The 128,225-nt window shown below is 45.0% G+C and overlaps 1 long non-coding RNA gene and 85 other non-coding genes across 86 annotated transcripts; 3 read left to right on the top strand and 83 right to left on the bottom strand.

The window, feature by feature from the left end:
- Window positions 1–21,511: 21,511 nt before the first annotated feature.
- On the bottom strand, window positions 21,512–21,593 carry trnas-gcu (transfer RNA serine (anticodon GCU)). Its single transcript has one exon. It is a non-coding gene; the product is annotated as a tRNA-Ser (tRNA).
- A 1,834-nt stretch (window positions 21,594–23,427) lies between these two features.
- Window positions 23,428–24,467, top strand: LOC141767043 (uncharacterized). The gene is made up of 2 exons (XR_012593757.1): window positions 23,428–24,046; window positions 24,194–24,467. It is a non-coding gene; the product is annotated as an uncharacterized LOC141767043 (long non-coding RNA).
- A 1,389-nt stretch (window positions 24,468–25,856) lies between these two features.
- On the bottom strand, window positions 25,857–25,938 carry trnas-gcu (transfer RNA serine (anticodon GCU)). The gene has a single exon. It is a non-coding gene; the product is annotated as a tRNA-Ser (tRNA).
- A 1,780-nt stretch (window positions 25,939–27,718) lies between these two features.
- trnas-gcu (transfer RNA serine (anticodon GCU)) lies at window positions 27,719–27,800 on the bottom strand. Its single transcript has one exon. It is a non-coding gene; the product is annotated as a tRNA-Ser (tRNA).
- Window positions 27,801–28,649: 849 nt separating this feature from the next.
- On the bottom strand, window positions 28,650–28,731 carry trnas-gcu (transfer RNA serine (anticodon GCU)). Its single transcript has one exon. It is a non-coding gene; the product is annotated as a tRNA-Ser (tRNA).
- Window positions 28,732–29,580: 849 nt separating this feature from the next.
- trnas-gcu (transfer RNA serine (anticodon GCU)) lies at window positions 29,581–29,662 on the bottom strand. The gene has a single exon. It is a non-coding gene; the product is annotated as a tRNA-Ser (tRNA).
- Window positions 29,663–30,511: 849 nt separating this feature from the next.
- trnas-gcu (transfer RNA serine (anticodon GCU)) lies at window positions 30,512–30,593 on the bottom strand. Its single transcript has one exon. It is a non-coding gene; the product is annotated as a tRNA-Ser (tRNA).
- A 1,780-nt stretch (window positions 30,594–32,373) lies between these two features.
- Window positions 32,374–32,455, bottom strand: trnas-gcu (transfer RNA serine (anticodon GCU)). The gene has a single exon. It is a non-coding gene; the product is annotated as a tRNA-Ser (tRNA).
- An 849-nt stretch (window positions 32,456–33,304) lies between these two features.
- On the bottom strand, window positions 33,305–33,386 carry trnas-gcu (transfer RNA serine (anticodon GCU)). The gene has a single exon. It is a non-coding gene; the product is annotated as a tRNA-Ser (tRNA).
- Window positions 33,387–34,235: 849 nt separating this feature from the next.
- On the bottom strand, window positions 34,236–34,317 carry trnas-gcu (transfer RNA serine (anticodon GCU)). Its single transcript has one exon. It is a non-coding gene; the product is annotated as a tRNA-Ser (tRNA).
- Window positions 34,318–35,165: 848 nt separating this feature from the next.
- On the bottom strand, window positions 35,166–35,247 carry trnas-gcu (transfer RNA serine (anticodon GCU)). Its single transcript has one exon. It is a non-coding gene; the product is annotated as a tRNA-Ser (tRNA).
- Window positions 35,248–36,096: 849 nt separating this feature from the next.
- trnas-gcu (transfer RNA serine (anticodon GCU)) lies at window positions 36,097–36,178 on the bottom strand. Its single transcript has one exon. It is a non-coding gene; the product is annotated as a tRNA-Ser (tRNA).
- An 849-nt stretch (window positions 36,179–37,027) lies between these two features.
- Window positions 37,028–37,109, bottom strand: trnas-gcu (transfer RNA serine (anticodon GCU)). The gene has a single exon. It is a non-coding gene; the product is annotated as a tRNA-Ser (tRNA).
- An 849-nt stretch (window positions 37,110–37,958) lies between these two features.
- Window positions 37,959–38,040, bottom strand: trnas-gcu (transfer RNA serine (anticodon GCU)). The gene has a single exon. It is a non-coding gene; the product is annotated as a tRNA-Ser (tRNA).
- An 849-nt stretch (window positions 38,041–38,889) lies between these two features.
- On the bottom strand, window positions 38,890–38,971 carry trnas-gcu (transfer RNA serine (anticodon GCU)). Its single transcript has one exon. It is a non-coding gene; the product is annotated as a tRNA-Ser (tRNA).
- Window positions 38,972–39,820: 849 nt separating this feature from the next.
- Window positions 39,821–39,902, bottom strand: trnas-gcu (transfer RNA serine (anticodon GCU)). Its single transcript has one exon. It is a non-coding gene; the product is annotated as a tRNA-Ser (tRNA).
- An 849-nt stretch (window positions 39,903–40,751) lies between these two features.
- trnas-gcu (transfer RNA serine (anticodon GCU)) lies at window positions 40,752–40,833 on the bottom strand. Its single transcript has one exon. It is a non-coding gene; the product is annotated as a tRNA-Ser (tRNA).
- Window positions 40,834–41,682: 849 nt separating this feature from the next.
- On the bottom strand, window positions 41,683–41,764 carry trnas-gcu (transfer RNA serine (anticodon GCU)). The gene has a single exon. It is a non-coding gene; the product is annotated as a tRNA-Ser (tRNA).
- Window positions 41,765–42,613: 849 nt separating this feature from the next.
- trnas-gcu (transfer RNA serine (anticodon GCU)) lies at window positions 42,614–42,695 on the bottom strand. The gene has a single exon. It is a non-coding gene; the product is annotated as a tRNA-Ser (tRNA).
- An 849-nt stretch (window positions 42,696–43,544) lies between these two features.
- Window positions 43,545–43,626, bottom strand: trnas-gcu (transfer RNA serine (anticodon GCU)). The gene has a single exon. It is a non-coding gene; the product is annotated as a tRNA-Ser (tRNA).
- Window positions 43,627–44,475: 849 nt separating this feature from the next.
- trnas-gcu (transfer RNA serine (anticodon GCU)) lies at window positions 44,476–44,557 on the bottom strand. The gene has a single exon. It is a non-coding gene; the product is annotated as a tRNA-Ser (tRNA).
- An 849-nt stretch (window positions 44,558–45,406) lies between these two features.
- trnas-gcu (transfer RNA serine (anticodon GCU)) lies at window positions 45,407–45,488 on the bottom strand. Its single transcript has one exon. It is a non-coding gene; the product is annotated as a tRNA-Ser (tRNA).
- Window positions 45,489–47,268: 1,780 nt separating this feature from the next.
- On the bottom strand, window positions 47,269–47,350 carry trnas-gcu (transfer RNA serine (anticodon GCU)). Its single transcript has one exon. It is a non-coding gene; the product is annotated as a tRNA-Ser (tRNA).
- Window positions 47,351–48,199: 849 nt separating this feature from the next.
- trnas-gcu (transfer RNA serine (anticodon GCU)) lies at window positions 48,200–48,281 on the bottom strand. The gene has a single exon. It is a non-coding gene; the product is annotated as a tRNA-Ser (tRNA).
- An 849-nt stretch (window positions 48,282–49,130) lies between these two features.
- Window positions 49,131–49,212, bottom strand: trnas-gcu (transfer RNA serine (anticodon GCU)). Its single transcript has one exon. It is a non-coding gene; the product is annotated as a tRNA-Ser (tRNA).
- Window positions 49,213–50,060: 848 nt separating this feature from the next.
- On the bottom strand, window positions 50,061–50,142 carry trnas-gcu (transfer RNA serine (anticodon GCU)). The gene has a single exon. It is a non-coding gene; the product is annotated as a tRNA-Ser (tRNA).
- Window positions 50,143–51,921: 1,779 nt separating this feature from the next.
- trnas-gcu (transfer RNA serine (anticodon GCU)) lies at window positions 51,922–52,003 on the bottom strand. Its single transcript has one exon. It is a non-coding gene; the product is annotated as a tRNA-Ser (tRNA).
- An 849-nt stretch (window positions 52,004–52,852) lies between these two features.
- On the bottom strand, window positions 52,853–52,934 carry trnas-gcu (transfer RNA serine (anticodon GCU)). The gene has a single exon. It is a non-coding gene; the product is annotated as a tRNA-Ser (tRNA).
- Window positions 52,935–53,783: 849 nt separating this feature from the next.
- Window positions 53,784–53,865, bottom strand: trnas-gcu (transfer RNA serine (anticodon GCU)). The gene has a single exon. It is a non-coding gene; the product is annotated as a tRNA-Ser (tRNA).
- Window positions 53,866–53,994: 129 nt separating this feature from the next.
- trnaa-agc (transfer RNA alanine (anticodon AGC)) lies at window positions 53,995–54,067 on the top strand. The gene has a single exon. It is a non-coding gene; the product is annotated as a tRNA-Ala (tRNA).
- A 647-nt stretch (window positions 54,068–54,714) lies between these two features.
- trnas-gcu (transfer RNA serine (anticodon GCU)) lies at window positions 54,715–54,796 on the bottom strand. Its single transcript has one exon. It is a non-coding gene; the product is annotated as a tRNA-Ser (tRNA).
- Window positions 54,797–55,645: 849 nt separating this feature from the next.
- On the bottom strand, window positions 55,646–55,727 carry trnas-gcu (transfer RNA serine (anticodon GCU)). Its single transcript has one exon. It is a non-coding gene; the product is annotated as a tRNA-Ser (tRNA).
- Window positions 55,728–56,576: 849 nt separating this feature from the next.
- On the bottom strand, window positions 56,577–56,658 carry trnas-gcu (transfer RNA serine (anticodon GCU)). The gene has a single exon. It is a non-coding gene; the product is annotated as a tRNA-Ser (tRNA).
- Window positions 56,659–57,506: 848 nt separating this feature from the next.
- On the bottom strand, window positions 57,507–57,588 carry trnas-gcu (transfer RNA serine (anticodon GCU)). Its single transcript has one exon. It is a non-coding gene; the product is annotated as a tRNA-Ser (tRNA).
- A 1,780-nt stretch (window positions 57,589–59,368) lies between these two features.
- On the bottom strand, window positions 59,369–59,450 carry trnas-gcu (transfer RNA serine (anticodon GCU)). Its single transcript has one exon. It is a non-coding gene; the product is annotated as a tRNA-Ser (tRNA).
- Window positions 59,451–60,299: 849 nt separating this feature from the next.
- Window positions 60,300–60,381, bottom strand: trnas-gcu (transfer RNA serine (anticodon GCU)). Its single transcript has one exon. It is a non-coding gene; the product is annotated as a tRNA-Ser (tRNA).
- An 849-nt stretch (window positions 60,382–61,230) lies between these two features.
- trnas-gcu (transfer RNA serine (anticodon GCU)) lies at window positions 61,231–61,312 on the bottom strand. Its single transcript has one exon. It is a non-coding gene; the product is annotated as a tRNA-Ser (tRNA).
- Window positions 61,313–64,023: 2,711 nt separating this feature from the next.
- On the bottom strand, window positions 64,024–64,105 carry trnas-gcu (transfer RNA serine (anticodon GCU)). Its single transcript has one exon. It is a non-coding gene; the product is annotated as a tRNA-Ser (tRNA).
- Window positions 64,106–66,816: 2,711 nt separating this feature from the next.
- Window positions 66,817–66,898, bottom strand: trnas-gcu (transfer RNA serine (anticodon GCU)). Its single transcript has one exon. It is a non-coding gene; the product is annotated as a tRNA-Ser (tRNA).
- Window positions 66,899–67,747: 849 nt separating this feature from the next.
- Window positions 67,748–67,829, bottom strand: trnas-gcu (transfer RNA serine (anticodon GCU)). Its single transcript has one exon. It is a non-coding gene; the product is annotated as a tRNA-Ser (tRNA).
- An 849-nt stretch (window positions 67,830–68,678) lies between these two features.
- Window positions 68,679–68,760, bottom strand: trnas-gcu (transfer RNA serine (anticodon GCU)). The gene has a single exon. It is a non-coding gene; the product is annotated as a tRNA-Ser (tRNA).
- Window positions 68,761–70,540: 1,780 nt separating this feature from the next.
- On the bottom strand, window positions 70,541–70,622 carry trnas-gcu (transfer RNA serine (anticodon GCU)). The gene has a single exon. It is a non-coding gene; the product is annotated as a tRNA-Ser (tRNA).
- Window positions 70,623–72,402: 1,780 nt separating this feature from the next.
- trnas-gcu (transfer RNA serine (anticodon GCU)) lies at window positions 72,403–72,484 on the bottom strand. The gene has a single exon. It is a non-coding gene; the product is annotated as a tRNA-Ser (tRNA).
- An 849-nt stretch (window positions 72,485–73,333) lies between these two features.
- trnas-gcu (transfer RNA serine (anticodon GCU)) lies at window positions 73,334–73,415 on the bottom strand. Its single transcript has one exon. It is a non-coding gene; the product is annotated as a tRNA-Ser (tRNA).
- An 849-nt stretch (window positions 73,416–74,264) lies between these two features.
- On the bottom strand, window positions 74,265–74,346 carry trnas-gcu (transfer RNA serine (anticodon GCU)). Its single transcript has one exon. It is a non-coding gene; the product is annotated as a tRNA-Ser (tRNA).
- Window positions 74,347–76,126: 1,780 nt separating this feature from the next.
- On the bottom strand, window positions 76,127–76,208 carry trnas-gcu (transfer RNA serine (anticodon GCU)). Its single transcript has one exon. It is a non-coding gene; the product is annotated as a tRNA-Ser (tRNA).
- Window positions 76,209–77,057: 849 nt separating this feature from the next.
- Window positions 77,058–77,139, bottom strand: trnas-gcu (transfer RNA serine (anticodon GCU)). Its single transcript has one exon. It is a non-coding gene; the product is annotated as a tRNA-Ser (tRNA).
- An 849-nt stretch (window positions 77,140–77,988) lies between these two features.
- On the bottom strand, window positions 77,989–78,070 carry trnas-gcu (transfer RNA serine (anticodon GCU)). Its single transcript has one exon. It is a non-coding gene; the product is annotated as a tRNA-Ser (tRNA).
- Window positions 78,071–78,919: 849 nt separating this feature from the next.
- trnas-gcu (transfer RNA serine (anticodon GCU)) lies at window positions 78,920–79,001 on the bottom strand. The gene has a single exon. It is a non-coding gene; the product is annotated as a tRNA-Ser (tRNA).
- Window positions 79,002–79,850: 849 nt separating this feature from the next.
- trnas-gcu (transfer RNA serine (anticodon GCU)) lies at window positions 79,851–79,932 on the bottom strand. The gene has a single exon. It is a non-coding gene; the product is annotated as a tRNA-Ser (tRNA).
- An 849-nt stretch (window positions 79,933–80,781) lies between these two features.
- trnas-gcu (transfer RNA serine (anticodon GCU)) lies at window positions 80,782–80,863 on the bottom strand. The gene has a single exon. It is a non-coding gene; the product is annotated as a tRNA-Ser (tRNA).
- Window positions 80,864–81,712: 849 nt separating this feature from the next.
- Window positions 81,713–81,794, bottom strand: trnas-gcu (transfer RNA serine (anticodon GCU)). Its single transcript has one exon. It is a non-coding gene; the product is annotated as a tRNA-Ser (tRNA).
- An 849-nt stretch (window positions 81,795–82,643) lies between these two features.
- trnas-gcu (transfer RNA serine (anticodon GCU)) lies at window positions 82,644–82,725 on the bottom strand. The gene has a single exon. It is a non-coding gene; the product is annotated as a tRNA-Ser (tRNA).
- Window positions 82,726–83,574: 849 nt separating this feature from the next.
- On the bottom strand, window positions 83,575–83,656 carry trnas-gcu (transfer RNA serine (anticodon GCU)). The gene has a single exon. It is a non-coding gene; the product is annotated as a tRNA-Ser (tRNA).
- An 849-nt stretch (window positions 83,657–84,505) lies between these two features.
- On the bottom strand, window positions 84,506–84,587 carry trnas-gcu (transfer RNA serine (anticodon GCU)). The gene has a single exon. It is a non-coding gene; the product is annotated as a tRNA-Ser (tRNA).
- Window positions 84,588–85,436: 849 nt separating this feature from the next.
- Window positions 85,437–85,518, bottom strand: trnas-gcu (transfer RNA serine (anticodon GCU)). Its single transcript has one exon. It is a non-coding gene; the product is annotated as a tRNA-Ser (tRNA).
- Window positions 85,519–86,367: 849 nt separating this feature from the next.
- On the bottom strand, window positions 86,368–86,449 carry trnas-gcu (transfer RNA serine (anticodon GCU)). The gene has a single exon. It is a non-coding gene; the product is annotated as a tRNA-Ser (tRNA).
- Window positions 86,450–87,298: 849 nt separating this feature from the next.
- trnas-gcu (transfer RNA serine (anticodon GCU)) lies at window positions 87,299–87,380 on the bottom strand. Its single transcript has one exon. It is a non-coding gene; the product is annotated as a tRNA-Ser (tRNA).
- An 849-nt stretch (window positions 87,381–88,229) lies between these two features.
- trnas-gcu (transfer RNA serine (anticodon GCU)) lies at window positions 88,230–88,311 on the bottom strand. Its single transcript has one exon. It is a non-coding gene; the product is annotated as a tRNA-Ser (tRNA).
- A 1,780-nt stretch (window positions 88,312–90,091) lies between these two features.
- Window positions 90,092–90,173, bottom strand: trnas-gcu (transfer RNA serine (anticodon GCU)). Its single transcript has one exon. It is a non-coding gene; the product is annotated as a tRNA-Ser (tRNA).
- An 849-nt stretch (window positions 90,174–91,022) lies between these two features.
- trnas-gcu (transfer RNA serine (anticodon GCU)) lies at window positions 91,023–91,104 on the bottom strand. Its single transcript has one exon. It is a non-coding gene; the product is annotated as a tRNA-Ser (tRNA).
- An 849-nt stretch (window positions 91,105–91,953) lies between these two features.
- trnas-gcu (transfer RNA serine (anticodon GCU)) lies at window positions 91,954–92,035 on the bottom strand. Its single transcript has one exon. It is a non-coding gene; the product is annotated as a tRNA-Ser (tRNA).
- Window positions 92,036–92,884: 849 nt separating this feature from the next.
- On the bottom strand, window positions 92,885–92,966 carry trnas-gcu (transfer RNA serine (anticodon GCU)). Its single transcript has one exon. It is a non-coding gene; the product is annotated as a tRNA-Ser (tRNA).
- An 849-nt stretch (window positions 92,967–93,815) lies between these two features.
- Window positions 93,816–93,897, bottom strand: trnas-gcu (transfer RNA serine (anticodon GCU)). The gene has a single exon. It is a non-coding gene; the product is annotated as a tRNA-Ser (tRNA).
- Window positions 93,898–94,746: 849 nt separating this feature from the next.
- Window positions 94,747–94,828, bottom strand: trnas-gcu (transfer RNA serine (anticodon GCU)). The gene has a single exon. It is a non-coding gene; the product is annotated as a tRNA-Ser (tRNA).
- Window positions 94,829–95,677: 849 nt separating this feature from the next.
- On the bottom strand, window positions 95,678–95,759 carry trnas-gcu (transfer RNA serine (anticodon GCU)). Its single transcript has one exon. It is a non-coding gene; the product is annotated as a tRNA-Ser (tRNA).
- An 849-nt stretch (window positions 95,760–96,608) lies between these two features.
- trnas-gcu (transfer RNA serine (anticodon GCU)) lies at window positions 96,609–96,690 on the bottom strand. The gene has a single exon. It is a non-coding gene; the product is annotated as a tRNA-Ser (tRNA).
- Window positions 96,691–97,539: 849 nt separating this feature from the next.
- trnas-gcu (transfer RNA serine (anticodon GCU)) lies at window positions 97,540–97,621 on the bottom strand. The gene has a single exon. It is a non-coding gene; the product is annotated as a tRNA-Ser (tRNA).
- Window positions 97,622–98,470: 849 nt separating this feature from the next.
- On the bottom strand, window positions 98,471–98,552 carry trnas-gcu (transfer RNA serine (anticodon GCU)). Its single transcript has one exon. It is a non-coding gene; the product is annotated as a tRNA-Ser (tRNA).
- An 849-nt stretch (window positions 98,553–99,401) lies between these two features.
- On the bottom strand, window positions 99,402–99,483 carry trnas-gcu (transfer RNA serine (anticodon GCU)). The gene has a single exon. It is a non-coding gene; the product is annotated as a tRNA-Ser (tRNA).
- An 849-nt stretch (window positions 99,484–100,332) lies between these two features.
- trnas-gcu (transfer RNA serine (anticodon GCU)) lies at window positions 100,333–100,414 on the bottom strand. Its single transcript has one exon. It is a non-coding gene; the product is annotated as a tRNA-Ser (tRNA).
- Window positions 100,415–101,263: 849 nt separating this feature from the next.
- On the bottom strand, window positions 101,264–101,345 carry trnas-gcu (transfer RNA serine (anticodon GCU)). The gene has a single exon. It is a non-coding gene; the product is annotated as a tRNA-Ser (tRNA).
- An 849-nt stretch (window positions 101,346–102,194) lies between these two features.
- On the bottom strand, window positions 102,195–102,276 carry trnas-gcu (transfer RNA serine (anticodon GCU)). The gene has a single exon. It is a non-coding gene; the product is annotated as a tRNA-Ser (tRNA).
- Window positions 102,277–104,056: 1,780 nt separating this feature from the next.
- trnas-gcu (transfer RNA serine (anticodon GCU)) lies at window positions 104,057–104,138 on the bottom strand. The gene has a single exon. It is a non-coding gene; the product is annotated as a tRNA-Ser (tRNA).
- An 849-nt stretch (window positions 104,139–104,987) lies between these two features.
- trnas-gcu (transfer RNA serine (anticodon GCU)) lies at window positions 104,988–105,069 on the bottom strand. The gene has a single exon. It is a non-coding gene; the product is annotated as a tRNA-Ser (tRNA).
- An 849-nt stretch (window positions 105,070–105,918) lies between these two features.
- trnas-gcu (transfer RNA serine (anticodon GCU)) lies at window positions 105,919–106,000 on the bottom strand. The gene has a single exon. It is a non-coding gene; the product is annotated as a tRNA-Ser (tRNA).
- An 849-nt stretch (window positions 106,001–106,849) lies between these two features.
- trnas-gcu (transfer RNA serine (anticodon GCU)) lies at window positions 106,850–106,931 on the bottom strand. The gene has a single exon. It is a non-coding gene; the product is annotated as a tRNA-Ser (tRNA).
- A 1,780-nt stretch (window positions 106,932–108,711) lies between these two features.
- On the bottom strand, window positions 108,712–108,793 carry trnas-gcu (transfer RNA serine (anticodon GCU)). The gene has a single exon. It is a non-coding gene; the product is annotated as a tRNA-Ser (tRNA).
- An 849-nt stretch (window positions 108,794–109,642) lies between these two features.
- Window positions 109,643–109,724, bottom strand: trnas-gcu (transfer RNA serine (anticodon GCU)). The gene has a single exon. It is a non-coding gene; the product is annotated as a tRNA-Ser (tRNA).
- An 849-nt stretch (window positions 109,725–110,573) lies between these two features.
- On the bottom strand, window positions 110,574–110,655 carry trnas-gcu (transfer RNA serine (anticodon GCU)). Its single transcript has one exon. It is a non-coding gene; the product is annotated as a tRNA-Ser (tRNA).
- Window positions 110,656–112,435: 1,780 nt separating this feature from the next.
- On the bottom strand, window positions 112,436–112,517 carry trnas-gcu (transfer RNA serine (anticodon GCU)). Its single transcript has one exon. It is a non-coding gene; the product is annotated as a tRNA-Ser (tRNA).
- An 849-nt stretch (window positions 112,518–113,366) lies between these two features.
- On the bottom strand, window positions 113,367–113,448 carry trnas-gcu (transfer RNA serine (anticodon GCU)). The gene has a single exon. It is a non-coding gene; the product is annotated as a tRNA-Ser (tRNA).
- An 849-nt stretch (window positions 113,449–114,297) lies between these two features.
- Window positions 114,298–114,379, bottom strand: trnas-gcu (transfer RNA serine (anticodon GCU)). The gene has a single exon. It is a non-coding gene; the product is annotated as a tRNA-Ser (tRNA).
- A 1,780-nt stretch (window positions 114,380–116,159) lies between these two features.
- trnas-gcu (transfer RNA serine (anticodon GCU)) lies at window positions 116,160–116,241 on the bottom strand. Its single transcript has one exon. It is a non-coding gene; the product is annotated as a tRNA-Ser (tRNA).
- Window positions 116,242–117,090: 849 nt separating this feature from the next.
- Window positions 117,091–117,172, bottom strand: trnas-gcu (transfer RNA serine (anticodon GCU)). The gene has a single exon. It is a non-coding gene; the product is annotated as a tRNA-Ser (tRNA).
- Window positions 117,173–119,163: 1,991 nt separating this feature from the next.
- trnaa-agc (transfer RNA alanine (anticodon AGC)) lies at window positions 119,164–119,236 on the top strand. The gene has a single exon. It is a non-coding gene; the product is annotated as a tRNA-Ala (tRNA).
- Window positions 119,237–128,225: the final 8,989 nt, after the last annotated feature.

Below are 128,225 nucleotides of genomic sequence, written 5' to 3'. Positions count from 1 at the left end.
CGCATGATCCATACTCCTGACCACCTTTTCAAGTGGACTCGGGTACGGATCGACAAACCGTGCCTGAGTACGGTACGGAGCGTTCACACTAATCAATCGAACTGGACTTTGGGGACAAGTGTACTCGGATCTGGGCCCGGGTCCCTAATGTGAAAGCACCCTAATATTTTAAATTTCCCTCGCGTCACAAGCATGTACATGTCAACAAACTTCCTGTTATTAAAACATATGTTAGCTCAGCATCACATATCAATTAGAGTACATGTTAATTTGCATGAAATGTCAGTTTCATTTAGTCTAACTCACAACTGTTTGTGTGCATCTCAGGAATGTAGATAGTCGTAAATTCGTACATTTTATTGGCAGAATTAGTTTAGTTCTGATTCTCATCATCAGTTCATAATGTCTTACTGGTTGGTCTTCACCACTTCTCTGAGTCTGTGGGAAGAAACCAGATGTCAGGGCCTGTGACTTGTAACGGAGTCATCATTCAATAAACTAGCTTAAATGGTCAGAATGTGTACTAAATCTTCTTGTGTTTCGTGAGTTTATCCAGGCTGGTTGTAAATGAGAGCCTAAGCACTTAGTGACTTGAAAAAAAAAGTTTCAGGGAAGAGAAGACACAGCACTAAAAGTAAAATAAAAGTTTGGCAAGCACTCAGGGCAGGCAATAGTAAGGAGATGGAAGAACCAGAACACGGCAAAACTCCACTCAGAAATTGAGTGAATTACATCTTGGCCTCCAACACTGACAGCTATACAGAGAAGTCTGATGGTGAAAAGGTGAGGCAAAAATGCACCCAAATCTGAAATCCTGGTGTCACAGAGAAACTTTTCTAAAAGGTGAGATTTTTTTTTGTCTTCATTTTGACTCCCATTCGTCTCTTTGCTGCTTTCCTCTTCCAACTCCATTTCACCTACACAAACATCACTTTTTGCTCAAGTGACATTTCTGTTTCTGATTTACATATTCATTCACTCTCTCAGCCTCGCTATTACTTTTCAATCTCCTATTTGCAGTTGTCTCTCTTCAGCTTTTCACCTCTCTGTGCCTCTTATAAGTTGGAGTGCATGACAAAGAGCAGAGAAAGGAAACACTTGCCGATGATCTCATTCTGCCTGAATGGAGCCTCTCACACACTTCTTGCAATCTCACCATTTATCATTTATGAGCATTTAGTCTGCTTTAGCCCAGACTTGCCAAAATAGCATCTGAAATGTGACAGCAGCCTATCACAGTGCTGTGGAAACCAATTTGGAAACGATTTTCTGTAGCATTTAGATCAGGGGTCTCCAACCTTTTTTTTCTCTGAGAGCTACTTTTACAAAATGAAAGTGGCCGAGAGCTATTCATTATTTTATATTATTAGTAACATTTATTCACATTGCTCAGCTCCACCCAAACCAGCTGAATAAATTTCTTTTCTGTGAACATTTAGAAAATGTTGATATCCAACACTCACATTTTGAGATCATCAACATCTTAAATTCAGCAGCATGTGCATGTTTTTTTCTGTATGCATTTCGTCAAGCTCACACTATTAAATTCACATCCGATTAATGTCATAGAAAACAAAACAATATTGTTACTTATTTTATTTGTCCTTATTTTATGTCTTTCCACATATCACGTCACTTCACTGTTGATGAATGATACAATGATGGTTCAAAAATTTAAGAAAGTCCGGGTCCACTTTGCAGTGGGCAATAAATCCTGCGTGACGCCCTGTCATAGCCGGCGCTCCGTCAGTTGTTACAGACACCAGCTTTTCAACAGGGATCTTTTTTTCCATAAAGTATTTGAATATATGTTTTTAATCTACTTAAAGTGTTTTATAAAAATAACTTTTTTCAATCATATTTTCTCCAATTCTGACCACTGCTGCTTTAATTGCATGATTGTCCATGATTATTGTAATTATTTGCAAATTAATTGCAAATTAATTGCACATTTTTTATCTGTTCAAAATGTACCTTTGTCAAGTATTTAATACTCTTATCAACATGGGAGTGGGCAAATATGCTGCTTTATGCAAATGTATGTATATATTTATTATTGGAAATCAATTAACAACACAAAACAATGACAGATATTGTCCAGAAACCCTCACAGGTACTGCATTTAGCATAAATAAATATGCTGAAATCACAACATGGCAAGCTCAATCCCAACAGGCAACAACAGCTGTCAGTGTGTCAGTGTGCTGACTTGACTATAACTTGCCCAAAACTGCATGTGATTATCATAAAGTGGGCATGTCTGTAAAGGGGAGACTCATGGGTACCCATAGAACCCATTTACATTCACATTTCATTAAGGTGGGAGGTCAAAGGACCCCTTTGAACATGGCCATGACAGTTTTTCCTCGCCAAAATTTAGCACAGGTTTGGAGTGTTATTTAACCTATGACATGGTAACAATGGATTCCTTAGGTTTTTTAGTTTCATGTGATGCCAGTATCTTCACTCCAGTTTTAAAACTTAGCCAGGTACAACCTCCGGAAGATTGATTGCATTAAGGCATTAAAGAAATTAGTGGCATTAAAATGAATTTGCGTTAACGCGTTATGCTGGCATTAACTTTGACAGCCCTAGTTGATTTATATTTTGTATTAAGAAACTGAATCTGCAAAGTACAGTAACTAGTAGCCAAACTAATATTGTCAAAAAAAAATATTAAAGTTAAAAGTACAATATTTCCCTCCGAAATGCTAGAGCACAAAATTGTTTGAAAGAGCACAAAGTTCTTCATAGAGCTAGCCTCTTAATTTTGCTCTCAAAGTGCACTAGATTGATACATTTAACTTTGAAATGTAAAAGATGTTCTCCCTGGATACACTTAGAGGGTCTGAAGTCCACCCACCACAGTCCATCCTGTGGGAAACACTGCATCTAAGTCGCCAAAGTGATACTCAAAAGAATTGTCCAGGATTGGCAGGTCTGATATTGCAGTCGATCATGTTCATTTAATTGTGGGAAGCCAAAATCATGATCACGATTAAATATTTGAATTGTGCAGCCCTAACACACACCTCCCTTGTCCCTAAAAATTGCAGATTGATTGATGGATGGATGTCAAGATTTTATTTGTTGAAATTGATTGCTACTAGTGTACGTAAGCATATGTTATATTTTGTTTTACAGGAAGAAAAGACGATTGGATTTTTATATAAAAATATGAAGAAACAGTTTTTTTTTGGCATATACTGTTAAATAGGTGCACAATGAAGAATTTTTTTTAAATTTAATTTCGCCTTTAAAAGGTACAATGTTCATTTAAATACAAAGAAATGCATCTGCCCTGGCTCTCTCAGCCCTTTATATATATATACTGTCCAGCACATATTTCAGAATAAAAGCCTTGTGTTAACAAATGAAGGAATTCTGTCCACAGAAATTTTTTTGAAATGAAAGCAGGAAGTGTTCCTACTCTCACCTATGGTCATGAGGGCTGGGTCATGACCCAAAGAACTAGATCATGGGTACAAGCGGACCAAATTGGTTTTCTCAGGAGGGTGGCTGGCGTCTCCCTTAGAGATAGGATGAGAAGCTCAGTCATCCGTGAGGGACTCGGAGTAGAGCCGCTACTCCTTTGTGTTGAAAGGAGCCAGCTGAGGTGGTTCGGGCATCTAGTAAGGATACCCCCTGGGCACCTCCCTAGGGAGGTGTTCCAGGCAAGAACAGCTGGGAGGAGGCCACGGGGAAGACCCAGGACTAGATGGAGAGATTATATCTCCACACTGGCCTGGGAACGCCTCGGGATCCCCCAGTCAGAGCTGGTTAATGTGGCCCGGGGAAGGGAAGTTTAGGGTCCCCTACTGGAGCTGTTGCCCCACGACCCGACCCTGGATAATAGGTTGAAGATGTGAGAGAGTGAGAGTGAGAACAGGAAGTGATGATTTAAAAATAAGTCTTTACTTTTTTTCATCTCCGTAACATGTTCTACAGATAGACTTTCACTGTCTGTTCACTGACCCCCGGTTTAAAATGACCAACGCGTTGTGGCCGACATAGAACTTCATCAGGTCATTGACCCTGTTTTGAGATTATATTCCACCCACGCAATGAGCCCTTCACAAGATTGAATAACCACAGTACACCTGAAGGATCCAATGAGCACCTGTATGTGATCGGCAATCACATCATGTCACGTCATATGCCCAATTCTTCATTTAAAAAATGAATAATAATAATAATAATAATATTTCTGTATGGTATGGCAAGCTCTTGACAGTCCTCAGCCTGCTCTTTAACAGAGAGAGAGAGAGAGAGAGAGTTGCCTGATGGTGCTGTGAGAGAACAATAAAAGAGGCAAAGAAGAGTTTTAAGAGTGACATGGGTAGAAGAAGACTGGGGTGTGAGACAGAGAAACAGAGAGAGATAGAGAGAGAGAGAGTTTCATAGTAAACTCAGTCAACCTTTCTATGAGGCTCTGTAGTGTGCCTCCTCTGACTCATAACGGCTGCCAATGTCAGAGCCTAGGGAACCAAACAAAGTACTCTCAGGTGTCTGACTGAGAATAAAGACGGAGAAAGAAAAGAGATGTGATTTCATGTGTTTGTGAGAAAGACAGTGTTGGAGAGATATAGTAGAGAGAAAGAAAATGGTGTCCCGTGTGCGGGTCTGTAAGGACGACATTGAATTTTGGATGAGACGCTTTGTCTGCAGGGAGAGTGTGAGGAAAGGAAAGGCAAATCAAGTGGGACCTACACTGAGCTCAGCCAGTTGTGACACATTCAGAACAAAATTCATTATACTGAATACAGTCATGCAAATGAAGGACAAGTCAGCTGGGGCTCTAGGTGGGGTACACTTGAGGTTTTGCACTCAAGAGATGTAACTCGACATTCCCAAAGGGTCTGCTCTGGGCATCATTTTCATCAAGACTATTTAAATGGAGGGTGGGGGGGGGGGAATCCATGACCACATAATGCATTTTTAATAGCCTTAAAGGTCCCATATCATGCTCATTTTCAGGTTCATACTTGTATTTTGTGTTTCTACTAGAACATGTTTACATGCTGTAATGTTAAAAAAAAAACCTGTATTTTTCTCATACTGTCTGCTTGAATATACCTGTATTCACCCTCTGTCTGAAACGATCTGTTTTAGTACATTTCAACAGAATTGCAACAAAATTGCTTTGCCTGGCAACAGCTTGGGTCCATGTTTACTTCCTGTCAGGTGATGTCATTAACATACACTGCAACCAGGAATAAACTGGGACAGATTTAGAATGTTTACGTTTAAAACCGTGTTATGGTCTAAATATTGTATATTTGTGACATCACAAATGGACAGAAATCCGGACGGCTTGTTTCAAACGCACAATTTCTGAATACGGGCTGTGTGTATTTCTCTGTATATTGAGCGCTTCGGTACTTTCACAGTATTTATAAAGCACTTAAACCTGCTTTATAATATAAAAGACATGAAAATCTTACTTTTTACAATATTGGACCTTTAACTTTTATAAATGAGCTCAGAAAAAAGGTCCTATTTATTTGTTTTAGTTAGATTAATAAATGAATGAATCTGCAAAATAGGAGACTGTTATGCATGTAACCTATAATGTATGTTTTAGCCTATTATTAGTAGAATATTAATGCATTAAAAAAAAAATTGCGTGCTACACGTGCACATTGACATCCCTAGTGGCCACCTCTAAACATCCCTTTGTCATCCCAGTTAAAAATTCCAAGAACCGCCACTTTTGGTAGGACAGATTGTCTGTACAGTTGGAGGATCAAACGAGAGGGCAGTATTTTCCTTTGACATGTACACCATCCTGTTGAATCTCATGGCTGGCTGGTGAAAAAAAGCACCTGATAACTGTTCGCTAAGCCCAGCTCTTCCTGTTGGTGGCAGGCTTTCCATTCTGTATTATGCAGTTTACATCGTTAACAGTGTCAGATTTCCACTCAAAATTTGTAATACCTTTAAAAAGTATTGAGTCTTTGATTTTACACAGAAGTGAACAAAAGAAGCAGGATTCTTGTTTCTTGCAGGTGATCATCAATTGTGTTGTCTGAAATGACTTTTTTTAACAATATGGCTAGCTAGCTAATAAACGCCAACCATGAGTATGAATGAATAGGAGGGCTTAAACCTGAAATGGGTGGGTCTTAAGCCAGAGGTTATTTCAACTTTGAAATTGATATGGGTTGATCAGAATTTGCTATATTTATTATTTATTAGAAAACTAGAACAGCCTCAAAATTGAGCTTCAGATCAATGTTTTTGATCACCAGACTAAGAAGAGTGTTTAATCACTTTCTGATGCCATGACTGAGATTTTTTCTCTGGCGTACTCCGTCGTACTAATGCCGGGATCAGACTACACGGTATTTTTGTCTTTCACGATGGTCACCATGTCAGATCTAACGATCACAGATCACACATAAACTCTTGCCGTGTCTTGGTTGGGTGACTGGCAAGACTACACGTATGACCACGACCAATCAAGGCACGTCGTATTCCACGATCATGCGCAAGTTCAGATGTCATCGGGGAGGCGGTTGAATCAACTGTCAATCATGGCGACAGAAGCGTTGTGTGTGATGCTGGCGGTCTGGTGTTGCGAAAAGAAAAAGAAAAGAAAGAAAAAAGGGTTGTGGATGCGCTCCTGGGTGGCACAGAGAGGACGGTACGGGCTGTCCATACTTCAGTCAGTTTTGTTGTCCCACCTGACAGCAGTGAACTCGCCATCCCTCCTCCTTTTCGCCATGTTTCTTTATTACCAAGTGACCTGACTGCGACTGCGTGCTGGAGAGAGCACCTGATTGGTCAACGCAAAGGAACACGTCGTTGGAGATGTCACACTAGGCGTGTCAAGACGAAAAATTCTGACAGGCTAGACATTTCCTCGGGGTGTCGTGGGGCGTCCCAGACGTGGCATCGGTTGTCGTGTACTATGACACGCTACACTAGATAAGAGGATTGATTTCCGCACACGACACTCATTTATTGTTCCTGATCCCCTACGACGGCCGTGTCGGGCTATAATCGGGGTGATATGGTGTAGTCTGAACCGGGCATAAGGAAAACCAATTTACTGATGAAGACCATGTGATACAGTCAAAACCAGAACTGCAACTAAATGGACCTTGATGTGATACTGTTTTGTCAACTACTTGGTTATGGTTTGACAGAAAAATTAACTGGAAAGCAGCACCTTTCATGGATTGAATGTTGGAAGAGGCCTTCTTGTTGCTATCACATGCTTTGTACACCCAATCAAACACCCCAACCTCCTCTTGATGAGGTTTTGCGGTAGTAGAACAACATCACGCTACTTAAACCTTTGTTACTTTGTAATTGAGACAGGACAGTCATTTATTCATGTGATCAGTAGAGATCTGGAAAACGTAAAAATAAGCGTTTTTGAAATTAGGATAATAAGACAAGTGCATCATTACAGAAACATCTCTGTCTTCTTGTTTTCACAACGCAAATCTCTCTGGACTGATGGAAGAGACATCCATTGTGGGTTTTTAGAGAATATGTTTGTTTTTTTGTTGGTGATAGATGTGCAGTGTGGGAGCATTCTTCACTGTGTCTAATTAAAAAGACGTTCAGCAGAAAGAAGTGTTGAATCATGCGTTTTCTTCTCTTTGGGATTGAAGCTCTACTGAAACACAAGACTCTGTTGCTGTACTACATTTTTTCCCTCTTTTGACAGCTGAATGGAGAACAAGAATAACATTTCCAACCAATATAATCTTAAAAATGTCCTTTTTGTCATAGATTTATCTGAATATGTGGATATATCTACATTAGCAGTCACCATATTTTGGCATCCACAGAAGCTTCCCTGAATCTGCATCATAGGATGACTTTTTTTTAGCTGCCATGTGAGAAAAATGACAATTGTGAAGGAAATGTAGGTATAGAATTCTTGCAAGGTGGTATAATGTGAAAATGTAAAGAGGCAGAACATACCAACATAGAGTATGTGTCAACATGTATACATATCAATATAACATAAATGCAGGACTACTGTGGCATTCTTTTTAAATACTTTAAATCAAAGTTGTATTTTTGGATAATATTACAATAGTGGTATGAATTCGTTTTTTTGTTCAGTGCTTTAAGAGCTGGTTTAAAGGCTAAAGCCTGGTTTAGCATACTGCTAAATACATCGCTTTAACCGTCACATACTGCATACTACTGAGGAAAGCAGTATGCAGTATGTACTGTATACTGCGTTCGTAGTATGTAGTAGGCGGTTTCGAATACAGCCATTCAGTAAAGGCAGGGGAAAGAGAGGGGATGAAATGCAGAAAAGGCCCAAGGCCACTGCGGTAAGGACTCAGCCTTAAAGAGGACCTATTATGCTTATATTCAGGTTCATACTTGTGTTTTGAGTTTCTACTAGAACGTTTTTACATGCTTTAATGTTCAAAAAATGCTTTATTTTTCTCATTCCAGCTGAGCCGCAGCAACCTCTTTTCACCCTCTGTCTGAAACGCTCTGTTTGAGCTCCTCCTGGGCTGTGTAACTTTGCAGACCTATTTCATGCACAAAACCTACACAACACACTAAAGGGAAGGAACAAAGCCTAATAGGTGCTCTTTAATGGTGCAGGCTACACCAGGGTGCCCTGAAACAACAGCATTCTGAGCAATATGGAGCCTGAACAAGGTTTCTTAGACAACATAAGTATTGAAAAAGTGCCAAAAACACCTCAAATAAATTGGATGGACTAGCAGGAATCCAGCATCAGTTTGGGGTTTCCCGTCAGTCCCCCGGGCTGGGCTGTGGATGCATCGTGTTAGAGGTGGAGCAGGACTGGTTGGAGAAGTTGACAGCTCTTGGTAGGAAGCAGATTATGGTCCTGCAGCATCTCCCAGGGGGAAGTTTCTTGAACAGGTTTCCAAGGTGTGTGGGAGAAATCCTTTTATTTATTTAATTTTACCACATTGTTTTTATTTCCATCTTAATATTCTTGTGTAAATAGCCAGTTCTAGCTTGTAGAATTAGTAAAAAATGTTCATTATAATATTTCTGGTACAATATTTTGATCAAAGGAATTCTTTTTTTCCCCAAATTTGTTTATTGGATTTTCAACAACACACAAATGTCCATTTAGTTACTTTTCAAGAATCAATACAGAGTCATGTTTACCATATACAGTATCAAGAGAAACCAAACCCGTACAAAAACAATACAGTAAAAAAAGACATATCTAACAATACAAACAAAAAACAAACCAACAAAAAACAAACCAACGGCAACAACAACAAAAAAAAACATATGTTGGTCATCCAGTAATTATCAGAGACAAAACAAAATTCACATGACAGTGGAAAGAAAAAGATGAATAACAATTCAAACTCCCTGAATGTACATTATGGTAGTTAGATACATTTAAATAGACACCAACCCCTTAGCATGTGCAAAAAACGGAACCCATGTTTTATTAAATTTGGCAAGAGAACCATTTATAGTGTACTTGTTTTGTTTTTTCTAACATAGTAAAAAAACACCTTTGATCAATGAGGAATGGGAGGGGGTTACAGGTGATTTCTATCTCATTAAAATCAGACATCCGGCTAACAAGGTAAGAAATGCTACAGTCTGCCTTATATTTTATATAACCCCAAACAATGCTGTGATAGCTGTTGGTTCAAACTGAATCTTGATAGGAAGGGCACGACCAAAACTTATGGACGGGGGCACGGCGACATCTATCGCATGTAGGGTTGACATCATTACAAATCTTCTGACTTGAGTGAAGTTAGCACAGTGAATAATTTTGCATTGGGTCAGACTCTGTATAGCACAGATAGATGAGGAGGGAACCCAATGCAGAATGACATCCCACAACTCCTTTATAATTCATATGAGATCATATAAATAAGCTCATACCCTTTAAGAAAGAGAATAGAGTAAGAAAGAATCAATAAATCAGGTCTAGGATAGGATAGAAAAAGATAGGATAGGATTAGGACAGGGGTCAGCAACCTGCAGCTCCGGAGCCACATGCGGCTCTTTAGCTCCTCTCCAGTGGCTCCCTGTGGATTTTTTAAAATGGAAATAGCTAACTGTTTTTTGTTTACATTTTCATTTTTATTTATCATTGTTATAGGTCTATGTTACGACTTTATTCTAGTATTATTACTACTTTTTTTCTGGTAAAGTTATGACTTTATTCTCGTAATATTATGACTTTTATTCTCGTAAAGTTATGACTTTATTGTCGGTATATTACAACTTTTTTTCTCGTAAAGTTATGACTTTATTCTCGTAATATTACGACTTTTTTTCTCGCTAAATTATGACTTTTTCCCCGTAATATTATGACTTTATTCTGGAAATCTACGATATTTTTCCTTCAATGTGGCCCTGATACTCCGTAGTACATTTGCTCTTTGGCCCTCACTGCATTATACGTATACAGTATACTATATACTATATACTTAGACTATAAGCTGTGTTACCTTCATCACAATGCTCAAATGTTTTGCGGCTGCAGACAGATTCTTTTTTTCTTTTTTTTTGCCTAAAATGGCTCTTTTGATACTAAAGGTTGCTGACCCCTGGATTAGGAGAATGGGAACCAACATTACAAACAAAACTGTGGATCTGTTGATACCAAAAGAAATTATGTCTAGTTTAAGGAAACTTCTCAGCGAGCTGCTGAAAGGATGACAAGGTATTGTTGTATGGAGGACCACAAGAGGCACGGAAATAGTAATAAAGCATTTTATTGATTCATAACAAATTGCACAATAAAAATATGCATTCATAAATTTGTTTACAAATTAATTTATTAAAACCTGCTGAAGGCAGGTTCATTTTTGGCATCGTTGGGCAAAAATTCCATGATAACCTTTTAGTCCATGAGCCAGGGGGTTGGTCGTGCCACTTTGGAGGGACCAAGTCTCATGGTGATTTTTTTAAAGGTCTATGTCCCTAGTGTTGGGAAATGCATGATAGCATTGCAGCAATGATAGCTTTCTATGTGCTATCACTCCTTTTTTCATCCCTCCATCATTCAAATTTTCCCATCTTTTTCACTGAATTCACCATTAACTATTCACCTGATCAGTTTATGATATTGTGTATGGTATCATTGTAAATGTTGGCCATCAAAACATCAGGGTAGAAATCACCTTTTCTGTGTTATCATGTTGGGTTCAGGAGATATGATGCAAAATACATAATTTGGTTATGGTGGAAAGTAAAATGGCCGCCATGGCTGCCACGAGGCGTTTTTACGATGGTTCCATATCTGAAAATGTTCATGGCCCCAAACTGTTCAAGTGTACCAAGTTTCATGTGGTTGTGAAAAAGTGAACATCATTTTCACATATCACCTGGATTATAACCCACTGCTACTGAAACGGGGCCTCATCAGTGGTAACATGTTTATATTGACAACAGGGTAAGAGTGGGAACACATCAAATAATTGATAAACCTGGTAGAGAATACATTTCTTAGGAAAGTTTTTAGAGTTTTTGTATTATTTTGTGCTTCTGCTGCTAAGAAAGTCATTTACAAACTGCCCACAATAACAGAATCCAATGCAAAGTTCAAATATTCTATCAGATACAAACTGCACAAAGTTACGTTTATTCTGATAAGAAATGTTGTTATTGTTGTTATTCATGTAATATATCATTTTAAAGATCTTTTTGTACTCTTTATGCTGGAACTATCCATGTGCACATCAGATCAATATGAAGTTAGATATAAGGGCATTTGCAGTGGCATTCAGAATTGGCCCGATTACAGCATTAGAGGTCAAAGGTCAAATTTTCTTGACCTCAGTGTCATGACAATGTGACCGATGGACAGATTATAGTCTAAGCTTTACAATGATATATGACTTCATGACATTGTGTGTTGGTTTCCCTCTTTTATACTGGATCTATGTGTAAAATGGCGAAAAAAGATGGGAAAATTTGAATGATGGAGGGATGAAAAAAGGAGTGATAGCACATAGAAAGCTATCATTGCTGCAATGCTATCATGCATTTCCCAACACTAGGGACATAGACCTTTAAAAAAATCACCATGAGACTTGGTCCCTCCAAAGTGGCACGACCAACCCCCTGGCTCATGGACTAAAAGGTTATCATGGAATTTTTGCCCAACGATGCCAAAAATGAACCTGCCTTCAGCAGGTTTTAATAAATTAATTTGTAAACAAATTTATGAATGCATATTTTTATTGTGCAATTTGTTATGAATCAATAAAATGCTTTATTACTATTTCCGTGCCTCTTGTGGTCCTCCATACAACAATACCTTGTCATCCTTTCAGCAGCTCGCTGAGAAGTTTCCTTAAACTAGACATAATTTCTTTTGGTATCAACAGATCCACAGTTTTGTTTGTAATGTTGGTTCCCATTCTCCTAATCCAGGGGTCAGCAACCTTTAGTATCAAAAGAGCCATTTTAGGCAAAAAAAAAGAAAAAAAGAATCTGTCTGCAGCCGCAAAACATTTGAGCATTGTGATGAAGGTAACACAGCTTATAGTCTAAGTATATAGTATATAGTATACTGTATACGTATAATGCAGTGAGGGCCAAAGAGCAAATGTACTACGGAGTATCAGGGCCACATTGAAGGAAAAATATCGTAGATTTCCAGAATAAAGTCATAATATTACGGGGAAAAAGTCATAATTTAGCGAGAAAAAAAGTCGTAATATTACGAGAATAAAGTCATAACTTTACGAGAAAAAAAGTTGTAATATACCGACAATAAAGTCATAACTTTACGAGAATAAAAGTCATAATATTACGAGAATAAAGTCATAACTTTATGAGAAAAAAAGTTGTAATATTACGAGAATAAAGTCATAACTTTACCAGAAAAAAAGTAGTAATAATACTAGAATAAAGTCGTAACATAGACCTATAACAATGATAAATAAAAATGAAAATGTAAACAAAAAACAGTTAGCTATTTCCATTTTAAAAAATCCACAGGGAGCCACTGGAGAGGAGCTAAAGAGCCGCATGTGGCTCCGGAGCTGCAGGTTGCTGACCCCTGTCCTAATCCTATCCTATCTTTTTCTATCCTATCCTAGACCTGATTTATTGATTCTTTCTTACTCTATTCTCTTTCTTAAAGGGTATGAGCTTATTTATATGATCTCATATGAATTATAAAGGAGTTGTGGGATGTCATTCTGCATTGGGTTCCCTCCTCATCTATCTGTGCTATACAGAGTCTGACCCAATGCAAAATTATTCACTGTGCTAACTTCACTGAAAAAAGGAGTGATAGCACATAGAAAGCTACCATTGCTGCAATGCTATCATGCATTTCCCAACACTAGGGACGTAGACCTTTAAAAAAATCACCATGAGACTTGGTCCCTCCAAAGTGGCACGGCGACCAAATTTTGGGAGTCTGGCTCATGGACTATTTCAGCATATTGTAATTCAAGTGTTCTGAGAAAAACCTAGACTTCTGCACCTACTCACGGATGTTTTCAGGCTTTAAAAAATCTAGCACATGACGAGAGACTTTGACCAATCACAGGTCATTTCAGAGAGAGAGTGTTCCTATTGGCTGTTCATTCAATGGAGGCATGATGATGATTGTTTTCAGATTACCTGTCTCATGCACTACTGCCAGGAAGGTCCAATTCTACCCACTGCTGCTTTATTCTATGAATAAATGGACTAAATTACAAAGTAATTCATTATTTAACATTTTAATTGACAATAAAAAGAAGAATTACAAATTTTATTTAAAAATGAAATATTAATCCATCAGTAAATAGTTCAAATTAAAAAGGGATTTACCAAAAACACCATAAAACAGTCTATCAGTACATCATTTAAATATACATATTATTAATTAATTCATGAATAAATAATGGAATTTAAAAAATGTATTTGATACTGGATTCACAAATTGAATTAAGAGTACTGGTTTTAATCAGGCATTTAAAAGGGGCCGTTTGCATTAGCATTTCCCTGCTGCTTTTGCTAAACGTATTAGCTATTAATTTTGCCGAGCCATGTTGCTTCTCCAATTAGCCTTTCCGTGACACTTTGGGCCTAGAGCTGGTAAAACAAGCTAAAACAATGCAAATTAGCAACATGGGCTGTAACAGGCTCTTTGATTGGCTGCCACCTGGCATGTCATATGCAGACTGACACGGCTATGGGAAGGAGAGGAATGGATGCAGATCTCCATCGAAATCCCTCTACAGAGAGATAACAAGACGTTTTGGTGTGTCTTTGAAAACCCTCCATCACAGTATTGCACGCCATCTACACTTCAGAGAGGTGCCGGTCGCGCTATCTCATGATCTCAACGCATCACTTTGTGCACCTGTAGCCACCGTCAGGGACTTAATGGTGCTTTCAGGTGCACCACATCAAATCTGACAGCTCGAATGGCCTCAAAGGTTGTTTAAAACGGGAAAGTTTCTTCTTTTTCCTTTTGTTGAAACACATACATTTGTCATTACTTTTTTCTTCATCAATAAAGCATTATGAGAAGATTCAAGACATTTATTTCTTGAATCTTGAGTTTTCTCATAATATTGGAATATATAATATTGAATGTGCATTTGATATCAATTTACCATTAAATATTTGAAATAAATACACTGTAAGTCAACATGAAAGTCATGACAGGAGTATCTGAGGACCTGATGTACAGTACATGTTGTGTTTATAGTAAAAACACAAGAGCAACACACAAGGCAGAGGCAGGACCAGAATTAAACAAGTCTTTACTGAGTCAAATAAACAGGTCCAAACCAGGTTATCCCAAAGCCAGCTAAGTACAGAATCAGAGAGTTTAAAAAAGAAAAAAAACATGCAAGCATGGGAAACAGGTAGAGACCAAAAGGGCTAGAGTTGGCCCCGAGTCAGAGAAAAGAAATAGCTTTTCAGCTCGGTAAAGGAAAGGAGAAGCCCAGGAGGCCTACCAAGCCCGACACATGATGTAATTTCTCACACGAAAAAAATGCACTCATAACAAGGGGGCCAGGGTGGATTACCTACATTGGGTCTGCAGTGGAGCCTCATCTAGGCTGAGGATGTCCTTTTTCAGCCGGGCAACAAATTTGGTCGGGCGCGCCCCCCAGCCCCCTCCGGCACACCGTCCCTCCAGGTCCTCGCATTTATCTGTCAGCACTTTCACCTGGGTTTTTAAGCGTGGAAACAGAAGAGTCAAGTGCAGTTATCTGGTTGCTAACTGGTTGTCCTTGGAAGCTCGATCCAACTCAGTGATGGCCTGGTCATGGGAGCTAAGTTCCTGTTGCAAGGGTTCAATGGTATGTTTTAACTCCTCTCGTACTGAAAAGATTTCAGCTCAGGAGGTCAGAAGAGGACAATGAATCAGTTTTACTGCAAATGTCTCCTTTCAGCAAGTCCAGCATAGCTTGCAGTTGTCCAAGATTGGGAGCGCTCCCAGTGTCGGCAGCTTCCTTCTGCGGCGATCAGAATCAGCTGCCGTTCTTGCACGTGAGGTCGACATTGCTGGTCGATATGTAGAAAAAGTAGTTCACACACAACGTATAATCAAGCACCAGCAAAAGGGTTGTGGAAAAACTGTGTTAATAACTAAAAGTTATCATAAACTCATGGAGCACAGAGGAGGAGACACATCTTACATGGTCGATATTCAACAATGCCCCCCGTGACAGCAATCCTGACAGTTGCCGGCGTTGTGTAGTTCCTTTGTGGAAGTCATTTGACAGCCAAACACCTGCTCAGTGGTGCAGACAATATGCTGGAACTTATGTAACCTAGGTTAATATAACCTTAAGCAAATAAAAGGTTAAACAAATAAATACAATGTAGGCAAATTAAATGACATTTGTTATTAAGTTAATTAACATTTACAGTCTTAATTGTAGTTTACATGGTTGATTTTTCTATTTTACTTTGTGTACTGTTCCTTTAAACACGTGCAGCGTAAACAGCGCATCAGCGTAACTGTAGCGTCACTTGCTGGTGAGAGAGGGAAATTAGAGAGAGAATAGCAGAGCGCATGAGACGAGCGAAAGAGGAGTCACGAACGAATGAAAAAGAGAAGTAAAATAAGAGTAAAGAAGCAAGTTTTCTAAGTTTTCTTTCCATTTTTTGGAGTATTTTGTGTTCACCTTCTGTCCACGTTGCTGGACTCTTGTTTTCTTTTGTTTGAGAGTTGAATGAGGATTTGGTGAGTTACTGTTTTACCGTGTCAATTAGCATGCTATTTCCTTGTTTTAAAGCTGAATGTGTAGCATACATTGCCAGTTGCTAAGCTAAGACACCGAGGACATGTTTTATGATATGCATTTTGTGTGTTTTCTTTGTGCCAAGCAAGTTGAGAAGCTACATGCAACAAGCACGGTCAAGTATTCTTGCTAGTAAAGTGAGTTCAAACTTACTTCTTGGTCTGTGGTCTGTTATTCTTGAGTACTAGTTATAAACTGCTCCTCAGAACCTAGAACTGGTCCTAGCTATCTGTAAATACCTGCAGTGCTACACTTAGCTTTGGCGAGAGAGAGATGCTATGCTGGGCCTTCTTGATCAGAGAGAAGTATTATCATCACATTAAATGGGTAGAACAAGTTTTAATACCTAGATGACAAAATGCATTTTTTTAGTACATTTTTAGTTAAAGCTGCTTTAATCAATATTTTTATATTCACAACGGGGCAGATGACTAGGTGGGAACTCTCGTTGTGACGAACCCAAAGAGAATTATCACTTGACTCTGCAGTTCCCCTCAGCTCAACAGAACGTTTTAGTGCCTTTCGGCTCATTGTTTTGGTTTAACATCCCAGAACTTTGCTGTTTTAATTAATTCTCACCGATCTCATTTGCATCGCTATTTTATCGTAAGCAGCAGGCAGCTGTTTCAAGTGAAAAAGTTACCTCAAGTTAGCGACTAGCTGGTGAATACAGCTTGAGAACCAGATACTTTACTCTGGGGTTGATGAAAGTCTAAACAGAGCAAAAAGGATAGCGAATATTGGACATTTATCAGGTGGCCAGAAACACAACTCCAATGCTAAAGTTGCTCTGTGTGTTCTGAAAGTATATAAAGGCACCTGATGGCTAACACATTCACCATTTCAACTTAAAGGGACTGTTTGTAAGAATCAGAAATTGCTTGTTAACAGCGACACCTGTGGCCTTTAAGTCAATGAAAGTCAGCGTCTTGTTGCTTGCGCTCACGCTTGTGCTCGCTCCACATAGACATGAACGAGCATCGCACAAAACAGTGAGGCGACACACGTCAGCTAAAACCACAATATCACTCTATATTTCAGCTGCTTGGCAGTAATGTTAGCTGACCAGACGAAGGTCTCTCCATGAATCAATGCTGATCCTAGTGTTGGCTTTTCCTGCCTCAGCCTCCCGACCGCGGCCGGAGGGAACAGGGGAGACACCGGAGTTATGGTCGGAGACGATAACGTTTCTCTCTGCGGAGCCCCGTCACTTCACAAGACACAGGAAACCTCTATTGGTCTGGAGGAACTGCAGCATTTATTTCTGCACAAACGTCCACTGTACATTCACTAGATATTCTCAGCGCTAAACTAACTCTTCTGCAGTGTGGAGTGTGCGCGTATGCATGTGAGTGGAGCGAAACAGCGAGAACGAGCGCGGTGTGTGAGTGAAGGCAAGCAGGCAGAGGAGCAGAGTACAGCAGAGACTCCGTCCCTGGAGACCAAAGCTACGGTCTCCCCCGCGTCCTCCGACCGCGGCCAACACTGTTTAACAGACGGGCTTCACTAGATAGAACTTTGCGGTTTTAGTGCTTCTGTGTAGTTTGTGTTGGAGTCTCGTCTGAACAGAGTAGCCACACGCGAGCGCGCATGGGACACCGACCCAGATTGATTTATACGTGTAAGAAGTTACAAACAGTCCCTCTAAGAAGATGATGATAAACCAATTTCAAAAAAGCTGTTAATGGTTTTAAGTCAAGGCAACTAACTATGTGGTTGAGGTTAGGACGGGGGAAGATCACTGTAATTGTTAAAGTAAACCAATGTTATTGTTTTTAGAACTAGTGGCCTCCGTTGTCAAAGTTAGACACTTTTTAGGTCAAACCATCCACCTCGACCTCTTCCCTAAGAGGTATTGGTGCTATAATTATGTCAAACTACCTGGCCTTGAGAGAGGGCAGTCATTAGTCACACAACCCCAAACTGCCGGAGAGGTGGTGTTTAATGCGCGGACACATCAGCCTCAAAATGCCCCCGTTTAGGGAGAGTGACCGGAGGAGCGCTGAGAGCGCACTGGAGGTTGAGCCCTGCCTCCCGAAACACAAACCCTCAGCCGAAGCTTCGAATATTCGCTGTTGACTACTAGCAAAGCTCTGAAGCCCAAAAAATGGTACTCGGGACAAACCTAGCATTACGTTTTTCCGCCCACTCGAGCAATCGTCAGTGACAAAATCAGTGTGACTGCATTGTTTTCTACTGGAATGTCCTAACTGACCGCGAGCAATGAAGCGCTGCGCAGCGTGCCGTTTTGAGCTTAAATTTTGTCAGACATCCTGTTTCTATAATTTCCTGTCGCTCGATTTGAAAGCGCCGCAAAGGACGAGGAGCGTCTGATTCGTGAAGTTGAAATGAAATGTTATCTATACGATAGCTCATCATTTCACTACAAACACCTAAATAAGGTGACAGCTGGCAGGAGGGAGATCACCAGGAGCCTGAAAGTTTACTTATGCTACGATTTGCTGTATTGTATGTCATTTTCAGTAAATATCACAGTATAAAACCTGTGTTTTCTGTTTAAAAAACACAAACGTTAGGAGATAGCAAGTACTATTCACCCATCTTTGGAGTGGTTACGTCTCTAGTCTGATCTCAAGCACACGGCTGATAGGTACGTGGTTTGTGTACATGACATAACAGAAGGTGCATATTTAACGACGTGTGGACAGAGAGTGTCCGATGTTATTAGGCTATAAGTAAAATAAAAAGACCACAAATCTATCTTCTTATCTTGTTGGTTTCTTATTCTGTCAATAAAAAGACACAACAAGGTTGATATTATTTATTATTAAAATACATTTATTAGTTATTATAAAGAAATATCAGATGCATTTCTAGGGTGAGCCCCTTGTACCAACCCAAACGGCGCCTGTGCCCTGACTACCTCCAGAGGTAATTTGACCGATCGGATCACAATCCGTCCTCAATGCATTTTGAGTGCATTTCACCTGTACTTTTATGTGGTCAAGCACTATCTGATTGCAATCCGGTCACCCAAAACGCATTTTAATGTCAGGTGTCTCGAGGGGGTCTCAGTGACCAGGAGAGTGCTGATGCCTGCAAGCTAATGGAGTATTGAAATGTAATATATTCAATACACCGAAAGATCACGTGGCATTAGCATCGACATGTTTAGGTCTAGATGTAGAGTCACAAATAGCTGTGATTAAGAACATAGTTATGTTTCAGGAATAGATGATGGCAATGTTAAGGTGTGAGGTTAGAAATTGTTGCGTTGAGGTATGAGATTACAGATGGTGAAGTCTAGCAGTGTGCTCCAATCCGCGCACTTCTGTACTTACACTTACTATTTTGAGTGCATAAGTGCGTTCACACTGTGAAGTATGGCAAAATGCAGTGCACTCGAAGTACCCGGAGGTTGTACTCAAAACGGTCAAATCATTGAGTGTGGAACGCTGGACACTTTTCACACTCAATTGTCGCCATCTTGGCTACGTAGCGGAAGGGGCGGGACCATGACCACTATTCAAACGTGAAAATGGCGGCAGATGATGCAGGAGCTTTTGGGGTGCTTAACAACGTACCTTATAGATGTAAGTTATGACGTTTTCACGTCTACTCATTTGCTTTCATTTTCTGTGTATTCTTGATCAACAAAGCAGGCAGATATTTTGGCGTATAGTTGACGGGTAGAACCTGAAGGAGGCAGCAATGCAACACAAAGGATGCCAGCTGCCGTAAAACCCCAAAGAAGAAGAAGATATTTTGGCGGGTAGCGAGCCGCTACCCCGTTGAAATTCATGCACTACTTAAGTGAGTACAGAGTGCACACAGTGCACTACAGTGAAGTGTACTTCTGGAAGTACGTGGATTGGAACACACTGTAGGTGTTAGGAATGGAGAGGGAAGAGAAGTCCCTTTGGTACACTGCCCTAAAGCATCTTATTTCAAAAACTCTATTTTTTCTCTCAGCTGTCAAAGGGCCCATGGATGGTTTGGCAACCAGTTAATGGTAGGGGCACAGGGCTAGTCTTACAGTCGGTCTGTTCACGTTTACTGTACAATATTTGAGGAAAAAGTGGTGATGACAGCAGTGCTAATAGAGGCCTGATTCATAATAGCAGGAAGGCGATAATGGCCACCACTGTGCCGCTAGTCACATTACATCCAGTGAAGCCAGCACATCAGAGCAGATTTAAAGGCGAGGATGAATGGGCAGAGGAAGGGAATAGGTAAGCAGGCTGCAGCTTTAGTGGGGAGAAAGCATGAAGGATGACACACATACTAATGCACATTCACAAAGCTATAATCCCCACACCATCACTGTACACACACATAGATAAATGTATACACATACACATTCATGGTTTGACAGGTGTGATAGCCAGCTGTCTGCCTCTGATGGGTTCTAGTGGAATGAACCTTTCGTGCGCAACATTGCCAGAGGGAGAAAAGGGAAGACACCCAGGAAGGAAGGAAGGAAAGGCGGCCACCTCGTCTGCTGTGAACTGTGTTTTACAGTAAGAGTCGGACCCAGGTCAGCTTCCAGAGACACAATGGATTAGCGTAGCATGGAAGTAAGGAGGAGGAGGCGATCTAGCGGGACCTACACAAGTGCTCTTTGTACAGGGGAATTAGCTCAAATGGTAGAGCGCTCGCTTAGCATGCGAGAAGTAGCGGGATCGATGCCCGCATTCTCCATGAGTCCACAGGACTTTAGTCTCTTCTGTGTATGTAATTTGTGGGAAAATGGCTGGATTAACAAACACTACCATTTCAACAGAGGACTGCAACTGTCTGTTGGTTTACTTCCACATTTGGCCGGCCAAGCAAGGAGTTGTGGCAAGGGCGCTTCCTTTTTAGACTGTCCATCCCAGGAATGTATTTAGCCCTGTTTTTGGGTGACCTAAATTGCCCTGTGATCAGTTTATGCTGTCTGTTCGTCAAAAGTGAGCATTTTTTAATCAAATGGTAGAGCACTCGTTTAGCATGCGAGAGGTAGCTGGATCAATACCCGCATTCTCCACAGACTAATTCTGGCAAAGATTGCCTCAACCACATGGCAACGGATGTTTTGTTCAACCGAATGTGCAAAACCTAAAGACTGCAAGTCATCAGTTTCGTCTCAGTGCATATGACAGTCACTCCATGGGAACGAGAGAATTTCTGTGGGAAAAACTGATCTCAATGTTCCAAAGAGATTTGTTATATTTGTGATATTGGTGTCAGACGAAAGTCAACTTAACTGCAACAAGGATGGGATTTGACCAGACATATGCAGAGCACAATGACTTGGCAGTCCATCGTCTTAACCATGTAAACATGGAAGACGTAAATAACATGTCCTGCGACGAGGATGGGATTCGAACCCATGCGTGCAGAGCACAATGGATTAGCAGTCCATCGCCTTAACCACTCGGCCACCTCGTCTGCTCGGGCTATGTGTTACAGTAAGAGTCGGACCCAGGTCAGCTTCCAGAGACACAATGGATTAGCGTAGCATGGAAGTAAGGAGGAGGAGGCGATCTAGCGGGACCTACACAAGTGCTCTTTGTACAGGGGAATTAGCTCAAATGGTAGAGCGCTCGCTTAGCATGCGAGATGTAGCGGGATAGATGCCCGCATTCTCCATGAGTCCACAGGACTTTAGTCTCTTCCGTGTATGTAATTTGTGGGAAAATGGCTGGATTAACAAACACTACCATTTCAACAGAGGACTGCAACTGTCTGTTGGTTTACTTCCACATTTGGCCGGCCAAGCAAGGAGTTGTGGCAAGGGCGCTTCCTTTTTAGACTGTCCATCCCAGGAATGTATTTAGCCCTGTTTTTGGGTGACCTAAATTGCCCTGTGATCAGTTTATGCTGTCTGTTCGTCAAAAGTGAGCATTTTTTAATCAAATGGTAGAGCACTCGTTTAGCATGCGAGAGGTAGCTGGATCAATACCCGCATTCTCCACAGACTAATTCTGGCAAAGATTGCCTCAACCACATGGCAACGGATGTTTTGTTCAACCGAATGTGCAAAACCTAAAGACTGCAAGTCATCAGTTTCGTCTCAGTGCATATGACAGTCACTCCATGGGAACGAGAGAATTTCTGTGGGAAAAACTGATCTCAATGTTCCAAAGAGATTTGTTATATTTGTGATATTGGTGTCAGACGAAAGTCAACTTAACTGCAACAAGGATGGGATTTGACCAGACATATGCAGAGCACAATGACTTGGCAGTCCATCGTCTTAACCATGTAAACATGGAAGACGTAAATAACATGTCCTGCGACGAGGATGGGATTCGAACCCACGCGTGCAGAGGACAATGGATTAGCAGTCCATCGCCTTAACCACTCGGCCACCTCGTCTGCTGCTAGCTATGTGTTACAGTAAGAGTCGGACCCAGGTCAGCTTCCAGAGACACAATGGATTAGCGTAGCATTGAAGTAAGGAGGAGGAGGCGATCTAGCGGGACCTACACAAGTGCTCTTTGTACAGGGGAATTTGCGGCAGCGGGAGAGGGATAGAGTGGGTCTGCCGACGAATCAGCTTCCAGGATTTCCATTTTCTCTCGACAAATCATGTGGCGGCTTTCCATTTTCAATACCAACGTCATCCATTTTCACCGCGGATACAGCCAATCGGAGCTCTGGATTCCATTTTCAGGCAACGAATCGTGTGGCTGATCTCCGCCACGTCATCCATTTTTGAATAGCCAATCACAGCCGTCCCAGCGGACGCGATGCAGAGGAGGGACTTTTTTAACTATTCACCGTCTATTCAGTTAAAGACAGGTAAATGTCATTATTAACATTACGTAACAGTGATATTTGGTTCTCTTAGACAATACGGATTAAACGTGTTTTAGCTTTCTGGCATTTTTTAATGTTGGCTGATTAAGAGTCGCTGTGAAATCAATGAATAGGTTTGTAATGTTACTCTGTCTAAGCTAGCCTGGCTTTAATTATGTTAGCTAGACTTGGTGAATAAGTTACCAATCACTTTATCATCTGTTCAGAGCTCTGATTATTATGCTGAGGCTACGTTACAGTTACAGTTAGTTACATAGAGGTAACGTTACTCCTACTGTATGAGCTCCTCAGCGTTGTTAAACTAACACTACCACAGTCCCTTCTTTTAGCTCAGACAGGTAACTGTAAGATAACTGTGGTGTTATATTAATGATTATATGATCATAAACGTTATGTTAATACTAAAGCTATATATACATATACAGTATGACTGCTGCTGTATTAGCTTCTTAACGTTGTGAAACAAAGTTTACTATCACAGTCACTGTTTTTAGCTCAGACAGGTAACTGTCAGATAATTGCTGTGTTATATTAATGTTCATGATTCATGATTATATGATCATAAACGTTATATTAAATGTTCATACTAAAGTTATATAAACATGACTGTAGTTTACAAGGTTTTTCAAGGTAAAAGAAACATAATTATCATATGTGTGAAATTGTTTCTACATATAAGTTTTATTTCAATGTCTGTTTAGACTTCTCCAGGCTGTCAGTCATCCTGTATCCTCTGCCCCAGAAGCTCAGCCTGCAGTCCAGTCTGAATCCTCACCTGGTGTCTCAGGTGGCAGAAATACAGTTGGTAAGTAATGTTTACATAAACCTCACAATAAAGCAATAGTAACAGTTGGGTCGAATCTATTTAACATACAACAGACAGCATACGGACATTAAGACATTATATGTTACATGTAGTGTAATTTCACAGCAGTTTATCCTGTTTATTTGCTTACTGATGACAAATTGTATGTTTAGGGTACGGGCATGGTATGCCAGGTATGGATCGGATTGACAGCCTTGCAGAGCACCTGGTAGAACTGAGGACACAGAGCTCCATGACTCTCAGCAACCAGCAGGTTAGTAATATCTGTAATTTGGAATACCATGCTTAGTCCAAAAAGAATAAGACAATGTTGTTGTTTTCATTTCATTAATTACTCACATAAGCCTGTTGTGTGAATAAATATTCAGTCTCTGTTGTTCTTTTCATGTTTCTTTATAAGGGAAGCACAATTGTGGCCCTGTAGCAAAACCTGCTGGACGTTGACAGAGGGCCCAGCAATCTACAGTGGGCTGGTCACTGCCGGAAGCCCCGCTGGAGTCTGAGCTGAAGGAGTTTCTGGTGAATCTGTGTGCTGTAAATCATTCTGTCTGATGTTGCAGGGAATCAGACCCAATGACAAACATTAAGAATAGTATTATCTTCTTCAAATGATTTGTTCTTGTTGTTTCACGTGTTCCAGGCCCAAAGACAATAAAGTTAAAGCTTTAATATCATTACTGTCTCAATTCATGTGTATTCCTATGGTTATTTTTTTAATGAATTACACACAGCAAGTCCATCCCAATATTGCTCAACTATTCTCTAGTACATTATAATTTATTCTACTAACATTTTGACCTATCTTGCCTAACAGTTCATTAATCAGTCATAAGGAGGATGTATGCAATAATAATAATGCAAAACATCATCATGGATGATGATAATGTTTTGTAGATTTGTTATCTGTAGTAATCCACCAGTTATATGACTGTATAAGGAAACCTGAACGATTTTCAATATTAATGTATTAGTTGCAGTGCACAAGTCTTGCATTAAGATTATATCTTGAGTCAATTCAAGTTTACACGAGCAACACAAACTATTTTTTACTGCATATTATAAACTTCGACCCTGCCGGAGACGAGATTCGAACTGCCTCTCAAGTGGACATGTATTGTTTCCCCCGAAAAGCACAAAAAATAATGTTTTTATTCTTTAACAAAAATACTATGGTGTATAAAGACTTCAAAACACCATGTGGGTGAAAATAAGGGCTACAGAATTGTGTTTTCTTCTCTCTTTCTCTCTTTTTCTTTCTTTTCCTCCTCTTTTCCTCTCCCCCTTTCTCCCCCTTTTTCCCCCTTCTTCCCCCTTCTTCCCCCACCCATCCAGACTATCGTTCCCCAGCTTTTGCGGAAATGGTAGAGCGCTCGCTTAGCATGCGAGAAGTAGCGGGATCGATGCCCGCATTCTCCATGAGTCCACAGGACTTTAGTCTCTTCTGTGTATGTAATTTGTGGGAAAATGGCTGGATTAACAAACACTACCATTTCAACAGAGGACTGCAACTGTCTGTTGGTTTACTTCCACATTTGGCCGGCCAAGCAAGGAGTTGTGGCAAGGGCGCTTCCTTTTTAGACTGTCCATCCCAGGAATGTATTTAGCCCTGTTTTTGGGTGACCTAAATTGCCCTGTGATCAGTTTATGCTGTCTGTTCGTCAAAAGTGAGCATTTTTTAATCAAATGGTAGAGCACTCGTTTAGCATGCGAGAGGTAGCTGGATCAATACCCGCATTCTCCACAGACTAATTCTGGCAAAGATTGCCTCAACCACATGGCAACGGATGTTTTGTTCAACCGAATGTGCAAAACCTAAAGACTGCAAGTCATCAGTTTCGTCTCAGTGCATATGACAGTCACTCCATGGGAACGAGAGAATTTCTGTGGGAAAAACTGATCTCAATGTTCCAAAGAGATTTGTTATATTTGTGATATTGGTGTCAGACGAAAGTCAACTTAACTGCAACAAGGATGGGATTTGACCAGACATATGCAGAGCACAATGACTTGGCAGTCCATCGTCTTAACCATGTAAACATGGAAGACGTAAATAACATGTCCTGCGACGAGGATGGGATTCGAACCCACGCGTGCAGAGCACAATGGATTAGCAGTCCATCGCCTTAACCACTCGGCCACCTCGTCTGCTGCTAGCTATGTGTTACAGTAAGAGTCGGACCCAGGTCAGCTTCCAGAGACACAATGGATTAGCGTAGCATGGAAGTAAGGAGGAGGAGGCGATCTAGCGGGACCTACACAAGTGCTCTTTGTACAGGGGAATTAGCTCAAATGGTAGAGCGCTCGCTTAGCATGCGAGAAGTAGCGGGATCGATGCCCGCATTCTCCATGAGTCCACAGGACTTTAGTCTCTTCTGTGTATGTAATTTGTGGGAAAATGGCTGGATTAACAAACACTACCATTTCAACAGAGGACTGCAACTGTCTGTTGGTTTACTTCCACATTTGGCCGGCCAAGCAAGGAGTTGTGGCAAGGGCGCTTCCTTTTTAGGCTGTCCATCCCAGGAATGTATTTAGCCCTGTTTTTGGGTGACCTAAATTGCCCTGTGATCAGTTTATGCTGTCTGTTCGTCAAAAGTGAGCATTTTTTAATCAAATGGTAGAGCACTCGTTTAGCATGCGAGAGGTAGCTGGATCAATACCCGCATTCTCCACAGACTAATTCTGGCAAAGATTGCCTCAACCACATGGCAACGGATGTTTTGTTCAACCGAATGTGCAAAACCTAAAGACTGCAAGTCATCAGTTTCGTCTCAGTGCATATGACAGTCACTCCATGGGAACGAGAGAATTTCTGTGGGAAAAACTGATCTCAATGTTCCAAAGAGATTTGTTATATTTGTGATATTGGTGTCAGACGAAAGTCAACTTAACTGCAACAAGGATGGGATTTGACCAGACATATGCAGAGCACAATGACTTGGCAGTCCATCGTCTTAACCATGTAAACATGGAAGACGTAAATAACATGTCCTGCGACGAGGATGGGATTCGAACCCACGCGTGCAGAGCACAATGGATTAGCAGTCCATCACCTTAACCACTCGGCCACCTCGTCTGCTGCTAGCTATGTGTTACAGTAAGAGTCGGACCCAGGTCAGCTTCCAGAGACACAATGGATTAGCGTAGCATGGAAGTAAGGAGGAGGAGGCGATCTAGCGGGACCTACACAAGTGCTCTTTGTACAGGGGAATTAGCTAAAATGGTAGAGCGCTCGCTTAGCATGCGAGAAGTAGCGGGATCGATGCCCGCATTCTCCATGAGTCCACAGGACTTTAGTCTCTTCTGTGTATGTAATTTGTGGGAAAATGGCTGGATTAACAAACACTACCATTTCAACAGAGGACTGCAACTGTCTGTTGGTTTACTTCCACATTTGGCCGGCCAAGCAAGGAGTTGTGGCAAGGGCGCTTCCTTTTTAGACTGTCCATCCCAGGAATGTATTTAGCTCTGTTTTTGGGTGACCTAAATTGCCCTGTGATCAGTTTATGCTGTCTGTTCGTCAAAAGTGAGCATTTTTTAATCAAATGGTAGAGCACTCGTTTAGCATGCGAGAGGTAGCTGGATCAATACCCGCATTCTCCACAGACTAATTCTGGCAAAGATTGCCTCAACCACATGGCAACGGATGTTTTGTTCAACCGAATGTGCAAAACCTAAAGACTGCAAGTCATCAGTTTCGTCTCAGTGCATATGACAGTCACTCCATGGGAACGAGAGAATTTCTGTGGGAAAAACTGATCTCAATGTTCCAAAGAGATTTGTTATATTTGTGATATTGGTGTCAGACGAAAGTCAACTTAACTGCAACAAGGATGGGATTTGACCAGACATAGGCAGAGCACAATGACTTGGCAGTCCATCGTCTTAACCATGTAAACATGGAAGACGTAAATAACATGTCCTGCGACGAGGATGGGATTCGAACCCACGCGTGCAGAGCACAATGGATTAGCAGTCCATCGCCTTAACCACTCGGCCACCTCGTCTGCTGCTAGCTATGTGTTACAGTAAGAGTCGGACCCAGGTCAGCTTCCAGAGACACAATGGATTAGCGTAGCATGGAAGTAAGGAGGAGGAGGCGATCTAGCGGGACCTACACAAGTGCTCTTTGTACAGGGGAATTAGCTCAAATGGTAGAGCGCTCGCTTAGCATGCGAGAAGTAGCGGGATCGATGCCCGCATTCTCCCTGAGTCCACAGGACTTTAGTCTCTTCTGTGTATGTAATTTGTGGGAAAATGGCTGGATTAACAAACACTACCATTTCAACAGAGGACTGCAACTGTCTGTTGGTTTACTTCCACATTTGGCCGGCCAAGCAAGGAGTTGTGGCAAGGGCGCTTCCTTTTTAGGCTGTCCATCCCAGGAATGTATTTAGCCCTGTTTTTGGGTGACCTAAATTGCCCTGTGATCAGTTTATGCTGTCTGTTCGTCAAAAGTGAGCATTTTTTAATCAAATGGTAGAGCACTCGTTTAGCATGCGAGAGGTAGCTGGATCAATACCCGCATTCTCCACAGACTAATTCTGGCAGAGATTGCCTCAACCACATGGCAACGGATGTTTTGTTCAACCGAATGTGCAAAACCTAAAGACTGCAAGTCATCAGTTTCGTCTCAGTGCATATGACAGTCACTCCATGGGAACGAGAGAATTTCTGTGGGAAAAACTGATCTCAATGTTCCAAAGAGATTTGTTATATTTGTGATATTGGTGTCAGACGAAAGTCAACTTAACTGCAACAAGGATGGGATTTGACCAGACATATGCAGAGCACAATGACTTGGCAGTCCATCGTCTTAACCATGTAAACATGGAAGACGTAAATAACATGTCCTGCGACGAGGATGGGATTCGAACCCACGCGTGCAGAGCACAATGGATTAGCAGTCCATCGCCTTAACCACTCGGCCACCTCGTCTGCTGCTAGCTATGTGTTACAGTAAGAGTCGGACCCAGGTCAGCTTCCAGAGACACAATGGATTAGCGTAGCATGGAAGTAAGGAGGAGGAGGCGATCTAGCGGGACCTACACAAGTGCTCTTTGTACAGGGGAATTAGCTCAAATGGTAGAGCGCTCGCTTAGCATGCGAGAAGTAGCGGGATCGATGCCCGCATTCTCCATGAGTCCACAGGACTTTAGTCTCTTCTGTGTATGTAATTTGTGGGAAAATGGCTGGATTAACAAACACTACCATTTCAACAGAGGACTGCAACTGTCTGTTGGTTTACTTCCACATTTGGCCGGCCAAGCAAGGAGTTGTGGCAAGGGCGCTTCCTTTTTAGGCTGTCCATCCCAGGAATGTATTTAGCCCTGTTTTTGGGTGACCTAAATTGCCCTGTGATCAGTTTATGCTGTCTGTTCGTCAAAAGTGAGCATTTTTTAATCAAATGGTAGAGCACTCGTTTAGCATGCGAGAGGTAGCTGGATCAATACCCGCATTCTCCACAGACTAATTCTGGCAAAGATTGCCTCAACCACATGGCAACGGATGTTTTGTTCAACCGAATGTGCAAAACCTAAAGACTGCAAGTCATCAGTTTCGTCTCAGTGCATATGACAGTCACTCCATGGGAACGAGAGAATTTCTGTGGGAAAAACTGATCTCAATGTTCCAAAGAGATTTGTTATATTTGTGATATTGGTGTCAGACGAAAGTCAACTTAACTGCAACAAGGATGGGATTTGACCAGACATATGCAGAGCACAATGACTTGGCAGTCCATCGTCTTAACCATGTAAACATGGAAGACGTAAATAACATGTCCTGCGACGAGGATGGGATTCGAACCCACGCGTGCAGAGCACAATGGATTAGCAGTCCATCGCCTTAACCACTCGGCCACCTCGTCTGCTGCTAGCTATGTGTTACAGTAAGAGTCGGACCCAGGTCAGCTTCCAGAGACACAATGGATTAGCGTAGCATGGAAGTAAGGAGGAGGAGGCGATCTAGCGGGACCTACACAAGTGCTCTTTGTACAGGGGAATTAGCTAAAATGGTAGAGCGCTCGCTTAGCATGCGAGAAGTAGCGGGATCGATGCCCGCATTCTCCATGAGTCCACAGGACTTTAGTCTCTTCTGTGTATGTAATTTGTGGGAAAATGGCTGGATTAACAAACACTACCATTTCAACAGAGGACTGCAACTGTCTGTTGGTTTACTTCCACATTTGGCCGGCCAAGCAAGGAGTTGTGGCAAGGGCGCTTCCTTTTTAGACTGTCCATCCCAGGAATGTATTTAGCTCTGTTTTTGGGTGACCTAAATTGCCCTGTGATCAGTTTATGCTGTCTGTTCGTCAAAAGTGAGCATTTTTTAATCAAATGGTAGAGCACTCGTTTAGCATGCGAGAGGTAGCTGGATCAATACCCGCATTCTCCACAGACTAATTCTGGCAAAGATTGCCTCAACCACATGGCAACGGATGTTTTGTTCAACCGAATGTGCAAAACCTAAAGACTGCAAGTCATCAGTTTCGTCTCAGTGCATATGACAGTCACTCCATGGGAACGAGAGAATTTCTGTGGGAAAAACTGATCTCAATGTTCCAAAGAGATTTGTTATATTTGTGATATTGGTGTCAGATGAAAGTCAACTTAACTGCAACAAGGATGGGATTTGACCAGACATAGGCAGAGCACAATGACTTGGCAGTCCATCGTCTTAACCATGTAAACATGGAAGACGTAAATAACATGTCCTGCGACGAGGATGGGATTCGAACCCACGCGTGCAGAGCACAATGGATTAGCAGTCCATCGCCTTAACCACTCGGCCACCTCGTCTGCTGCTAGCTATGTGTTACAGTAAGAGTCGGACCCAGGTCAGCTTCCAGAGACACAATGGATTAGCGTAGCATGGAAGTAAGGAGGAGGAGGCGATCTAGCGGGACCTACACAAGTGCTCTTTGTACAGGGGAATTAGCTCAAATGGTAGAGCGCTCGCTTAGCATGCGAGAAGTAGCGGGATCGATGCCCGCATTCTCCCTGAGTCCACAGGACTTTAGTCTCTTCTGTGTATGTAATTTGTGGGAAAATGGCTGGATTAACAAACACTACCATTTCAACAGAGGACTGCAACTGTCTGTTGGTTTACTTCCACATTTGGCCGGCCAAGCAAGGAGTTGTGGCAAGGGCGCTTCCTTTTTAGGCTGTCCATCCCAGGAATGTATTTAGCCCTGTTTTTGGGTGACCTAAATTGCCCTGTGATCAGTTTATGCTGTCTGTTCGTCAAAAGTGAGCATTTTTTAATCAAATGGTAGAGCACTCGTTTAGCATGCGAGAGGTAGCTGGATCAATACCCGCATTCTCCACAGACTAATTCTGGCAGAGATTGCCTCAACCACATGGCAACGGATGTTTTGTTCAACCGAATGTGCAAAACCTAAAGACTGCAAGTCATCAGTTTCGTCTCAGTGCATATGACAGTCACTCCATGGGAACGAGAGAATTTCTGTGGGAAAAACTGATCTCAATGTTCCAAAGAGATTTGTTATATTTGTGATATTGGTGTCAGACGAAAGTCAACTTAACTGCAACAAGGATGGGATTTGACCAGACATATGCAGAGCACAATGACTTGGCAGTCCATCGTCTTAACCATGTAAACATGGAAGACGTAAATAACATGTCCTGCGACGAGGATGGGATTCGAACCCCCGCGTGCAGAGCACAATGGATTAGCAGTCCATCGCCTTAACCACTCGGCCACCTCGTCTGCTGCTAGCTATGTGTTACAGTAAGAGTCGGACCCAGGTCAGCTTCCAGAGACACAATGGATTAGCGTAGCATGGAAGTAAGGAGGAGGAGGCGATCTAGCGGGACCTACACAAGTGCTCTTTGTACAGGGGAATTAGCTCAAATGGTAGAGCGCTCGCTTAGCATGCGAGAAGTAGCGGGATCGATGCCCGCATTCTCCATGAGTCCACAGGACTTTAGTCTCTTCTGTGTATGTAATTTGTGGGAAAATGGCTGGATTAACAAACACTACCATTTCAACAGAGGACTGCAACTGTCTGTTGGTTTACTTCCACATTTGGCCGGCCAAGCAAGGAGTTGTGGCAAGGGCGCTTCCTTTTTAGGCTGTCCATCCCAGGAATGTATTTAGCCCTGTTTTTGGGTGACCTAAATTGCCCTGTGATCAGTTTATGCTGTCTGTTCGTCAAAAGTGAGCATTTTTTAATCAAATGGTAGAGCACTCGTTTAGCATGCGAGAGGTAGCTGGATCAATACCCGCATTCTCCACAGACTAATTCTGGCAAAGATTGCCTCAACCACATGGCAACGGATGTTTTGTTCAACCGAATGTGCAAAACCTAAAGACTGCAAGTCATCAGTTTCGTCTCAGTGCATATGACAGTCACTCCATGGGAACGAGAGAATTTCTGTGGGAAAAACTGATCTCAATGTTCCAAAGAGATTTGTTATATTTGTGATATTGGTGTCAGACGAAAGTCAACTTAACTGCAACAAGGATGGGATTTGACCAGACATATGCAGAGCACAATGACTTGGCAGTCCATCGTCTTAACCATGTAAACATGGAAGACGTAAATAACATGTCCTGCGACGAGGATGGGATTCGAACCCACGCGTGCAGAGCACAATGGATTAGCAGTCCATCGCCTTAACCACTCGGCCACCTCGTCTGCTGCTAGCTATGTGTTACAGTAAGAGTCGGACCCAGGTCAGCTTCCAGAGACACAATGGATTAGCGTAGCATGGAAGTAAGGAGGAGGAGGCGATCTAGCGGGACCTACACAAGTGCTCTTTGTACAGGGGAATTAGCTCAAATGGTAGAGCGCTCACTTAGCATGCGAGAAGTAGCGGGATCGATGCCCGCATTCTCCATGAGTCCACAGGACTTTAGTCTCTTCTGTGTATGTAATTTGTGGGAAAATGGCTGGATTAACAAACACTACCATTTCAACAGAGGACTGCAACTGTCTGTTGGTTTACTTCCACATTTGGCCGGCCAAGCAAGGAGTTGTGGCAAGGGCGCTTCCTTTTTAGACTGTCCATCCCAGGAATGTATTTAGCTCTGTTTTTGGGTGACCTAAATTGCCCTGTGATCAGTTTATGCTGTCTGTTCGTCAAAAGTGAGCATTTTTTAATCAAATGGTAGAGCACTCGTTTAGCATGCGAGAGGTAGCTGGATCAATACCCGCATTCTCCACAGACTAATTCTGGCAAAGATTGCCTCAACCACATGGCAACGGATGTTTTGTTCAACCGAATGTGCAAAACCTAAAGACTGCAAGTCATCAGTTTCGTCTCAGTGCATATGACAGTCACTCCATGGGAACGAGAGAATTTCTGTGGGAAAAACTGATCTCAATGTTCCAAAGAGATTTGTTATATTTGTGATATTGGTGTCAGACGAAAGTCAACTTAACTGCAACAAGGATGGGATTTGACCAGACATATGCAGAGCACAATGACTTGGCAGTCCATCGTCTTAACCATGTAAACATGGAAGACGTAAATAACATGTCCTGCGACGAGGATGGGATTCGAACCCACGCGTGCAGAGCACAATGGATTAGCAGTCCATCGCCTTAACCACTCGGCCACCTCGTCTGCTGCTAGCTATGTGTTACAGTAAGAGTCGGACCCAGGTCAGCTTCCAGAGACACAATGGATTAGCGTAGCATGGAAGTAAGGAGGAGGAGGCGATCTAGCGGGACCTACACAAGTGCTCTTTGTACAGGGGAATTAGCTCAAATGGTAGAGCGCTCGCTTAGCATGGGAGAAGTAGTGGGATCGATGCCCGCATTCTCCATGAGTCCACAGGACTTTAGTCTCTTCTGTGTATGTAATTTGTGGGAAAATGGCTGGATTAACAAACACTACCATTTCAACAGAGGACTGCAACTGTCTGTTGGTTTACTTCCACATTTGGCCGGCCAAGCAAGGAGTTGTGGCAAGGGCGCTTCCTTTTTAGACTGTCCATCCCAGGAATGTATTTAGCCCTGTTTTTGGGTGACCTAAATTGCCCTGTGATCAGTTTATGCTGTCTGTTCGTCAAAAGTGAGCATTTTTTAATCAAATGGTAGAGCACTCGTTTAGCATGCGAGAGGTAGCTGGATCAATACCCGCATTCTCCACAGACTAATTCTGGCAAAGATTGCCTCAACCACATGGCAACGGATGTTTTGTTCAACCGAATGTGCAAAACCTAAAGACTGCAAGTCATCAGTTTCGTCTCAGTGCATATGACAGTCACTCCATGGGAACGAGAGAATTTCTGTGGGAAAAACTGATCTCAATGTTCCAAAGAGATTTGTTATATTTGTGATATTGGTGTCAGACGAAAGTCAACTTAACTGCAACAAGGATGGGATTTGACCAGACATATGCAGAGCACAATGACTTGGCAGTCCATCGTCTTAACCATGTAAACATGGAAGACGTAAATAACATGTCCTGCGACGAGGATGGGATTCGAACCCACGCGTGCAGAGCACAATGGATTAGCAGTCCATCGCCTTAACCACTCGGCCACCTCGTCTGCTGCTAGCTATGTGTTACAGTAAGAGTCGGACCCAGGTCAGCTTCCAGAGACACAATGGATTAGCGTAGCATGGAAGTAAGGAGGAGGAGGCGATCTAGCGGGACCTACACAAGTGCTCTTTGTACAGGGGAATTAGCTCAAATGGTAGAGCGCTCGCTTAGCATGCGAGAAGTAGCGGGTCGATACCCGCATTCTCCATGAGTCCACAGGACTTTAGTCTCTTCTGTGTATGTAATTTGTGGGAAAATGGCTGGATTAACAAACACTACCATTTCAACAGAGGACTGCAACTGTCTGTTGGTTTACTTCCACATTTGGCCGGCCAAGCAAGGAGTTGTGGCAAGGGCGCTTCCTTTTTAGGCTGTCCATCCCAGGAATGTATTTAGCCCTGTTTTTGGGTGACCTAAATTGCCCTGTGATCAGTTTATGCTGTCTGTTCGTCAAAAGTGAGCATTTTTTAATCAAATGGTAGAGCACTCGTTTAGCATGCGAGAGGTAGCTGGATCAATACCCGCATTCTCCACAGACTAATTCTGGCAAAGATTGCCTCAACCACATGGCAACGGATGTTTTGTTCAACCGAATGTGCAAAACCTAAAGACTGCAAGTCATCAGTTTCGTCTCAGTGCATATGACAGTCACTCCATGGGAACGAGAGAATTTCTGTGGGAAAAACTGATTTCAATGTTCCAAAGAGATTTGTTATATTTGTGATATTGGTGTCAGACGAAAGTCAATTTAACTGCAACAAGGATGGGATTTGACCAGACATATGCAGAGCACAATGACTTGGCAGTCCATCGTCTTAACCATGTAAACATGGAAGACGTAAATAACATGTCCTGCGACGAGGATGGGATTCGAACCCACGCGTGCAGAGCACAATGGATTAGCAGTCCATCGCCTTAACCACTCGGCCACCTCGTCTGCTGCTAGCTATGTGTTACAGTAAGAGTCGGACCCAGGTCAGCTTCCAGAGACACAATGGATTAGCGTAGCATGGAAGTAAGGAGGAGGAGGCGATCTAGCGGGACCTACACAAGTGCTCTTTGTACAGGGGAATTAGCTCAAATGGTAGAGCGCTCGCTTAGCATGCGAGAAGTAGCGGGATCGATGCCCGCATTCTCCATGAGTCCACAGGACTTTAGTCTCTTCTGTGTATGTAATTTGTGGGAAAATGGCTGGATTAACAAACACTACCATTTCAACAGAGGACTGCAACTGTCTGTTGGTTTACTTCCACATTTGGCCGGCCAAGCAAGGAGTTGTGGCAAGGGCGCTTCCTTTTTAGGCTGTCCATCCCAGGAATGTATTTAGCCCTGTTTTTGGGTGACCTAAATTGCCCTGTGATCAGTTTATGCTGTCTGTTCGTCAAAAGTGAGCATTTTTTAATCAAATGGTAGAGCACTCGTTTAGCATGCGAGAGGTAGCTGGATCAATACCCGCATTCTCCACAGACTAATTCTGGCAAAGATTGCCTCAACCACATGGCAACGGATGTTTTGTTCAACCGAATGTGCAAAACCTAAAGACTGCAAGTCATCAGTTTCGTCTCAGTGCATATGACAGTCACTCCATGGGAACGAGAGAATTTCTGTGGGAAAAACTGATCTCAATGTTCCAAAGAGATTTGTTATATTTGTGATATTGGTGTCAGACGAAAGTCAACTTAACTGCAACAAGGATGGGATTTGACCAGACATATGCAGAGCACAATGACTTGGCAGTCCATCGTCTTAACCATGTAAACATGGAAGACGTAAATAACATGTCCTGCGACGAGGATGGGATTCGAACCCACGCGTGCAGAGCACAATGGATTAGCAGTCCATCGCCTTAACCACTCGGCCACCTCGTCTGCTGCTAGCTATGTGTTACAGTAAGAGTCGGACCCAGGTCAGCTTCCAGAGACACAATGGATTAGCGTAGCATGGAAGTAAGGAGGAGGAGGCGATCTAGCGGGACCTACACAAGTGCTCTTTGTACAGGGGAATTAGCTCAAATGGTAGAGCGCTCGCTTAGCATGCGAGAAGTAGCGGGATCGATGCCCGCATTCTCCCTGAGTCCACAGGACTTTAGTCTCTTCTGTGTATGTAATTTGTGGGAAAATGGCTGGATTAACAAACACTACCATTTCAACAGAGGACTGCAACTGTCTGTTGGTTTACTTCCACATTTGGCCGGCCAAGCAAGGAGTTGTGGCAAGGGCGCTTCCTTTTTAGGCTGTCCATCCCAGGAATGTATTTAGCCCTGTTTTTGGGTGACCTAAATTGCCCTGTGATCAGTTTATGCTGTCTGTTCGTCAAAAGTGAGCATTTTTTAATCAAATGGTAGAGCACTCGTTTAGCATGCGAGAGGTAGCTGGATCAATACCCGCATTCTCCACAGACTAATTCTGGCAGAGATTGCCTCAACCACATGGCAACGGATGTTTTGTTCAACCGAATGTGCAAAACCTAAAGACTGGAAGTCATCAGTTTCGTCTCAGTGCATATGACAGTCACTCCATGGGAACGAGAGAATTTCTGTGGGAAAAACTGATCTCAATGTTCCAAAGAGATTTGTTATATTTGTGATATTGGTGTCAGACGAAAGTCAACTTAACTGCAACAAGGATGGGATTTGACCAGACATATGCAGAGCACAATGACTTGGCAGTCCATCGTCTTAACCATGTAAACATGGAAGACGTAAATAACATGTCCTGCGACGAGGATGGGATTCGAACCCACGCGTGCAGAGCACAATGGATTAGCAGTCCATCGCCTTAACCACTCGGCCACCTCGTCTGCTGCTAGCTATGTGTTACAGTAAGAGTCGGACCCAGGTCAGCTTCCAGAGACACAATGGATTAGCGTAGCATGGAAGTAAGGAGGAGGAGGCGATCTAGCGGGACCTACACAAGTGCTCTTTGTACAGGGGAATTAGCTCAAATGGTAGAGCGCTCGCTTAGCATGCGAGAAGTAGCGGGATCGATGCCCGCATTCTCCCTGAGTCCACAGGACTTTAGTCTCTTCTGTGTATGTAATTTGTGGGAAAATGGCTGGATTAACAAACACTACCATTTCAACAGAGGACTGCAACTGTCTGTTGGTTTACTTCCACATTTGGCCGGCCAAGCAAGGAGTTGTGGCAAGGGCGCTTCCTTTTTAGGCTGTCCATCCCAGGAATGTATTTAGCCCTGTTTTTGGGTGACCTAAATTGCCCTGTGATCAGTTTATGCTGTCTGTTCGTCAAAAGTGAGCATTTTTTAATCAAATGGTAGAGCACTCGTTTAGCATGCGAGAGGTAGCTGGATCAATACCCGCATTCTCCACAGACTAATTCTGGCAGAGATTGCCTCAACCACATGGCAACGGATGTTTTGTTCAACCGAATGTGCAAAACCTAAAGACTGGAAGTCATCAGTTTCGTCTCAGTGCATATGACAGTCACTCCATGGGAACGAGAGAATTTCTGTGGGAAAAACTGATCTCAATGTTCCAAAGAGATTTGTTATATTTGTGATATTGGTGTCAGACGAAAGTCAACTTAACTGCAACAAGGATGGGATTTGACCAGACATATGCAGAGCACAATGACTTGGCAGTCCATCGTCTTAACCATGTAAACATGGAAGACGTAAATAACATGTCCTGCGACGAGGATGGGATTCGAACCCACGCGTGCAGAGCACAATGGATTAGCAGTCCATCGCCTTAACCACTCGGCCACCTCGTCTGCTGCTAGCTATGTGTTACAGTAAGAGTCGGACCCAGGTCAGCTTCCAGAGACACAATGGATTAGCGTAGCATGGAAGTAAGGAGGAGGAGGCGATCTAGCGGGACCTACACAAGTGCTCTTTGTACAGGGGAATTAGCTCAAATGGTAGAGCGCTCGCTTAGCATGCGAGAAGTAGCGGGATCGATGCCCGCATTCTCCATGAGTCCACAGGACTTTAGTCTCTTCTGTGTATGTAATTTGTGGGAAAATGGCTGGATTAACAAACACTACCATTTCAACAGAGGACTGCAACTGTCTGTTGGTTTACTTCCACATTTGGCCGGCCAAGCAAGGAGTTGTGGCAAGGGCGCTTCCTTTTTAGGCTGTCCATCCCAGGAATGTATTTAGCCCTGTTTTTGGGTGACCTAAATTGCCCTGTGATCAGTTTATGCTGTCTGTTCGTCAAAAGTGAGCATTTTTTAATCAAATGGTAGAGCACTCGTTTAGCATGCGAGAGGTAGCTGGATCAATACCCGCATTCTCCACAGACTAATTCTGGCAAAGATTGCCTCAACCACATGGCAACGGATGTTTTGTTCAACCGAATGTGCAAAACCTAAAGACTGCAAGTCATCAGTTTCGTCTCAGTGCATATGACAGTCACTCCATGGGAACGAGAGAATTTCTGTGGGAAAAACTGATCTCAATGTTCCAAAGAGATTTGTTATATTTGTGATATTGGTGTCAGACGAAAGTCAACTTAACTGCAACAAGGATGGGATTTGACCAGACATATGCAGAGCACAATGACTTGGCAGTCCATCGTCTTAACCATGTAAACATGGAAGACGTAAATAACATGTCCTGCGACGAGGATGGGATTCGAACCCACGCGTGCAGAGCACAATGGATTAGCAGTCCATCGCCTTAACCACTCGGCCACCTCGTCTGCTGCTATCTATGTGTTACAGTAAGAGTCGGACCCAGGTCAGCTTCCAGAGACACAATGGATTAGCGTAGCATGGAAGTAAGGAGGAGGAGGCGATCTAGCGGGACCTACACAAGTGCTCTTTGTACAGGGGAATTAGCTCAAATGGTAGAGCGCTCGCTTAGCATGCGAGAAGTAGCGGGATCGATGCCCGCATTCTCCATGAGTCCACAGGACTTTAGTCTCTTCTGTGTATGTAATTTGTGGGAAAATGGCTGGATTAACAAACACTACCATTTCAACAGAGGACTGCAACTGTCTGTTGGTTTACTTCCACATTTGGCCGGCCAAGCAAGGAGTTGTGGCAAGGGCGCTTCCTTTTTAGGCTGTCCATCCCAGGAATGTATTTAGCCCTGTTTTTGGGTGACCTAAATTGCCCTGTGATCAGTTTATGCTGTCTGTTCGTCAAAAGTGAGCATTTTTTAATCAAATGGTAGAGCACTCGTTTAGCATGCGAGAGGTAGCTGGATCAATACCCGCATTCTCCACAGACTAATTCTGGCAAAGATTGCCTCAACCACATGGCAACGGATGTTTTGTTCAACCGAATGTGCAAAACCTAAAGACTGCAAGTCATCAGTTTCGTCTCAGTGCATATGACAGTCACTCCATGGGAACGAGAGAATTTCTGTGGGAAAAACTGATCTCAATGTTCCAAAGAGATTTGTTATATTTGTGATATTGGTGTCAGACGAAAGTCAACTTAACTGCAACAAGGATGGGATTTGACCAGACATATGCAGAGCACAATGACTTGGCAGTCCATCGTCTTAACCATGTAAACATGGAAGACGTAAATAACATGTCCTGCGACGAGGATGGGATTCGAACCCACGCGTGCAGAGCACAATGGATTAGCAGTCCATCGCCTTAACCACTCGGCCACCTCGTCTGCTGCTAGCTATGTGTTACAGTAAGAGTCGGACCCAGGTCAGCTTCCAGAGACACAATGGATTAGCGTAGCATGGAAGTAAGGAGGAGGAGGCGATCTAGCGGGACCTACACAAGTGCTCTTTGTACAGGGGAATTAGCTCAAATGGTAGAGCGCTCGCTTAGCATGCGAGAAGTAGCGGGATCGATGCCCGCATTCTCCCTGAGTCCACAGGACTTTAGTCTCTTCTGTGTATGTAATTTGTGGGAAAATGGCTGGATTAACAAACACTACCATTTCAACAGAGGACTGCAACTGTCTGTTGGTTTACTTCCACATTTGGCCGGCCAAGCAAGGAGTTGTGGCAAGGGCGCTTCCTTTTTAGGCTGTCCATCCCAGGAATGTATTTAGCCCTGTTTTTGGGTGACCTAAATTGCCCTGTGATCAGTTTATGCTGTCTGTTCGTCAAAAGTGAGCATTTTTTAATCAAATGGTAGAGCACTCGTTTAGCATGCGAGAGGTAGCTGGATCAATACCCGCATTCTCCACAGACTAATTCTGGCAGAGATTGCCTCAACCACATGGCAACGGATGTTTTGTTCAACCGAATGTGCAAAACCTAAAGACTGGAAGTCATCAGTTTCGTCTCAGTGCATATGACAGTCACTCCATGGGAACGAGAGAATTTCTGTGGGAAAAACTGATCTCAATGTTCCAAAGAGATTTGTTATATTTGTGATATTGGTGTCAGACGAAAGTCAACTTAACTGCAACAAGGATGGGATTTGACCAGACATATGCAGAGCACAATGACTTGGCAGTCCATCGTCTTAACCATGTAAACATGGAAGACGTAAATAACATGTCCTGCGACGAGGATGGGATTCGAACCCACGCGTGCAGAGCACAATGGATTAGCAGTCCATCGCCTTAACCACTCGGCCACCTCGTCTGCTGCTAGCTATGTGTTACAGTAAGAGTCGGACCCAGGTCAGCTTCCAGAGACACAATGGATTAGCGTAGCATGGAAGTAAGGAGGAGGAGGCGATCTAGCGGGACCTACACAAGTGCTCTTTGTACAGGGGAATTAGCTCAAATGGTAGAGCGCTCGCTTAGCATGCGAGAAGTAGCGGGATCGATGCCCGCATTCTCCCTGAGTCCACAGGACTTTAGTCTCTTCTGTGTATGTAATTTGTGGGAAAATGGCTGGATTAACAAACACTACCATTTCAACAGAGGACTGCAACTGTCTGTTGGTTTACTTCCACATTTGGCCGGCCAAGCAAGGAGTTGTGGCAAGGGCGCTTCCTTTTTAGGCTGTCCATCCCAGGAATGTATTTAGCCCTGTTTTTGGGTGACCTAAATTGCCCTGTGATCAGTTTATGCTGTCTGTTCGTCAAAAGTGAGCATTTTTTAATCAAATGGTAGAGCACTCGTTTAGCATGCGAGAGGTAGCTGGATCAATACCCGCATTCTCCACAGACTAATTCTGGCAGAGATTGCCTCAACCACATGGCAACGGATGTTTTGTTCAACCGAATGTGCAAAACCTAAAGACTGGAAGTCATCAGTTTCGTCTCAGTGCATATGACAGTCACTCCATGGGAACGAGAGAATTTCTGTGGGAAAAACTGATCTCAATGTTCCAAAGAGATTTGTTATATTTGTGATATTGGTGTCAGACGAAAGTCAACTTAACTGCAACAAGGATGGGATTTGACCAGACATATGCAGAGCACAATGACTTGGCAGTCCATCGTCTTAACCATGTAAACATGGAAGACGTAAATAACATGTCCTGCGACGAGGATGGGATTCGAACCCACGCGTGCAGAGCACAATGGATTAGCAGTCCATCGCCTTAACCACTCGGCCACCTCGTCTGCTGCTAGCTATGTGTTACAGTAAGAGTCGGACCCAGGTCAGCTTCCAGAGACACAATGGATTAGCGTAGCATGGAAGTAAGGAGGAGGAGGCGATCTAGCGGGACCTACACAAGTGCTCTTTGTACAGGGGAATTAGCTCAAATGGTAGAGCGCTCGCTTAGCATGCGAGAAGTAGCGGGATCGATGCCCGCATTCTCCATGAGTCCACAGGACTTTAGTCTCTTCTGTGTATGTAATTTGTGGGAAAATGGCTGGATTAACAAACACTACCATTTCAACAGAGGACTGCAACTGTCTGTTGGTTTACTTCCACATTTGGCCGGCCAAGCAAGGAGTTGTGGCAAGGGCGCTTCCTTTTTAGGCTGTCCATCCCAGGAATGTATTTAGCCCTGTTTTTGGGTGACCTAAATTGCCCTGTGATCAGTTTATGCTGTCTGTTCGTCAAAAGTGAGCATTTTTTAATCAAATGGTAGAGCACTCGTTTAGCATGCGAGAGGTAGCTGGATCAATACCCGCATTCTCCACAGACTAATTCTGGCAAAGATTGCCTCAACCACATGGCAACGGATGTTTTGTTCAACCGAATGTGCAAAACCTAAAGACTGCAAGTCATCAGTTTCGTCTCAGTGCATATGACAGTCACTCCATGGGAACGAGAGAATTTCTGTGGGAAAAACTGATCTCAATGTTCCAAAGAGATTTGTTATATTTGTGATATTGGTGTCAGACGAAAGTCAACTTAACTGCAACAAGGATGGGATTTGACCAGACATATGCAGAGCACAATGACTTGGCAGTCCATCGTCTTAACCATGTAAACATGGAAGACGTAAATAACATGTCCTGCGACGAGGATGGGATTCGAACCCACGCGTGCAGAGCACAATGGATTAGCAGTCCATCGCCTTAACCACTCGGCCACCTCGTCTGCTGCTATCTATGTGTTACAGTAAGAGTCGGACCCAGGTCAGCTTCCAGAGACACAATGGATTAGCGTAGCATGGAAGTAAGGAGGAGGAGGCGATCTAGCGGGACCTACACAAGTGCTCTTTGTACAGGGGAATTAGCTCAAATGGTAGAGCGCTCGCTTAGCATGCGAGAAGTAGCGGGATCGATGCCCGCATTCTCCATGAGTCCACAGGACTTTAGTCTCTTCTGTGTATGTAATTTGTGGGAAAATGGCTGGATTAACAAACACTACCATTTCAACAGAGGACTGCAACTGTCTGTTGGTTTACTTCCACATTTGGCCGGCCAAGCAAGGAGTTGTGGCAAGGGCGCTTCCTTTTTAGGCTGTCCATCCCAGGAATGTATTTAGCCCTGTTTTTGGGTGACCTAAATTGCCCTGTGATCAGTTTATGCTGTCTGTTCGTCAAAAGTGAGCATTTTTTAATCAAATGGTAGAGCACTCGTTTAGCATGCGAGAGGTAGCTGGATCAATACCCGCATTCTCCACAGACTAATTCTGGCAAAGATTGCCTCAACCACATGGCAACGGATGTTTTGTTCAACCGAATGTGCAAAACCTAAAGACTGCAAGTCATCAGTTTCGTCTCAGTGCATATGACAGTCACTCCATGGGAACGAGAGAATTTCTGTGGGAAAAACTGATCTCAATGTTCCAAAGAGATTTGTTATATTTGTGATATTGGTGTCAGACGAAAGTCAACTTAACTGCAACAAGGATGGGATTTGACCAGACATATGCAGAGCACAATGACTTGGCAGTCCATCGTCTTAACCATGTAAACATGGAAGACGTAAATAACATGTCCTGCGACGAGGATGGGATTCGAACCCACGCGTGCAGAGCACAATGGATTAGCAGTCCATCGCCTTAACCACTCGGCCACCTCGTCTGCTGCTAGCTATGTGTTACAGTAAGAGTCGGACCCAGGTCAGCTTCCAGAGACACAATGGATTAGCGTAGCATGGAAGTAAGGAGGAGGAGGCGATCTAGCGGGACCTACACAAGTGCTCTTTGTACAGGGGAATTAGCTCAAATGGTAGAGCGCTCGCTTAGCATGCGAGAAGTAGCGGGATCGATGCCCGCATTCTCCCTGAGTCCACAGGACTTTAGTCTCTTCTGTGTATGTAATTTGTGGGAAAATGGCTGGATTAACAAACACTACCATTTCAACAGAGGACTGCAACTGTCTGTTGGTTTACTTCCACATTTGGCCGGCCAAGCAAGGAGTTGTGGCAAGGGCGCTTCCTTTTTAGGCTGTCCATCCCAGGAATGTATTTAGCCCTGTTTTTGGGTGACCTAAATTGCCCTGTGATCAGTTTATGCTGTCTGTTCGTCAAAAGTGAGCATTTTTTAATCAAATGGTAGAGCACTCGTTTAGCATGCGAGAGGTAGCTGGATCAATACCCGCATTCTCCACAGACTAATTCTGGCAGAGATTGCCTCAACCACATGGCAACGGATGTTTTGTTCAACCGAATGTGCAAAACCTAAAGACTGGAAGTCATCAGTTTCGTCTCAGTGCATATGACAGTCACTCCATGGGAACGAGAGAATTTCTGTGGGAAAAACTGATCTCAATGTTCCAAAGAGATTTGTTATATTTGTGATATTGGTGTCAGACGAAAGTCAACTTAACTGCAACAAGGATGGGATTTGACCAGACATATGCAGAGCACAATGACTTGGCAGTCCATCGTCTTAACCATGTAAACATGGAAGACGTAAATAACATGTCCTGCGACGAGGATGGGATTCGAACCCACGCGTGCAGAGCACAATGGATTAGCAGTCCATCGCCTTAACCACTCGGCCACCTCGTCTGCTGCTAGCTATGTGTTACAGTAAGAGTCGGACCCAGGTCAGCTTCCAGAGACACAATGGATTAGCGTAGCATGGAAGTAAGGAGGAGGAGGCGATCTAGCGGGACCTACACAAGTGCTCTTTGTACAGGGGAATTAGCTCAAATGGTAGAGCGCTCGCTTAGCATGCGAGAAGTAGCGGGATCGATGCCCGCATTCTCCCTGAGTCCACAGGACTTTAGTCTCTTCTGTGTATGTAATTTGTGGGAAAATGGCTGGATTAACAAACACTACCATTTCAACAGAGGACTGCAACTGTCTGTTGGTTTACTTCCACATTTGGCCGGCCAAGCAAGGAGTTGTGGCAAGGGCGCTTCCTTTTTAGGCTGTCCATCCCAGGAATGTATTTAGCCCTGTTTTTGGGTGACCTAAATTGCCCTGTGATCAGTTTATGCTGTCTGTTCGTCAAAAGTGAGCATTTTTTAATCAAATGGTAGAGCACTCGTTTAGCATGCGAGAGGTAGCTGGATCAATACCCGCATTCTCCACAGACTAATTCTGGCAGAGATTGCCTCAACCACATGGCAACGGATGTTTTGTTCAACCGAATGTGCAAAACCTAAAGACTGGAAGTCATCAGTTTCGTCTCAGTGCATATGACAGTCACTCCATGGGAACGAGAGAATTTCTGTGGGAAAAACTGATCTCAATGTTCCAAAGAGATTTGTTATATTTGTGATATTGGTGTCAGACGAAAGTCAACTTAACTGCAACAAGGATGGGATTTGACCAGACATATGCAGAGCACAATGACTTGGCAGTCCATCGTCTTAACCATGTAAACATGGAAGACGTAAATAACATGTCCTGCGACGAGGATGGGATTCGAACCCACGCGTGCAGAGCACAATGGATTAGCAGTCCATCGCCTTAACCACTCGGCCACCTCGTCTGCTGCTAGCTATGTGTTACAGTAAGAGTCGGACCCAGGTCAGCTTCCAGAGACACAATGGATTAGCGTAGCATGGAAGTAAGGAGGAGGAGGCGATCTAGCGGGACCTACACAAGTGCTCTTTGTACAGGGGAATTAGCTCAAATGGTAGAGCGCTCGCTTAGCATGCGAGAAGTAGCGGGATCGATGCCCGCATTCTCCATGAGTCCACAGGACTTTAGTCTCTTCTGTGTATGTAATTTGTGGGAAAATGGCTGGATTAACAAACACTACCATTTCAACAGAGGACTGCAACTGTCTGTTGGTTTACTTCCACATTTGGCCGGCCAAGCAAGGAGTTGTGGCAAGGGCGCTTCCTTTTTAGGCTGTCCATCCCAGGAATGTATTTAGCCCTGTTTTTGGGTGACCTAAATTGCCCTGTGATCAGTTTATGCTGTCTGTTCGTCAAAAGTGAGCATTTTTTAATCAAATGGTAGAGCACTCGTTTAGCATGCGAGAGGTAGCTGGATCAATACCCGCATTCTCCACAGACTAATTCTGGCAAAGATTGCCTCAACCACATGGCAACGGATGTTTTGTTCAACCGAATGTGCAAAACCTAAAGACTGCAAGTCATCAGTTTCGTCTCAGTGCATATGACAGTCACTCCATGGGAACGAGAGAATTTCTGTGGGAAAAACTGATCTCAATGTTCCAAAGAGATTTGTTATATTTGTGATATTGGTGTCAGACGAAAGTCAACTTAACTGCAACAAGGATGGGATTTGACCAGACATATGCAGAGCACAATGACTTGGCAGTCCATCGTCTTAACCATGTAAACATGGAAGACGTAAATAACATGTCCTGCGACGAGGATGGGATTCGAACCCACGCGTGCAGAGCACAATGGATTAGCAGTCCATCGCCTTAACCACTCAGCCACCTCGTCTGCTGCTAGCTATGTGTTACAGTAAGAGTCGGACCCAGGTCAGCTTCCAGAGACACAATGGATTAGCGTAGCATGGAAGTAAGGAGGAGGAGGCGATCTAGCGGGACCTACACAAGTGCTCTTTGTACAGGGGAATTAGCTCAAATGGTAGAGCGCTCGCTTAGCATGCGAGAAGTAGCGGGATCGATGCCCGCATTCTCCATGAGTCCACAGGACTTTAGTCTCTTCTGTGTATGTAATTTGTGGGAAAATGGCTGGATTAACAAACACTACCATTTCAACAGAGGACTGCAACTGTCTGTTGGTTTACTTCCACATTTGGCCGGCCAAGCAAGGAGTTGTGGCAAGGGCGCTTCCTTTTTAGGCTGTCCATCCCAGGAATGTATTTAGCCCTGTTTTTGGGTGACCTAAATTGCCCTGTGATCAGTTTATGCTGTCTGTTCGTCAAAAGTGAGCATTTTTTAATCAAATGGTAGAGCACTCGTTTAGCATGCGAGAGGTAGCTGGATCAATACCCGCATTCTCCACAGACTAATTCTGGCAAAGATTGCCTCAACCACATGGCAACGGATGTTTTGTTCAACCGAATGTGCAAAACCTAAAGACTGCAAGTCATCAGTTTCGTCTCAGTGCATATGACAGTCACTCCATGGGAACGAGAGAATTTCTGTGGGAAAAACTGATCTCAATGTTCCAAAGAGATTTGTTATATTTGTGATATTGGTGTCAGACGAAAGTCAACTTAACTGCAACAAGGATGGGATTTGACCAGACATATGCAGAGCACAATGACTTGGCAGTCCATCGTCTTAACCATGTAAACATGGAAGACGTAAATAACATGTCCTGCGACGAGGATGGGATTCGAACCCACGCGTGCAGAGCACAATGGATTAGCAGTCCATCGCCTTAACCACTCGGCCACCTCGTCTGCTGCTAGCTATGTGTTACAGTAAGAGTCGGACCCAGGTCAGCTTCCAGAGACACAATGGATTAGCGTAGCATGGAAGTAAGGAGGAGGAGGCGATCTAGCGGGACCTACACAAGTGCTCTTTGTACAGGGGAATTAGCTCAAATGGTAGAGCGCTCACTTAGCATGCGAGAAGTAGCGGGATCGATGCCCGCATTCTCCATGAGTCCACAGGACTTTAGTCTCTTCTGTGTATGTAATTTGTGGGAAAATGGCTGGATTAACAAACACTACCATTTCAACAGTGGACTGCAACTGTCTGTTGGTTTACTTCCACATTTGGCCGGCCAAGCAAGGAGTTGTGGCAAGGGTGCTTCCTTTTTAGACTGTCCATCCCAGGAATGTATTTAGCTCTGTTTTTGGGTGACCTAAATTGCCCTGTGATCAGTTTATGCTGTCTGTTCGTCAAAAGTGAGCATTTTTTAATCAAATGGTAGAGCACTCGTTTAGCATGCGAGAGGTAGCTGGATCAATACCCGCATTCTCCACAGACTAATTCTGGCAAAGATTGCCTCAACCACATGGCAACGGATGTTTTGTTCAACCGAATGTGCAAAACCTAAAGACTGCAAGTCATCAGTTTCGTCTCAGTGCATATGACAGTCACTCCATGGGAACGAGAGAATTTCTGTGGGAAAAACTGATCTCAATGTTCCAAAGAGATTTGTTATATTTGTGATATTGGTGTCAGACGAAAGTCAACTTAACTGCAACAAGGATGGGATTTGACCAGACATATGCAGAGCACAATGACTTGGCAGTCCATCGTCTTAACCATGTAAACATGGAAGACGTAAATAACATGTCCTGCGACGAGGATGGGATTCGAACCCACGCGTGCAGAGCACAATGGATTAGCAGTCCATCGCCTTAACCACTCGGCCACCTCGTCTGCTGCTAGCTATGTGTTACAGTAAGAGTCGGACCCAGGTCAGCTTCCAGAGACACAATGGATTAGCGTAGCATGGAAGTAAGGAGGAGGAGGCGATCTAGCGGGACCTACACAAGTGCTCTTTGTACAGGGGAATTAGCTCAAATGGTAGAGCGCTCGCTTAGCATGGGAGAAGTAGTGGGATCGATGCCCGCATTCTCCATGAGTCCACAGGACTTTAGTCTCTTCTGTGTATGTAATTTGTGGGAAAATGGCTGGATTAACAAACACTACCATTTCAACAGAGGACTGCATCTGTCTGTTGGTTTACTTCCACATTTGGCCGGCCAAGCAAGGAGTTGTGGCAAGGGCGCTTCCTTTTTAGACTGTCCATCCCAGGAATGTATTTAGCCCTGTTTTTGGGTGACCTAAATTGCCCTGTGATCAGTTTATGCTGTCTGTTCGTCAAAAGTGAGCATTTTTTAATCAAATGGTAGAGCACTCGTTTAGCATGCGAGAGGTAGCTGGATCAATACCCGCATTCTCCACAGACTAATTCTGGCAAAGATTGCCTCAACCACATGGCAACGGATGTTTTGTTCAACCGAATGTGCAAAACCTAAAGACTGCAAGTCATCAGTTTCGTCTCAGTGCATATGACAGTCACTCCATGGGAACGAGAGAATTTCTGTGGGAAAAACTGATCTCAATGTTCCAAAGAGATTTGTTATATTTGTGATATTGGTGTCAGACGAAAGTCAACTTAACTGCAACAAGGATGGGATTTGACCAGACATATGCAGAGCACAATGACTTGGCAGTCCATCGTCTTAACCATGTAAACATGGAAGACGTAAATAACATGTCCTGCGACGAGGATGGGATTCGAACCCACGCGTGCAGAGCACAATGGATTAGCAGTCCATCGCCTTAACCACTCGGCCACCTCGTCTGCTGCTAGCTATGTGTTACAGTAAGAGTCGGACCCAGGTCAGCTTCCAGAGACACAATGGATTAGCGTAGCATGGAAGTAAGGAGGAGGAGGCGATCTAGCGGGACCTACACAAGTGCTCTTTGTACAGGGGAATTAGCTCAAATGGTAGAGCGCTCGCTTAGCATGCGAGAAGTAGCGGGTCGATGCCCGCATTCTCCATGAGTCCACAGGACTTTAGTCTCTTCTGTGTATGTAATTTGTGGGAAAATGGCTGGATTAACAAACACTACCATTTCAACAGAGGACTGCAACTGTCTGTTGGTTTACTTCCACATTTGGCCGGCCAAGCAAGGAGTTGTGGCAAGGGCGCTTCCTTTTTAGGCTGTCCATCCCAGGAATGTATTTAGCCCTGTTTTTGGGTGACCTAAATTGCCCTGTGATCAGTTTATGCTGTCTGTTCGTCAAAAGTGAGCATTTTTTAATCAAATGGTAGAGCACTCGTTTAGCATGCGAGAGGTAGCTGGATCAATACCCGCATTCTCCACAGACTAATTCTGGCAAAGATTGCCTCAACCACATGGCAACGGATGTTTTGTTCAACCGAATGTGCAAAACCTAAAGACTGCAAGTCATCAGTTTCGTCTCAGTGCATATGACAGTCACTCCATGGGAACGAGAGAATTTCTGTGGGAAAAACTGATCTCAATGTTCCCAAGAGATTTGTTATATTTGTGATATTGGTGTCAGACGAAAGTCAATTTAACTGCAACAAGGATGGGATTTGACCAGACATATGCAGAGCACAATGACTTGGCAGTCCATCGTCTTAACCATGTAAACATGGAAGACGTAAATAACATGTCCTGCGACGAGGATGGGATTCGAACCCACGCGTGCAGAGCACAATGGATTAGCAGTCCATCGCCTTAACCACTCGGCCACCTCGTCTGCTGCTAGCTATGTGTTACAGTAAGAGTCGGACCCAGGTCAGCTTCCAGAGACACAATGGATTAGCGTAGCATGGAAGTAAGGAGGAGGAGGCGATCTAGCGGGACCTACACAAGTGCTCTTTGTACAGGGGAATTAGCTCAAATGGTAGAGCGCTCGCTTAGCATGCGAGAATTAGCGGGATCGATGCCCGCATTCTCCATGAGTCCACAGGACTTTAGTCTCTTCTGTGTATGTAATTTGTGGGAAAATGGCTGGATTAACAAACACTACCATTTCAACAGAGGACTGCAACTGTCTGTTGGTTTACTTCCACATTTGGCCGGCCAAGCAAGGAGTTGTGGCAAGGGCGCTTCCTTTTTAGACTGTCCATCCCAGGAATGTATTTAGCCCTGTTTTTGGGTGACCTAAATTGCCCTGTGATCAGTTTATGCTGTCTGTTCGTCAAAAGTGAGCATTTTTTAATCAAATGGTAGAGCACTCGTTTAGCATGCGAGAGGTAGCTGGATCAATACCCGCATTCTCCACAGACTAATTCTGGCAAAGATTGCCTCAACCACATGGCAACGGATGTTTTGTTCAACCGAATGTGCAAAACCTAAAGACTGCAAGTCATCAGTTTCGTCTCAGTGCATATGACAGTCACTCCATGGGAACGAGAGAATTTCTGTGGGAAAAACTGATCTCAATGTTCCAAAGAGATTTGTTATATTTGTGATATTGGTGTCAGACGAAAGTCAACTTAACTGCAACAAGGATGGGATTTGACCAGACATATGCAGAGCACAATGACTTGGCAGTCCATCGTCTTAACCATGTAAACATGGAAGACGTAAATAACATGTCCTGCGACGAGGATGGGATTCGAACCCACGCGTGCAGAGCACAATGGATTAGCAGTCCATCACCTTAACCACTCGGCCACCTCGTCTGCTGCTAGCTATGTGTTACAGTAAGAGTCGGACCCAGGTCAGCTTCCAGAGACACAATGGATTAGCGTAGCATGGAAGTAAGGAGGAGGAGGCGATCTAGCGGGACCTACACAAGTGCTCTTTGTACAGGGGAATTAGCTCAAATGGTAGAGCGCTCGCTTAGCATGCGAGAAGTAGCGGGTCGATGCCCGCATTCTCCATGAGTCCACAGGACTTTAGTCTCTTCTGTGTATGTAATTTGTGGGAAAATGGCTGGATTAACAAACACTACCATTTCAACAGAGGACTGCAACTGTCTGTTGGTTTACTTCCACATTTGGCCGGCCAAGCAAGGAGTTGTGGCAAGGGCGCTTCCTTTTTAGGCTGTCCATCCCAGGAATGTATTTAGCCCTGTTTTTGGGTGACCTAAATTGCCCTGTGATCAGTTTATGCTGTCTGTTCGTCAAAAGTGAGCATTTTTTAATCAAATGGTAGAGCACTCGTTTAGCATGCGAGAGGTAGCTGGATCAATACCCGCATTCTCCACAGACTAATTCTGGCAAAGATTGCCTCAACCACATGGCAACGGATGTTTTGTTCAACCGAATGTGCAAAACCTAAAGACTGCAAGTCATCAGTTTCGTCTCAGTGCATATGACAGTCACTCCATGGGAACGAGAGAATTTCTGTGGGAAAAACTGATCTCAATGTTCCCAAGAGATTTGTTATATTTGTGATATTGGTGTCAGACGAAAGTCAATTTAACTGCAACAAGGATGGGATTTGACCAGACATATGCAGAGCACAATGACTTGGCAGTCCATCGTCTTAACCATGTAAACATGGAAGACGTAAATAACATGTCCTGCGACGAGGATGGGATTCGAACCCACGCGTGCAGAGCACAATGGATTAGCAGTCCATCGCCTTAACCACTCGGCCACCTCGTCTGCTGCTAGCTATGTGTTACAGTAAGAGTCGGACCCAGGTCAGCTTCCAGAGACACAATGGATTAGCGTAGCATGGAAGTAAGGAGGAGGAGGCGATCTAGCGGGACCTACACAAGTGCTCTTTGTACAGGGGAATTAGCTCAAATGGTAGAGCGCTCGCTTAGCATGCGAGAATTAGCGGGATCGATGCCCGCATTCTCCATGAGTCCACAGGACTTTAGTCTCTTCTGTGTATGTAATTTGTGGGAAAATGGCTGGATTAACAAACACTACCATTTCAACAGAGGACTGCAACTGTCTGTTGGTTTACTTCCACATTTGGCCGGCCAAGCAAGGAGTTGTGGCAAGGGCGCTTCCTTTTTAGGCTGTCCATCCCAGGAATGTATTTAGCCCTGTTTTTGGGTGACCTAAATTGCCCTGTGATCAGTTTATGCTGTCTGTTCGTCAAAAGTGAGCATTTTTTAATCAAATGGTAGAGCACTCGTTTAGCATGCGAGAGGTAGCTGGATCAATACCCGCATTCTCCACAGACTAATTCTGGCAAAGATTGCCTCAACCACATGGCAACGGATGTTTTGTTCAACCGAATGTGCAAAACCTAAAGACTGCAAGTCATCAGTTTCGTCTCAGTGCATATGACAGTCACTCCATGGGAACGAGAGAATTTCTGTGGGAAAAACTGATCTCAATGTTCCAAAGAGATTTGTTATATTTGTGATATTGGTGTCAGACGAAAGTCAACTTAACTGCAACAAGGATGGGATTTGACCAGACATATGCAGAGCACAATGACTTGGCAGTCCATCGTCTTAACCATGTAAACATGGAAGACGTAAATAACATGTCCTGCGACGAGGATGGGATTCGAACCCACGCGTGCAGAGCACAATGGATTAGCAGTCCATCGCCTTAACCACTCGGCCACCTCGTCTGCTGCTAGCTATGTGTTACAGTAAGAGTCGGACCCAGGTCAGCTTCCAGAGACACAATGGATTAGCGTAGCATGGAAGTAAGGAGGAGGAGGCGATCTAGCGGGACCTACACAAGTGCTCTTTGTACAGGGGAATTAGCTCAAATGGTAGAGCGCTCGCTTAGCATGCGAGAAGTAGCGGGATCGATGCCCGCATTCTCCATGAGTCCACAGGACTTTAGTCTCTTCTGTGTATGTAATTTGTGGGAAAATGGCTGGATTAACAAACACTACCATTTCAACAGAGGACTGCAACTGTCTGTTGGTTTACTTCCACATTTGGCCGGCCAAGCAAGGAGTTGTGGCAAGGGCGCTTCCTTTTTAGGCTGTCCATCCCAGGAATGTATTTAGCCCTGTTTTTGGGTGACCTAAATTGCCCTGTGATCAGTTTATGCTGTCTGTTCGTCAAAAGTGAGCATTTTTTAATCAAATGGTAGAGCACTCGTTTAGCATGCGAGAGGTAGCTGGATCAATACCCGCATTCTCCACAGACTAATTCTGGCAGAGATTGCCTCAACCACATGGCAACGGATGTTTTGTTCAACCGAATGTGCAAAACCTAAAGACTGGAAGTCATCAGTTTCGTCTCAGTGCATATGACAGTCACTCCATGGGAACGAGAGAATTTCTGTGGGAAAAACTGATCTCAATGTTCCAAAGAGATTTGTTATATTTGTGATATTGGTGTCAGACGAAAGTCAACTTAACTGCAACAAGGATGGGATTTGACCAGACATATGCAGAGCACAATGACTTGGCAGTCCATCGTCTTAACCATGTAAACATGGAAGACGTAAATAACATGTCCTGCGACGAGGATGGGATTCGAACCCACGCGTGCAGAGCACAATGGATTAGCAGTCCATCGCCTTAACCACTCGGCCACCTCGTCTGCTGCTAGCTATGTGTTACAGTAAGAGTCGGACCCAGGTCAGCTTCCAGAGACACAATGGATTAGCGTAGCATGGAAGTAAGGAGGAGGAGGCGATCTAGCGGGACCTACACAAGTGCTCTTTGTACAGGGGAATTAGCTCAAATGGTAGAGCGCTCGCTTAGCATGCGAGAAGTAGCGGGATCGATACCCGCATTCTCCATGAGTCCACAGGACTTTAGTCTCTTCTGTGTATGTAATTTGTGGGAAAATGGCTGGATTAACAAACACTACCATTTCAACAGAGGACTGCAACTGTCTGTTGGTTTACTTCCACATTTGGCCGGCCAAGCAAGGAGTTGTGGCAAGGGCGCTTTCTTTTTAGGCTGTCCATCCCAGGAATGTATTTAGCCCTGTTTTTGGGTGACCTAAATTGCCCTGTGATCAGTTTATGCTGTCTGTTCGTCAAAAGTGAGCATTTTTTAATCAAATGGTAGAGCACTCGTTTAGCATGCGAGAGGTAGCTGGATCAATACCCGCATTCTCCACAGACTAATTCTGGCAAAGATTGCCTCAACCACATGGCAACGGATGTTTTGTTCAACCGAATGTGCAAAACCTAAAGACTGCAAGTCATCAGTTTCGTCTCAGTGCATATGACAGTCACTCCATGGGAACGAGAGAATTTCTGTGGGAAAAACTGATCTCAATGTTCCAAAGAGATTTGTTATATTTGTGATATTGGTGTCAGACGAAAGTCAACTTAACTGCAACAAGGATGGGATTTGACCAGACATATGCAGAGCACAATGACTTGGCAGTCCATCGTCTTAACCATGTAAACATGGAAGACGTAAATAACATGTCCTGCGACGAGGATGGGATTCGAACCCACGCGTGCAGAGCACAATGGATTAGCAGTCCATCGCCTTAACCACTCGGCCACCTCGTCTGCTGCTAGCTATGTGTTACAGTAAGAGTCGGACCCAGGTCAGCTTCCAGAGACACAATGGATTAGCGTAGCATGGAAGTAAGGAGGAGGAGGCGATCTAGCGGGACCTACACAAGTGCTCTTTGTACAGGGGAATTAGCTCAAATGGTAGAGCGCTCACTTAGCATGCGAGAAGTAGCGGGATCGATGCCCGCATTCTCCATGAGTCCACAGGACTTTAGTCTCTTCTGTGTATGTAATTTGTGGGAAAATGGCTGGATTAACAAACACTACCATTTCAACAGAGGACTGCAACTGTCTGTTGGTTTACTTCCACATTTGGCCGGCCAAGCAAGGAGTTGTGGCAAGGGCGCTTCCTTTTTAGGCTGTCCATCCCAGGAATGTATTTAGCCCTGTTTTTGGGTGACCTAAATTGCCCTGTGATCAGTTTATGCTGTCTGTTCGTCAAAAGTGAGCATTTTTTAATCAAATGGTAGAGCACTCGTTTAGCATGCGAGAGGTAGCTGGATCAATACCCGCATTCTCCACAGACTAATTCTGGCAGAGATTGCCTCAACCACATGGCAACGGATGTTTTGTTCAACCGAATGTGCAAAACCTAAAGACTGGAAGTCATCAGTTTCGTCTCAGTGCATATGACAGTCACTCCATGGGAACGAGAGAATTTCTGTGGGAAAAACTGATCTCAATGTTCCAAAGAGATTTGTTATATTTGTGATATTGGTGTCAGACGAAAGTCAACTTAACTGCAACAAGGATGGGATTTGACCAGACATATGCAGAGCACAATGACTTGGCAGTCCATCGTCTTAACCATGTAAACATGGAAGACGTAAATAACATGTCCTGCGACGAGGATGGGATTCGAACCCACGCGTGCAGAGCACAATGGATTAGCAGTCCATCGCCTTAACCACTCGGCCACCTCGTCTGCTGCTAGCTATGTGTTACAGTAAGAGTCGGACCCAGGTCAGCTTCCAGAGACACAATGGATTAGCGTAGCATGGAAGTAAGGAGGAGGAGGCGATCTAGCGGGACCTACACAAGTGCTCTTTGTACAGGGGAATTAGCTCAAATGGTAGAGCGCTCGCTTAGCATGCGAGAAGTAGCGGGATCGATGCCCGCATTCTCCATGAGTCCACAGGACTTTAGTCTCTTCTGTGTATGTAATTTGTAGGAAAATGGCTGGATTAACAAACACTACCATTTCAACAGAGGACTGCAACTGTCTGTTGGTTTACTTCCACATTTGGCCGGCCAAGCAAGGAGTTGTGGCAAGGGCGCTTCCTTTTTAGGCTGTCCATCCCAGGAATGTATTTAGCCCTGTTTTTGGGTGACCTAAATTGCCCTGTGATCAGTTTATGCTGTCTGTTCGTCAAAAGTGAGCATTTTTTAATCAAATGGTAGAGCACTCGTTTAGCATGCGAGAGGTAGCTGGATCAATACCCGCATTCTCCACAGACTAATTCTGGCAAAGATTGCCTCAACCACATGGCAACGGATGTTTTGTTCAACCGAATGTGCAAAACCTAAAGACTGCAAGTCATCAGTTTCGTCTCAGTGCATATGACAGTCACTCCATGGGAACGAGAGAATTTCTGTGGGAAAAACTGATCTCAATGTTCCAAAGAGATTTGTTATATTTGTGATATTGGTGTCAGACGAAAGTCAACTTAACTGCAACAAGGATGGGATTTGACCAGACATATGCAGAGCACAATGACTTGGCAGTCCATCGTCTTAACCATGTAAACATGGAAGACGTAAATAACATGTCCTGCGACGAGGATGGGATTCGAACCCACGCGTGCAGAGCACAATGGATTAGCAGTCCATCGCCTTAACCACTCGGCCACCTCGTCTGCTGCTAGCTATGTGTTACAGTAAGAGTCGGACCCAGGTCAGCTTCCAGAGACACAATGGATTAGCGTAGCATGGAAGTAAGGAGGAGGAGGCGATCTAGCGGGACCTACACAAGTGCTCTTTGTACAGGGGAATTAGCTCAAATGGTAGAGCGCTCGCTTAGCATGCGAGAAGTAGCGGGTCGATGCCCGCATTCTCCATGAGTCCACAGGACTTTAGTCTCTTCTGTGTATGTAATTTGTGGGAAAATGGCTGGATTAACAAACACTACCATTTCAACAGAGGACTGCAACTGTCTGTTGGTTTACTTCCACATTTGGCCGGCCAAGCAAGGAGTTGTGGCAAGGGCGCTTCCTTTTTAGGCTGTCCATCCCAGGAATGTATTTAGCCCTGTTTTTGGGTGACCTAAATTGCCCTGTGATCAGTTTATGCTGTCTGTTCGTCAAAAGTGAGCATTTTTTAATCAAATGGTAGAGCACTCGTTTAGCATGCGAGAGGTAGCTGGATCAATACCCGCATTCTCCACAGACTAATTCTGGCAGAGATTGCCTCAACCACATGGCAACGGATGTTTTGTTCAACCGAATGTGCAAAACCTAAAGACTGGAAGTCATCAGTTTCGTCTCAGTGCATATGACAGTCACTCCATGGGAACGAGAGAATTTCTGTGGGAAAAACTGATCTCAATGTTCCAAAGAGATTTGTTATATTTGTGATATTGGTGTCAGACGAAAGTCAACTTAACTGCAACAAGGATGGGATTTGACCAGACATATGCAGAGCACAATGACTTGGCAGTCCATCGTCTTAACCATGTAAACATGGAAGACGTAAATAACATGTCCTGCGACGAGGATGGGATTCGAACCCACGCGTGCAGAGCACAATGGATTAGCAGTCCATCGCCTTAACCACTCGGCCACCTCGTCTGCTGCTAGCTATGTGTTACAGTAAGAGTCGGACCCAGGTCAGCTTCCAGAGACACAATGGATTAGCGTAGCATGGAAGTAAGGAGGAGGAGGCGATCTAGCGGGACCTACACAAGTGCTCTTTGTACAGGGGAATTAGCTCAAATGGTAGAGCGCTCGCTTAGCATGCGAGAAGTAGCGGGATCGATGCCCGCATTCTCCATGAGTCCACAGGACTTTAGTCTCTTCTGTGTATGTAATTTGTGGGAAAATGGCTGGATTAACAAACACTACCATTTCAACAGAGGACTGCAACTGTCTGTTGGTTTACTTCCACATTTGGCCGGCCAAGCAAGGAGTTGTGGCAAGGGCGCTTCCTTTTTAGGCTGTCCATCCCAGGAATGTATTTAGCCCTGTTTTTGGGTGACCTAAATTGCCCTGTGATCAGTTTATGCTGTCTGTTCGTCAAAAGTGAGCATTTTTTAATCAAATGGTAGAGCACTCGTTTAGCATGCGAGAGGTAGCTGGATCAATACCCGCATTCTCCACAGACTAATTCTGGCAAAGATTGCCTCAACCACATGGCAACGGATGTTTTGTTCAACCGAATGTGCAAAACCTAAAGACTGCAAGTCATCAGTTTCGTCTCAGTGCATATGACAGTCACTCCATGGGAACGAGAGAATTTCTGTGGGAAAAACTGATCTCAATGTTCCAAAGAGATTTGTTATATTTGTGATATTGGTGTCAGACGAAAGTCAACTTAACTGCAACAAGGATGGGATTTGACCAGACATATGCAGAGCACAATGACTTGGCAGTCCATCGTCTTAACCATGTAAACATGGAAGACGTAAATAACATGTCCTGCGACGAGGATGGGATTCGAACCCACGCGTGCAGAGCACAATGGATTAGCAGTCCATCGCCTTAACCACTCAGCCACCTCGTCTGCTGCTAGCTATGTGTTACAGTAAGAGTCGGACCCAGGTCAGCTTCCAGAGACACAATGGATTAGCGTAGCATGGAAGTAAGGAGGAGGAGGCGATCTAGCGGGACCTACACAAGTGCTCTTTGTACAGGGGAATTAGCTCAAATGGTAGAGCGCTCGCTTAGCATGCGAGAAGTAGCGGGATCGATGCCCGCATTCTCCATGAGTCCACAGGACTTTAGTCTCTTCTGTGTATGTAATTTGTGGGAAAATGGCTGGATTAACAAACACTACCATTTCAACAGAGGACTGCAACTGTCTGTTGGTTTACTTCCACATTTGGCCGGCCAAGCAAGGAGTTGTGGCAAGGGCGCTTCCTTTTTAGGCTGTCCATCCCAGGAATGTATTTAGCCCTGTTTTTGGGTGACCTAAATTGCCCTGTGATCAGTTTATGCTGTCTGTTCGTCAAAAGTGAGCATTTTTTAATCAAATGGTAGAGCACTCGTTTAGCATGCGAGAGGTAGCTGGATCAATACCCGCATTCTCCACAGACTAATTCTGGCAAAGATTGCCTCAACCACATGGCAACGGATGTTTTGTTCAACCGAATGTGCAAAACCTAAAGACTGCAAGTCATCAGTTTCGTCTCAGTGCATATGACAGTCACTCCATGGGAACGAGAGAATTTCTGTGGGAAAAACTGATCTCAATGTTCCAAAGAGATTTGTTATATTTGTGATATTGGTGTCAGACGAAAGTCAACTTAACTGCAACAAGGATGGGATTTGACCAGACATATGCAGAGCACAATGACTTGGCAGTCCATCGTCTTAACCATGTAAACATGGAAGACGTAAATAACATGTCCTGCGACGAGGATGGGATTCGAACCCACGCGTGCAGAGCACAATGGATTAGCAGTCCATCGCCTTAACCACTCGGCCACCTCGTCTGCTGCTAGCTATGTGTTACAGTAAGAGTCGGACCCAGGTCAGCTTCCAGAGACACAATGGATTAGCGTAGCATGGAAGTAAGGAGGAGGAGGCGATCTAGCGGGACCTACACAAGTGCTCTTTGTACAGGGGAATTAGCTCAAATGGTAGAGCGCTCACTTAGCATGCGAGAAGTAGCGGGATCGATGCCCGCATTCTCCATGAGTCCACAGGACTTTAGTCTCTTCTGTGTATGTAATTTGTGGGAAAATGGCTGGATTAACAAACACTACCATTTCAACAGTGGACTGCAACTGTCTGTTGGTTTACTTCCACATTTGGCCGGCCAAGCAAGGAGTTGTGGCAAGGGTGCTTCCTTTTTAGACTGTCCATCCCAGGAATGTATTTAGCTCTGTTTTTGGGTGACCTAAATTGCCCTGTGATCAGTTTATGCTGTCTGTTCGTCAAAAGTGAGCATTTTTTAATCAAATGGTAGAGCACTCGTTTAGCATGCGAGAGGTAGCTGGATCAATACCCGCATTCTCCACAGACTAATTCTGGCAAAGATTGCCTCAACCACATGGCAACGGATGTTTTGTTCAACCGAATGTGCAAAACCTAAAGACTGCAAGTCATCAGTTTCGTCTCAGTGCATATGACAGTCACTCCATGGGAACGAGAGAATTTCTGTGGGAAAAACTGATCTCAATGTTCCAAAGAGATTTGTTATATTTGTGATATTGGTGTCAGACGAAAGTCAACTTAACTGCAACAAGGATGGGATTTGACCAGACATATGCAGAGCACAATGACTTGGCAGTCCATCGTCTTAACCATGTAAACATGGAAGACGTAAATAACATGTCCTGCGACGAGGATGGGATTCGAACCCACGCGTGCAGAGCACAATGGATTAGCAGTCCATCGCCTTAACCACTCGGCCACCTCGTCTGCTGCTAGCTATGTGTTACAGTAAGAGTCGGACCCAGGTCAGCTTCCAGAGACACAATGGATTAGCGTAGCATGGAAGTAAGGAGGAGGAGGCGATCTAGCGGGACCTACACAAGTGCTCTTTGTACAGGGGAATTAGCTCAAATGGTAGAGCGCTCGCTTAGCATGCGAGAAGTAGCGGGATCGATGCCCGCGTTCTCCATGAGTCCACAGGACTTTAGTCTCTTCTGTGTATGTAATTTGTGGGAAAATGGCTGGATTAACAAACACTACCATTTCAACAGAGGACTGCAACTGTCTGTTGGTTTACTTCCACATTTGGCCAGCCAAGCAAGGAGTTGTGGCAAGGGCGCTTCCTTTTTAGGCTGTCCATCCCAGGAATGTATTTAGCCCTGTTTTTGGGTGACCTAAATTGCCCTGTGATCAGTTTATGCTGTCTGTTCGTCAAAAGTGAGCATTTTTTAATCAAATGGTAGAGCACTCGTTTAGCATGCGAGAGGTAGCTGGATCAATACCCGCATTCTCCACAGACTAATTCTGGCAAAGATTGCCTCAACCACATGGCAACGGATGTTTTGTTCAACCGAATGTGCAAAACCTAAAGACTGCAAGTCATCAGTTTCGTCTCAGTGCATATGACAGTCACTCCATGGGAACGAGAGAATTTCTGTGGGAAAAACTGATCTCAATGTTCCAAAGAGATTTGTTATATTTGTGATATTGGTGTCAGACGAAAGTCAACTTAACTGCAACAAGGATGGGATTTGACCAGACATATGCAGAGCACAATGACTTGGCAGTCCATCGTCTTAACCATGTAAACATGGAAGACGTAAATAACATGTCCTGCGACGAGGATGGGATTCGAACCCACGCGTGCAGAGCACAATGGATTAGCAGTCCATCGCCTTAACCACTCGGCCACCTCGTCTGCTGCTAGCTATGTGTTACAGTAAGAGTCGGACCCAGGTCAGCTTCCAGAGACACAATGGATTAGCGTAGCATGGAAGTAAGGAGGAGGAGGCGATCTAGCGGGACCTACACAAGTGTTCTTTGTACAGGGGAATTAGCTCAAATGGTAGAGCGCTCGCTTAGCATGCGAGAAGTAGCGGGATCGATGCCCGCATTCTCCATGAGTCCACAGGACTTTAGTCTCTTCTGTGTATGTAATTTGTGGGAAAATGGCTGGATTAACAAACACTACCATTTCAACAGAGGACTGCAACTGTCTGTTGGTTTACTTCCACATTTGGCCGGCCAAGCAAGGAGTTGTGGCAAGGGCGCTTCCTTTGTAGACTGTCCATCCCAGGAATGTATTTAGCCCTGTTTTTGGGTGACCTAAATTGCCCTGTGATCAGTTTATGCTGTCTGTTCGTCAAAAGTGAGCATTTTTTAATCAAATGGTAGAGCACTCGTTTAGCATGCGAGAGGTAGCTGGATCAATACCCGCATTCTCCACAGACTAATTCTGGCAAAGATTGCCTCAACCACATGGCAACGGATGTTTTGTTCAACCGAATGTGCAAAACCTAAAGACTGCAAGTCATCAGTTTCGTCTCAGTGCATATGACAGTCACTCCATGGGAACGAGAGAATTTCTGTGGGAAAAACTGATCTCAATGTTCCAAAGAGATTTGTTATATTTGTGATATTGGTGTCAGACGAAAGTCAACTTAACTGCAACAAGGATGGGATTTGACCAGACATATGCAGAGCACAATGACTTGGCAGTCCATCGTCTTAACCATGTAAACATGGAAGACGTAAATAACATGTCCTGCTATGAGGATGGGATTCGAACCCACGCGTGCAGAGCACAATGGATTAGCAGTCCATCGCCTTAACCACTCGGCCACCTCGTCTGCTGCTAGCTATGTGTTACAGTAAGAGTCGGACCCAGGTCAGCTTCCAGAGACACAATGGATTAGCGTAGCATGGAAGTAAGGAGGAGGAGGCGATCTAGCGGGACCTACACAAGTGTTCTTTGTACAGGGGAATTAGCTCAAATGGTAGAGCGCTCGCTTAGCATGCGAGAAGTAGCGGGATCGATGCCCGCATTCTCCATGAGTCCACAGGACTTTAGTCTCTTCTGTGTATGTAATTTGTGGGAAAATGGCTGGATTAACAAACACTACCATTTCAACAGAGGACTGCAACTGTCTGTTGGTTTACTTCCACATTTGGCCGGCCAAGCAAGGAGTTGTGGCAAGGGCGCTTCCTTTGTAGACTGTCCATCCCAGGAATGTATTTAGCCCTGTTTTTGGGTGACCTAAATTGCCCTGTGATCAGTTTATGCTGTCTGTTCGTCAAAAGTGAGCATTTTTTAATCAAATGGTAGAGCACTCGTTTAGCATGCGAGAGGTAGCTGGATCAATACCCGCATTCTCCACAGACTAATTCTGGCAAAGATTGCCTCAACCACATGGCAACGGATGTTTTGTTCAACCGAATGTGCAAAACCTAAAGACTGCAAGTCATCAGTTTCGTCTCAGTGCATATGACAGTCACTCCATGGGAACGAGAGAATTTCTGTGGGAAAAACTGATCTCAATGTTCCAAAGAGATTTGTTATATTTGTGATATTGGTGTCAGACGAAAGTCAACTTAACTGCAACAAGGATGGGATTTGACCAGACATATGCAGAGCACAATGACTTGGCAGTCCATCGTCTTAACCATGTAAACATGGAAGACGTAAATAACATGTCCTGCGACGAGGATGGGATTCGAACTCACGCGTGCAGAGCACAATGGATTAGCAGTCCATCGCCTTAACCACTCGGCCACCTCGTCTGCTGCTAGCTATGTGTTACAGTAAGAGTCGGACCCAGGTCAGCTTCCAGAGACACAATGGATTAGCGTAGCATGGAAGTAAGGAGGAGGAGGCGATCTAGCGGGACCTACACAAGTGCTCTTTGTACAGGGGAATTAGCTCAAATGGTAGAGCGCTCGCTTAGCATGGGAGAAGTAGCGGGATCGATGCCCGCATTCTCCATGAGTCCACAGGACGTTAGTCTCTTCTGTGTATGTAATTTGTGGGAAAATGGCTGGATTAACAAACACTACCATTTCAACAGAGGACTGCAACTGTCTGTTGGTTTACTTCCACATTTGGCCGGCCAAGCAAGGAGTTGTGGCAAGGGCGCTTCCTTTTTAGACTGTCCATCCCAGGAATGTATTTAGCCCTGTTTTTGGGTGACCTAAATTGCCCTGTGATCAGTTTATGCTGTCTGTTCGTCAAAAGTGAGCATTTTTTAATCAAATGGTAGAGCACTCGTTTAGCATGCGAGAGGTAGCTGGATCAATACCCGCATTCTCCACAGACTAATTCTGGCAAAGATTGCCTCAACCACATGGCAACGGATGTTTTGTTCAACCGAATGTGCAAAACCTAAAGACTGCAAGTCATCAGTTTCGTCTCAGTGCATATGACAGTCACTCCATGGGAACGAGAGAATTTCTGTGGGAAAAACTGATCTTAATATTCCAAAGAGATTTGTTATATTTGTGATATTGGTGTCAGACGAAAGTCAACTTAACTGCAACAAGGATGGGATTTGACCAGACATATGCAGAGCACAATGACATGGCAGTCCATCGTCTTAACCATGTAAACATGGAAGACGTAAATAACATGTCCTGCGACGAGGATGGGATTCGAACCCACGCGTGCAGAGCACAATGGATTAGCAGTCCATCGCCTTAACCACTCGGCCACCTCGTCTGCTGCTAGCTATGTGTTACAGTAAGAGTCGGACCCAGGTCAGCTTCCAGAGACACAATGGATTAGCGTAGCATGGAAGTAAGGAGGAGGAGGCGATCTAGCGGGACCTACACGAGTGCTCTTTGTACAGGGGAATTAGCTCAAATGGTAGAGCGCTCGCTTAGCATGGGAGAAGTAGCGGGATCGATGCCCGCATTCTCCATGAGTCCACAGGACTTTAGTCTCTTCTGTGTATGTAATTTGTGGGAAAATGGCTGGATTAACAAACACTACCATTTCAACAGAGGACTGCAACTGTCTGTTGGTTTACTTCCACATTTGGCCGGCCAAGCAAGGAGTTGTGGCAAGGGCGCTTCCTTTTTAGACTGTCCATCCCAGGAATGTATTTAGCCCTGTTTTTGGGTGACCTAAATTGCCCTGTGATCAGTTTATGCTGTCTGTTCGTCAAAAGTGAGCATTTTTTAATCAAATGGTAGAGCACTCGTTTAGCATGCGAGAGGTAGCTGGATCAATACCCGCATTCTCCACAGACTAATTCTGGCAAAGATTGCCTCAACCACATGGCAACGGATGTTTTGTTCAACCGAATGTGCAAAACCTAAAGACTGCAAGTCATCAGTTTCGTCTCAGTGCATATGACAGTCACTCCATGGGAACGAGAGAATTTCTGTGGGAAAAACTGATCTTAATGTTCCAAAGAGATTTGTTATATTTGTGATATTGGTGTCAGACGAAAGTCAACTTAACTGCAACAAGGATGGGATTTGACCAGACATATGCAGAGCACAATGACATGGCAGTCCATCGTCTTAACCATGTAAACATGGAAGACGTAAATAACATGTCCTGCGACGAGGATGGGATTCGAACCCACGCGGGCAGAGCACAATGGATTAGCAGTCCATCGCCTTAACCACTCTGCCACCTCGTCTGCTGCTAGCTATGTGTTACAGTAAGAGTCGGACCCAGTTCAGCTTCCAGAGACACAATGGATTAGCGTAGCATGGAAGTAAGGAGGAGGAGGCGATCTAGCGGGACCTACACAAGTGCTCTTTGTACAGGAGAATTAGCTCAAATGGTAGAGCGCTCGCTTAGCATGGGAGAAGTAGCGGGATCGATGCCCGCATTCTCCATGAGTCCACAGGACTTTAGTCTCTTCTGTGTATGTAATTTGTGGGAAAATGGCTGGATTAACAAACACTACCATTTCAACAGAGGACTGCAACTGTCTGTTGGTTTACTTCCACATTTGGCCGGCCAAGCAAGGAGTTGTGGCAAGGGCGCTTCCTTTGTAGACTGTCCATCCCAGGAATGTATTTAGCCCTGTTTTTGGGTGACCTAAATTGCCCTGTGATCAGTTTATGCTGTCTGTTCGTCAAAAGTGAGCATTTTTTAATCAAATGGTAGAGCACTCGTTTAGCATGCGAGAGGTAGCTGGATCAATACCCGCATTCTCCACAGACTAATTCTGGCAAAGATTGCCTCAACCACATGGCAACGGATGTTTTGTTCAACCGAATGTGCAAAACCTAAAGACTGCAAGTCATCAGTTTCGTCTCAGTGCATATGACAGTCACTCCATGGGAACGAGAGAATTTCTGTGGGAAAAACTGATCTCAATGTTCCAAAGAGATTTGTTATATTTGTGATATTGGTGTCAGACGAAAGTCAACTTAACTGCAACAAGGATGGGATTTGACCAGACATATGCAGAGCACAATGACTTGGCAGTCCATCGTCTTAACCATGTAAACATGGAAGACGTAAATAACATGTCCTGCGACGAGGATGGGATTCGAACTCACGCGTGCAGAGCACAATGGATTAGCAGTCCATCGCCTTAACCACTCGGCCACCTCGTCTGCTGCTAGCTATGTGTTACAGTAAGAGTCGGACCCAGGTCAGCTTCCAGAGACACAATGGATTAGCGTAGCATGGAAGTAAGGAGGAGGAGGTGATCTAGTGGGACCTACACAAGTGCTCTTTGTACAGGGGAATTAGCTCAAATGGTAGAGCGCTCGCTTAGCATGGGAGAAGTAGCGGGATCGATGCCCGCATTCTCCATGAGTCCACAGGACTTTAGTCTCTTCTGTGTATGTAATTTGTGGGAAAATGGCTGGATTAACAAACACTACCATTTCAACAGAGGACTGCAACTGTCTGTTGGTTTACTTCCACATTTGGCCGGCCAAGCAAGGAGTTGTGGCAAGGGCGCTTCCTTTTTAGACTGTCCATCCCAGGAATGTATTTAGCCCTGTTTTTGGGTGACCTAAATTGCCCTGTGATCAGTTTATGCTGTCTGTTCGTCAAAAGTGAGCATTTTTTAATCAAATGGTAGAGCACTCGTTTAGCATGCGAGAGGTAGCTGGATCAATACCCGCATTCTCCACAGACTAATTCTGGCAAAGATTGCCTCAACCACATGGCAACGGATGTTTTGTTCAACCGAATGTGCAAAACCTAAAGACTGCAAGTCATCAGTTTCGTCTCAGTGCATATGACAGTCACTCCATGGGAACGAGAGAATTTCTGTGGGAAAAACTGATCTCAATGTTCCAAAGAGATTTGTTATATTTGTGATATTGGTGTCAGACGAAAGTCAACTTAACTGCAACAAGGATGGGATTTGACCAGACATATGCAGAGCACAATGACTTGGCAGTCCATCGTCTTAACCATGTAAACATGGAAGACGTAAATAACATGTCCTGCGACGAGGATGGGATTCGAACCCACGCGTGCAGAGCACAATGGATTAGCAGTCCATCGCCTTAACCACTCGGCCACCTCGTCTGCTGCTAGCTATGTGTTACAGTAAGAGTCGGACCCAGGTCAGCTTCCAGAGACACAATGGATTAGCGTAGCATGGAAGTAAGGAGGAGGAGGCGATCTAGCGGGACCTACACAAGTGCTCTTTGTACAGGGGAATTAGCTCAAATGGTAGAGCGCTCGCTTAGCATGGGAGAAGTAGCGGGATCGATGCCCGCATTCTCCATGAGTCCACAGGACTTTAGTCTCTTCTGTGTATGTAATTTGTGGGAAAATGGCTGGATTAACAAACACTACCATTTCAACAGAGGACTGCAACTGTCTGTTGGTTTATTTCCACATTTGGCCGGCCAAGCAAGGAGTTGTGGCAAGGGCGCTTCCTTTTTAGACTGTCCATCCCAGGAATGTATTTAGCCCTGTTTTTGGGTGACCTAAATTGCCCTGTGATCAGTTTATGCTGTCTGTTCGTCAAAAGTGAGCATTTTTTAATCAAATGGTAGAGCACTCGTTTAGCATGCGAGAGGTAGCTGGATCAATACCCGCATTCTCCACAGACTAATTCTGGCAAAGATTGCCTCAACCACATGGCAACGGATGTTTTGTTCAACCGAATGTGCAAAACCTAAAGACTGCAAGTCATCAGTTTCGTCTCAGTGCATATGACAGTCACTCCATGGGAACAAGAGAATTTCTGTGGGAAAAACTGATCTTAATGTTCCAAAGAGATTTGTTATATTTGTGATATTGGTGTCAGACGAAAGTCAACTTAACTGCAACAAGGATGGGATTTGACCAGACATATGCAGAGCACAATGACTTGGCAGTCCATCGTCTTAACCATGTAAACATGGAAGACGTAAATAACATGTCCTGCGACGAGGATGGGATTCGAACCCACGCGTGCAGAGCACAATGGATTAGCAGTCCATCGCCTTAACCACTCGGCCACCTCGTCTGCTGCTAGCTATGTGTTACAGTAAGAGTTGGACCCAGGTCAGCTTCCAGAGACACAATGGATTAGCGTAGCATGGAAGTAAGGAGGAGGAGGCAATCTAGCGGGATCTACACAAGTGCTCTTTGTACAGGGGAATTAGCTCAAATGGTAGAGCGCTCGCTTAGCATGCGAGAAGTAGCGGGATCGATGCCCGCATTCTCCATGAGTCCACAGGACTTTAGTCTCTTCTGTGTATGTAATTTGTGGGAAATTGGCTGGATTAACAAACACTACCATTTCAACAGAGGACTGCAACTGTCTGTTGGTTTACTTCCACATTTGGCCGGCCAAGCAAGGAGTTGTGGCAAGGGCGCTTCCTTTTTAGACTGTCCATCCCAGGAATGTATTTAGCCCTGTTTTTGGGTGACCTAAATTGCCCTGTGATCAGTTTATGCTGTCTGTTCGTCAAAAGTGAGCATTTTTTAATCAAATGGTAGAGCACTCGTTTAGCATGCGAGAGGTAGCTGGATCAATACCCGCATTCTCCACAGACTAATTCTGGCAAAGATTGCCTCAACCACATGGCAACGGATGTTTTGTTCAACCGAAGGTGCAAAACCTAAAGACTGCAAGTCATCAGTTTCGTCTCAGTGCATATGACAGTCACTCCATGGGAACGAGAGAATTTCTGTGGGAAAAACTGATCTCAATGTTCCAAAGAGATTTGTTATATTTGTGATATTGGTGTCAGACGAAAGTCAACTTAACTGCAACAAGGATGGGATTTGACCAGACATATGCAGAGCACAATGACTTGGCAGTCCATCGTCTTAACCATGTAAACATGGAAGACGTAAATAACATGTCCTGCGACGAGGATGGGATTCGAACCCACGCGTGCAGAGCACAATGGATTAGCAGTCCATCGCCTTAACCACTCGGCCACCTCGTCTGCTGCTAGCTATGTGTTACAGTAAGAGTTGGACCCAGGTCAGCTTCCAGAGACACAATGGATTAGCGTAGCATGGAAGTAAGGAGGAGGAGGCAATCTAGCGGGACCTACACAAGTGCTCTTTGTACAGGGGAATTAGCTCAAATGGTAGAGCGCTCGCTTAGCATGCGAGAAGTAGCGGGATCGATGCCCACATTCTCCATGAGTCCACAGGACTTTAGTCTCTTCTGTGTATGTAATTTGTGGGAAATTGGCTGGATTAACAAACACTACCATTTCAACAGAGGACTGCAACTGTCTGTTGGTTTACTTCCACATTTGGCCGGCCAAGCAAGGAGTTGTGGCAAGGGCGCTTCCTTTTTAGACTGTCCATCCCAGGAATGTATTTAGCCCTGTTTTTGGGTGACCTAAATTGCCTTGTGATCAGTTTATGCTGTCTGTTCGTCAAAAGTGAGCATTTTTTAATCAAATGGTAGAGCACTCGTTTAGCATGCGAGAGGTAGCTGGATCAATACCCGCATTCTCCACAGACTAATTCTGGCAAAGATTGCCTCAACCACATGGCAACGGATGTTTTGTTCAACCGAAGGTGCAAAACCTAAAGACTGCAAGTCATCAGTTTCGTCTCAGTGCATATGACAGTCACTCCATGGGAACGAGAAAATTTCTGTGGGAAAAACTGATCTCAATGTTCCAAAGAGATTTGTTATATTTGTGATATTGGTGTCAGACGAAAGTCAACTTAACTGCAACAAGGATGGGATTTGACCAGACATATGCAGAGCACAATGACTTGGCAGTCCATCGTCTTAACCATGTAAACATGGAAGACGTAAATAACATGTCCTGCGACGAGGATGGGATTCGAACCCACGCGTGCAGAGCACAATGGATTAGCAGTCCATCGCCTTAACCACTCCGCCACCTCGTCTGCTGCTAGCTATGTGTTACAGTAAGAGTCGGACCCAGGTCAGCTTCCAGAGACACAATGGATTAGCGTAGCATTGAAGTAAGGAGGAGGAGGCGATCTAGCGGGACCTACACAAGTGCTCTTTGTACAGGGGAATTAGCTCAAATGGTAGAGCGCTCGCTTAGCATGCGAGAAGTAGCGGGATCGATGCCCGCATTCTCCATGAGTCCACAGGACTTTAGTCTCTTCTGTGTATGTAATTTGTGGGAAAATGGCTGGATTAACAAACACTACCATTTCAACAGAGGACTGCAACTGTCTGTTGGTTTACTTCCACATTTGGCCGGCCAAGCAAGGAGTTGTGGCAAGGGCGCTTCCTTTGTAGACTGTCCATCCCAGGAATGTATTTAGCCCTGTTTTTGGGTGACCTAAATTGCCCTGTGATCAGTTTATGCTGTCTGTTCGTCAAAAGTGAGCATTTTTTAATCAAATGGTAGAGCACTCGTTTAGCATGCGAGAGGTAGCTGGATCAATACCCGCATTCTCCACAGACTAATTCTGGCAAAGATTGCCTCAACCACATGGCAACGGATGTTTTGTTCAACCAAATGTGCAAAACCTAAAGACTGCAAGTCATCAGTTTCGTCTCAGTGCATATGACAGTCACTCCATGGGAACGAGAGAATTTCTGTGGGAAAAACTGATCTCAATGTTCCAAAGAGATTTGTTATATTTGTGATATTGGTGTCAGACGAAAGTCAACTTAACTGCAACAAGGATGGGATTTGACCAGACATATGCAGAGCACAATGACTTGGCAGTCCATCGTCTTAACCATGTAAACATGGAAGACGTAAATAACATGTCCTGCGACGAGGATGGGATTCGAACCCACGCGTGCAGAGCACAATGGATTAGCAGTCCATCGCCTTAACCACTCGGCCACCTCGTCTGCTGCTAGCTATGTGTTACAGTAAGAGTCGGACCCAGGTCAGCTTCCAGAGACACAATGGATTAGCGTAGCATGGAAGTAAGGAGGAGGAGGCAATCTAGCGGGACCTACACAAGTGCTCTTTGTACAGGGGAATTAGCTCAAATGGTAGAGCGCTCGCTTAGCATGCGAGAAGTAGCGGGATCGATGCCCGCATTCTCCATGAGTCCACAGGACTTTAGTCTCTTCTGTGTATGTAATTTGTGGGAAATTGGCTGGATTAACAAACACTACCATTTCAACAGAGGACTGCAACTGTCTGTTGGTTTACTTCCACATTTGGCCGGCCAAGCAAGGAGTTGTGGCAAGGGCGCTTCCTTTTTAGACTGTCCATCCCAGGAATGTATTTAGCCCTGTTTTTGGGTGACCTAAATTGCCCTGTGATCAGTTTATGCTGTCTGTTCGTCAAAAGTGAGCATTTTTTAATCAAATGGTAGAGCACTCGTTTAGCATGCGAGAGGTAGCTGGATCAATACCCGCATTCTCCACAGACTAATTCTGGCAAAGATTGCCTCAACCACATGGCAACGGATGTTTTGTTCAACCGAAGGTGCAAAACCTAAAGACTGCAAGTCATCAGTTTCGTCTCAGTGCATATGACAGTCACTCCATGGGAACGAGAAAATTTCTGTGGGAAAAACTGATCTCAATGTTCCAAAGAGATTTGTTATATTTGTGATATTGGTGTCAGACGAAAGTCAACTTAACTGCAACAAGGATGGGATTTGACCAGACATATGCAGAGCACAATGACTTGGCAGTCCATCGTCTTAACCATGTAAACATGGAAGACGTAAATAACATGTCCTGCGACGAGGATGGGATTCGAACCCACGCGTGCAGAGCACAATGGATTAGCAGTCCATCGCCTTAACCACTCCGCCACCTCGTCTGCTGCTAGCTATGTGTTACAGTAAGAGTCGGACCCAGGTCAGCTTCCAGAGACACAATGGATTAGCGTAGCATTGAAGTAAGGAGGAGGAGGCGATCTAGCGGGACCTACACAAGTGCTCTTTGTACAGGGGAATTAGCTCAAATGGTAGAGCGCTCGCTTAGCATGCGAGAAGTAGCGGGATCGATGCCCGCATTCTCCATGAGTCCACAGGACTTTAGTCTCTTCTGTGTATGTAATTTGTGGGAAAATGGCTGGATTAACAAACACTACCATTTCAACAGAGGACTGCAACTGTCTGTTGGTTTACTTCCACATTTGGCCGGCCAAGCAAGGAGTTGTGGCAAGGGCGCTTCCTTTGTAGACTGTCCATCCCAGGAATGTATTTAGCCCTGTTTTTGGGTGACCTAAATTGCCCTGTGATCAGTTTATGCTGTCTGTTCGTCAAAAGTGAGCATTTTTTAATCAAATGGTAGAGCACTCGTTTAGCATGCGAGAGGTAGCTGGATCAATACCCGCATTCTCCACAGACTAATTCTGGCAAAGATTGCCTCAACCACATGGCAACGGATGTTTTGTTCAACCAAATGTGCAAAACCTAAAGACTGCAAGTCATCAGTTTCGTCTCAGTGCATATGACAGTCACTCCATGGGAACGAGAGAATTTCTGTGGGAAAAACTGATCTCAATGTTCCAAAGAGATTTGTTATATTTGTGATATTGGTGTCAGACGAAAGTCAACTTAACTGCAACAAGGATGGGATTTGACCAGACATATGCAGAGCACAATGACTTGGCAGTCCATCGTCTTAACCATGTAAACATGGAAGACGTAAATAACATGTCCTGCGACGAGGATGGGATTCGAACCCACGCGTGCAGAGCACAATGGATTAGCAGTCCATCGCCTTAACCACTCGGCCACCTCGTCTGCTGCTAGCTATGTGTTACAGTAAGAGTCGGACCCAGGTCAGCTTCCAGAGACACAATGGATTAGCGTAGCATGGAAGTAAGGAGGAGGAGGCAATCTAGCGGGACCTACACAAGTGCTCTTTGTACAGGGGAATTAGCTCAAATGGTAGAGCGCTCGCTTAGCATGCGAGAAGTAGCGGGATCGATGCCCGCATTCTCCATGAGTCCACAGGACTTTAGTCTCTTCTGTGTATGTAATTTGTGGGAAATTGGCTGGATTAACAAACACTACCATTTCAACAGAGGACTGCAACTGTCTGTTGGTTTACTTCCACATTTGGCCGGCCAAGCAAGGAGTTGTGGCAAGGGCGCTTCCTTTTTAGACTGTCCATCCCAGGAATGTATTTAGCCCTGTTTTTGGGTGACCTAAATTGCCCTGTGATCAGTTTATGCTGTCTGTTCGTCAAAAGTGAGCATTTTTTAATCAAATGGTAGAGCACTCGTTTAGCATGCGAGAGGTAGCTGGATCAATACCCGCATTCTCCACAGACTAATTCTGGCAAAGATTGCCTCAACCACATGGCAACGGATGTTTTGTTCAACCAAATGTGCAAAACCTAAAGACTGCAAGTCATCAGTTTCGTCTCAGTGCATATGACAGTCACTCCATGGGAACGAGAGAATTTCTGTGGGAAAAACTGATCTCAATGTTCCAAAGAGATTTGTTATATTTGTGATATTGGTGTCAGACGAAAGTCAACTCAACTGCAACAAGGATGGGATTTGACCAGACATATGCAGAGCACAATGACTTGGCAGTCCATCGTCTTAACCATGTAAACATGGAAGACGTAAATAACATGTCCTGCGACGAGGATGGGATTCGAACCCACGCGTGCAGAGCACAATGGATTAGCAGTCCATCGCCTTAACCACTCGGCCACCTCGTCTGCTGCTAGCTATGTGTTACAGTAAGAGTCGGACCCAGGTCAGCTTCCAGAGACACAATGGATTAGCGTAGCATGGAAGTAAGGAGGAGGAGGCAATCTAGCGGGACCTACACAAGTGCTCTTTGTACAGGGGAATTAGCTCAAATGGTAGAGCGCTCGCTTAGCATGCGAGAAGTAGCGGGATCGATGCCCGCATTCTCCATGAGTCCACAGGACTTTAGTCTCTTCTGTGTATGTAATTTGTGGGAAATTGGCTGGATTAACAAACACTACCATTTCAACAGAGGACTGCAACTGTCTGTTGGTTTACTTCCACATTTGGCCGGCCAAGCAAGGAGTTGTGGCAAGGGCGCTTCCTTTTTAGACTGTCCATCCCAGGAATGTATTTAGCCCTGTTTTTGGGTGACCTAAATTGCCCTGTGATCAGTTTATGCTGTCTGTTCGTCAAAAGTGAGCATTTTTTAATCAAATGGTGGAGCACTCGTTTAGCATGCGAGAGGTAGCTGGATCAATACCCGCATTCTCCACAGACTAATTCTGGCAAAGATTGCCTCAACCACATGGCAACGGATGTTTTGTTCAACCAAATGTGCAAAACCTAAAGACTGCAAGTCATCAGTTTCGTCTCAGTGCATATGACAGTCACTCCATGGGAACGAGAGAATTTCTGTGGGAAAAACTGATCTCAATGTTCCAAAGAGATTTGTTATATTTGTGATATTGGTGTCAGACGAAAGTCAACTTAACTGCAACAAGGATGGGATTTGACCAGACATATGCAGAGCACAATGACTTGGCAGTCCATCGTCTTAACCATGTAAACATGGAAGACGTAAATAACATGTCCTGCGACGAGGATGGGATTCGAACCCACGCGTGCAGAGCACAATGGATTAGCAGTCCATCGCCTTAACCACTCGGCCACCTCGTCTGCTGCTAGCTATGTGTTACAGTAAGAGTCGGACCCAGGTCAGCTTCCAGAGACACAATGGATTAGCGTAGCATGGAAGTAAGGAGGAGGAGGCGATCTAGCGGGACCTACACAAGTGCTCTTTGTACAGGGGAATTAGCTCAAATGGTAGAGCGCTCGCTTAGCATGCGAGAAGTAGCGGGATTGATGCCCGCATTCTCCATGAGTCCACAGGACTTTAGTCTCTTCTGTGTATGTAATTTGTGGGAAATTGGCTGGATTAACAAACACTACCATTTCAACAGAGGACTGCAACTGTCTGTTGGTTTACTTCCACATTTGGCCGGCCAAGCAAGGAGTTGTGGCAAGGGCGCTTCCTTTGTAGACTGTCCATCCCAGGAATGTATTTAGCCCTGTTTTTGGGTGACCTAAATTGCCCTGTGATCAGTTTATGCTGTCTGTTCGTCAAAAGTGAGCATTTTTTAATCAAATGGTAGAGCACTCGTTTAGCATGCGAGAGGTAGCTGGATCAATACCCGCATTCTCCACAGACGAATTCTGGCAAAGATTGCCTCAACCACATGGCAACGGATGTTTTGTTCAACCGAATGTGCAAAACCTAAAGACTGCAAGTCATCAGTTTCGTCTCAGTGCATATGACAGTCACTCCATGGGAACGAGAGAATTTCTGTGGGAAAAACTGATCTCAATGTTCCAAAGAGATTTGTTATATTTGTGATATTGGTGTCAGACGAAAGTCAACTTAACTGCAACAAGGATGGGATTTGACCAGACATATGCAGAGCACAATGACTTGGCAGTCCATCGTCTTAACCATGTAAACATGGAAGACGTAAATAACATGTCCTGCGACGAGGATGGGATTCGAACTCACGCGTGCAGAGCACAATGGATTAGCAGTCCATCGCCTTAACCACTCGGCCACCTCGTCTGCTACTAGCTATGTGTTACAGTAAGAGTCGGACCCAGGTCAGCTTCCAGAGACACAATGGATTAGCGTAGCATGGAAGTAAGGAGGAGGAGGCGATCTAGCGGGACCTACACAAGTGCTCTTTGTACAGGGGAATTAGCTCAAATGGTAGAGCGCTCGCTTAGCATGCGAGAAGTAGCGGGATTGATGCCCGCATTCTCCATGAGTCCACAGGACTTTAGTCTCTTCTGTGTATGTAATTTGTGGGAAAATGGCTGGATTAACAAACACTACCATTTCAACAGAGGACTGCAACTGTCTGTTGGTTTACTTCCACATTTGGCCGGCCAAGCAAGGAGTTGTGGCAAGGGCGCTTCCTTTTTAGACTGTCCATCCCAGGAATGTATTTAGCCCTGTTTTTGGGTGACCTAAATTGCCCTGTGATCAGTTTATGCTGTCTGTTCGTCAAAAGTGAGCATTTTTTAATCAAATGGTAGAGCACTCGTTTAGCATGCGAGAGGTAGCTGGATCAATACCCGCATTCTCCACAGACTAATTCTGGCAAAGATTGCCTCAACCACATGGCAACGGATGTTTTGTTCAACCGAATGTGCAAAACCTAAAGACTGCAAGTCATCAGTTTCGTCTCAGTGCATATGACAGTCACTCCATGGGAACGAGAGAATTTCTGTGGGAAAAACTGATCTCAATGTTCCAAAGAGATTTGTTATATTTGTGATATTGGTGTCAAACGAAAGTCAACTTAACTGCAACAAGGATGGGATTTGACCAGACATATGCAGAGCACAATGACTTGGCAGTCCATCGTCTTAACCATGTAAACATGGAAGACGTAAATAACATGTCCTGCGACGAGGATGGGATTCGAACCCACGCGTGCAGAGCACAATGGATTAGCAGTCCATCGCCTTAACCACTCGGCCACCTCGTCTGCTGCTAGCTATGTGTTACAGTAAGAGTCGGACCCAGGTCAGCTTCCAGAGACACAATGGATTAGCGTAGCATGGAAGTAAGGAGGAGGAGGCGATCTAGCGGGACCTACACAAGTGCTCTTTGTACAGGGGAATTAGCTCAAATGGTAGAGCGCTCGCTTAGCATGCGAGAAGTAGGGGGATCGATGCCCGCATTCTCCATGAGTCCACAGGACTTTAGTCTCTTCTGTGTATGTAATTTGTGGGAAAATGGCTGGATTAACAAACACTACCATTTCAACAGAGGACTGCAACTGTCTGTTGGTTTACTTCCACATTTGGCCGGCCAAGCAAGGAGTTGTGGCAAGGGCGCTTCCTTTGTAGACTGTCCATCCCAGGAATGTATTTAGCCCTGTTTTTGGGTGACCTAAATTGCCCTGTGATCAGTTTATGCTGTCTGTTCGTCAAAAGTGAGCATTTTTTAATCAAATGGTAGAGCACTCGTTTAGCATGCGAGAGGTAGCTGGATCAATACCCGCATTCTCCACAGACTAATTCTGGCAAAGATTGCCTCAACCACATGGCAACGGATGTTTTGTTCAACCGAATGTGCAAAACCTAAAGACTGCAAGTCATCAGTTTCGTCTCAGTGCATATGACAGTCACTCCATGGGAACGAGAGAATTTCTGTGGGAAAAACTGATCTCAATGTTCCAAAGAGATTTGTTATATTTGTGATATTGGTGTCAGACGAAAGTCAACTTAACTGCAACAAGGATGGGATTTGACCAGACATATGCAGAGCACAATGACTTGGCAGTCCATCGTCTTAACCATGTAAACATGGAAGACGTAAATAACATGTCCTGCGACGAGGATGGGATTCGAACCCACGCGTGCAGAGCACAATGGATTAGCAGTCCATCGCCTTAACCACTCGGCCACCTCGTCTGCTGCTAGCTATGTGTTACAGTAAGAGTCGGACCCAGGTCAGCTTCCAGAGACACAATGGATTAGCGTAGCATGGAAGTAAGGAGGAGGAGGCGATCTAGCGGGACCTACACAAGTGCTCTTTGTACAGGGGAATTAGCTCAAATGGTAGAGCGCTCGCTTAGCATGCGAGAAGTAGCGGGATTGATGCCCGCATTCTCAATGAGTCCACAGGACTTTAGTCTCTTCTGTGTATGTAATTTGTGGGAAATTGGCTGGATTAACAAACACTACCATTTCAACAGAGGACTGCAACTGTCTGTTGGTTTACTTCCACATTTGGCCGGCCAAGCAAGGAGTTGTGGCAAGGGCGCTTCCTTTGTAGACTGTCCATCCCAGGAATGTATTTAGCCCTGTTTTTGGGTGACCTAAATTGCCCTGTGATCAGTTTATGCTGTCTGTTCGTCAAAAGTGAGCATTTTTTAATCAAATGGTAGAGCACTCGTTTAGCATGCGAGAGGTAGCTGGATCAATACCCGCATTCTCCACAGACGAATTCTGGCAAAGATTGCCTCAACCACATGGCAACGGATGTTTTGTTCAACCGAATGTGCAAAACCTAAAGACTGCAAGTCATCAGTTTCGTCTCAGTGCATATGACAGTCACTCCATGGGAACGAGAGAATTTCTGTGGGAAAAACTGATCTCAATGTTCCAAAGAGATTTGTTATATTTGTGATATTGGTGTCAGACGAAAGTCAACTTAACTGCAACAAGGATGGGATTTGACCAGACATATGCAGAGCACAATGACTTGGCAGTCCATCGTCTTAACCATGTAAACATGGAAGACGTAAATAACATGTCCTGCGACGAGGATGGGATTCGAACCCACGCGTGCAGAGCACAATGGATTAGCAGTCCATCGCCTTAACCACTCGGCCACCTCGTCTGCTGCTAGCTATGTGTTACAGTAAGAGTCGGACCCAGGTCAGCTTCCAGAGACACAATGGATTAGCGTAGCATGGAAGTAAGGAGGAGGAGGCGATCTAGCGGGACCTACACAAGTGCTCTTTGTACAGGGGAATTAGCTCAAATGGTAGAGCGCTCGCTTAGCATGCGAGAAGTAGCGGGATCGATGCCCGCATTCTCCATGAGTCCACAGGACTTTAGTCTCTTCTGTGTATGTAATTTGTGGGAAATTGGCTGGATTAACAAACACTACCATTTCAACAGAGGACTGCAACTGTCTGTTGGTTTACTTCCACATTTGGCCGGCCAAGCAAGGAGTTGTGGCAAGGGCGCTTCCTTTGTAGACTGTCCATCCCAGGAATGTATTTAGCCCTGTTTTTGGGTGACCTAAATTGCCCTGTGATCAGTTTATGCTGTCTGTTCGTCAAAAGTGAGCATTTTTTAATCAAATGGTAGAGCACTCGTTTAGCATGCGAGAGGTAGCTGGATCAATACCCGCATTCTCCACAGACTAATTCTGGCAAAGATTGCCTCAACCACATGGCAACGGATGTTTTGTTCAACCAAATGTGCAAAACCTAAAGACTGCAAGTCATCAGTTTCGTCTCAGTGCATATGACAGTCACTCCATGGGAACGAGAGAATTTCTGTGGGAAAAACTGATCTCAATGTTCCAAAGAGATTTGTTATATTTGTGATATTGGTGTCAGACGAAAGTCAACTTAACTGCAACAAGGATGGGATTTGACCAGACATATGCAGAGCACAATGACTTGGCAGTCCATCGTCTTAACCATGTAAACATGGAAGACGTAAATAACATGTCCTGCGACGAGGATGGGATTCGAACCCACGCGTGCAGAGCACAATGGATTAGCAGTCCATCGCCTTAACCACTCGGCCACCTCGTCTGCTGCTAGCTATGTGTTACAGTAAGAGTCGGACCCAGGTCAGCTTCCAGAGACACAATGGATTAGCGTAGCATGGAAGTAAGGAGGAGGAGGCGATCTAGCGGGACCTACACAAGTGCTCTTTGTACAGGGGAATTAGCTCAAATGGTAGAGCGCTCGCTTAGCATGCGAGAAGTAGCGGGATTGATGCCCGCATTCTCCATGAGTCCACAGGACTTTAGTCTCTTCTGTGTATGTAATTTGTGGGAAATTGGCTGGATTAACAAACACTACCATTTCAACAGAGGACTGCAACTGTCTGTTGGTTTACTTCCACATTTGGCCGGCCAAGCAAGGAGTTGTGGCAAGGGCGCTTCCTTTGTAGACTGTCCATCCCAGGAATGTATTTAGCCCTGTTTTTGGGTGACCTAAATTGCCCTGTGATCAGTTTATGCTGTCTGTTCGTCAAAAGTGAGCATTTTTTAATCAAATGGTAGAGCACTCGTTTAGCATGCGAGAGGTAGCTGGATCAATACCCGCATTCTCCACAGACGAATTCTGGCAAAGATTGCCTCAACCACATGGCAACGGATGTTTTGTTCAACCGAATGTGCAAAACCTAAAGACTGCAAGTCATCAGTTTCGTCTCAGTGCATATGACAGTCACTCCATGGGAACGAGAGAATTTCTGTGGGAAAAACTGATCTCAATGTTCCAAAGAGATTTGTTATATTTGTGATATTGGTGTCAGACGAAAGTCAACTTAACTGCAACAAGGATGGGATTTGACCAGACATATGCAGAGCACAATGACTTGGCAGTCCATCGTCTTAACCATGTAAACATGGAAGACGTAAATAACATGTCCTGCGACGAGGATGGGATTCGAACCCACGCGTGCAGAGCACAATGGATTAGCAGTCCATCGCCTTAACCACTCGGCCACCTCGTCTGCTGCTAGCTATGTGTTACAGTAAGAGTCGGACCCAGGTCAGCTTCCAGAGACACAATGGATTAGCGTAGCATGGAAGTAAGGAGGAGGAGGCAATCTAGCGGGACCTACACAAGTGCTCTTTGTACAGGGGAATTAGCTCAAATGGTAGAGCGCTCGCTTAGCATGCGAGAAGTAGCGGGATTGATGCCCGCATTCTCCATGAGTCCACAGGACTTTAGTCTCTTCTGTGTATGTAATTTGTGGGAAATTGGCTGGATTAACAAACACTACCATTTCAACAGAGGACTGCAACTGTCTGTTGGTTTACTTCCACATTTGGCCGGCCAAGCAAGGAGTTGTGGCAAGGGCGCTTCCTTTGTAGACTGTCCATCCCAGGAATGTATTTAGCCCTGTTTTTGGGTGACCTAAATTGCCCTGTGATCAGTTTATGCTGTCTGTTCGTCAAAAGTGAGCATTTTCTAATCAAATGGTAGAGCACTCGTTTAGCATGCGAGAGGTAGCTGGATCAATACCCGCATTCTCCACAGACTAATTCTGGCAAAGATTGCCTCAACCACATGGCAACGGATGTTTTGTTCAACCAAATGTGCAAAACCTAAAGACTGCAAGTCATCAGTTTCGTCTCAGTGCATATGACAGTCACTCCATGGGAACGAGAGAATTTCTGTGGGAAAAACTGATCTCAATGTTCCAAAGAGATTTGTTATATTTGTGATATTGGTGTCAGACGAAAGTCAACTTAACTGCAACAAGGATGGGATTTGACCAGACATATGCAGAGCACAATGACTTGGCAGTCCATCGTCTTAACCATGTAAACATGGAAGACGTAAATAACATGTCCTGCGACGAGGATGGGATTCGAACCCACGCGTGCAGAGCACAATGGATTAGCAGTCCATCGCCTTAACCACTCGGCCACCTCGTCTGCTGCTAGCTATGTGTTACAGTAAGAGTCGGACCCAGGTCAGCTTCCAGAGACACAATGGATTAGCGTAGCATGGAAGTAAGGAGGAGGAGGCAATCTAGCGGGACCTACACAAGTGCTCTTTGTACAGGGGAATTAGCTCAAATGGTAGAGCGCTCGCTTAGCATGCGAGAAGTAGCGGGATCGATGCCCGCATTCTCCATGAGTCCACAGGACTTTAGTCTCTTCTGTGTATGTAATTTGTGGGAAATTGGCTGGATTAACAAACACTACCATTTCAACAGAGGACTGCAACTGTCTGTTGGTTTACTTCCACATTTGGCCGGCCAAGCAAGGAGTTGTGGCAAGGGCGCTTCCTTTTTAGACTGTCCATCCCAGGAATGTATTTAGCCCTGTTTTTGGGTGACCTAAATTGCCCTGTGATCAGTTTATGCTGTCTGTTCGTCAAAAGTGAGCATTTTTTAATCAAATGGTAGAGCACTCGTTTAGCATGCGAGAGGTAGCTGGATCAATACCCGCATTCTCCACAGACTAATTCTGGCAAAGATTGCCTCAACCACATGGCAACGGATGTTTTGTTCAACCAAATGTGCAAAACCTAAAGACTGCAAGTCATCAGTTTCGTCTCAGTGCATATGACAGTCACTCCATGGGAACGAGAGAATTTCTGTGGGAAAAACTGATCTCAATGTTCCAAAGAGATTTGTTATATTTGTGATATTGGTGTCAGACGAAAGTCAACTTAACTGCAACAAGGATGGGATTTGACCAGACATATGCAGAGCACAATGACTTGGCAGTCCATCGTCTTAACCATGTAAACATGGAAGACGTAAATAACATGTCCTGCGACGAGGATGGGATTCGAACCCACGCGTGCAGAGCACAATGGATTAGCAGTCCATCGCCTTAACCACTCGGCCACCTCGTCTGCTGCTAGCTATGTGTTACAGTAAGAGTCGGACCCAGGTCAGCTTCCAGAGACACAATGGATTAGCGTAGCATGGAAGTAAGGAGGAGGAGGCGATCTAGCGGGACCTACACAAGTGCTCTTTGTACAGGGGAATTAGCTCAAATGGTAGAGCGCTCGCTTAGCATGCGAGAAGTAGCGGGATCGATGCCCGCATTCTCCATGAGTCCACAGGACTTTAGTCTCTTCTGTGTATGTAATTTGTGGGAAATTGGCTGGATTAACAAACACTACCATTTCAACAGAGGACTGCAACTGTCTGTTGGTTTACTTCCACATTTGGCCGGCCAAGCAAGGAGTTGTGGCAAGGGCGCTTCCTTTGTAGACTGTCCATCCCAGGAATGTATTTAGCCCTGTTTTTGGGTGACCTAAATTGCCCTGTGATCAGTTTATGCTGTCTGTTCGTCAAAAGTGAGCATTTTCTAATCAAATGGTAGAGCACTCGTTTAGCATGCGAGAGGTAGCTGGATCAATACCCGCATTCTCCACAGACTAATTCTGGCAAAGATTGCCTCAACCACATGGCAACGGATGTTTTGTTCAACCAAATGTGCAAAACCTAAAGACTGCAAGTCATCAGTTTCGTCTCAGTGCATATGACAGTCACTCCATGGGAACGAGAGAATTTCTGTGGGAAAAACTGATCTCAATGTTCCAAAGAGATTTGTTATATTTGTGATATTGGTGTCAGACGAAAGTCAACTTAACTGCAACAAGGATGGGATTTGACCAGACATATGCAGAGCACAATGACTTGGCAGTCCATCGTCTTAACCATGTAAACATGGAAGACGTAAATAACATGTCCTGCGACGAGGATGGGATTCGAACCCACGCGTGCAGAGCACAATGGATTAGCAGTCCATCGCCTTAACCACTCGGCCACCTCGTCTGCTGCTAGCTATGTGTTACAGTAAGAGTCGGACCCAGGTCAGCTTCCAGAGACACAATGGATTAGCGTAGCATGGAAGTAAGGAGGAGGAGGCAATCTAGCGGGACCTACACAAGTGCTCTTTGTACAGGGGAATTAGCTCAAATGGTAGAGCGCTCGCTTAGCATGCGAGAAGTAGCGGGATCGATGCCCGCATTCTCCATGAGTCCACAGGACTTTAGTCTCTTCTGTGTATGTAATTTGTGGGAAATTGGCTGGATTAACAAACACTACCATTTCAACAGAGGACTGCAACTGTCTGTTGGTTTACTTCCACATTTGGCCGGCCAAGCAAGGAGTTGTGGCAAGGGCGCTTCCTTTTTAGACTGTCCATCCCAGGAATGTATTTAGCCCTGTTTTTGGGTGACCTAAATTGCCCTGTGATCAGTTTATGCTGTCTGTTCGTCAAAAGTGAGCATTTTTTAATCAAATGGTAGAGCACTCGTTTAGCATGCGAGAGGTAGCTGGATCAATACCCGCATTCTCCACAGACTAATTCTGGCAAAGATTGCCTCAACCACATGGCAACGGATGTTTTGTTCAACCAAATGTGCAAAACCTAAAGACTGCAAGTCATCAGTTTCGTCTCAGTGCATATGACAGTCACTCCATGGGAACGAGAGAATTTCTGTGGGAAAAACTGATCTCAATGTTCCAAAGAGATTTGTTATATTTGTGATATTGGTGTCAGACGAAAGTCAACTTAACTGCAACAAGGATGGGATTTGACCAGACATATGCAGAGCACAATGACTTGGCAGTCCATCGTCTTAACCATGTAAACATGGAAGACGTAAATAACATGTCCTGCGACGAGGATGGGATTCGAACCCACGCGTGCAGAGCACAATGGATTAGCAGTCCATCGCCTTAACCACTCGGCCACCTCGTCTGCTGCTAGCTATGTGTTACAGTAAGAGTCGGACCCAGGTCAGCTTCCAGAGACACAATGGATTAGCGTAGCATGGAAGTAAGGAGGAGGAGGCGATCTAGCGGGACCTACACAAGTGCTCTTTGTACAGGGGAATTAGCTCAAATGGTAGAGCGCTCGCTTAGCATGCGAGAAGTAGCGGGATTGATGCCCGCATTCTCCATGAGTCCACAGGACTTTAGTCTCTTCTGTGTATGTAATTTGTGGGAAAATGGCTGGATTAACAAACACTACCATTTCAACAGAGGACTGCAACTGTCTGTTGGTTTACTTCCACATTTGGCCGGCCAAGCAAGGAGTTGTGGCAAGGGCGCTTCCTTTTTAGACTGTCCATCCCAGGAATGTATTTAGCCCTGTTTTTGGGTGACCTAAATTGCCCTGTGATCAGTTTATGCTGTCTGTTCGTCAAAAGTGAGCATTTTTTAATCAAATGGTAGAGCACTCATTTAGCATGCGAGAGGTAGCTGGATCAATACCCGCATTCTCCACAGACTAATTCTGGCAAAGATTGCCTCAACCACATGGCAACGGATGTTTTGTTCAACCGAATGTGCAAAACCTAAAGACTGCAAGTCATCAGTTTCGTCTCAGTGCATATGACAGTCACTCCATGGGAACGAGAGAATTTCTGTGGGAAAAACTGATCTCAATGTTCCAAAGAGATTTGTTATATTTGTGATATTGGTGTCAGACGAAAGTCAACTTAACTGCAACAAGGATGGGATTTGACCAGACATATGCAGAGCACAATGACTTGGCAGTCCATCGTCTTAACCATGTAAACATGGAAGACGTAAATAACATGTCCTGCGACGAGGATGGGATTCGAACCCACGCGTGCAGAGCACAATGGATTAGCAGTCCATCGCCTTAACCACTCGGCCACCTCGTCTGCTGCTAGCTATGTGTTACAGTAAGAGTCGGACCCAGGTCAGCTTCCAGAGACACAATGGATTAGCGTAGCATGGAAGTAAGGAGGAGGAGGCGATCTAGCGGGACCTACACAAGTGCTCTTTGTACAGGGGAATTAGCTCAAATGGTAGAGCGCTCGCTTAGCATGCGAGAAGTAGCGGGATCGATGCCCGCATTCTCCATGAGTCCACAGGACTTTAGTCTCTTCTGTGTATGTAATTTGTGGGAAATTGGCTGGATTAACAAACACTACCATTTCAACAGAGGACTGCAACTGTCTGTTGGTTTACTTCCACATTTGGCCGGCCAAGCAAGGAGTTGTGGCAAGGGCGCTTCCTTTGTAGACTGTCCATCCCAGGAATGTATTTAGCCCTGTTTTTGGGTGACCTAAATTGCCCTGTGATCAGTTTATGCTGTCTGTTCGTCAAAAGTGAGCATTTTCTAATCAAATGGTAGAGCACTCGTTTAGCATGCGAGAGGTAGCTGGATCAATACCCGCATTCTCCACAGACTAATTCTGGCAAAGATTGCCTCAACCACATGGCAACGGATGTTTTGTTCAACCAAATGTGCAAAACCTAAAGACTGCAAGTCATCAGTTTCGTCTCAGTGCATATGACAGTCACTCCATGGGAACGAGAGAATTTCTGTGGGAAAAACTGATCTCAATGTTCCAAAGAGATTTGTTATATTTGTGATATTGGTGTCAGACGAAAGTCAACTTAACTGCAACAAGGATGGGATTTGACCAGACATATGCAGAGCACAATGACTTGGCAGTCCATCGTCTTAACCATGTAAACATGGAAGACGTAAATAACATGTCCTGCGACGAGGATGGGATTCGAACCCACGCGTGCAGAGCACAATGGATTAGCAGTCCATCGCCTTAACCACTCGGCCACCTCGTCTGCTGCTAGCTATGTGTTACAGTAAGAGTCGGACCCAGGTCAGCTTCCAGAGACACAATGGATTAGCGTAGCATGGAAGTAAGGAGGAGGAGGCAATCTAGCGGGACCTACACAAGTGCTCTTTGTACAGGGGAATTAGCTCAAATGGTAGAGCGCTCGCTTAGCATGCGAGAAGTAGCGGGATCGATGCCCGCATTCTCCATGAGTCCACAGGACTTTAGTCTCTTCTGTGTATGTAATTTGTGGGAAATTGGCTGGATTAACAAACACTACCATTTCAACAGAGGACTGCAACTGTCTGTTGGTTTACTTCCACATTTGGCCGGCCAAGCAAGGAGTTGTGGCAAGGGCGCTTCCTTTTTAGACTGTCCATCCCAGGAATGTATTTAGCCCTGTTTTTGGGTGACCTAAATTGCCCTGTGATCAGTTTATGCTGTCTGTTCGTCAAAAGTGAGCATTTTTTAATCAAATGGTAGAGCACTCGTTTAGCATGCGAGAGGTAGCTGGATCAATACCCGCATTCTCCACAGACTAATTCTGGCAAAGATTGCCTCAACCACATGGCAACGGATGTTTTGTTCAACCAAATGTGCAAAACCTAAAGACTGCAAGTCATCAGTTTCGTCTCAGTGCATATGACAGTCACTCCATGGGAACGAGAGAATTTCTGTGGGAAAAACTGATCTCAATGTTCCAAAGAGATTTGTTATATTTGTGATATTGGTGTCAGACGAAAGTCAACTTAACTGCAACAAGGATGGGATTTGACCAGACATATGCAGAGCACAATGACTTGGCAGTCCATCGTCTTAACCATGTAAACATGGAAGACGTAAATAACATGTCCTGCGACGAGGATGGGATTCGAACCCACGCGTGCAGAGCACAATGGATTAGCAGTCCATCGCCTTAACCACTCGGCCACCTCGTCTGCTGCTAGCTATGTGTTACAGTAAGAGTCGGACCCAGGTCAGCTTCCAGAGACACAATGGATTAGCGTAGCATGGAAGTAAGGAGGAGGAGGCGATCTAGCGGGACCTACACAAGTGCTCTTTGTACAGGGGAATTAGCTCAAATGGTAGAGCGCTCGCTTAGCATGCGAGAAGTAGCGGGATTGATGCCCGCATTCTCCATGAGTCCACAGGACTTTAGTCTCTTCTGTGTATGTAATTTGTGGGAAAATGGCTGGATTAACAAACACTACCATTTCAACAGAGGACTGCAACTGTCTGTTGGTTTACTTCCACATTTGGCCGGCCAAGCAAGGAGTTGTGGCAAGGGCGCTTCCTTTTTAGACTGTCCATCCCAGGAATGTATTTAGCCCTGTTTTTGGGTGACCTAAATTGCCCTGTGATCAGTTTATGCTGTCTGTTCGTCAAAAGTGAGCATTTTTTAATCAAATGGTAGAGCACTCATTTAGCATGCGAGAGGTAGCTGGATCAATACCCGCATTCTCCACAGACTAATTCTGGCAAAGATTGCCTCAACCACATGGCAACGGATGTTTTGTTCAACCGAATGTGCAAAACCTAAAGACTGCAAGTCATCAGTTTCGTCTCAGTGCATATGACAGTCACTCCATGGGAACGAGAGAATTTCTGTGGGAAAAACTGATCTCAATGTTCCAAAGAGATTTGTTATATTTGTGATATTGGTGTCAGACGAAAGTCAACTTAACTGCAACAAGGATGGGATTTGACCAGACATATGCAGAGCACAATGACTTGGCAGTCCATCGTCTTAACCATGTAAACATGGAAGACGTAAATAACATGTCCTGCGACGAGGATGGGATTCGAACCCACGCGTGCAGAGCACAATGGATTAGCAGTCCATCGCCTTAACCACTCGGCCACCTCGTCTGCTGCTAGCTATGTGTTACAGTAAGAGTCGGACCAAGGTCAGCTTCCAGAGACACAATGGATTAGCGTAGCATGGAAGTAAGGAGGAGGAGGCGATCTAGCGGGACCTACACAAGTGCTCTTTGTACAGGGGAATTAGCTCAAATGGTAGAGCGCTCGCTTAGCATGCGAGAAGTAGCGGGATTGATGCCCGCATTCTCCATGAGTCCACAGGACTTTAGTCTCTTCTGTGTATGTAATTTGTGGGAAAATGGCTGGATTAACAAACACTACCATTTCAACAGAGGACTGCAACTGTCTGTTGGTTTACTTCCACATTTGGCCGGCCAAGCAAGGAGTTGTGGCAAGGGCGCTTCCTTTTTAGACTGTCCATCCCAGGAATGTATTTAGCCCTGTTTTTGGGTGACCTAAATTGCCCTGTGATCAGTTTATGCTGTCTGTTCGTCAAAAGTGAGCATTTTTTAATCAAATGGTAGAGCACTCGTTTAGCATGCGAGAGGTAGCTGGATCAATACCCGCATTCTCCACAGACTAATTCTGGCAAAGATTGCCTCAACCACATGGCAACGGATGTTTTGTTCAACCGAATGTGCAAAACCTAAAGACTGCAAGTCATCAGTTTCGTCTCAGTGCATATGACAGTCACTCCATGGGAACGAGAGAATTTCTGTGGGAAAAACTGATCTCAATGTTCCAAAGAGATTTGTTATATTTGTGATATTGGTGTCAGACGAAAGTCAACTTAACTGCAACAAGGATGGGATTTGACCAGACATATGCAGAGCACAATGACTTGGCAGTCCATCGTCTTAACCATGTAAACATGGAAGACGTAAATAACATGTCCTGCGACGAGGATGGGATTCGAACCCACGCGTGCAGAGCACAATGGATTAGCAGTCCATCGCCTTAACCACTCGGCCACCTCGTCTGCTGCTAGCTATGTGTTACAGTAAGAGTCGGACCCAGGTCAGCTTCCAGAGACACAATGGATTAGCGTAGCATGGAAGTAAGGAGGAGGAGGCGATCTAGCGGGACCTACACAAGTGATCTTTGTACAGGGGAATTAGCTCAAATGGTAGAGCGCTCGCTTAGCATGCGAGAATTAGCGGGATCGATGCCCGCATTCTCCATGAGTCCACAGGACTTTAGTCTCTTCTGTGTATGTAATTTGTGGGAAAATGGCTGGATTAACAAACACTACCATTTCAACAGAGGACTGCAACTGTCTGTTGGTTTACTTCCACATTTGGCCGGCCAAGCAAGGAGTTGTGGCAAGGGCGCTTCCTTTGTAGACTGTCCATCCCAGGAATGTATTTAGCCCTGTTTTTGGGTGACCTAAATTGCCCTGTGATCAGTTTATGCTGTCTGTTCGTCAAAAGTGAGCATTTTTTAATCAAATGGTAGAGCACTCGTTTAGCATGCGAGAGGTAGCTGGATCAATACCCGCATTCTCCACAGACTAATTCTGGCAAAGATTGCCTCAACCACATGGCAACGGATGTTTTGTTCAACCAAATGTGCAAAACCTAAAGACTGCAAGTCATCAGTTTCGTCTCAGTGCATATGACAGTCACTCCATGGGAACGAGAGAATTTCTGTGGGAAAAACTGATCTCAATGTTCCAAAGAGATTTGTTATATTTGTGATATTGGTGTCAGACGAAAGTCAACTTAACTGCAACAAGGATGGGATTTGACCAGACATATGCAGAGCACAATGACTTGGCAGTCCATCGTCTTAACCATGTAAACATGGAAGACGTAAATAACATGTCCTGCGACGAGGATGGGATTCGAACCCACGCGTGCAGAGCACAATGGATTAGCAGTCCATCGCCTTAACCACTCGGCCACATCGTCTGCTGCTAGCTATGTGTTACAGTAAGAGTCGGACCCAGGTCAGCTTCCAGACACACAATGGATTAGCGTAGCATTGAAGTAAGGAGGAGGAGGCGATCTAGCGGGACCTACACAAGTGCTCATTGTACAGGGGAATTAGCTCAAATGGTAGAGCGCTCGCTTAGCATGCGAGAAGTAGCGGGGTCGATGCCCGCATTCTCCATGAGTCCACAGGACTATAGTCTCTTCTGTGTATGTAATTTGTGGGAAATTGGCTGGATTAACAAACACTACCATTTCAACAGAGGACTGCAACTGTCTGTTGGTTTACTTCCACATTTGGCCGGCCAAGCAAGGAGTTGTGGCAAGGGCGCTTCCTTTTTAGACTGTCCATCCCAGGAATGTATTTAGCCCTGTTTTTGGGTGACCTAAATTGCCCTGTGATCAGTTTATGCTGTCTGTTCGTCAAAAGTGAGCATTTTTTAATCAAATGGTAGAGCACTCGTTTAGCATGCGAGAGGTAGCTGGATCAATACCCGCATTCTCCACAGACTAATTCTGGCAAAGATTGCCTCAACCACATGGCAACGGATGTTTTGTTCAACCAAATGTGCAAAACCTAAAGACTGCAAGTCATCAGTTTCGTCTCAGTGCATATGACAGTCACTCCATGGGAACGAGAGAATTTCTGTGGGAAAAACTGATCTCAATGTTCCAAAGAGATTTGTTATATTTGTGATATTGGTGTCAGACGAAAGTCAACTTAACTGCAACAAGGATGGGATTTGACCAGACATATGCAGAGCACAATGACTTGGCAGTCCATCGTCTTAACCATGTAAACATGGAAGACGTAAATAACATGTCCTGCGACGAGGATGGGATTCGAACCCACGCGTGCAGAGCACAATGGATTAGCAGTCCATCGCCTTAACCACTCGGCCACCTCGTCTGCTGCTAGCTATGTGTTACAGTAAGAGTCGGACCCAGGTCAGCTTCCAGAGACACAATGGATTAGCGTAGCATGGAAGTAAGGAGGAGGAGGCAATCTAGCGGGACCTACACAAGTGCTCTTTGTACAGGGGAATTAGCTCAAATGGTAGAGCGCTCGCTTAGCATGCGAGAAGTAGCGGGATCGATGCCCGCATTCTCCATGAGTCCACAGGACTTTAGTCTCTTCTGTGTATGTAATTTGTGGGAAATTGGCTGGATTAACAAACACTACCATTTCAACAGAGGACTGCAACTGTCTGTTGGTTTACTTCCACATTTGGCCGGCCAAGCAAGGAGTTGTGGCAAGGGCGCTTCCTTTTTAGACTGTCCATCCCAGGAATGTATTTAGCCCTGTTTTTGGGTGACCTAAATTGCCCTGTGATCAGTTTATGCTGTCTGTTCGTCAAAAGTGAGCATTTTTTAATCAAATGGTAGAGCACTCGTTTAGCATGCGAGAGGTAGCTGGATCAATACCCGCATTCTCCACAGACTAATTCTGGCAAAGATTGCCTCAACCACATGGCAACGGATGTTTTGTTCAACCAAATGTGCAAAACCTAAAGACTGCAAGTCATCAGTTTCGTCTCAGTGCATATGACAGTCACTCCATGGGAACGAGAGAATTTCTGTGGGAAAAACTGATCTCAATGTTCCAAAGAGATTTGTTATATTTGTGATATTGGTGTCAGACGAAAGTCAACTTAACTGCAACAAGGATGGGATTTGACCAGACATATGCAGAGCACAATGACTTGGCAGTCCATCGTCTTAACCATGTAAACATGGAAGACGTAAATAACATGTCCTGCGACGAGGATGGGATTCGAACCCACGCGTGCAGAGCACAATGGATTAGCAGTCCATCGCCTTAACCACTCGGCCACCTCGTCTGCTGCTAGCTATGTGTTACAGTAAGAGTCGGACCCAGGTCAGCTTCCAGAGACACAATGGATTAGCGTAGCATGGAAGTAAGGAGGAGGAGGCGATCTAGCGGGACCTACACAAGTGCTCTTTGTACAGGGGAATTAGCTCAAATGGTAGAGCGCTCGCTTAGCATGCGAGAAGTAGCGGGATTGATGCCCGCATTCTCCATGAGTCCACAGGACTTTAGTCTCTTCTGTGTATGTAATTTGTGGGAAAATGGCTGGATTAACAAACACTACCATTTCAACAGAGGACTGCAACTGTCTGTTGGTTTACTTCCACATTTGGCCGGCCAAGCAAGGAGTTGTGGCAAGGGCGCTTCCTTTTTAGACTGTCCATCCCAGGAATGTATTTAGCCCTGTTTTTGGGTGACCTAAATTGCCCTGTGATCAGTTTATGCTGTCTGTTCGTCAAAAGTGAGCATTTTTTAATCAAATGGTAGAGCACTCGTTTAGCATGCGAGAGGTAGCTGGATCAATACCCGCATTCTCCACAGACTAATTCTGGCAAAGATTGCCTCAACCACATGGCAACGGATGTTTTGTTCAACCGAATGTGCAAAACCTAAAGACTGCAAGTCATCAGTTTCGTCTCAGTGCATATGACAGTCACTCCATGGGAACGAGAGAATTTCTGTGGGAAAAACTGATCTCAATGTTCCAAAGAGATTTGTTATATTTGTGATATTGGTGTCAAACGAAAGTCAACTTAACTGCAACAAGGATGGGATTTGACCAGACATATGCAGAGCACAATGACTTGGCAGTCCATCGTCTTAACCATGTAAACATGGAAGACGTAAATAACATGTCCTGCGACGAGGATGGGATTCGAACCCACGCGTGCAGAGCACAATGGATTAGCAGTCCATCGCCTTAACCACTCGGCCACCTCGTCTGCTGCTAGCTATGTGTTACAGTAAGAGTCGGACCCAGGTCAGCTTCCAGAGACACAATGGATTAGCGTAGCATGGAAGTAAGGAGGAGGAGGCGATCTAGCGGGACCTACACAAGTGCTCTTTGTACAGGGGAATTAGCTCAAATGGTAGAGCGCTCGCTTAGCATGCGAGAAGTAGGGGGATCGATGCCCGCATTCTCCATGAGTCCACAGGACTTTAGTCTCTTCTGTGTATGTAATTTGTGGGAAAATGGCTGGATTAACAAACACTACCATTTCAACAGAGGACTGCAACTGTCTGTTGGTTTACTTCCACATTTGGCCGGCCAAGCAAGGAGTTGTGGCAAGGGCGCTTCCTTTGTAGACTGTCCATCCCAGGAATGTATTTAGCCCTGTTTTTGGGTGACCTAAATTGCCCTGTGATCAGTTTATGCTGTCTGTTCGTCAAAAGTGAGCATTTTTTAATCAAATGGTAGAGCACTCGTTTAGCATGCGAGAGGTAGCTGGATCAATACCCGCATTCTCCACAGACTAATTCTGGCAAAGATTGCCTCAACCACATGGCAACGGATGTTTTGTTCAACCGAATGTGCAAAACCTAAAGACTGCAAGTCATCAGTTTCGTCTCAGTGCATATGACAGTCACTCCATGGGAACGAGAGAATTTCTGTGGGAAAAACTGATCTCAATGTTCCAAAGAGATTTGTTATATTTGTGATATTGGTGTCAGACGAAAGTCAACTTAACTGCAACAAGGATGGGATTTGACCAGACATATGCAGAGCACAATGACTTGGCAGTCCATCGTCTTAACCATGTAAACATGGAAGACGTAAATAACATGTCCTGCGACGAGGATGGGATTCGAACCCACGCGTGCAGAGCACAATGGATTAGCAGTCCATCGCCTTAACCACTCGGCCACCTCGTCTGCTGCTAGCTATGTGTTACAGTAAGAGTCGGACCCAGGTCAGCTTCCAGAGACACAATGGATTAGCGTAGCATGGAAGTAAGGAGGAGGAGGCGATCTAGCGGGACCTACACAAGTGCTCTTTGTACAGGGGAATTAGCTCAAATGGTAGAGCGCTCGCTTAGCATGCGAGAAGTAGCGGGATTGATGCCCGCATTCTCAATGAGTCCACAGGACTTTAGTCTCTTCTGTGTATGTAATTTGTGGGAAATTGGCTGGATTAACAAACACTACCATTTCAACAGAGGACTGCAACTGTCTGTTGGTTTACTTCCACATTTGGCCGGCCAAGCAAGGAGTTGTGGCAAGGGCGCTTCCTTTGTAGACTGTCCATCCCAGGAATGTATTTAGCCCTGTTTTTGGGTGACCTAAATTGCCCTGTGATCAGTTTATGCTGTCTGTTCGTCAAAAGTGAGCATTTTTTAATCAAATGGTAGAGCACTCGTTTAGCATGCGAGAGGTAGCTGGATCAATACCCGCATTCTCCACAGACGAATTCTGGCAAAGATTGCCTCAACCACATGGCAACGGATGTTTTGTTCAACCGAATGTGCAAAACCTAAAGACTGCAAGTCATCAGTTTCGTCTCAGTGCATATGACAGTCACTCCATGGGAACGAGAGAATTTCTGTGGGAAAAACTGATCTCAATGTTCCAAAGAGATTTGTTATATTTGTGATATTGGTGTCAGACGAAAGTCAACTTAACTGCAACAAGGATGGGATTTGACCAGACATATGCAGAGCACAATGACTTGGCAGTCCATCGTCTTAACCATGTAAACATGGAAGACGTAAATAACATGTCCTGCGACGAGGATGGGATTCGAACCCACGCGTGCAGAGCACAATGGATTAGCAGTCCATCGCCTTAACCACTCGGCCACCTCGTCTGCTGCTAGCTATGTGTTACAGTAAGAGTCGGACCCAGGTCAGCTTCCAGAGACACAATGGATTAGCGTAGCATGGAAGTAAGGAGGAGGAGGCGATCTAGCGGGACCTACACAAGTGCTCTTTGTACAGGGGAATTAGCTCAAATGGTAGAGCGCTCGCTTAGCATGCGAGAAGTAGCGGGATCGATGCCCGCATTCTCCATGAGTCCACAGGACTTTAGTCTCTTCTGTGTATGTAATTTGTGGGAAATTGGCTGGATTAACAAACACTACCATTTCAACAGAGGACTGCAACTGTCTGTTGGTTTACTTCCACATTTGGCCGGCCAAGCAAGGAGTTGTGGCAAGGGCGCTTCCTTTGTAGACTGTCCATCCCAGGAATGTATTTAGCCCTGTTTTTGGGTGACCTAAATTGCCCTGTGATCAGTTTATGCTGTCTGTTCGTCAAAAGTGAGCATTTTTTAATCAAATGGTAGAGCACTCGTTTAGCATGCGAGAGGTAGCTGGATCAATACCCGCATTCTCCACAGACGAATTCTGGCAAAGATTGCCTCAACCACATGGCAACGGATGTTTTGTTCAACCAAATGTGCAAAACCTAAAGACTGCAAGTCATCAGTTTCGTCTCAGTGCATATGACAGTCACTCCATGGGAACGAGAGAATTTCTGTGGGAAAAACTGATCTCAATGTTCCAAAGAGATTTGTTATATTTGTGATATTGGTGTCAGACGAAAGTCAACTTAACTGCAACAAGGATGGGATTTGACCAGACATATGCAGAGCACAATGACTTGGCAGTCCATCGTCTTAACCATGTAAACATGGAAGACGTAAATAACATGTCCTGCGACGAGGATGGGATTCGAACCCACGCGTGCAGAGCACAATGGATTAGCAGTCCATCGCCTTAACCACTCGGCCACCTCGTCTGCTGCTAGCTATGTGTTACAGTAAGAGTCGGACCCAGGTCAGCTTCCAGAGACACAATGGATTAGCGTAGCATGGAAGTAAGGAGGAGGAGGCAATCTAGCGGGACCTACACAAGTGCTCTTTGTACAGGGGAATTAGCTCAAATGGTAGAGCGCTCGCTTAGCATGCGAGAAGTAGCGGGATCGATGCCCGCATTCTCCATGAGTCCACAGGACTTTAGTCTCTTCTGTGTATGTAATTTGTGGGAAATTGGCTGGATTAACAAACACTACCATTTCAACAGAGGACTGCAACTGTCTGTTGGTTTACTTCCACATTTGGCCGGCCAAGCAAGGAGTTGTGGCAAGGGCGCTTCCTTTTTAGACTGTCCATCCCAGGAATGTATTTAGCCCTGTTTTTGGGTGACCTAAATTGCCCTGTGATCAGTTTATGCTGTCTGTTCGTCAAAAGTGAGCATTTTTTAATCAAATGGTAGAGCACTCGTTTAGCATGCGAGAGGTAGCTGGATCAATACCCGCATTCTCCACAGACTAATTCTGGCAAAGATTGCCTCAACCACATGGCAACGGATGTTTTGTTCAACCAAATGTGCAAAACCTAAAGACTGCAAGTCATCAGTTTCGTCTCAGTGCATATGACAGTCACTCCATGGGAACGAGAGAATTTCTGTGGGAAAAACTGATCTCAATGTTCCAAAGAGATTTGTTATATTTGTGATATTGGTGTCAGACGAAAGTCAACTTAACTGCAACAAGGATGGGATTTGACCAGACATATGCAGAGCACAATGACTTGGCAGTCCATCGTCTTAACCATGTAAACATGGAAGACGTAAATAACATGTCCTGCGACGAGGATGGGATTCGAACCCACGCGTGCAGAGCACAATGGATTAGCAGTCCATCGCCTTAACCACTCGGCCACCTCGTCTGCTGCTAGCTATGTGTTACAGTAAGAGTCGGACCCAGGTCAGCTTCCAGAGACACAATGGATTAGCGTAGCATGGAAGTAAGGAGGAGGAGGCGATCTAGCGGGACCTACACAAGTGCTCTTTGTACAGGGGAATTAGCTCAAATGGTAGAGCGCTCGCTTAGCATGCGAGAAGTAGCGGGATTGATGCCCGCATTCTCCATGAGTCCACAGGACTTTAGTCTCTTCTGTGTATGTAATTTGTGGGAAATTGGCTGGATTAACAAACACTACCATTTCAACAGAGGACTGCAACTGTCTGTTGGTTTACTTCCACATTTGGCCGGCCAAGCAAGGAGTTGTGGCAAGGGCGCTTCCTTTGTAGACTGTCCATCCCAGGAATGTATTTTGCCCTGTTTTTGGGTGACCTAAATTGCCCTGTGATCAGTTTATGCTGTCTGTTCGTCAAAAGTGAGCATTTTTTAATCAAATGGTAGAGCACTCGTTTAGCATGCGAGAGGTAGCTGGATCAATACCCGCATTCTCCACAGACGAATTCTGGCAAAGATTGCCTCAACCACATGGCAACGGATGTTTTGTTCAACCGAATGTGCAAAACCTAAAGACTGCAAGTCATCAGTTTCGTCTCAGTGCATATGACAGTCACTCCATGGGAACGAGAGAATTTCTGTGGGAAAAACTGATCTCAATGTTCCAAAGAGATTTGTTATATTTGTGATATTGGTGTCAGACGAAAGTCAACTTAACTGCAACAAGGATGGGATTTGACCAGACATATGCAGAGCACAATGACTTGGCAGTCCATCGTCTTAACCATGTAAACATGGAAGACGTAAATAACATGTCCTGCGACGAGGATGGGATTCGAACCCACGCGTGCAGAGCACAATGGATTAGCAGTCCATCGCCTTAACCACTCGGCCACCTCGTCTGCTGCTAGCTATGTGTTACAGTAAGAGTCGGACCCAGGTCAGCTTCCAGAGACACAATGGATTAGCGTAGCATGGAAGTAAGGAGGAGGAGGCAATCTAGCGGGACCTACACAAGTGCTCTTTGTACAGGGGAATTAGCTCAAATGGTAGAGCGCTCGCTTAGCATGCGAGAAGTAGCGGGATTGATGCCCGCATTCTCCATGAGTCCACAGGACTTTAGTCTCTTCTGTGTATGTAATTTGTGGGAAATTGGCTGGATTAACAAACACTACCATTTCAACAGAGGACTGCAACTGTCTGTTGGTTTACTTCCACATTTGGCCGGCCAAGCAAGGAGTTGTGGCAAGGGCGCTTCCTTTGTAGACTGTCCATCCCAGGAATGTATTTAGCCCTGTTTTTGGGTGACCTAAATTGCCCTGTGATCAGTTTATGCTGTCTGTTCGTCAAAAGTGAGCATTTTCTAATCAAATGGTAGAGCACTCGTTTAGCATGCGAGAGGTAGCTGGATCAATACCCGCATTCTCCACAGACTAATTCTGGCAAAGATTGCCTCAACCACATGGCAACGGATGTTTTGTTCAACCAAATGTGCAAAACCTAAAGACTGCAAGTCATCAGTTTCGTCTCAGTGCATATGACAGTCACTCCATGGGAACGAGAGAATTTCTGTGGGAAAAACTGATCTCAATGTTCCAAAGAGATTTGTTATATTTGTGATATTGGTGTCAGACGAAAGTCAACTTAACTGCAACAAGGATGGGATTTGACCAGACATATGCAGAGCACAATGACTTGGCAGTCCATCGTCTTAACCATGTAAACATGGAAGACGTAAATAACATGTCCTGCGACGAGGATGGGATTCGAACCCACGCGTGCAGAGCACAATGGATTAGCAGTCCATCGCCTTAACCACTCGGCCACCTCGTCTGCTGCTAGCTATGTGTTACAGTAAGAGTCGGACCCAGGTCAGCTTCCAGAGACACAATGGATTAGCGTAGCATGGAAGTAAGGAGGAGGAGGCAATCTAGCGGGACCTACACAAGTGCTCTTTGTACAGGGGAATTAGCTCAAATGGTAGAGCGCTCGCTTAGCATGCGAGAAGTAGCGGGATCGATGCCCGCATTCTCCATGAGTCCACAGGACTTTAGTCTCTTCTGTGTATGTAATTTGTGGGAAATTGGCTGGATTAACAAACACTACCATTTCAACAGAGGACTGCAACTGTCTGTTGGTTTACTTCCACATTTGGCCGGCCAAGCAAGGAGTTGTGGCAAGGGCGCTTCCTTTTTAGACTGTCCATCCCAGGAATGTATTTAGCCCTGTTTTTGGGTGACCTAAATTGCCCTGTGATCAGTTTATGCTGTCTGTTCGTCAAAAGTGAGCATTTTTTAATCAAATGGTAGAGCACTCGTTTAGCATGCGAGAGGTAGCTGGATCAATACCCGCATTCTCCACAGACTAATTCTGGCAAAGATTGCCTCAACCACATGGCAACGGATGTTTTGTTCAACCAAATGTGCAAAACCTAAAGACTGCAAGTCATCAGTTTCGTCTCAGTGCATATGACAGTCACTCCATGGGAACGAGAGAATTTCTGTGGGAAAAACTGATCTCAATGTTCCAAAGAGATTTGTTATATTTGTGATATTGGTGTCAGACGAAAGTCAACTTAACTGCAACAAGGATGGGATTTGACCAGACATATGCAGAGCACAATGACTTGGCAGTCCATCGTCTTAACCATGTAAACATGGAAGACGTAAATAACATGTCCTGCGACGAGGATGGGATTCGAACCCACGCGTGCAGAGCACAATGGATTAGCAGTCCATCGCCTTAACCACTCGGCCACCTCGTCTGCTGCTAGCTATGTGTTACAGTAAGAGTCGGACCCAGGTCAGCTTCCAGAGACACAATGGATTAGCGTAGCATGGAAGTAAGGAGGAGGAGGCGATCTAGCGGGACCTACACAAGTGCTCTTTGTACAGGGGAATTAGCTCAAATGGTAGAGCGCTCGCTTAGCATGCGAGAAGTAGCGGGATCGATGCCCGCATTCTCCATGAGTCCACAGGACTTTAGTCTCTTCTGTGTATGTAATTTGTGGGAAATTGGCTGGATTAACAAACACTACCATTTCAACAGAGGACTGCAACTGTCTGTTGGTTTACTTCCACATTTGGCCGGCCAAGCAAGGAGTTGTGGCAAGGGCGCTTCCTTTGTAGACTGTCCATCCCAGGAATGTATTTAGCCCTGTTTTTGGGTGACCTAAATTGCCCTGTGATCAGTTTATGCTGTCTGTTCGTCAAAAGTGAGCATTTTCTAATCAAATGGTAGAGCACTCGTTTAGCATGCGAGAGGTAGCTGGATCAATACCCGCATTCTCCACAGACTAATTCTGGCAAAGATTGCCTCAACCACATGGCAACGGATGTTTTGTTCAACCAAATGTGCAAAACCTAAAGACTGCAAGTCATCAGTTTCGTCTCAGTGCATATGACAGTCACTCCATGGGAACGAGAGAATTTCTGTGGGAAAAACTGATCTCAATGTTCCAAAGAGATTTGTTATATTTGTGATATTGGTGTCAGACGAAAGTCAACTTAACTGCAACAAGGATGGGATTTGACCAGACATATGCAGAGCACAATGACTTGGCAGTCCATCGTCTTAACCATGTAAACATGGAAGACGTAAATAACATGTCCTGCGACGAGGATGGGATTCGAACCCACGCGTGCAGAGCACAATGGATTAGCAGTCCATCGCCTTAACCACTCGGCCACCTCGTCTGCTGCTAGCTATGTGTTACAGTAAGAGTCGGACCCAGGTCAGCTTCCAGAGACACAATGGATTAGCGTAGCATGGAAGTAAGGAGGAGGAGGCAATCTAGCGGGACCTACACAAGTGCTCTTTGTACAGGGGAATTAGCTCAAATGGTAGAGCGCTCGCTTAGCATGCGAGAAGTAGCGGGATCGATGCCCGCATTCTCCATGAGTCCACAGGACTTTAGTCTCTTCTGTGTATGTAATTTGTGGGAAATTGGCTGGATTAACAAACACTACCATTTCAACAGAGGACTGCAACTGTCTGTTGGTTTACTTCCACATTTGGCCGGCCAAGCAAGGAGTTGTGGCAAGGGCGCTTCCTTTTTAGACTGTCCATCCCAGGAATGTATTTAGCCCTGTTTTTGGGTGACCTAAATTGCCCTGTGATCAGTTTATGCTGTCTGTTCGTCAAAAGTGAGCATTTTTTAATCAAATGGTAGAGCACTCGTTTAGCATGCGAGAGGTAGCTGGATCAATACCCGCATTCTCCACAGACTAATTCTGGCAAAGATTGCCTCAACCACATGGCAACGGATGTTTTGTTCAACCAAATGTGCAAAACCTAAAGACTGCAAGTCATCAGTTTCGTCTCAGTGCATATGACAGTCACTCCATGGGAACGAGAGAATTTCTGTGGGAAAAACTGATCTCAATGTTCCAAAGAGATTTGTTATATTTGTGATATTGGTGTCAGACGAAAGTCAACTTAACTGCAACAAGGATGGGATTTGACCAGACATATGCAGAGCACAATGACTTGGCAGTCCATCGTCTTAACCATGTAAACATGGAAGACGTAAATAACATGTCCTGCGACGAGGATGGGATTCGAACCCACGCGTGCAGAGCACAATGGATTAGCAGTCCATCGCCTTAACCACTCGGCCACCTCGTCTGCTGCTAGCTATGTGTTACAGTAAGAGTCGGACCCAGGTCAGCTTCCAGAGACACAATGGATTAGCGTAGCATGGAAGTAAGGAGGAGGAGGCGATCTAGCGGGACCTACACAAGTGCTCTTTGTACAGGGGAATTAGCTCAAATGGTAGAGCGCTCGCTTAGCATGCGAGAAGTAGCGGGATTGATGCCCGCATTCTCCATGAGTCCACAGGACTTTAGTCTCTTCTGTGTATGTAATTTGTGGGAAAATGGCTGGATTAACAAACACTACCATTTCAACAGAGGACTGCAACTGTCTGTTGGTTTACTTCCACATTTGGCCGGCCAAGCAAGGAGTTGTGGCAAGGGCGCTTCCTTTTTAGACTGTCCATCCCAGGAATGTATTTAGCCCTGTTTTTGGGTGACCTAAATTGCCCTGTGATCAGTTTATGCTGTCTGTTCGTCAAAAGTGAGCATTTTTTAATCAAATGGTAGAGCACTCATTTAGCATGCGAGAGGTAGCTGGATCAATACCCGCATTCTCCACAGACTAATTCTGGCAAAGATTGCCTCAACCACATGGCAACGGATGTTTTGTTCAACCGAATGTGCAAAACCTAAAGACTGCAAGTCATCAGTTTCGTCTCAGTGCATATGACAGTCACTCCATGGGAACGAGAGAATTTCTGTGGGAAAAACTGATCTCAATGTTCCAAAGAGATTTGTTATATTTGTGATATTGGTGTCAGACGAAAGTCAACTTAACTGCAACAAGGATGGGATTTGACCAGACATATGCAGAGCACAATGACTTGGCAGTCCATCGTCTTAACCATGTAAACATGGAAGACGTAAATAACATGTCCTGCGACGAGGATGGGATTCGAACCCACGCGTGCAGAGCACAATGGATTAGCAGTCCATCGCCTTAACCACTCGGCCACCTCGTCTGCTGCTAGCTATGTGTTACAGTAAGAGTCGGACCAAGGTCAGCTTCCAGAGACACAATGGATTAGCGTAGCATGGAAGTAAGGAGGAGGAGGCGATCTAGCGGGACCTACACAAGTGCTCTTTGTACAGGGGAATTAGCTCAAATGGTAGAGCGCTCGCTTAGCATGCGAGAAGTAGCGGGATTGATGCCCGCATTCTCCATGAGTCCACAGGACTTTAGTCTCTTCTGTGTATGTAATTTGTGGGAAAATGGCTGGATTAACAAACACTACCATTTCAACAGAGGACTGCAACTGTCTGTTGGTTTACTTCCACATTTGGCCGGCCAAGCAAGGAGTTGTGGCAAGGGCGCTTCCTTTTTAGACTGTCCATCCCAGGAATGTATTTAGCCCTGTTTTTGGGTGACCTAAATTGCCCTGTGATCAGTTTATGCTGTCTGTTCGTCAAAAGTGAGCATTTTTTAATCAAATGGTAGAGCACTCGTTTAGCATGCGAGAGGTAGCTGGATCAATACCCGCATTCTCCACAGACTAATTCTGGCAAAGATTGCCTCAACCACATGGCAACGGATGTTTTGTTCAACCGAATGTGCAAAACCTAAAGACTGCAAGTCATCAGTTTCGTCTCAGTGCATATGACAGTCACTCCATGGGAACGAGAGAATTTCTGTGGGAAAAACTGATCTCAATGTTCCAAAGAGATTTGTTATATTTGTGATATTGGTGTCAGACGAAAGTCAACTTAACTGCAACAAGGATGGGATTTGACCAGACATATGCAGAGCACAATGACTTGGCAGTCCATCGTCTTAACCATGTAAACATGGAAGACGTAAATAACATGTCCTGCGACGAGGATGGGATTCGAACCCACGCGTGCAGAGCACAATGGATTAGCAGTCCATCGCCTTAACCACTCGGCCACCTCGTCTGCTGCTAGCTATGTGTTACAGTAAGAGTCGGACCCAGGTCAGCTTCCAGAGACACAATGGATTAGCGTAGCATGGAAGTAAGGAGGAGGAGGCGATCTAGCGGGACCTACACAAGTGATCTTTGTACAGGGGAATTAGCTCAAATGGTAGAGCGCTCGCTTAGCATGCGAGAATTAGCGGGATCGATGCCCGCATTCTCCATGAGTCCACAGGACTTTAGTCTCTTCTGTGTATGTAATTTGTGGGAAAATGGCTGGATTAACAAACACTACCATTTCAACAGAGGACTGCAACTGTCTGTTGGTTTACTTCCACATTTGGCCGGCCAAGCAAGGAGTTGTGGCAAGGGCGCTTCCTTTGTAGACTGTCCATCCCAGGAATGTATTTAGCCCTGTTTTTGGGTGACCTAAATTGCCCTGTGATCAGTTTATGCTGTCTGTTCGTCAAAAGTGAGCATTTTTTAATCAAATGGTAGAGCACTCGTTTAGCATGCGAGAGGTAGCTGGATCAATACCCGCATTCTCCACAGACTAATTCTGGCAAAGATTGCCTCAACCACATGGCAACGGATGTTTTGTTCAACCAAATGTGCAAAACCTAAAGACTGCAAGTCATCAGTTTCGTCTCAGTGCATATGACAGTCACTCCATGGGAACGAGAGAATTTCTGTGGGAAAAACTGATCTCAATGTTCCAAAGAGATTTGTTATATTTGTGATATTGGTGTCAGACGAAAGTCAACTTAACTGCAACAAGGATGGGATTTGACCAGACATATGCAGAGCACAATGACTTGGCAGTCCATCGTCTTAACCATGTAAACATGGAAGACGTAAATAACATGTCCTGCGACGAGGATGGGATTCGAACCCACGCGTGCAGAGCACAATGGATTAGCAGTCCATCGCCTTAACCACTCGGCCACATCGTCTGCTGCTAGCTATGTGTTACAGTAAGAGTCGGACCCAGGTCAGCTTCCAGACACACAATGGATTAGCGTAGCATTGAAGTAAGGAGGAGGAGGCGATCTAGCGGGACCTACACAAGTGCTCATTGTACAGGGGAATTAGCTCAAATGGTAGAGCGCTCGCTTAGCATGCGAGAAGTAGCGGGGTCGATGCCCGCATTCTCCATGAGTCCACAGGACTATAGTCTCTTCTGTGTATGTAATTTGTGGGAAATTGGCTGGATTAACAAACACTACCATTTCAACAGAGGACTGCAACTGTCTGTTGGTTTACTTCCACATTTGGCCGGCCAAGCAAGGAGTTGTGGCAAGGGCGCTTCCTTTTTAGACTGTCCATCCCAGGAATGTATTTAGCCCTGTTTTTGGGTGACCTAAATTGCCCTGTGATCAGTTTATGCTGTCTGTTCGTCAAAAGTGAGCATTTTTTAATCAAATGGTAGAGCACTCGTTTAGCATGCGAGAGGTAGCTGGATCAATACCCGCATTCTCCACAGACTAATTCTGGCAAAGATTGCCTCAACCACATGGCAACGGATGTTTTGTTCAACCAAATGTGCAAAACCTAAAGACTGCAAGTCATCAGTTTCGTCTCAGTGCATATGACAGTCACTCCATGGGAACGAGAGAATTTCTGTGGGAAAAACTGATCTCAATGTTCCAAAGAGATTTGTTATATTTGTGATATTGGTGTCAGACGAAAGTCAACTTAACTGCAACAAGGATGGGATTTGACCAGACATATGCAGAGCACAATGACTTGGCAGTCCATCGTCTTAACCATGTAAACATGGAAGACGTAAATAACATGTCCTGCGACGAGGATGGGATTCGAACCCACGCGTGCAGAGCACAATGGATTAGCAGTCCATCGCCTTAACCACTCGGCCACCTCGTCTGCTGCTAGCTATGTGTTACAGTAAGAGTCGGACCCAGGTCAGCTTCCAGAGACACAATGGATTAGCGTAGCATGGAAGTAAGGAGGAGGAGGCAATCTAGCGGGACCTACACAAGTGCTCTTTGTACAGGGGAATTAGCTCAAATGGTAGAGCGCTCGCTTAGCATGCGAGAAGTAGCGGGATCGATGCCCGCATTCTCCATGAGTCCACAGGACTTTAGTCTCTTCTGTGTATGTAATTTGTGGGAAATTGGCTGGATTAACAAACACTACCATTTCAACAGAGGACTGCAACTGTCTGTTGGTTTACTTCCACATTTGGCCGGCCAAGCAAGGAGTTGTGGCAAGGGCGCTTCCTTTTTAGACTGTCCATCCCAGGAATGTATTTAGCCCTGTTTTTGGGTGACCTAAATTGCCCTGTGATCAGTTTATGCTGTCTGTTCGTCAAAAGTGAGCATTTTTTAATCAAATGGTAGAGCACTCGTTTAGCATGCGAGAGGTAGCTGGATCAATACCCGCATTCTCCACAGACTAATTCTGGCAAAGATTGCCTCAACCACATGGCAACGGATGTTTTGTTCAACCAAATGTGCAAAACCTAAAGACTGCAAGTCATCAGTTTCGTCTCAGTGCATATGACAGTCACTCCATGGGAACGAGAGAATTTCTGTGGGAAAAACTGATCTCAATGTTCCAAAGAGATTTGTTATATTTGTGATATTGGTGTCAGACGAAAGTCAACTTAACTGCAACAAGGATGGGATTTGACCAGACATATGCAGAGCACAATGACTTGGCAGTCCATCGTCTTAACCATGTAAACATGGAAGACGTAAATAACATGTCCTGCGACGAGGATGGGATTCGAACCCACGCGTGCAGAGCACAATGGATTAGCAGTCCATCGCCTTAACCACTCGGCCACCTCGTCTGCTGCTAGCTATGTGTTACAGTAAGAGTCGGACCCAGGTCAGCTTCCAGAGACACAATGGATTAGCGTAGCATGGAAGTAAGGAGGAGGAGGCGATCTAGCGGGACCTACACAAGTGCTCTTTGTACAGGGGAATTAGCTCAAATGGTAGAGCGCTCGCTTAGCATGCGAGAAGTAGCGGGATTGATGCCCGCATTCTCCATGAGTCCACAGGACTTTAGTCTCTTCTGTGTATGTAATTTGTGGGAAAATGGCTGGATTAACAAACACTACCATTTCAACAGAGGACTGCAACTGTCTGTTGGTTTACTTCCACATTTGGCCGGCCAAGCAAGGAGTTGTGGCAAGGGCGCTTCCTTTTTAGACTGTCCATCCCAGGAATGTATTTAGCCCTGTTTTTGGGTGACCTAAATTGCCCTGTGATCAGTTTATGCTGTCTGTTCGTCAAAAGTGAGCATTTTTTAATCAAATGGTAGAGCACTCATTTAGCATGCGAGAGGTAGCTGGATCAATACCCGCATTCTCCACAGACTAATTCTGGCAAAGATTGCCTCAACCACATGGCAACGGATGTTTTGTTCAACCGAATGTGCAAAACCTAAAGACTGCAAGTCATCAGTTTCGTCTCAGTGCATATGACAGTCACTCCATGGGAACGAGAGAATTTCTGTGGGAAAAACTGATCTCAATGTTCCAAAGAGATTTGTTATATTTGTGATATTGGTGTCAGACGAAAGTCAACTTAACTGCAACAAGGATGGGATTTGACCAGACATATGCAGAGCACAATGACTTGGCAGTCCATCGTCTTAACCATGTAAACATGGAAGACGTAAATAACATGTCCTGCGACGAGGATGGGATTCGAACCCACGCGTGCAGAGCACAATGGATTAGCAGTCCATCGCCTTAACCACTCGGCCACCTCGTCTGCTGCTAGCTATGTGTTACAGTAAGAGTCGGACCAAGGTCAGCTTCCAGAGACACAATGGATTAGCGTAGCATGGAAGTAAGGAGGAGGAGGCGATCTAGCGGGACCTACACAAGTGCTCTTTGTACAGGGGAATTAGCTCAAATGGTAGAGCGCTCGCTTAGCATGCGAGAAGTAGCGGGATTGATGCCCGCATTCTCCATGAGTCCACAGGACTTTAGTCTCTTCTGTGTATGTAATTTGTGGGAAAATGGCTGGATTAACAAACACTACCATTTCAACAGAGGACTGCAACTGTCTGTTGGTTTACTTCCACATTTGGCCGGCCAAGCAAGGAGTTGTGGCAAGGGCGCTTCCTTTTTAGACTGTCCATCCCAGGAATGTATTTAGCCCTGTTTTTGGGTGACCTAAATTGCCCTGTGATCAGTTTATGCTGTCTGTTCGTCAAAAGTGAGCATTTTTTAATCAAATGGTAGAGCACTCGTTTAGCATGCGAGAGGTAGCTGGATCAATACCCGCATTCTCCACAGACTAATTCTGGCAAAGATTGCCTCAACCACATGGCAACGGATGTTTTGTTCAACCGAATGTGCAAAACCTAAAGACTGCAAGTCATCAGTTTCGTCTCAGTGCATATGACAGTCACTCCATGGGAACGAGAGAATTTCTGTGGGAAAAACTGATCTCAATGTTCCAAAGAGATTTGTTATATTTGTGATATTGGTGTCAGACGAAAGTCAACTTAACTGCAACAAGGATGGGATTTGACCAGACATATGCAGAGCACAATGACTTGGCAGTCCATCGTCTTAACCATGTAAACATGGAAGACGTAAATAACATGTCCTGCGACGAGGATGGGATTCGAACCCACGCGTGCAGAGCACAATGGATTAGCAGTCCATCGCCTTAACCACTCGGCCACCTCGTCTGCTGCTAGCTATGTGTTACAGTAAGAGTCGGACCCAGGTCAGCTTCCAGAGACACAATGGATTAGCGTAGCATGGAAGTAAGGAGGAGGAGGCGATCTAGCGGGACCTACACAAGTGATCTTTGTACAGGGGAATTAGCTCAAATGGTAGAGCGCTCGCTTAGCATGCGAGAATTAGCGGGATCGATGCCCGCATTCTCCATGAGTCCACAGGACTTTAGTCTCTTCTGTGTATGTAATTTGTGGGAAAATGGCTGGATTAACAAACACTACCATTTCAACAGAGGACTGCAACTGTCTGTTGGTTTACTTCCACATTTGGCCGGCCAAGCAAGGAGTTGTGGCAAGGGCGCTTCCTTTGTAGACTGTCCATCCCAGGAATGTATTTAGCCCTGTTTTTGGGTGACCTAAATTGCCCTGTGATCAGTTTATGCTGTCTGTTCGTCAAAAGTGAGCATTTTTTAATCAAATGGTAGAGCACTCGTTTAGCATGCGAGAGGTAGCTGGATCAATACCCGCATTCTCCACAGACTAATTCTGGCAAAGATTGCCTCAACCACATGGCAACGGATGTTTTGTTCAACCAAATGTGCAAAACCTAAAGACTGCAAGTCATCAGTTTCGTCTCAGTGCATATGACAGTCACTCCATGGGAACGAGAGAATTTCTGTGGGAAAAACTGATCTCAATGTTCCAAAGAGATTTGTTATATTTGTGATATTGGTGTCAGACGAAAGTCAACTTAACTGCAACAAGGATGGGATTTGACCAGACATATGCAGAGCACAATGACTTGGCAGTCCATCGTCTTAACCATGTAAACATGGAAGACGTAAATAACATGTCCTGCGACGAGGATGGGATTCGAACCCACGCGTGCAGAGCACAATGGATTAGCAGTCCATCGCCTTAACCACTCGGCCACATCGTCTGCTGCTAGCTATGTGTTACAGTAAGAGTCGGACCCAGGTCAGCTTCCAGACACACAATGGATTAGCGTAGCATTGAAGTAAGGAGGAGGAGGCGATCTAGCGGGACCTACACAAGTGCTCATTGTACAGGGGAATTAGCTCAAATGGTAGAGCGCTCGCTTAGCATGCGAGAAGTAGCGGGGTCGATGCCCGCATTCTCCATGAGTCCACAGGACTATAGTCTCTTCTGTGTATGTAATTTGTGGGAAATTGGCTGGATTAACAAACACTACCATTTCAACAGAGGACTGCAACTGTCTGTTGGTTTACTTCCACATTTGGCCGGCCAAGCAAGGAGTTGTGGCAAGGGCGCTTCCTTTTTAGACTGTCCATCCCAGGAATGTATTTAGCCCTGTTTTTGGGTGACCTAAATTGCCCTGTGATCAGTTTATGCTGTCTGTTCGTCAAAAGTGAGCATTTTTTAATCAAATGGTAGAGCACTCGTTTAGCATGCGAGAGGTAGCTGGATCAATACCCGCATTCTCCACAGACTAATTCTGGCAAAGATTGCCTCAACCACATGGCAACGGATGTTTTGTTCAACCAAATGTGCAAAACCTAAAGACTGCAAGTCATCAGTTTCGTCTCAGTGCATATGACAGTCACTCCATGGGAACGAGAGAATTTCTGTGGGAAAAACTGATCTCAATGTTCCAAAGAGATTTGTTATATTTGTGATATTGGTGTCAGACGAAAGTCAACTTAACTGCAACAAGGATGGGATTTGACCAGACATATGCAGAGCACAATGACTTGGCAGTCCATCGTCTTAACCATGTAAACATGGAAGACGTAAATAACATGTCCTGCGACGAGGATGGGATTCGAACCCACGCGTGCAGAGCACAATGGATTAGCAGTCCATCGCCTTAACCACTCGGCCACCTCGTCTGCTGCTAGCTATGTGTTACAGTAAGAGTCGGACCCAGGTCAGCTTCCAGAGACACAATGGATTAGCGTAGCATGGAAGTAAGGAGGAGGAGGCGATCTAGCGGGACCTACACAAGTGCTCTTTGTACAGGGGAATTAGCTCAAATGGTAGAGCGCTCGCTTAGCATGCGAGAAGTAGCGGGATTGATGCCCGCATTCTCCATGAGTCCACAGGACTTTAGTCTCTTCTGTGTATGTAATTTGTGGGAAAATGGCTGGATTAACAAACACTACCATTTCAACAGAGGACTGCAACTGTCTGTTGGTTTACTTCCACATTTGGCCGGCCAAGCAAGGAGTTGTGGCAAGGGCGCTTCCTTTTTAGACTGTCCATCCCAGGAATGTATTTAGCCCTGTTTTTGGGTGACCTAAATTGCCCTGTGATCAGTTTATGCTGTCTGTTCGTCAAAAGTGAGCATTTTTTAATCAAATGGTAGAGCACTCGTTTAGCATGCGAGAGGTAGCTGGATCAATACCCGCATTCTCCACAGACTAATTCTGGCAAAGATTGCCTCAACCACATGGCAACGGATGTTTTGTTCAACCGAATGTGCAAAACCTAAAGACTGCAAGTCATCAGTTTCGTCTCAGTGCATATGACAGTCACTCCATGGGAACGAGAGAATTTCTGTGGGAAAAACTGATCTCAATGTTCCAAAGAGATTTGTTATATTTGTGATATTGGTGTCAGACGAAAGTCAACTTAACTGCAACAAGGATGGGATTTGACCAGACATATGCAGAGCACAATGACTTGGCAGTCCATCGTCTTAACCATGTAAACATGGAAGACGTAAATAACATGTCCTGCGACGAGGATGGGATTCGAACCCACGCGTGCAGAGCACAATGGATTAGCAGTCCATCGCCTTAACCACTCGGCCACCTCGTCTGCTGCTAGCTATGTGTTACAGTAAGAGTCGGACCAAGGTCAGCTTCCAGAGACACAATGGATTAGCGTAGCATGGAAGTAAGGAGGAGGAGGCGATCTAGCGGGACCTACACAAGTGCTCTTTGTACAGGGGAATTAGCTCAAATGGTAGAGCGCTCGCTTAGCATGCGAGAAGTAGCGGGATTGATGCCCGCATTCTCCATGAGTCCACAGGACTTTAGTCTCTTCTGTGTATGTAATTTGTGGGAAAATGGCTGGATTAACAAACACTACCATTTCAACAGAGGACTGCAACTGTCTGTTGGTTTACTTCCACATTTGGCCGGCCAAGCAAGGAGTTGTGGCAAGGGCGCTTCCTTTTTAGACTGTCCATCCCAGGAATGTATTTAGCCCTGTTTTTGGGTGACCTAAATTGCCCTGTGATCAGTTTATGCTGTCTGTTCGTCAAAAGTGAGCATTTTTTAATCAAATGGTAGAGCACTCGTTTAGCATGCGAGAGGTAGCTGGATCAATACCCGCATTCTCCACAGACTAATTCTGGCAAAGATTGCCTCAACCACATGGCAACGGATGTTTTGTTCAACCGAATGTGCAAAACCTAAAGACTGCAAGTCATCAGTTTCGTCTCAGTGCATATGACAGTCACTCCATGGGAACGAGAGAATTTCTGTGGGAAAAACTGATCTCAATGTTCCAAAGAGATTTGTTATATTTGTGATATTGGTGTCAGACGAAAGTCAACTTAACTGCAACAAGGATGGGATTTGACCAGACATATGCAGAGCACAATGACTTGGCAGTCCATCGTCTTAACCATGTAAACATGGAAGACGTAAATAACATGTCCTGCGACGAGGATGGGATTCGAACCCACGCGTGCAGAGCACAATGGATTAGCAGTCCATCGCCTTAACCACTCGGCCACCTCGTCTGCTGCTAGCTATGTGTTACAGTAAGAGTCGGACCCAGGTCAGCTTCCAGAGACACAATGGATTAGCGTAGCATGGAAGTAAGGAGGAGGAGGCGATCTAGCGGGACCTACACAAGTGATCTTTGTACAGGGGAATTAGCTCAAATGGTAGAGCGCTCGCTTAGCATGCGAGAAGTAGCGGGATCGATGCCCGCATTCTCCATGAGTCCACAGGACTTTAGTCTCTTCTGTGTATGTAATTTGTGGGAAAATGGCTGGATTAACAAACACTACCATTTCAACAGAGGACTGCAACTGTCTGTTGGTTTACTTCCACATTTGGCCGGCCAAGCAAGGAGTTGTGGCAAGGGCGCTTCCTTTGTAGACTGTCCATCCCAGGAATGTATTTAGCCCTGTTTTTGGGTGACCTAAATTGCCCTGTGATCAGTTTATGCTGTCTGTTCGTCAAAAGTGAGCATTTTTTAATCAAATGGTAGAGCACTCGTTTAGCATGCGAGAGGTAGCTGGATCAATACCCGCATTCTCCACAGACTAATTCTGGCAAAGATTGCCTCAACCACATGGCAACGGATGTTTTGTTCAACCAAATGTGCAAAACCTAAAGACTGCAAGTCATCAGTTTCGTCTCAGTGCATATGACAGTCACTCCATGGGAACGAGAGAATTTCTGTGGGAAAAACTGATCTCAATGTTCCAAAGAGATTTGTTATATTTGTGATATTGGTGTCAGACGAAAGTCAACTTAACTGCAACAAGGATGGGATTTGACCAGACATATGCAGAGCACAATGACTTGGCAGTCCATCGTCTTAACCATGTAAACATGGAAGACGTAAATAACATGTCCTGCGACGAGGATGGGATTCGAACCCACGCGTGCAGAGCACAATGGATTAGCAGTCCATCGCCTTAACCACTCGGCCACATCGTCTGCTGCTAGCTATGTGTTACAGTAAGAGTCGGACCCAGGTCAGCTTCCAGACACACAATGGATTAGCGTAGCATTGAAGTAAGGAGGAGGAGGCGATCTAGCGGGACCTACACAAGTGCTCTTTGTACAGGGGAATTAGCTCAAATGGTAGAGCGCTCGCTTAGCATGCGAGAAGTAGCGGGGTCGATGCCCGCATTCTCCATGAGTCCACAGGACTATAGTCTCTTCTGTGTATGTAATTTGTGGGAAATTGGCTGGATTAACAAACACTACCATTTCAACAGAGGACTGCAACTGTCTGTTGGTTTACTTCCACATTTGGCCGGCCAAGCAAGGAGTTGTGGCAAGGGCGCTTCCTTTTTAGACTGTCCATCCCAGGAATGTATTTAGCCCTGTTTTTGGGTGACCTAAATTGCCCTGTGATCAGTTTATGCTGTCTGTTCGTCAAAAGTGAGCATTTTTTAATCAAATGGTAGAGCACTCGTTTAGCATGCGAGAGGTAGCTGGATCAATACCCGCATTCTCCACAGACTAATTCTGGCAAAGATTGCCTCAACCACATGGCAACGGATGTTTTGTTCAACCAAATGTGCAAAACCTAAAGACTGCAAGTCATCAGTTTCGTCTCAGTGCATATGACAGTCACTCCATGGGAACGAGAGAATTTCTGTGGGAAAAACTGATCTCAATGTTCCAAAGAGATTTGTTATATTTGTGATATTGGTGTCAGACGAAAGTCAACTTAACTGCAACAAGGATGGGATTTGACCAGACATATGCAGAGCACAATGACTTGGCACTCCATCGTCTTAACCATGTAAACATGGAAGACGTAAATAACATGTCCTGCGACGAGGATGGGATTCGAACCCACGCGTGCAGAGCACAATGGATTAGCAGTCCATCGCCTTAACCACTCGGCCACCTCGTCTGCTGCTAGCTATGTGTTACAGTAAGAGTCGGACCCAGGTCAGCTTCCAGAGACACAATGGATTAGCGTAGCATGGAAGTAAGGAGGAGGAGGCGATCTAGCGGGACCTACACAAGTGCTCTTTGTACAGGGGAATTAGCTCAAATGGTAGAGCGCTCGCTTAGCATGCGAGAAGTAGCGGGATTGATGCCCGCATTCTCCATGAGTCCACAGGACTTTAGTCTCTTCTGTGTATGTAATTTGTGGGAAATTGGCTGGATTAACAAACACTACCATTTCAACAGAGGACTGCAACTGTCTGTTGGTTTACTTCCACATTTGGCCGGCCAAGCAAGGAGTTGTGGCAAGGGCGCTTCCTTTGTAGACTGTCCATCCCAGGAATGTATTTAGCCCTGTTTTTGGGTGACCTAAATTGCCCTGTGATCAGTTTATGCTGTCTGTTCGTCAAAAGTGAGCATTTTTTAATCAAATGGTAGAGCACTCGTTTAGCATGCGAGAGGTAGCTGGATCAATACCCGCATTCTCCACAGACGAATTCTGGCAAAGATTGCCTCAACCACATGGCAACGGATGTTTTGTTCAACCGAATGTGCAAAACCTAAAGACTGCAAGTCATCAGTTTCGTCTCAGTGCATATGACAGTCACTCCATGGGAACGAGAGAATTTCTGTGGGAAAAACTGATCTCAATGTTCCAAAGAGATTTGTTATATTTGTGATATTGGTGTCAGACGAAAGTCAACTTAACTGCAACAAGGATGGGATTTGACCAGACATATGCAGAGCACAATGACTTGGCAGTCCATCGTCTTAACCATGTAAACATGGAAGACGTAAATAACATGTCCTGCGACGAGGATGGGATTCGAACCCACGCGTGCAGAGCACAATGGATTAGCAGTCCATCGCCTTAACCACTCGGCCACCTCGTCTGCTGCTAGCTATGTGTTACAGTAAGAGTCGGACCCAGGTCAGCTTCCAGAGACACAATGGATTAGCGTAGCATGGAAGTAAGGAGGAGGAGGCAATCTAGCGGGACCTACACAAGTGTTCTTTGTACAGGGGAATTAGCTCAAATGGTAGAGCGCTCGCTTAGCATGCGAGAAGTAGCGGGATCGATGCCCGCATTCTCCATGAGTCCACAGGACTTTAGTCTCTTCTGTGTATGTAATTTGTGGGAAATTGGCTGGATTAACAAACCCTACCATTTCAACAGAGGACTGCAACTGTCTGTTGGTTTACTTCCACATTTGGCCGGCCAAGCAAGGAGTTGTGGCAAGGGCGCTTCCTTTGTAGACTGTCCATCCCAGGAATGTATTTAGCCCTGTTTTTGGGTGACCTAAATTGCCCTGTGATCAGTTTATGCTGTCTGTTCGTCAAAAGTGAGCATTTTTTAATCAAATGGTAGAGCACTCGTTTAGCATGCGAGAGGTAGCTGGATCAATACCCGCATTCTCCACAGACGAATTCTGGCAAAGATTGCCTCAACCACATGGCAACGGATGTTTTGTTCAACCGAATGTGCAAAACCTAAAGACTGCAAGTCTTCAGTTTCGTCTCAGTGCATATGACAGTCACTCCATGGGAACGAGAGAATTTCTGTGGGAAAAACTGATCTCAATGTTCCAAAGAGATTTGTTATATTTGTGATATTGGTGTCAGACGAAAGTCAACTTAACTGCAACAAGGATGGGATTTGACCAGACATATGCAGAGCACAATGACTTGGCAGTCCATCGTCTTAACCATGTAAACATGGAAGACGTAAATAACATGTCCTGCGACGAGGATGGGATTCGAACCCACGCGTGCAGAGCACAATGGATTAGCAGTCCATCGCCTTAACCACTCGGCCACCTCGTCTGCTGCTAGCTATGTGTTACAGTAAGAGTCGGACCCAGGTCAGCTTCCAGAGACACAATGGATTAGCGTAGCATGGAAGTAAGGAGGAGGAGGCAATCTAGCGGGACCTACACAAGTGCTCTTTGTACAGGGGAATTAGCTCAAATGGTAGAGCGCTCGCTTAGCATGCGAGAAGTAGCGGGATCGATGCCAGCATTCTCCATGAGTCCACAGGACTTTAGTCTCTTCTGTGTATGTAATTTGTGGGAAATTGGCTGGATTAACAAACACTACCATTTCAACAGAGGACTGCAACTGTCTGTTGGTTTACTTCCACATTTGGCCGGCCAAGCAAGGAGTTGTGGCAAGGGCGCTTCCTTTTTAGACTGTCCATCCCAGGAATGTATTTAGCCCTGTTTTTGGGTGACCTAAATTGCCCTGTGATCAGTTTATGCTGTCTGTTCGTCAAAAGTGAGCATTTTTTAATCAAATGGTAGAGCACTCGTTTAGCATGCGAGAGGTAGCTGGATCAATACCCGCATTCTCCACAGACTAATTCTGGCAAAGATTGCCTCAACCACATGGCAACGGATGTTTTGTTCAACCGAATGTGCAAAACCTAAAGACTGCAAGTCATCAGTTTCGTCTCAGTGCATATGACAGTCACTCCATGGGAACGAGAGAATTTCTGTGGGAAAAACTGATCTCAATGTTCCAAAGAGATTTGTTATATTTTTTATATTGGTGTCAGACGAAAGTCAACTTAACTGCAACAAGGATGGGATTTGACCAGACATATGCAGAGCACAATGACTTGGCAGTCCATCGTCTTAACCATGTAAACATGGAAGACGTAAATAACATGTCCTGCGACGAGGATGGGATTCGAACCCAAGCGTGCAGAGCACAATGGATTAGCAGTCCATCGCCTTAACCACTCGGCCACCTCGTCTGTTGCTAGCTATGTGTTACAGTAAGAGTCGGACCCAGGTCAGCTTCCAGAGACACAATGGATTAGCGTAGCATGGAAGTAAGGAGGAGGAGGCAATCTAGCGGGACCTACACAAGTGCTCTTTGTACAGGGGAATTAGCTCAAATGGTAGAGCGCTCGCTTAGCATGCGAGAAGTAGCGGGGTCGATGCCCGCATTCTCCATGAGTCCACAGGACTTTAGTCTCTTCTGTGTATGTAATTTGTGGGAAATTGGCTGGATTAACAAACACTACCATTTCAACAGAGGACTGCAACTGTCTGTTGGTTTACTTCCACATTTGGCTGGCCAAGCAAGGAGTTGTGGCAAGGGCGCTTCCTTTTTAGACTGTCCATCCCAGGAATGTATTTAGCCCTGTTTTTGGGTGACCTAAATTGCCCTGTGATCAGTTTATGCTGTCTGTTCGTCAAAAGTGAGCATTTTTTAATCAAATGGTAGAGCACTCGTTTAGCATGCGAGAGGTAGCTGGATCAATACCCGCATTCTCCACAGACTAATTCTGGCAAAGATTGCCTCAACCACATGGCAACGGATGTTTTGTTCAACCGAATGTGCAAAACCTAAAGACTGCAAGTCATCAGTTTCGTCTCAGTGCATATGACAGTCACTCCATGGGAACGAGAGAATTTCTGTGGGAAAAACTGATCTCAATGTTCCAAAGAGATTTGTTATATTTGTGATATTGGTGTCAGACGAAAGTCAACTTAACTGCAACAAGGATGGGATTTGACCAGACATATGCAGAGCACAATGACTTGGCAGTCCATCGTCTTAACCATGTAAACATGGAAGACGTAAATAACATGTCCTGCGACGAGGATGGGATTCGAACCCACGCGTGCAGAGCACAATGGATTAGCAGTCCATCGCCTTAACCACTCGGCCACCTCGTCTGCTGCTAGCTATGTGTTACAGTAAGAGTCGGACCAAGGTCAGCTTCCAGAGACACAATGGATTAGCGTAGCATGGAAGTAAGGAGGAGGAGGCGATCTAGCGGGACCTACACAAGTGCTCTTTGTACAGGGGAATTAGCTCAAATGGTAGAGCGCTCGCTTAGCATGCGAGAAGTAGCGGGATTGATGCCCGCATTCTCCATGAGTCCACAGGACTTTAGTCTCTTCTGTGTATGTAATTTGTGGGAAAATGGCTGGATTAACAAACACTACCATTTCAACAGAGGACTGCAACTGTCTGTTGGTTTACTTCCACATTTGGCCGGCCAAGCAAGGAGTTGTGGCAAGGGCGCTTCCTTTTTAGACTGTCCATCCCAGGAATGTATTTAGCCCTGTTTTTGGGTGACCTAAATTGCCCTGTGATCAGTTTATGCTGTCTGTTCGTCAAAAGTGAGCATTTTTTAATCAAATGGTAGAGCACTCGTTTAGCATGCGAGAGGTAGCTGGATCAATACCCGCATTCTCCACAGACTAATTCTGGCAAAGATTGCCTCAACCACATGGCAACGGATGTTTTGTTCAACCGAATGTGCAAAACCTAAAGACTGCAAGTCATCAGTTTCGTCTCAGTGCATATGACAGTCACTCCATGGGAACGAGAGAATTTCTGTGGGAAAAACTGATCTCAATGTTCCAAAGAGATTTGTTATATTTGTGATATTGGTGTCAGACGAAAGTCAACTTAACTGCAACAAGGATGGGATTTGACCAGACATATGCAGAGCACAATGACTTGGCAGTCCATCGTCTTAACCATGTAAACATGGAAGACGTAAATAACATGTCCTGCGACGAGGATGGGATTCGAACCCACGCGTGCAGAGCACAATGGATTAGCAGTCCATCGCCTTAACCACTCGGCCACCTCGTCTGCTGCTAGCTATGTGTTACAGTAAGAGTCGGACCCAGGTCAGCTTCCAGAGACACAATGGATTAGCGTAGCATGGAAGTAAGGAGGAGGAGGCGATCTAGCGGGACCTACACAAGTGATCTTTGTACAGGGGAATTAGCTCAAATGGTAGAGCGCTCGCTTAGCATGCGAGAAGTAGCGGGATCGATGCCCGCATTCTCCATGAGTCCACAGGACTTTAGTCTCTTCTGTGTATGTAATTTGTGGGAAAATGGCTGGATTAACAAACACTACCATTTCAACAGAGGACTGCAACTGTCTGTTGGTTTACTTCCACATTTGGCCGGCCAAGCAAGGAGTTGTGGCAAGGGCGCTTCCTTTGTAGACTGTCCATCCCAGGAATGTATTTAGCCCTGTTTTTGGGTGACCTAAATTGCCCTGTGATCAGTTTATGCTGTCTGTTCGTCAAAAGTGAGCATTTTTTAATCAAATGGTAGAGCACTCGTTTAGCATGCGAGAGGTAGCTGGATCAATACCCGCATTCTCCACAGACTAATTCTGGCAAAGATTGCCTCAACCACATGGCAACGGATGTTTTGTTCAACCAAATGTGCAAAACCTAAAGACTGCAAGTCATCAGTTTCGTCTCAGTGCATATGACAGTCACTCCATGGGAACGAGAGAATTTCTGTGGGAAAAACTGATCTCAATGTTCCAAAGAGATTTGTTATATTTGTGATATTGGTGTCAGACGAAAGTCAACTTAACTGCAACAAGGATGGGATTTGACCAGACATATGCAGAGCACAATGACTTGGCAGTCCATCGTCTTAACCATGTAAACATGGAAGACGTAAATAACATGTCCTGCGACGAGGATGGGATTCGAACCCACGCGTGCAGAGCACAATGGATTAGCAGTCCATCGCCTTAACCACTCGGCCACATCGTCTGCTGCTAGCTATGTGTTACAGTAAGAGTCGGACCCATGTCAGCTTCCAGACACACAATGGATTAGCGTAGCATTGAAGTAAGGAGGAGGAGGCGATCTAGCGGGACCTACACAAGTGCTCTTTGTACAGGGGAATTAGCTCAAATGGTAGAGCGCTCGCTTAGCATGCGAGAAGTAGCGGGGTCGATGCCCGCATTCTCCATGAGTCCACAGGACTATAGTCTCTTCTGTGTATGTAATTTGTGGGAAATTGGCTGGATTAACAAACACTACCATTTCAACAGAGGACTGCAACTGTCTGTTGGTTTACTTCCACATTTGGCCGGCCAAGCAAGGAGTTGTGGCAAGGGCGCTTCCTTTGTAGACTGTCCATCCCAGGAATGTATTTAGCCCTGTTTTTGGGTGACCTAAATTGCCCTGTGATCAGTTTATGCTGTCTGTTCGTCAAAAGTGAGCATTTTTTAATCAAATGGTAGAGCACTCGTTTAGCATGCGAGAGGTAGCTGGATCAATACCCGCATTCTCCACAGACGAATTCTGGCAAAGATTGCCTCAACCACATGGCAACGGATGTTTTGTTCAACCGAATGTGCAAAACCTAAAGACTGCAAGTCATCAGTTTCGTCTCAGTGCATATGACAGTCACTCCATGGGAACGAGAGAATTTCTGTGGGAAAAACTGATCTCAATGTTCCAAAGAGATTTGTTATATTTGTGATATTGGTGTCAGACGAAAGTCAACTTAACTGCAACAAGGATGGGATTTGACCAGACATATGCAGAGCACAATGACTTGGCAGTCCATCGTCTTAACCATGTAAACATGGAAGACGTAAATAACATGTCCTGCGACGAGGATGGGATTCGAACCCACGCGTGCAGAGCACAATGGATTAGCAGTCCATCGCCTTAACCACTCGGCCACCTCGTCTGCTGCTAGCTATGTGTTACAGTAAGAGTCGGACCCAGGTCAGCTTCCAGAGACACAATGGATTAGCGTAGCATGGAAGTAAGGAGGAGGAGGCAATCTAGCGGGACCTACACAAGTGTTCTTTGTACAGGGGAATTAGCTCAAATGGTAGAGCGCTCGCTTAGCATGCGAGAAGTAGCGGGATCGATTCCCGCATTCTCCATGAGTCCACAGGACTTTAGTCTCTTCTGTGTATGTAATTTGTGGGAAATTGGCTGGATTAACAAACCCTACCATTTCAACAGAGGACTGCAACTGTCTGTTGGTTTACTTCCACATTTGGCCGGCCAAGCAAGGAGTTGTGGCAAGGGCGCTTCCTTTGTAGACTGTCCATCCCAGGAATGTATTTAGCCCTGTTTTTGGGTGACCTAAATTGCCCTGTGATCAGTTTATGCTGTCTGTTCGTCAAAAGTGAGCATTTTTTAATCAAATGGTAGAGCACTCGTTTAGCATGCGAGAGGTAGCTGGATCAATACCCGCATTCTCCACAGACGAATTCTGGCAAAGATTGCCTCAACCACATGGCAACGGATGTTTTGTTCAACCGAATGTGCAAAACCTAAAGACTGCAAGTCTTCAGTTTCGTCTCAGTGCATATGACAGTCACTCCATGGGAACGAGAGAATTTCTGTGGGAAAAACTGATCTCAATGTTCCAAAGAGATTTGTTATATTTGTGATATTGGTGTCAGACGAAAGTCAACTTAACTGCAACAAGGATGGGATTTGACCAGACATATGCAGAGCACAATGACTTGGCAGTCCATCGTCTTAACCATGTAAACATGGAAGACGTAAATAACATGTCCTGCGACGAGGATGGGATTCGAACCCACGCGTGCAGAGCACAATGGATTAGCAGTCCATCGCCTTAACCACTCGGCCACCTCGTCTGCTGCTAGCTATGTGTTACAGTAAGAGTCGGACTCAGGTCAGCTTCCAGAGACACAATGGATTAGCGTAGCATGGAAGTAAGGAGGAGGAGGCAATCTAGCGGGACCTACACAAGTGCTCTTTGTACAGGGGAATTAGCTCAAATGGTAGAGCGCTCGCTTAGCATGCGAGAAGTAGCGGGATCGATGCCAGCATTCTCCATGAGTCCACAGGACTTTAGTCTCTTCTGTGTATGTAATTTGTGGGAAATTGGCTGGATTAACAAACACTACCATTTCAACAGAGGACTGCAACTGTCTGTTGGTTTACTTCCACATTTGGCCGGCCAAGCAAGGAGTTGTGGCAAGGGCGCTTCCTTTTTAGACTGTCCATCCCAGGAATGTATTTAGCCCTGTTTTTGGGTGACCTAAATTGCCCTGTGATCAGTTTATGCTGTCTGTTCGTCAAAAGTGAGCATTTTTTAATCAAATGGTAGAGCACTCGTTTAGCATGCGAGAGGTAGCTGGATCAATACCCGCATTCTCCACAGACTAATTCTGGCAAAGATTGCCTCAACCACATGGCAACGGATGTTTTGTTCAACCGAATGTGCAAAACCTAAAGACTGCAAGTCATCAGTTTCGTCTCAGTGCATATGACAGTCACTCCATGGGAACGAGAGAATTTCTGTGGGAAAAACTGATCTCAATGTTCCAAAGAGATTTGTTATATTTGTGATATTGGTGTCAGACGAAAGTCAACTTAACTGCAACAAGGATGGGATTTGACCAGACATATGCAGAGCACAATGACTTGGCAGTCCATCGTCTTAACCATGTAAACATGGAAGACGTAAATAACATGTCCTGCGACGAGGATGGGATTCGAACCCAAGCGTGCAGAGCACAATGGATTAGCAGTCCATCGCCTTAACCACTCGGCCACCTCGTCTGTTGCTAGCTATGTGTTACAGTAAGAGTCGGACCCAGGTCAGCTTCCAGAGACACAATGGATTAGCGTAGCATGGAAGTAAGGAGGAGGAGGCAATCTAGCGGGACCTACACAAGTGCTCTTTGTACAGGGGAATTAGCTCAAATGGTAGAGCGCTCGCTTAGCATGCGAGAAGTAGCGGGGTCGATGCCCGCATTCTCCATGAGTCCACAGGACTTTAGTCTCTTCTGTGTATGTAATTTGTGGGAAATTGGCTGGATTAACAAACACTACCATTTCAACAGAGGACTGCAACTGTCTGTTGGTTTACTTCCACATTTGGCTGGCCAAGCAAGGAGTTGTGGCAAGGGCGCTTCCTTTTTAGACTGTCCATCCCAGGAATGTATTTAGCCCTGTTTTTGGGTGACCTAAATTGCCCTGTGATCAGTTTATGCTGTCTGTTCGTCAAAAGTGAGCATTTTTTAATCAAATGGTAGAGCACTCGTTTAGCATGCGAGAGGTAGCTGGATCAATACCCGCATTCTCCACAGACTAATTCTGGCAAAGATTGCCTCAACCACATGGCAACGGATGTTTTGTTCAACCGAATGTGCAAAACCTAAAGACTGCAAGTCATCAGTTTCGTCTCAGTACATATGACAACGAGAGAATTTCTTTGGGAAAAACTGATCTCAATGTTCCAAAGAGATTTGTTATATTTGTGATATTGGTGTCAGACAAAAGTCAACTTAACTGCAACAAGGATGGGATTTGACCAGACATATGCAGAGCACAATGACTTGGCAATCCATCGTCTTAACCATGATAACATGTCCTGCGACGAGGATGGGATTCGAACCCACGCGTGCAGAGCACAATGGATTAGCAGTCCATCGCCTTAACCACTCGGCCACCTCGTCTGCTGCTAGCTATGTGTTACAGTAAGAGTCGGACCCAGGTCAGCTTCCAGAGACACAATGGATTAGCGTAGCATGGAAGTAAGGAGGAGGAGGCGATCTAGCGGGACCTACACAAGTGCTCTTTGTACAGGGGAATTAGCTCAAATGGTAGAGCGCTCGCTTAGCATGCGAGAAGTAGCGGGATCGATGCCTGCATTCTCCATGAGTCCACAGTACTTTAGTCTCTTCTGTGTATGTAATTTGTGGGGAAATGGCTGGATTAACAAACACTACCATTTCAACAGAGGACTGCAACTGTCTGTTGGTTTACTTCCACATTTGGCCGGCCAAGCAAGGAGTTGTGGCAAGGGCGCTTCCTTTGTAGACTGTCCATCCCAGGAATGTATTTAGCCCTGTTTTTGGGTGACCTAAATTGCCCTGTGATCAGTTTATGCTGTCTGTTCGTCAAAAGTGAGCATTTTTTAATCAAATGGTAGAGCACTCGTTTAGCATGCGAGAGGTAGCTGGATCAATACCCGCATTCTCCACAGACTAATTCTGGCAAAGATTGCCTCAACCACATGGCAACGGATGTTTTGTTCAACCGAATGTGCAAAACCTAAAGACTGCAAGTCATCAGTTTCGTCTCAGTGCATATGACAGTCACTCCATGGGAACGAGAGAATTTCTGTGGGAAAAACTGATCTCAATGTTCCAAAGAGATTTGTTATATTTGTGATATTGGTGTCAGACGAAAGTCAACTTAACTGCAACAAGGATGGGATTTGACCAGACATATGCAGAGCACAATGACTTGGCAGTCCATCGTCTTAACCATGTAAACATGGAAGACGTAAATAACATGTCCTGCGACGAGGATGGGATTCGAACCCACGCGTGCAGAGCACAATGGATTAGCAGTCCATCGCCTTAACCACTCGGCCACCTCGTCTGCTGCTAGCTATGTGTTACAGTAAGAGTCGGACCCAGGTCAGCTTCCAGAGACACAATGGATTAGCGCAGCATGGAAGTAAGGAGGAGGAGGCGATCTAGCGGGACCTACACAAGTGCTCTTTGTACAGGGGAATTAGCTCAAATGGTAGAGCGCTCGCTTAGCATGCGAGAAGTAGCGGGATCGATGCCCGCATTCTCCATGAGTCCACAGGACTTTAGTCTCTTCTGTGTATGTAATTTGTGGGAAAATGGCTGGATTAACAAACACTACCATTTCAACCGAGGACTGCAACTGTCTGTTGGTTTACTTCCACATTTGGCCGGCCAAGCAAGGAGTTGTGGCAAGGGCGCTTCCTTTGTAGACTGTCCATCCCAGGAATGTATTTAGCCCTGTTTTTGGGTGACCTAAATTGCCCTGTGATCAGTTTATGCTGTCTGTTCGTCAAAAGTGAGCATTTTTTAATCAAATGGTAGAGCACTCGTTTAGCATGCGAGAGGTAGCTGGATCAATACCCGCATTCTCCACAGACTAATTCTGGCAAAGATTGCCTGAACCACATGGCAACGGATGTTTTGTTCAACCGAATGTGCAAAACCTAAAGACTGCAAGTCATCAGTTTCGTCTCAGTGCATATGACAGTCACTCCATGGGAACGAGAGAATTTCTGTGGGAAAAACTGATCTCAATGTTCCAAAGAGATTTGTTATATTTGTGATATTGGTGTCAGACGAAAGTCAACTTAATTGCAACAAGGATGGGATTTGACCAGACATATGCAGAGCACAATGACTTGGCAGTCCATCGTCTTAACCATGATAACATGTCCTGCGACGAGGATGGGATTCGAACCCACGCGTGCAGAGCACAATGGATTAGCAGTCCATCGCCTTAACCACTCGGCCACCTCGTCTGCTGCTAGCTATGTGTTACAGTAAGAGTCGGACCCAGGTCAGCTTCCAGAGACACAATGGATTAGCGTAGCATGGAAGTAAGGAGGAGGAGGCAATCTAGCGGGACCTACACAAGTGCTCTTTGTACAGGGGAATTAGCTCAAATGGTAGAGCGCTCGCTTAGCATGCGAGAAGTAGCGGGATCGATGCCCGCATTCTCCATGAGTCCACAGGACTTTAGTCTCTTCTGTGTATGTAATTTGTGGGAAATTGGCTGGATTAACAAACACTACCATTTCAACAGAGGACTGCAACTGTCTGTTGGTTTACTTCCACATTTGGCCGGCCAAGCAAGGAGTTGTGGCAAGGGCGCTTCCTTTTTAGACTGTCCATCCCAGGAATGTATTTAGCCCTGTTTTTGGGTGACCTAAATTGCCCTGTGATCAGTTTATGCTGTCTGTTCGTCAAAAGTGAGCATTTTTTAATCAAATGGTAGAGCACTCGTTTAGCATGCGAGAGGTAGCTGGATCAATACCCGCATTCTCCACAGACTAATTCTGGCAAAGATTGCCTCAACCACATGGCAACGGATGTTTTGTTCAACCGAATGTGCAAAACCTAAAGACTGCAAGTCATCAGTTTCGTCTCAGTGCATATGACAGTCACTCCATGGGAACGAGAGAATTTCTGTGGGAAAAACTGATCTCAATGTTCCAAAGAGATTCGTTATATTTGTGATATTGGTGTCAGACGAAAGTCAACTTAACTGCAACAAGGATGGGATTTGACCAGACATATGCAGAGCACAATGACTTGGCAGTCCATCGTCTTAACCATGTAAACATGGAAGACGTAAATAACATGTCCTGCGACGAGGATGGGATTCGAACCCACGCGTGCAGAGCACAATGGATTAGCAGTCCATCGCCTTAACCACTCGGCCACCTCGTCTGTTGCTAGCTATGTGTTACAGTAAGAGTCGGACCCAGGTCATCTTCCAGAGACACAATGGATTAGCGCAGCATGGAAGTAAGGAGGAGGAGGCGATCTAGCGGGACCTACACAAGTGCTCTTTGTACAGGGGAATTAGCTCAAATGGTAGAGCGCTCGCTTAGCATGCGAGAAGTAGCGGGATCGATGCCGCATTCTCCATGAGTCCACAGGACTTTAGTCTCTTCTGTGTATGTAATTTGTGGGAAAATGGCTGGATTAACAAACACTACCATTTCAACAGAGGACTGCAACTGTCTGTTGGTTTACTTCCACATTTGGCCGGCCAAGCAAGGAGTTGTGGCAAGGGCGCTTCCTTTTTAGACTGTCCATCCCAGGAATGTATTTAGCCCTGTTTTTGGGTGACCTAAATTGCCCTGTGATCAGTTTATGCTGTCTGTTCGTCAAAAGTGAGCATTTTTTAATCAAATGGTAGAGCACTCGTTTAGCATGCGAGAGGTAGCTGGATCAATACCCGCATTCTCCACAGACTAATTCTGGCAAAGATTGCCTCAACCACATGGCAACGGATGTTTTGTTCAACCGAATGTGCAAAACCTAAAGACTGCAAGTCATCAGTTTCGTCTCAGTGCATATGACAGTCACTCTATGGCAACGAGAGAATTTCTGTGGGAAAAACTGATCTCAATGTTCCAAAGAGATTTGTTATATTTGTGATATTGGTGTCAGACGAAAGTCAACTTAACTGCAACAAGGATGGGATTTGACCAGACATATGCAGAGCACAATGACTTGGCAGTCCATCGTCTTAACCATGTAAACATGGAAGACGTAAATAACATGTCCTGCGACGAGGATGGGATTCGAACCCACGCGTGCAGAGCACAATGGATTAGCAGTCCATCGCCTTAACCACTCGGCCACCTCGTCTGTTGCTAGCTATGTGTTACAGTAAGAGTCGGACCCAGGTCAGCTTCCAGAGACACAATGGATTAGCGTAGCATGGAAGTAAGGAGGAGGAGGCAATCTAGCGGGACCTACACAAGTGCTATTTGTACAGGGGAATTAGCTCAAATGGTAGAGCGCTCGCTTAGCATGCGAGAAGTAGCGGGATCGATGCCCGCATTCTCCATGAGTCCACAGGACTTTAGTCTCTTCTGTGTATGTAATTTGTGGGAAAATGGCTGGATTAACAAACACTACCATTTCAACCGAGGACTGCAACTGTCTGTTGGTTTACTTCCACATTTGGCCGGCCAAGCAAGGAGTTGTGGCAAGGGCGCTTCCTTTGTAGACTGTCCATCCCAGGAATGTATTTAGCCCTGTTTTTGGGTGACCTAAATTGCCCTGTGATCAGTTTATGCTGTCTGTTCGTCAAAAGTGAGCATTTTTTAATCAAATGGTAGAGCACTCGTTTAGCATGCGAGAGGTAGCTGGATCAATACCCGCATTCTCCACAGACTAATTCTGGCAAAGATTGCCTCAACCACATGGCAACGGATGTTTTGTTCAACCGAATGTGCAAAACCTAAAGACTGCAAGTCATCAGTTTCGTCTCAGTGCATATGACAGTCACTCCATGGGAAGGAGAGAATTTCTGTGGGAAAAACTGATCTCAATGTTCCAAAGAGATTTGTTATATTTGTGATATTGGTGTCAGACGAAAGTCAACTTAACTGCAACAATGATGGGATTTCACCAGACATATGCAGAGCACAATGACTTGGCAGTCCATCGTCTTAACCATGTAAACATGGAAGACGTAAATAACATGTCCTGCGACGAGGATGGGATTCGAACCCACGCGTGCAGAGCACAATGGATTAGCAGTCCATCGCCTTAACCACTCGGCCACCTCGTCTGCTGCTAGCTATGTGTTACAGTAAGAGTCGGACCCAGGTCAGCTTCCAGAGACACAATGGATTAGCGTAGCATGGAAGTAAGGAGGAGGAGGCAATCTAGCGGGACCTACACAAGTGTTCTTTGTACAGGGGAATTAGCTCAAATGGTAGAGCGCTCGCTTAGCATGCGAGAAGTAGCGGGATCGATGCCCGCATTCTCCATGAGTCCACAGGACTTTAGTCTCTTCTGTGTATGTAATTTGTGGGAAATTGGCTGGATTAACAAACCCTACCATTTCAACAGAGGACTGCAACTGTCTGTTGGTTTACTTCCACATTTGGCCGGCCAAGCAAGGAGTTGTGGCAAGGGCGCTTCCTTTGTAGACTGTCCATCCCAGGAATGTATTTAGCCCTGTTTTTGGGTGACCTAAATTGCCCTGTGATCAGTTTATGCTGTCTGTTCGTCAAAAGTGAGCATTTTTTAATCAAATGGTAGAGCACTCGTTTAGCATGCGAGAGGTAGCTGGATCAATACCCGCATTCTCCACAGACGAATTCTGGCAAAGATTGCCTCAACCACATGGCAACGGATGTTTTGTTCAACCGAATGTGCAAAACCTAAAGACTGCAAGTCTTCAGTTTCGTCTCAGTGCATATGACAGTCACTCCATGGGAACGAGAGAATTTCTGTGGGAAAAACTGATCTCAATGTTCCAAAGAGATTTGTTATATTTGTGATATTGGTGTCAGACGAAAGTCAACTTAACTGCAACAAGGATGGGATTTGACCAGACATATGCAGAGCACAATGACTTGGCAGTCCATCGTCTTAACCATGTAAACATGGAAGACGTAAATAACATGTCCTGCGACGAGGATGGGATTCGAACCCAAGCGTGCAGAGCACAATGGATTAGCAGTCCATCGCCTTAACCACTCGGCCACCTCGTCTGTTGCTAGCTATGTGTTACAGTAAGAGTCGGACCCAGGTCAGCTTCCAGAGACACAATGGATTAGCGTAGCATGGAAGTAAGGAGGAGGAGGCAATCTAGCGGGACCTACACAAGTGCTCTTTGTACAGGGGAATTAGCTCAAATGGTAGAGCGCTCGCTTAGCATGCGAGAAGTAGCGGGGTCGATGCCCGCATTCTCCATGAGTCCACAGGACTTTAGTCTCTTCTGTGTATGTAATTTGTGGGAAATTGGCTGGATTAACAAACACTACCATTTCAACAGAGGACTGCAACTGTCTGTTGGTTTACTTCCACATTTGGCTGGCCAAGCAAGGAGTTGTGGCAAGGGCGCTTCCTTTTTAGACTGTCCATCCCAGGAATGTATTTAGCCCTGTTTTTGGGTGACCTAAATTGCCCTGTGATCAGTTTATGCTGTCTGTTCGTCAAAAGTGAGCATTTTTTAATCAAATGGTAGAGCACTCGTTTAGCATGCGAGAGGTAGCTGGATCAATACCCGCATTCTCCACAGACTAATTCTGGCAAAGATTGCCTCAACCACATGGCAACGGATGTTTTGTTCAACCGAATGTGCAAAACCTAAAGACTGCAAGTCATCAGTTTCGTCTCAGTACATATGACAACGAGAGAATTTCTTTGGGAAAAACTGATCTCAATGTTCCAAAGAGATTTGTTATATTTGTGATATTGGTGTCAGACAAAAGTCAACTTAACTGCAACAAGGATGGGATTTGACCAGACATATGCAGAGCACAATGACTTGGCAATCCATCGTCTTAACCATGATAACATGTCCTGCGACGAGGATGGGATTCGAACCCACGCGTGCAGAGCACAATGGATT

Source organism: Sebastes fasciatus, chromosome 4 (genome assembly GCF_043250625.1).
Source record: "Sebastes fasciatus isolate fSebFas1 chromosome 4, fSebFas1.pri, whole genome shotgun sequence".
Classification (NCBI taxonomy): domain Eukaryota; kingdom Metazoa; phylum Chordata; class Actinopteri; order Perciformes; family Sebastidae; genus Sebastes; species Sebastes fasciatus.
Note: the sequence above shows the minus strand (reverse complement) of the source record. Positions and strands in the feature narration are given on the sequence as shown.